This window comes from Hypanus sabinus, chromosome 6, assembly GCF_030144855.1.
Source record: "Hypanus sabinus isolate sHypSab1 chromosome 6, sHypSab1.hap1, whole genome shotgun sequence".
NCBI lineage: Eukaryota > Metazoa > Chordata > Chondrichthyes > Myliobatiformes > Dasyatidae > Hypanus > Hypanus sabinus.
In genome coordinates, this window is record NC_082711.1 from 83841930 (window position 1) to 83986108 (window position 144179).

The window sequence follows — 144179 nt, forward strand, 5'->3', positions numbered from 1 at the left end:
TATTAGGTACACCTGCAAATATCTAATCAGCTAATCATATGGCAGCAACTCAATGCTTAAAAGCATGCAGACATGGTCAAGAGGTTTAGTTGTTGTTTAGACCAAACAGTGGAATGGAGAATAAATGTGACCAAGGTGTGGAATGATTGTTGGTGCCAGACAGGATTGTTTGAGTACCTCAGAAACTGGTGATCTCCTGAGATTTTCACACACAACAGTCTCTAGGGTTACATAGAATGGCATGAAAAACAAAAAAAATCATCCGTTGAGCAGCAGTTCTGTTGATGAAAATGCCTGTTTAATGAGAGAGTGGCCAGACTGATTCAAAGTGACAGAAACCTTCAAGTGGGTGGACTACAGCTGCAGAAGACCACAAACATACACTCAGTGGCCACTTTATTAGGAGGTGCCTAATAGAGTGGACACTGAGTGTATGGCTAGCATATTTATTCTTATGAATCAAGAATTGTTACTTAATCAATAAATTATTCTCTTCATTCAATATAATAACAATTTAAAAAGAGAATCATATTATTGTACATGAAACAAGCACAAGACAGGTTGCCTCCAAAAACTGTTATTTTATTACGTGTGAAGCAAAATTTCCCTTGAAGTGTGATATTGGTATTTGTCCACAAGTGCAAAGTCCAATTTCACATCAACAATTCTCTATTTTTAACCATTTGAGCAAATTACTAAGTGATGATATACAGTGCCTATAAAAATAATTCACACCCCCCCCCAGAAGTTTTCACATCTTATTATTTTACAACATAGAATCACAGTGGCAAACAAAAGACAATCTGCAGATGCTGGAAATCCGAGCAACACACATGAGATGCTGGAGGAACTCAGCAGGCCAGGAAGCATCTACGGAAAAGAGTACGGTCAATGTTTCAGGCCAAGACCTTTCATTGGGACTGGAGAAGAACAGATGAGGATTCAGAATAAGAAGGTGGGGGGTGGCGGAAGAAGAAACACAAGATGCTAGATGAAACTGATTTGGGGGGTGAGAGGTGAAGTAACGAGCTGGGAAGTTGATTGGTGAGAGAGATACAGGGCTGGAGAAGGGGGAATCTGATAGGAGAGGACAGAAGGCCATGGAAGGAAGAAAAGGGTGAGGTAATGGGCAGGTAAGGAGATAGGGTGAGAGAGGGAAATGGGAATGGGGAATGGTGAAGGGGGAGGTGTTACCATAAGTTTGAGAAACCGATATTCATGCCATTAGGTTGGAGGCTACCCAGATGGAATATTAGGCGTTGCTACTCCAACCTAAATGTGGCTTCATTGCGGCAGTACAGGAGGCCATGGACTGATATGTCAGAATGGGAATAGGAGTGGAGTTGAAATGGGTGGCCACTGGGAGATCCCACTTGTTCTGGCGGACTGAGCGTAGATGCTCGGCGAAGTGATCTCCCAATCTACATCGGGTTTCACCGAAATATGGAAGGCCACACCAGGAGCACCAGATGCAGTAGGTGACCCCGACACTCAGAGGTGAAGTGCTGCCTCACCTGGAAGGACTGTTTGGGGCCCTGAATGGTAGTGAGGGAGGAGGTGTAGCACTTGTTCTGCTTGCAAGTAAGTGCCAGGATGGAGATCAGTGGGGAGGGATGAACGGACAAGGGAGTTGTTAAGAGAGTGATCTCTGTGGAAAGTAGAAAGTCAGGGGGAGTGAAAGATGGTGTTTGGTGGTAGGAACCCATTGGAGATGGTGGAAGTTACAGATGCTTCTGGGCATGAAGACTGGTGGGGTGGTAGGTGAGTTCAAGAGGAACCCCATTCCTGATGGGGTGGTAAGAGGATGGGGTGAGGGCAGACGTGTGCAAAATGGAAGAGATACAGCTGAGGGTAGCTGATGGTGGATGAAGCAAAGCCCCTATCTTTGAGAAGGAGGACATCTCCTTACTTTTGGATGAAAAGCCTCATCCTGAGAGCAGATGCAGTGGAGACAAAGGAATTGAGAGAAGCGGAAGGCATTTTTACAAGTAACAGGGTGGGAAGAGGTATAGTCCAGGTAGCTGTGAGAGTCAATGTGTTTGTAATAGACATCAATGGATAAGCTGTCTCCGGAGGCAGAGATGGAGAGATAGAGAAAGGGGAGGGAGGTGTCAGAAATGGACCAGGTAAATTTGAGGGCAGGATGGAAGTTGGATGCAAAGTTGCTGAAGCTGACAAGCTCCATGTGGGTGCAGGAAGCAGCAGCAATGCAGTCATTGATGTAGCATAGGAAAAGTTGGGGAGTGATACCAGTATAGACATAGAATGTTCCATGTTCTAGGTACAGACAGGCATAGCAGGCATAGCCGGGACCCATGAGAGTACCCATGCCTACAACTTCTGTTTGAAGGAAGTGGGAGGAGCCGAAGGAGAAATTATTGAGAGTGAGGACAAATTCTGCTCGATGGACAAGAGTGATGGTGGAGGGGAACTAGTTGGGTCTGGTGTCCAGAAAGAAATGGAGGTCTTTCTGGTGGAGAATGGAAGTGTAAAAGGATGAAACATCCATAGTGAAAATAAGATGATCAGGGCCAGGGAACTTGAAATCAAGAGTGTGTGAAATGTCATGGATGAAGGTATGAAAGGACTGAACCGGGGGGATAAAACTGAGTGGAATCCAGTGGGACAGGAATAAGTAGTAACAATTGTCGACCTGGACAGGCAGGTTTGTGGATCTTGAGTAGGAGGCAGGAACGGGAGGTGCAGGGTGAGGGAACTAAGAGGTTGGTGGCAGTGGATGGGAGCTCCCTAGAGTTAATAAGGTCAGCGATGGTGTGGGAGACCATGACCTGGTGCTCCTTAACAGGGTCCTCTTCAAGGGGTAAGTAAGAGGAAGTGCCTAACCACTACTGCAAGCCCCCCCACCCCCCCACCCCCCCACCCCCCCATCTGTGTGTTTGATGGTGAGGTTAGGATTAGTGCGGAAGGAGTGGAGAGCAGTGCATTCGGAAGAGGGGTGAAGTCGAGTCCTGTTGGCAGTTAGAAATGAAAAGACCCAGAGCAGGCAGACCAAGGTGGGATGTCCAGGAAGAGGAGGAGCATTGAAGATAAGAGAAAGGGTCATCAGTGCAGGATGGAGAGCCCTTGCCAAAGAAGTAGGCTGGAAACAGAGGTGGCGGAAGAAAAGCTCAGCGTTATGGCAGGCATGGAACTCACTGATGTGTGGGCACAGGGGAAACAAAAGTGAGGCCCTTATTAAGGACAGAATTTTCTGCCTCAGAGAGGGAAAGGTCGGAGGGGATGGTGAAGACCTGGCAAAGGTGAGAGCTTGGGTTAGAGGGGGGAAGAGGGTTGGTAGTGGCAGAGGAGAGGGGAGGGGAGGGTTAGGATGTTCAGGGAAGGTGAGGTGAGAGGAAGATGGAGTCTCTGAGGACCCAAGAGCTGGCATTGGGACCTGAGAGAGATGAGATAGTACCGTGCTGGTGGGAGACAGGGGCTCCAGCAGCAGTGCATAAAGTCCCGGCTTGGAGATGCTGTTGGTCAAGGCTGGAGTTGGAGTTGGAGTTGGAGTTAGCGCAATTGGCACTTTGCAATTGTCCGAAGTCAATGGACACTGAATCATAGTGGATTTAATTTGGCTTTTTTTTGACACTGATCAACAAAAAAAAAAGACTCTTCGGTGTCAAAGCGAAAACAGATCTCTACAAAGTGATCTAAATCAATTACACAAAATAATTGATTGCATAAGTATTCACACCCATTAATATGACACACCAAATCATCACTGGTGCAGCCAATTATTTTTAGAAGTCACATGATTAGTTAAATGGAGATCACTAATTAGAGTGTTTCAATTGATTGTAGTAAAATACACCTGTATCTGTAAGGTCCAACTGCTGTTGAGTCAGAATCCTGACAAAAACTACAACATGATGATGAAAGAATACTCCAAGCAACTCCACGAGAAGGCTATTGGAAAGCATAATGCATCAGGTTTTCCTCCAGGAGAAGGATACAAGAAAATTTCCAGGTCACTGAACATCCATTGGAGTACAGTTAAGTGAATCAACAAGAAATGGAAAGAATATGGCACAGCTGCAAATCTGTCCAGAGCAGGCCGTGGCCAAAGACTGAGTAACCGTTCAAGAAGGGCACGAGTGAGGCAGGCCACCAAGAGACCTATGACAACTCTGAAGTTTACAAGTTTCAGTGGCTGAGATAGGAGAGGCTTTGCATATGATTGTTGCCCAGTTGCAGCTTTATGGGAGAGTGGCAAAGAGAAAGCTACTGTTAAAAAACAAACTCACATTAAACCTCAGCTGGAGTTTGCCAGAAGGCACGTGAGGAACTCCCAAGTCAGCTGGAAGAAGGTTCTGTGGTTTGATGGAAATCAAAATCCAGCTTTTTGGGCATCAGACTAAACGCTATGTTTGGCGTAAACAAATACTACGCACATCAAAAGCGCAGAATTTCTACCATGAAGCATGGTGGTGGCTGCATTATACTGTGGGGCTGCTTCACTGCAGCAGGCCCTGGAAGGCTTGTGAAGAGGTAAAACGAATTCAGCAAGATACAAGTAAAACCTGGAGGAAAACCTGATGCGAGAGAACTGTGACTTGGATTTATTTTCCGGCAAGACAATGACCCCAAGCATAAAGCTAAAGCTACACAGGAATGGCTAAAAAAACAAAGTTAATGTGCTGGAGTGGCCAACTCAGAGTCCAGACCTCAATCCAATTGAGTATTTATAACTGGACCTGTAAAGGGCTGTTTACTCACAATCCCCTTGCAGAGCTTGAATAATTTTGTAAAGAAGAATGGTGAAAAATTGAAGTGTGCAGATGTGCAAAGCTGTTAGAGACCTATCCACACAGTCTCAAGGCTGTAATTGCTGCCAAAGGTGCAATTAATAAATACTGACTTGGAGGAAGTGAGCAATCATGCAATCAATTATTATGTGTTTAATAATTGTCATAAATTTAGACCAATTTGTAGAAATTTGATTTCACTTTGATGTGAATGAGGCTTTTCTGTTGATCAGCATAAAAAAAACAAGTAAAATCCACTGTGATTCAATGTTGCAAAGAAAATTAAAAATGAGAACTTCCGAGGGTGGTGAATACTTTTTATAGGCACTGTATGATAACTGTAGTTTTAAGCCTTTAAAAATAAAACCTCTGCACCAAAGTTTAAAAGAGTGAGAGGTGAACTCTGAAACATGGAAAATTCTTACACAGTTTGACAGGGTCGAAGAAAAGATACTAGCTGGGATATGTAGAACCCAGCTAGTATCTTTTCTTCTACCCTGTCAAACTGTGTAAATTACTTTTGTAAACTGTGTAAATTACTTTTGATAGCTGGCCTGTGTGGACAAACAAAATAGGTTTGCCCACACAGGCCAATTAAAAGTAATTTGCTACTAAAAAGATAGTAAATCATTGAAATTAATCAATTAAGAGACTCTGAAAATTCAGCCATTGAATATATTCATAAGATGTGTTTAATAGGTTGTTTGGCTATTAAGGGAATCAAGGAATACTGGTGTTACAGCATAGGAAAACAATGCAGATATAAAATATCAGCTATGGTTTTAATAAGTTGCAGAGCATGTCACCAAACGTCTGTTACACCGCTGACATTTAGGGTAGTTTTTGCTGTTTCTGTAACAAATTCCTTTTAATCATTCAGGTTTGTTACCCCTGAGCTGAACCCCCAAATCTGGAGGACTGGTGGACCATTCTTAGTCTGGCCTCTACTCTTTGAACTATTTGGCATGGATGACCTCACGAAGAGTCAAAGCACAAGCCCGATTCCAGTCAACATAGCTCTCCAGGTCATCGAGGCACGCTAACCTACAAAGGTTGCAGAGCACATGCAAGAGTTGAAAAGCCTGCTCATGTTTCCACTTTGATACTTGGAAACACCCTCAAACTATTTAAAATCTATTTCCTCTTTCCTTATTCGGCAATGTATTCAGAATGATGAATGCAGCTTTTAGACAAGTTATTCAAAATATGGCACGGATATCAATGAAATCCTGAAGGATGCTATCAGCAAACTACAAGACAGTTAAAAGAAACTAATGTGATTGAGACTCAAGTGCTTAGAATAATGAAAACACAAACAAAAACTTAGGGTCAAGTAAGTGCATATTTATATATATATGAAACCAGTTACCCTCTAGTTGTTGGAATATTTAGAGATGCAAATACAGAGTATGTAAATTTTATGTTCACTCAGAATAGAGACCAACTACTCTACCTAGCATTGTTTGGGCTATTGTGCAAGCAGTCATGATGGATGCACTTACTTCCATGCAATTTGGTTTAACAGCATTCCTCATTATGAAATAAAATCTAACATAAATATATAATTATTCCATGAATAATTTGATAATAGGGCTGAAATTATACAGTTTAACAAAGTTACCATAAAAACTTAGAACATAAATTGTGTTCAGAAATTACAGTTATTCTTTTTAAGTCAGTATGTTCCAATGCACAATATGGAAACTTATTTGATTTCAATGTTGAAATGCTTCAGAAAACACTATAATTATTTCTTCTGGACTTCTGCAAAAAACAATGATCTCCAATTCTGAAATGAATTCTGAACTCGGCCTTTTCTCCTTGGAGCAACAGAGGATGAGAGGTGACCTGATAGAGGTGTATAAGATGATGAGAGGCATTGATCATGTGGATAGTCAGAGGCTTTTTCCCAGGGCTGAAATGGTTGCCACAAGAGGACACAGGTTTAAGATGCTGGGGAGTAGGTACAGAGATGTCAGGGGTAAGTTTTTTACTCAGAGAGTGGTGAGTGCATGGAATAGGTTGCCAGCAACGGTGGTGGAGGTGGATACGAGAGGGTCTTTTAAGAGACTTTTGGATAGGTACACAGAGCTTAGAAAAATAAAGGGCTATGGGTAAGCCTAGTAATTTCTAAGATAGGGACGTGTTCAGCACAACTTTGTGGACCGAAGGGCCTGTATTGTGCTGTAGGATTTTTATGTTTCCATCTGACAAAATTCTCAATAACGGTAAAAGCATTGTGCTTTGTGATCAAAGCAATCAACTTATTGTGATTGTCTTTGCACCTTGTTAATGAACATAGTTAAACAAAGTTGAACAGGGAACTGAAAGCACTTGAATTATAAAGGTGAATCATCAAAATGCAGGGAACCAACCAAAAATATCATCCATTACCCTTGCTGGATCTGCTAAGCTCCTCCAGCAGTTTGCTTTTTGAAATTATCATCTGTTACTGATATCCAAGATAAGCTGCAATATGTTTCAGTTAATATTTTGGCTATAATTACTAGAAATCCAGTAGTTACATAATTTTAGTTTGTTCAAGCCAATGATCAATTTTGTAGGACTGGAGTGAGTGAAACCAAATTGTAGCATCAGTTTCATTTTAAGATGGGAGCTAGTTGTAGAACAGCTGCAAAACATTTCTGGTCTTTTTATAGTGGAACCAACAGATGGTCATGAGAAGTGAAAGAAATTTTAATATATTACTTGAATACATTGTGATAGATAATCACTGTCCAGGGCCAGGAGACTTTTTTTTTGCTAAACTGAGCTTTCTGAGCACAGCAGCTGACACTTATAAAGATCAAAGAGTTTTTGAGTAAGTTAAACTTGCAACCAATAATTTTTATTCAGTGGTTTGTAAACGGAGCAAATGGCAAGCAACAATCAGTTTGAAGTTTAAAAAAAGGCAGCTTTGCAAACAAGCACTGTCAGTAGCACAGACTTGCTGGCCCCACAGAATGTGGGTTTATTGCTCAAAGGGTGCAGTGTAAGACAATGGGTACATTAATTGGGTTTCTTTCAAACTAGATAATGCTGGCTAAGCTTGCCAGCCAGATTGATATTATCATTTAGCATATCAAATAGCTGATCTGTTTTTGAAGGTTTGAGTGCCTAAAGTCAGCTTCACCGAATTAATTGTGGGCATCTAGGTTCTCTGTCTCTAGAAGCTTTCAGACCATCTATATTAAAAGGTATCTGAAATGTAAAATAGCACATATGTGTGAAATCACCTGAGTGGCTGAGAACCAGTATAAATGAAGAAAGCAGTCCAAGCTTATTAGGAATGGTCCATGGACATCAAGAAGAATGACAGAAACACAGGCTGAACTAGAATCCATTCTTCTGCTTTTGATTTCTATGACAGATGACTGCTTCATCTGTGTCTCATGAGTATGTCTTTTTAGCTCGGATGAATTGTACCTCGGTTTTGGAAATACTCTGTGGTTTGTAATTTGGAAATCTTTTATAAGAAAGAAATCCTCTGTGAGTTTTAAATGTGTTTTAAGAATTTTGTCTGGATTTAAATGTGTATCACTGAAAATAAATGAACTATGTTTAAACTACTTTGTTAGCTGGAAGTATATCCTCCTTGTTTGGAAGAATATCCCACTGCTCAGATAGTGGTTATTTGCAGTTAAACTTGCCATGGAGGATGAACAGAGAAGTGAACAAGTTTTGAAGAGCGTGCAGTTACTGTATAACCTCCCTTTATTGAAGGTACCAGTAGCCATCTGTATCTGATACGGCTTAGAACTTCATGGTCAGTAAACCCAATACCATCAAATAATTCAAGATCAACTGCAATCCTGTCCATAGAAACAGAAATTACAAGATAATTATCTCAAAGGTTTTATCTGGATGGTGTTATGAAGATAACAGAGGATGGATATGAGTTGCTATTACTCCAGCTGTTGTTCGCATGATTTGTATTTTTTCCTTTCTCTTGTGCATTGGATGTCGGTCTTTATTCTCTTCTTTAATTTGGTTCCCAGGGGTTTCTTGCTTTGTGGCTGCCTTTAAGCAAACAAATCTCAATATTGTATAATTTTTACATTCTAAGATAATCAAAATACTTTGAATTTTTTGAAATGTTGATCAATATGGTATGTGGTGGGAACCTAGGATGGAGAAGGGGAATATGGCTTGATCACTATTGTAGGAAAAAAGTTTTAAATCAACTGAGTTTTTATCTTAAATAAAGTATCACTATTTTCCAGAAAAAAAAACATAATGGTTCAGTAATCTTTAAACTTGCTGATTCCTCTCTCATCTTTTAACTCCAACCTAAATTATCTCTGATGCCTTATATAATTCATCGTTTCATTATATTAGCATTTTAGAGATCTGATAACTTACTAACCAGTGTTGCAATATTTCCTTGGGTGTCAGTTTAAATCCAGTCTGCATATTCAAATAAGGTGATCAGAACCTATTTGTAGTTTTTAAAACACACAGGGCATTGCTTTTGCAGATAAACCATTCTAATAGAAATCCAGCATTCCCACCCCTCCATTGACACCACAAATTTCTCTCATACTCTTAAATTCTCTCAAATTTCTCTTAAATGATGTTTTTTCCAAATGGTCTAAAAAGCAACCATAATTGTCTGATATTGCAATGAACTGTGCAGATAAATAAAAGTTGAGATAATGATATGTATTCAACTCCAGGATAAAGGCAGTTTGAACACCTTTTGGGAGCCACTGCCATATTTTCCAGATATAAAGTTCATTTATATTATTTCTCAGTGGACCATAGACAACATATGACACACATCGGTTATAATTCTAGATAAGGCACGTTTCAATTTTACCTACAGTACTTTTACAAGGGAAATGTTAGTTGCCCAGCGACTCCCTGGCGTGGGCCATGAAACAGAGGGATCGGAAGTGTTGGTTTGAGTTGCCACGATACAGATTGAGACGTCAGTTTGCCTAAACCGCTTCATGTTCATGACATGCTTCCGGAGTTTGGGGGGAATACCGGGAAAATAAAGCAGATTATAAAACATTCTACCAATCAAAGTCTATTAACGCCATGATACAAATTTAAAAGTAACTTGAGTGTCTGCGATTGAATATTGGAAGCAATAACATGGTAGGATTGGCGGGGGGCGGGTTGCTGGGGTGACCGGTTTCCATGTTGAAATACGATAGGGAACGGGGTAATGACCACAATTGGGGGAAGCCGATGGTTATTGCCCCTTGCCTGACCTGCTCCAGAAACTTCTCCGAACCCTCTATCTTCTGATGCACGTCATTAACATCGCTACTGGTAGGGTCGAGAAAAACAATCAGCTGAATGAACTCGGGGTTAGGCACTACTTGTGGAAGGAAATGGACAATCAACGTTTCGGAGCTAGACTCTTGATTTGGACCAGACACAGGGACTTGATTGGAAATCTTGATAGTCCATTTCCCTCTCCAGATGCCACCCGACCGGCTGAGTTCCTCGAGCAACTTTTTTTTTGCTCCAGTTTGCAGCACCTGCAGCCAAGTCAGGGATCGGGCTGCCCAGCGAGGGCAACACACACAACGCTGTCGGATTCCCCGGGTTTACCGTGCGCTGATGCTGCCTGACCTGCAGAGTTCCTTTAGCGTTTTATGTGTTGCTTCAGATTCCAGCATTTGCGGTCTCCTGTGAATCCGATCAGTGACCAGATGAGGATCCGCACCTAGCCAGCCCATGAAGCTTTTACAACATCGCTGAGTGGAGAACACACGCCATCCCTACTCGGGCAGATAATCCCATCCCCGCACTAGTGATTTAAATTCCCCGTCTATTCGGGACTGAAACCTCCCACAGCACTTTCTGATGACAACTCAGATGGCCAACAAACATCCTTACTCTTCGCTCAGGGTCATTCCTATTTAATAAAAACTTATAAAGGCTATGGAAGAAAAGATAAAGGGTAAAGTTAAAAGCGAGAAAGTGAACTAGGGAGTTTGGCGGGAGAGGATTAGGAGATTTATTTAGTCAACAAAAAGACGCAGATGTACAACCCCACGAAGGAGGCGACGATAACTGGGGAGCATCATATTCGCTCGCTTCCACCAGTCGCCTGTCCCACAATGCGCTGTGCTGCTGCTCAGGCTCCGAGTGTGAGGGACGGGGACTTCCTGGCACAGGCAGAGTACACAGCAGAACGAATCCGGAGCCTCCCAACCAGTTGCGTCGGGGCCAAAAGATACCGCTGTTGACAGGCAGCAAGAGCGGAGGCCACCGCCCTCCCGCTGCACTCTCCCTGCTCTGCTCCAGTCAGCCGGAGCCGCTTGGACCTTTGGCCGGAATGGGGTTGCTCGGCGCGGCCGGGGTGAGTGAGTGAGCTGCAGCTATCATCCCCGCCCCCTTCTCTCTCTCGCACACGCACTCTCGACCTCCCGTAACTTTCTCCCCTGCGGCAGTCATACTTTAAGAAAAGTTTGCAAGTTGCTGGAGCCCAGGCCGCGTTTGCAACGCGTAGTTGATGAACCCCTTTCACGGTGGTTCGGCGCGGCTCTTTCACAGCCAGTACCCGTTCCTGGCGGTCGTGGGGCCGAAGGCGTGGCAGGTTCCGCCGGACAGCCTCTCGAAGCAAGTTTGAGTTGCATTGCCCTACCGACGGCACGCGGCGAACGGGTTAACGGGCGCTGGGCGCCTGTGCTTCCGACTAGTCCTTTGCGCTCTCCTCTCGTTTATGCTCCTGGTGTTAGGGGGTCTGGACTCTTCGCCCTCGATAGAGTGTTTTCGGGGTTGACAGTCACACTGCAAGGGCTTGGAAAAACTACTGTCAGCAATTCGATGTCATTTTTGAGGGAGTTGTAGTTCCTCAAAGGGTAGATAATGTTTTGGTTCTGTTGCAGCAATTATTCTGGGAAGAGTGAGGATTTGGATTTACAACTGAAGATTTGTCAGCTAAGTTCTGTGATTCCTTCTAGGTCCTAATTAACCGCGGCCCTCGTACGCATACGCCTATATAAGTTCTACCAACTCGTTGGAAAGTTTGTTCTGCGTGTTATAGAATGAAAACGAAACATTCTGTTCTAGGGTTTGCATATTTCTCGATTTTATTTTCAATCACAAATTAATTACAGAGTCCCTAAAAGCGAATTGTTAAAGTGTTGTAGAATTGAGCTGATACCCCGGATAGTGGGTCAACATTGAATTCTACATATTATTGCAGAGTCGGCAACCAGTGGAAGTTTAGAGTTAATAAACCACATTGCTGGTTTTGTGCTCTTGTTCCTTCATTTTTGGTATAAAATTGTTCGTAGTCTGCCTTTTTATAATTACTTTGCTCGCGTTATCAGTAAATCAACAACAAACGAGAAAATCTGCAGGTGCTGGAGATCGAGCAACACCCTCAAAATTCTGGAGGGACTCAGCAGGCCAGGCAGCATCTATGGAAGAAAGTAGGGTCGATGTTTTGTGCATCCTTTCCGTAAAACCACTGGATTGAAGGTTATTTGTCCTTGCCTTTTAAATCCACCCCCCCCCCCCCACTTTCCATCCACGTACCTGTTCAAAAGATTCTTAAACAAAAACAGGAAGTGCTGGAAGCTTCAGGAAAGAGAAGTGCTGTTACTGGTCCTGGTCACCAACCCTTTCTCAGAATTGGGAAAGAGGAAAAAAATGTTAGTTTTAAGTAGTAGTCTTTTTTTTCCTCCAGCATTTTCAAGTTTCGTTATTCAAGCTTTTTCTGATGTTGGATTCTTCTTGGAGTTTGGTGGCAGAGAGCTAAGTGGTCTCTGTTCCCTGGAATTCAACATCACCTTTCAATTTGATAGAAAGGGACCAAAGTATTTAATACTTTAAAAGTTACTTAAATAATATCAGTCATTTCATTATATTAGGAATTTTATTTTGACAATTTGGCAGTCAACTGAGTTGGTAATATTAACTTACCTGGCTGTCAAAACAATAATTTTACCTTGTAGTTGGGCTGATTCTGCCCACTGATATAAAATGAATTATGATTGCAGTGCTTGATGGCTGCCCATCGAATGCAGTGGGGTTTCTGCTTACAAGGCTCTCCTGCATAGAGACCTACTGAGAAGAATTGGGATGAGTTCAGGCACATAAATCACATCTGGAATATTGAGTTCAGTTTTGGACAACCTACTATAGAAAATATGCTGTTAAGCTGAAAAGAGTACAGGGGAGATTGGTTAGGATATTGCTGGGATTGAAATATAAATATATGTGTGAGATTGAGCAGGTTGGGACCTTCTTCATTGTAGCATAAGAGTTAGGAGGTGTGAATATCATAAGCAGGGTGAATGCACGCAGTCTTGTTTTGCAAGCTCGGGGAATCAGGAGTTGGAGAGGATAGGTTTAAGGTGAGAGGGCAGAGACTTAATCAGAACCTGAGGGACAACTTTCACCAAAGGGTGGTTCATGTATGGAATGGGCTGCCAGTAGAAGTGGTTGAGGCAGATACATTAACAACATTTCAAGGGTGCATAGATTGGGAAGGTTTAGAGGGATATGACAATTGGGCCTAACTTAGATGACATGGACAGGTTGGGTTAAAGGGCTGTGTGACTTTATAACACTATGACTATAAATCAATAGTGAACATTTGCGTACCATATTCGTCAGCAAGTTATGGAACACTCAGGCATTTTGATCAGGATTTAAGGTCAAAGGCAGAACTAACACACACAGACAAGAGAAAATCTGCAGATGCTGGAAATCTGAGCAAAACACAAAGTGCTGGAGGATCTCAGCAGGCCAGGCAGCATCTATGGAAAAAGGACACAGTTGATGTTTTGGGCCGAGACGCTTCGCAGGACTGGAGAAAAAAAAACTGAGTAGATTTGAAATGGGGGGGGGGGGAGCGGAGAGAAACAAGGTGTAACTTGGAGGAGGGATGAAGCAAAGAGCTAGAAAGTTGATTGGTGAAAGAGACAGAAGGCCATAGAAGAAAGAAAAAATGATGGGGAGTGAAGGAGGTACCAGAGGGAGGTGATGGGTGGGCAAGGAGACAACATGAGCAAGGGAAAAGGGGATGTGAAATAGTGAAGGGGGGAGGCATTACTGAAAGTTTGAGATAACAATGTTCATGCCATCAGGTTGGAGGCTACCCAAACAGAATATGAGGTTCCTCCAACCTAAGTGTGGGCTGATCATGACAGTGGAGGAGGACATGGATGGACATATAGGAATGGGAAGTGGAATTAGAATGGGTGGCCATAGGGAGATCATATTTGTTCTGGGGGGCAGAGTACAGATGCTCGGCAAAGCGGTTATAATAACACACAGTATGATTTCGTGTGTTTGGAGCCAATGAATATGTTTTAGGTTAATATCACAGATACATAATAAAGCACTGTAGCAGCCAATTAGTGTTTTGTAGTGTTTGTTACACACCAATGCATGATTTTCTTTTTATTAGTTGAAGGATGACTGTTATATGGATACCTAGTGAATTGAATCGTGTAGGAACTTTCCTGTTGATATAACAAACTTATAATCTTTCAGCCAAAAGATGATATTTCTGAGAATGTCACATTTGTTCATGTCACACTGTACCATCAGCTGAGAATATACAGCTGGGATCTGAAACAAGATTTTTTTCATTGGTTGCTGACTCTTGAGATAATAGTTCAACTACTGAGTCAAGTTGATTTAATCATAAATATTTAATATTTGCTTTTAATTTTTCATTAAATACATACACTCAGCATCCACTTTATTTGGTACTTAATAAAGTGGCCACAGGGTGTGTGTTTGTGGTCTTCTGCTGCTGTAGCCCATCCACTTCAAGGTTCGACATGTGTGTTTGGAGATTCTGTTCTGCACGCAACTGTTGTAACACATGGTTATTTGAGTTGCTGACACCTTCCTGTCTACTCGAGTTGGTCTGGCCATTCTCCTCTGATCTCTCTCATTAAGAAGGTGTTTTTTTCCCACAGAACTGCCGCTCACTGGATGATTTTTGGTTTTAGCACCATCTTCTGTAAACTCTTGAGACCGTTGTGTCAGGAGATCAGATGCTTGTGCCAACAATCATTCCACGGTCAGCATCACTTGGATCACATTTCTTCCCCATTCTGATGTTTCATCTGAACAACAACTGAACCTCCTGATCATGCCTGGATGTTTTTATGCAGTGAGTTTCAGCCACATGATAGGCTGATTGGATGTTTGCATTAACGAGCAGGTGTATAGATGTACCTAATACGATGCGACTGGGACTGTTAAAATTGGTTAAAATGAAGTACTGTTGGGATTATTCAAATATGTCAACTTCTGCTGGCTAATGCAGCTTTCCACACAGTTGTGTCCAATGGTTTCTTCAAATTCTTCAGTGAATATTAATGTCATTCGGGTGGTGGGGTGGAGATACGTCTCTACCAAAGGAAGTGCAAGGGGCACCTTTCCTCTGCTAGCCTGCAGGTCACCCTTAGGCAAAGTGTAGCACCTGCTTAGCACCCTCCTACCCCCCACCCCCGATCAGGGTCACATGAAGCCATGGGAGCACGTGCTGGATGGTCGTATAAGTGGCTGGTGTACATCGGAAGGACTAGTTATATGTCCACTGATACAGATGGACAGTTTCTGAAGAGTATTGATAATGGCTGGGATCACCTGTCTTGTAAAGACACTGCCCAGAAGAAGGCAATGGCAAACCACTTCTGTAGAAAAAATTGCCAAGAATGGTCATGGATAGAGAAAAGAAAAAGAACTACAGTGTGAAGGGGGTTTTCCCCACAGGAAGAGCAGATTAAAGACAGATGGAAGACCGTGACTGCCCACCTCATACGGCACATGATGATGATACCTTTCAAATACTTAATGGCCTGTGTAAGCTCTATTCTTGTAATGCAAAATGCTCTTGAGGAAAGTATCCTGACTTAACTGCTTACAAAAATTAATAACATGCAGGAAATTGCCGACTGGAACAGACAGCCAGAAAACTCATCACTTGTGCTTTCCATCCACACAGGGGTGGTGAACCAATGGCACGTGTGCCCAAGATGATGCAGGCATAAAAATTTGTTACCACCTTTGATTCTTTATGCCCCCCTGCATAATGAAAAGATACATTATGAATGTCTTCACTGCCAAATGAAGCAATGAATGATTTGTTTTTATTACCTAAGAGCAGTGAGATGCTTTCACAGGAAATATCTCATGCTTGTTTGACCCTGGCTAGACAGTTTTGAGAAGAGTTGATGTTGAAGAATACATTTTGAAATCCTCCCAGACCTGATGTGCACATCACTATTTGGAGAGTAAATGGTTGGGCCAGTTGGTCTTAGTTTTGATCTGTTGATATTTTTCCTCCTTTTGATTGTGAGTAAACACTGGATATTCGGTCGTAATAACCATACGTACTGTTTTGTAGTTTAGCACCTCTGTGAATATTCTTTTCACAATAAACATACTTCATCCATGTTAATAAAACAATGTTATTTATACATGTTGGTAAAACAATGTTATTTAAGTTTATTTGTGAAAAATTTTTAAATTGTCTTTATCCTTTTCAGTTTGTTCAGAATGTCAGATGCAAAGAAATAAAATCCTTCAAATGATGGGAGAAGCAGCAGAGGCCATCAAAGATGATAGATTGAAAGATTTAGCATAATTTAAAAAGGATGATAAAGCATTATGCAAAGTATGTCCCTAAATAGTGGGGGTACAGGACTTACTTCATAAAGCCGCATTGTGAAACTGTCCATACATGGCTTTGTGATAAAAATGAACAAGAACGAAAAGAACACAGTTCTCAAGAAATCACCAAAATAAATACATTCAAGTATTTTGACTTATTTCATGTAGTTCCAACGTAGTTGCTGCTAGCTTTGAGGTTGCAAAGATTATTGCTTAACATGGAATACCACTCAGTGATGGAGGAAATGCTAAAGATTTATGGCTGGAATGTGCTTCTTACTTTTATGATAGTTTTCTACAAAAGGAAAAGATTATTCCACATGAAGGATTTGCAGTGAAACAAAACACAGTAAAAAGTAGAATATTAATGATGGAAGCAAACATAGCAGAACAACTAAAACTTTAATTTGAATTTTTTTCCATTTACCTTGATGAGATCACTGATGTTACATCATCAACTAGACACGCCATTGTTGCTGGATTTTGTAAGGCTGATGAAATCTACAAAGAACTAGTTAAATCGGCAACATTAACTGACTACACCACAGGGGTAAAATAATTGTCTGGTTGACAAGTTAAGCTTTCAAAAATAGTTTCCATGACAACTGATGTCACACCCAGCATGACAGGCAGGTTTCATCAATCTATTTGCATCAATGATAATCTTTGTTCAAAATTCGTATGTCACGAGATAATTTTTTTTAGAAGGTTATCAGTGCGGGTTCTCAAAAAGGTTTGCCACAGCTGACCTAGAACAATGCAGTCTTGCATCTGAAAGCTAGTCGTTAAGAAAATCTATATTTTCTTGGGCACGACCTTGGACTTGAGGTTAACTTGTTTCCACTTTGATTTTCCAAGTTCTGAGGTGACTAATAAGGCCATTGTGGGAACTACAACCACAGGTGGGGCAAACATTTAGTGTATTAAGTGAGTACTGCTTCTACCTTCTTCACCAAGTTTCTGTGAGTTATAGTGAATAAGCTTGAAGACTCAGTGCCAATCTAAGTACTTTAGTTGACTTGGAATGGTCACAAGCTGGTGATTACCACATCAGTAGGGGTGTTGTTTCTTTGAAGAGAGTTTGAGAATGTTCTTTGAACTTTTTCTCTGATCAGCTGGTAATTAATTGAAATTCAGAAGGTTAGTGCCAGCCACATGACTGATGCACGCTGTTGAATGGAGCTGTGTAACTAGAACTCCAGTGATTGGGATTTTGGTCTGGGAGAGGATGTTAATGTTCATTTGCTTAATGTTCCAGTGGATTTTGAAGATTTTGCTTGCCTCTCTATTCCCTTGACGTGTCCGGTGTAGTGTGCAGGAAAGCAAGGATCACTGCTGCCTTGGGTACCATGGGTTTTGTTTTATGCTTTAAGGGTTTAGGCTTCTTCAGCAAAACTGGCATTTCGTGCCAATGGTGGTGGTGAGGTTTGAGGTCTTAATCCATCATTGGCCAAAGACTTTGAAGATGGTTGTGTTGTTGCAGGGCTCTTGAGTTAGTTACTGCCTGTTATGCCACTGGCATGTAGGGCAACAATGAAGGTCCTCCATCTCTCTGTATTATGGCCATATACGTTGCACACAGATACAGAAGGATTTTTCATTGCTGTTTCCATAACAGATTTTGTTTGACTAGTCAGGGCTATTAGACTTGAGCTGAACACCTGAACCTGGAGGACCGGTGGACCACTTTTAGTCCGGCCTCTCCTTTTAACCTGTTTGGCATGGGTGACTATGAGCCAAAGCATAAAGCCCTGACTCCAGCCAACATAGCTCTCCGGGTCATTGAGCTATGCAAGCCTCCAAGCCTTATGACAAGATTGTGGTCCTCTCGGAGGCAGGGCTATTGAGTGAATGCTTTTATTGGATGGATAGTTTTAGTATTTCATATCAAGCTTTGATAGTGTAAATGGTTTACTAACATTGTTGCTCTTTTGGCCCATTGTTAACCTTATGAGATGCAGTGTAGCAGCAGGAATACTAATGCTGTAACAATGTTACTTTTTTTCAAAACTGTAGTCCCAATTCCACAATTTTGTTCCTGCATTTTTACTGAAATGGTGAAGTTGATTGGAGGACTAGCAATATTTTAACAGATATTTGCAAAACGGGTTAGTAATTAGTTTCCCCACAATGGAAGAGCTGGCGAATTATTGGGGCAGATCTGTAAAATCCCTGAGCAACTAAAGCTGAATGACTTGCTAGTGTTTAAAAAGGTTTCTGAGGGAGTTAGGATACTTAAAATGTGAAGAAAGGATAAGAAAACTGAAACTGTTTTCATTACCAAAGAAAACACTTGAGCAGGATGTGCAATTAAAAAATGTCCAGATGACATTGAAGAAAAAAGGAGATGAAAGTTATGCATAAAGACCTTAATGGTTTTACAATAGTTGGTACAAAATTCAGTTCCCTTTCCTCTTGTTTTGGAGTCAGCTGGACTTGATGGTTGTGAACTTAAGCTGATCTTCAGGATGGCTAGTGCTGGGGAGGTGCTCCAATGCTATAAGCCTTATATGCACAGTAGAGAACTTTTGAGCAAACACCACATCCTGTTTGAATGTGAGGAAACTCTCTTTCGTCTCTTTGCTGCCTGTGTCTACATCACAGGATCATTAACATTTCAGAATTGCTCAGATATTAACGAAAGAGCCTCTTTCCTCAAAATAAAACCATTTGCTTTCTCATCATTCGGATTTCACTGAATAGCCATGGAGAAGAATCAAACAGTTTTATATATATATATATATATATGGTTGTGCACCTTTCTGCTTTGAGATATTTTTAATTCTCTTGATTAGTGCTCACAGGTTGAATTTTATTGAAAAATGCAATATAGCACGACTAGTTTCAAAGTGATTCCGTTGCAAGTTGCACACTGAACTTTGAACCCCTTATCACCGTGTGTTTTCTCTTAAGGTTGATGCAAGGTGAGGCAGAAATATTGCGTGTTTCAGGCTGACGTCACACCATATAGGACTAAACTAAATATTAACTATTCATGCCATGTTCTCTAATTTGCCATTTATGATTCTGTTTGAATAGTAGGTACTATGTAAACATTGATATGAGCAGTTTTGTAATGTCTTTAGTATTAGCAGCCACTTACACACCAAAATGTACTAAGGTTAGCAGTAACTGGCACAAGGATTCATATTTATAAATTAGAAGATGCTAGAGACAGTCAGCAATCAGTATCTGTGGGAAGAGGAACAGTTAATATCTCAGTTTGAAGATCCTTTATGTTCTGTTCTGGTGAAAGGTCTTCAGCCTGAAATATTAATTCATTTTTCACGGATGCTGCCTGATCTGCTGAGTGTTTCCAGTACTTTCTGCTTTTAGTTCAGCTTTCCAGGGTCTGCAGTCATTTAATTTTCATCCACGTTTATATAAAGATGGCTGTAAAGAGTTGTTCTTTGCAACGATTGTTTGGCTACAACTAGAGAGTCAAAACTTGAGGATGACACATGAGTGTTTTTTTCTTGCTAACAGTACCAGGAGCCACACTGACGCTGTTAACATATAGTGTCAATGGGTGCACAGTGTCACTTGAGCCCACTGCCCTGGAACATCTGTCTGAAATGTGACTGCCTGGAGAAAATTATCTCCAGGCTATCATGTGTCTGTCACATGTGAGAACATGCAATCCATGATCGAAACCAAATCTCAGTGTGGATTGGCATGAAACAATTTTAAGTCATCACCCCAACATTTTACTCAACCCTGCCTGCTGCAGTGTTGCACCTCTGCCCCCAATAATGGGAACTAATGCACTGGACAAATGTAACTCTATTTAACCTGGATCACTTACATCATAGTCTCTTGTGTCTCTATGTTCTGTCGCCTATAACACCTCGACTCCAGAATCATGGTCACCTCAACTTCAGCCACTGAGGTGCAGTACAGTGATGATGCCTGCATACTCATGTTCAGAGGCCAAGCTCTGTTCACAGAGGCACACAAGAGAATTAGCATTATGCTTAATATTGGCAAACTGGCGATTGAAAGCCAACTATACTTGTAGTACAACACCATGCTGTGATGAAAGTCTGCGAAGAAATCCAAAAATCTGGACATACTTGCCTTCTCAGAGAGCCATCTTTCAGTGAAGGCAGATGTTGGTGATGAAATGGGCAATGCACTGGTATCAGAGACAAACTACTGTTGGCATCCTCTGCGTGGCTCGCGTCCCAACATTGAGGTTTTAATTTCACTTAGTTGGCCCCGTTGGGCAGGCGACATTAATTGCTTCTTTGACACCAGACTCCCAAGACAGATACTCTTTGGTAAGTTCTGGCATGTAAAGAAATTGCCAGGCAGACTGAGAGAAAAAAGATAGAAAGACCTTCTATCCTCTTTAGGAGAAAGAATGTAACATCTCCACTGACTAATGGACGTTTCCGGCCTACCTCCACAAATGGAAAATCTGATGGCACTGAGAATCTGAAGTCCGTTTGCTGGGTGAATCCAGAAGTCCAGCAATAATGGTAGAAAGCGTGCACCATCTGATACTACCAACTACTCTGTCTGATCTGTGGTAAAGTCTGCAGATCCTAACAACTACCTCTAAGCTCATTAAGGTGGAAAGGAGGTAAATCATTGTTGGTCCTGGGGCTGGCCAGGAAGACATGATCAGACTGTGGTTTGCTGCTGTTCTGAGACGTCTCTCGTTTCGCTTGTCTAAAATCTACAAGAAGTCTGGCAAGTCCTGAAGTGCTATTTGCTGACTTAAAAGCTCTGCACAAACCACTTGCTGCCAGACACCAGTGTATTCATCTGCATTGTCTTCAGATGACCGAGAACATGCAGAGCCAGGCAAACGCCCAGAGAGGAAGAGAAGAGCTCTCAGCTCGAAGCCATATCAGAATAGTTGGAAGCATTGCTCATGGATGAAGATCATTAAAGAATATTTATAACATGACAGCACTCAGAAAAGTTGACTTACTGAAACGTACCAACTGTTGCAGCCACAACTGGTGAGGGCAAAGATCACTTTCAGTGGGCATTCAAGTGATCATGGGAAGGATCGGTTGTGTGGAGGCCACGTTCCAAGCAGGAGAACTTTGTGGCATCTTGCATTTGCACAAGAGTGATCGTGGACATACTCATTTCAAAGAGTGAACCACACTTCTTTCTTTCCTGTTGAACTCAACTGGTAGAGAGTGCAGTCAGGCTTGTGCAATTGTGTTTATCCATGGTCTATGCAGATTGTCAGTTGACTGCACATGCAATAGTTTCTCATTTCCTCTGTGTATGGAACCAAAAGAATCCAGCAGATGTGTGACACTTTGGTTTCACAGTGAATCAGGCAGACCAGTTGTGATAGGTCTATTCTGAGGTAATCATCTGGCCAATCAGAAGCATGTTGTCTGCAGATTAATTACAATGAGAATTACTGGGAACACTCCTCAGGGCAGGTGGCACCTATACGGGGAAAAAAAAATACAGAGCTAACGTTTCAGGGTGAAGGCCTTTCATCAGAGTGTTATGACAAAGGATTTTTGGCCTGAAATAGTAACTGTTTCTATGACAGAGGGCACTTGTTAAATGGACTCCTTACACATGCCAATCATTCACACACAAGCATTGCCTTGTCATTCTGCTCTCACTTCAGTGTCTACCCCAGAATATTCTCATAATGGGTCCAAAGCTAAGCTGATGCACTCAGGTTAGCTTCATAGTGCCTTTCCTGCCATACACGGTGGAATATTCCATTTGAATAGTAATAGGGATGTGTAAGTATGCACTGTATATATTTGTATACTGTATTTAAGGTATACCTTAAGGTAGGCAATTGAACATTTTTAGTTTTGTCATAATCCATGTATTTAACTGTTTCTTTTTCCAAAGATGCTAAATGCTTGTAATAGTTTTGACTTGAGCAGTTGGAGGAAGGTAGCAGAAGATTATTAGGAAAGAAGGAAGTGCCTAAACAGCCCTTCTGTCTGTTTTATCACAATTGACTCATTTGTGTACAACACACCATTTCACTAATAGTCCCACAGATTACTTTCATTTCCATTATGATGTGCGACCTTTGCAAGAATTGGCAACAGTACAAGCACCTTGACAGAATAAGTATTACAAACAAAATTTCAAAATGAAATCATGCTGTATTACATAAAGACAGAAATGTACTTGCTTTGGTTTCAGTAGTGTACAACGCAGTATGTTTTTATCTAGGCCTTCCCAGTAAATGACAGGTTGTTACACTTGCCACTTACTTTGTCACACATAATGGAATTGACAGTCTTGTACCAAAGTTGGTACCTGATCAGCGAAGCCCTGTGGAGCATATGACCTTTCTTTCTGTAATGTGTCTTTCTTCTCGCTTCCTAGAAGTGCTTTTACAGCTGATTAAAAAGATTAAAATTTAGTTATGCAGAATTATTGTAATAATTGACATATTAAAACACTGAAACAAGAGAAAACGTCATTAAGTACACACAAGTTAATTCAAGTTATCCTTGGAGGCATTCTTCTTAATTTAAATTAATGGAGTTATTCATTCTGTGGCTCATCTACTCTGATGTAGTTTCTGAAATCAGATTTCCTGCTTAAATTTTGGAGGACTTCAGGAAGCTGGTGTTTCATTGTGTTTGTGTGATTTGGATCAACTGTGACGTTACCCTGCCAAGATGTAGTGCATCACTCTTGGTGCCTGTCTTTTAGGCAATTCCTGTGTCATTTAGTTCAATGGTCATGACATATAGTGAGTGCTGGAGTCAGATGTAGTCATCTTAATTGCTGCAACATTTCCAAGTTTGTTTAAAATTCGCAGGCTTTGAAACTTTACCCATGCTTGTTGTAAATCTGCGACTTGAACAGCATTTTTTTCCAATCAGATGAACAACCATGTACCATTGCATTTTCTCTGCCCCTGACCCCCGCCCCCACTGCTGTGAACATGTCTTTTAATTCTGCTGACTAATCAATTTGTGGTACTTTGTCAGATACCTGCCCACTGGACTAAGAACCATGCTGCTTCATAAAGCTCTTAATCATCAATCAAGTAAGCCTTTGTTTAATAAAAGGTACTTTTCCAAATTTCAATTAAATTAGCTTTCGATATTTCAGAATAAAACACCACTTGCATTGAGTTGATTTCTCTAGACTTGCCAAGGTTTACTACTTTTTTAATATATACCAGGGTGAGAGACTTACAAGCCTCCTCATTATACAAATATGTTTGAAATCATTTTTATAAATTTACCTTGCACAAATCTATTATCATTGGTGCTTGTGGATATATAGTTTCTTGTTGGAATACCTTAGTTTGCCTTCATTTCCAGAGTGTGTGGCCATGTGTAGCTGAAGGCATGGGGAACTTTTCATGTAAAGGGAGGTCACAATACCTTAGTCCAATTGCCTCTAAAACTTCTTATCTGAGAAATCTGAGGTCTGAAGAGGATGGGCTGTTACGTAATTCTTTTTGTAATAGCCCTATTCTTCATGACTGTGCAGAAGCTGGTTGCATTTTTGAAGTTAATGCTGCATCATTTAAATTCTTGCGACCTTTTGAAGCAGAGCAGCACAATTTGTGGTGGTATCGTGCTTTCCAAAATCAAATCATAAACTGAAATGAAGGAAATTAGATTTGGAACTGGATGGAAGTTGAAGAAAGGTAATATAAAGCTTAGTTGCAAAACTGTACAATGAGGCAGGTTGGGACAAACCCAACAAGGTGAAGCTGGAACAACACACACAAAATGCTGGTGGAACGCAGCAGGCCAGGCAGCATCTATAAGGAGAAGCACTGTCGACATTTCGGGCCGAGACCCTTCGTCAGGTGAAGCTGGGGCAATAAATAAGTTATGTGAAGTAAATTGAGGTACAGTAGTTCAAAGTTAAAAACGTTGAGCGTGCAAGCTGGTATAATGCAGAGAAACAAAGTAAGTGATGGGAGTAATTTTGTAAGGAAAAATAATTTGGAAATCAATCTGTTGGGATTAAAGCATGAGAAGTTTGGAGAACAGAGACAGTGAATCAGACGTTGTATGTGAGGGTGCAAATGCAAGATCATTTGAAGTGTAGCAAACTGGTTTGGCAGATTAAACAGAAACATTGGAAAAGCTGTACCTCAAGAAACGTGTAGCTGAGGATCAAATAGAGATAGACACTTAATGCAACAGAGTGGAAAGCATCACTGGGCATAGACTAAATGAAAATGTTTTAGCAGAAACAAAGAAAATTCTGTATTTAATTTAAAGATTAATATCATTTGTTGCTTTCAGTCATCAAAACCTAATTAAGCTCAAGGCAGTTATATTGATATGGATGGATCATTGTGGTCACAAGATTTTTCCATGTAGGTTTGTGATCCCTGCTAATTGCAAATATATGTTACTATGAAGGGCAAGCCAGCTGCTAATTATTGAAATAGTTCTTCAACTTGATGAACATCAGCAGTGACAACAGTTTTGAAGTGATTAGGTTGCTTCATTATATCAGAATACATAAATCATGGGCATCTTCTGCGTTTGGAAATTCTAAGGTTGCTAAGTATTTTGTTCGATTTTTAAAGTTCCAATTCAATTTAAAAAAAAAGACCTGTCAGAAGCCCACTAACCTGAGTTCTGTGAATGTCTCCCTTACAGAAATTCCGTCTGTATTCTATACCCAGATGTCCACAAGGACAACATTATTGAAGCATCATGAAGATCTCCGTGAAACTAAAATGGATCTGGCTAGGGAAGAGTTGTATTCTGATCAGTTTACTGTGGATTACTTATGTTATTATTGAACTGTCAGTCTCCACTCTACTTGACTCTGCTGGACAGAGCAATAGAAAGGAAAGGGCAAATGCAGCCTATTTTAGTGAAGAGCAAAGTGAGGACCTGTCACGCCCAGTGTATGAAAAACCTGCTGTTGATATGAGCAGACCCGGGGAATTGGGCAAAGCAGCACATCTGAATTTGAATGCCGAAGAGAAATTACAAGAAGAGGAGAGTATTGAGAGATATGCTATTAATATTTATTTAAGTGACAAAATATCACTGCATCGTCATATCCAGGATGACCGAATGTATGAGTAAGTTTGCATTTAAAATCGTGGTACTGAGTGAGTAACTTGCCAAAGGGAAGTTTGGGATTGGTTTTAAATCCTGTTAGATGTAGCTCTGCTGGTGTAATGCTTTCTCTGTCCTACTGCTGTGAATGGAATACATGTTTGCAAGTATGGATGGAATTGTAAACAACACTGATATTGTCAATACAATTCTTCACTGACACAGAAACGAGTGGATGTGTTCTGGTTTTAACAGACTTTGTTTATTTTGGCTGCCACCTTCATTGTTGTTTTTTTCTTCTTTTTCCATCAAGCTGTGTATAAGTATTCAGGAGAAGAATCACCTCTGTTCAATGTATCAGAAAATTGTGAAGTAAATTTATGACAATACTTGTGCAAATGTAGCACAGCAACTGAAAAGGCAAACCCTGAAAATATAACTATAACTTCAAATGCAGGAGATTTCAAATAATAGTGAAAATTTTAGAAATTTTGGACATCTACTCTATACTTCGCATGGTACATTTCTGAGGGAGAACATTGCAAACAATAGCCTTCACAGAGAAGAATTCAGCTCTCAGTCATCTTTGATATTATAATAAATAGAATAGTTTATACCATCAGAACAGTTTTGTACATTTTGCCAATAAGATCTCAGTTTCCTTTGATTAAATGGAATAAAGAACTTGCTGCCCTTTTTATAGTAGAAATGTAAACATAAAAAGTGATGTGTTGTATATTAGAGAATACAAGCTGGTCCCAAAATGATTCAATCTGTTGTGCTATTGTTTATTTCTTTGTGAACACATTGGCATTACTGAGTAATGGTGTGATGGCATCCTCATTTCATTCCAATAATTGTAGAGTTTTGTTGGAGGGATCAGCCAATTCCAGAGATCGATCAGTCCTTTTGTGATTTATCCACTCTTTCCATATCCTGGCTGTCAAAGAAAGATATCTCTGCACTAGTCTCTTACTACTGACAGTTCAAATGTGGACTAATTAACAGTTTCATTACAATACAGTTAATTGCTATTTACAAACTAGGAATTTTTAGACCTTGCAAAATATGATAGTTTTCAAGCTGTGCCCTTGTTCAGTTGTATATTTCATAAACTGAAACTAGAAACTGAATATCCCTTAAGAATATACACTTATCATCTTTATAATCTGTTTCATTTCAGATGCAAAGCAAAAAAATTTGATTATAGGAAGCTTCCTACGACTTCTGTAATTATTGCATTTTATAATGAGGCTTGGTCCACTCTGCTGCGCACAATTCATAGTGTACTGGAAACATCTCCTTCTGTTCTCCTGAAAGAACTCATACTGGTAGATGACTACAGCGATCGAAGTAAGGAACCTGATCATTTTTTCTATATTTTTCATAATATTTTCAAACCAGGAAGTACCAGCAGGAAGTATTCCATTGCATTTCAAACTGCAATTTATTGCTTCTTTCCCATTTTGAAGAACTCATTTCTATTTCTTTCAAAATATGTTTTCCTAATAAATCAGTGTGAAATTCTACTCCATACATCAGTACTGAAGAGTTTTAGCTAGGGAGGTCTGTGCTGATGTAAATATTTACAGTAAGTGAAGCAATAACCAGCCTTGGTTAGGGCCAAAGAGACCAAGTTTTGATTGTTGTATGACGCAGAACGACTCATGATTCAAAAGTATCTGACTAGGTGAGGGTAGCTAATTCCTAATTCACCCTGTTTGGATGATATTTGCTAAAATGCCAGGATCTTTGTGTCACTGGCACCATGGTAGTGTAGTGGTTAGCGCAACGCTGTTACGGCTGGTGGTGTTCCGGAGTCTAACGTTCAATTCCAGTGCCATTCTGTAAGGAGTCTCTGTACGTCCTCCCATTGGAATGCATGGGTGTTCTCCAGGTCCTCTGGTTTCCTCCCACAGTTATGATGTGCAGGGTTGGTTAATTAGTCATTGTAAATTGTCCCGTGATTCGGTTAGGGTTACTCAGGCTTGTTGGGAGTTGCTGGGGCACTGTAGCTTGAAGGGCTGACAGTCTACTCCACTCTAAAACACTAACCAACTAACTAACTAACTAAATAAATAAATACATACATACATACATACATACATACATAGATGGATGGATAGATGCTCAGGATAGGTAAGTTGACTTAAAATGTTTTATATGCCGATTAATACTTTGATTGGTAGAAAAGACCATACAGTATCAATGTCTTCAGGTGAAAAGGTTAAAACATTAAATGATGGTACCTTACAATATGTCACAAGGAGAAAAAGGAAGGTTGTCCGATAGGTAGGTGGTGGGGGCGGAATGGAATGGAGATTTGATGGTGGTGGAGGCATGGGGCCTTGGAGGAAAATTTCAAAACGGAAGAAACAATATTTACTTAAAAAATAATAGCCATTTTGAGGGAGAACATGGTTAAAAAAATCGGACGACACATATTAATAACTCCCTCCTCCTTTTATATGTACTCATTCTTAATTTTCTAGTTCCAAATCCCTTATTTTGCCACTTGATGATTTTTCCTCAAAAATAATGACTCAAGAATCCCCATCTGTCCTTGTGATTCGCAGAATAGCTGTTGATATGCAAGTTTAAATAGCTATGTTAATGTAGCGTTGGTGATAATTGATTCTAACCCAGCTCTCACCTGCTGTGGAATTAGTATTTCCAGCATATTTACCCAGAGTGGGTGGGTATCCCAGATGTAGTCTACAGCAATGCATTAACCTTGTTTACATGGATGATAGCTCTCTTTCTAAATTTAACTATCATAAATCCCTCTCTATTTTAAATGCATCTCTGCTATTAATCAGCAAATGTTTCAACTTTTTTTGCCACTCTCTACATAAATTAAATCTGAATTCTATATTTGATTTTTAGTTGGCCATCTTGTGCAGAAACCACTACCCTATGGTTTGGAAATCCCGAGGTTTCGACATCGGTCTCTTTGGGATCCCATTCCTATGCTTCCTTTTAAACCCACCAGGATTTCATTTCTCCCCCACCACCTACCTATAAAGCATACTTTACATTATGAGAATTTATTTGAAAAAATAGTGAATTAAAAATGTATTGGAATATGAACCAAAGTAACATTGAATGATCTGGAAAATCTATTATCCCAGCGTCATTAAAGTTGCGAGAATGTTGAAATATCAGTATCATTGATTGTCTTTGATTTTGCTCATCTTTGTTAACTACAGTCTGTATTGAAGTTGATAACTTCATGCACAAATATCCCAAGAAGTCATTAAGTCATTGCCTCTGATTGTATGTAGAAAAATCACTGTATTCCTTTACCCTCATATGAAACTAGAGTGACCTGAACAAACCTTATTCATGTTAAATTAATTAATTGTTGAATATTTTAGTTTATCTGAAGTCCCAGCTGGAGCAGTATATCAGTAACCTTGAGCGAGTGCGCCTCATTCGAACAAATAAGAGGGAGGGACTGGTGCGTGCTCGTTTGATTGGTGCTACTTTCTCTATCGGAGATGTGCTCACGTTTCTGGATTGCCACTGTGAGTGTGTCACTGGCTGGTTGGAGCCACTGCTGGAGAGGTATGTTTGTGCATTCTTGAGAATGTACGTTGTACATTTGAGATTGTTACCTATTGACTAAGGCTTAATGAAACACAGGCACAGTCAGCAGGAGTTACAGAGGCTTGACATCACAAATCACCATGTTCAGGAATAGCTACTTTACTTCGGCCATTATGTTCTTGATCCTACCTGCAGAATCTTAACAAATCTCAGCAGTGAACACTACAGACCACCTCTTACACCTCCATTTGTACTATGGTCTTGCTTTTACAATGATGTATGATTTAATTTCATGTCTAATTTGTATTTTTTTTGTTGTCTATACCTGTATGCCAAAGATGCTGCTTGAAAGATGCTGTTTTTCATTGTACCTGCAGCTCACAATACTTGTGCACATGTCAGTAAATTAGATTTGACTTGACTCACATTGTAGGATTGTGTTGATGGATTTAAATCTTATTTCTGTAAATCTTGTCCTTTTCAGGATTAGAGAGAATGAGACTGCAGTTGTATGTCCAGTTATCGATACCATCGATTGGAATTCTTTTGCATTTTACATGCAGACCGGTGAACCGATGATTGGTGGGTTTGACTGGCGCCTTACTTTCCAGTGGCATGCTGTTCCTGGAAGTGAAAGAAATCGAAGAAAGTCAAGAATCGACCCAATTAGGTCAGAGCTATAATATAACATTTTAAATAAAAATGGATTGAAGCAAATGAAATATAATAATCTGTTTGAATTTAGAAAGTGGCAGCTTGGAGTTTTATAATACAAAAGCCAATTATAACTGGAATAAAATCTTTAACTTAAATCATTGTTGATCTGGCTTTTTGTTTTTGGAAAATAAATGAAGTAATTAACAACATATAATTTAAAACTGTAGATGTTGCATGTGAAATGGGATGGAAATAAAGAGCTTATTTATATCCGACTCCCAACAGCTGCCTGTGGAAATTGTCATCAGTGATGCAAAGTAAACCAGGGGAGCAAATGGAACTCGAGAGAACATGTTAAAGGAATGAACTTCATTTAGTATTTTATTTTGGTATAAAACCTATGACCTGATTTAATATATGAAAGCATACCGTATGATCTATATTCTTTGTTATTGAGACACATTGGTTACTTTTCCATAGTCATTATTCACACTCCAGTACATTGTTTAAGTGACGGCTGCTGCTGTTGGGTGAGATTAAATGGTGAATGTTAACAAGCTTTTTGGCTGTGAGTGATGTCACTGAGCAAAGTCTATCTCCATCACCATCAGAATAGCTAGATTAGGAGCAGAGTGATGAATTTCACTCAGTGAATTTGAAACAAATTATGGTGCCCCGATACTGCTCTATTTAACATCAGCTAACTTAGCGATTCAGTCAGAGCTCTTTTGGTGTCTTGTGTTGTAGGTGCAAGTGAATATTGAGTGACACTGAATTATATAATTTCAGAATAGTTAATATTAACATGTTTCCTCTGTTCTTTGCAGGTGTTTCATTAAAAGAAAAACAAAGATAAGTATGCACTCTCTAAAAATTCATGTCTTTCAGGTCTCCAACTATGGCCGGGGGACTGTTTGCAGTTAGTAAAAAGTACTTTGAATACCTGGGCACCTATGACACAGGGATGGAAGTATGGGGAGGTGAGAACTTAGAACTATCTTTTAGGGTAAGTATTAAGCCTTACAATTTAATTAAAGTTGCACTTATTTGAATCAACATTTATACTCTGGACCGTTTTATTCACGTTAGATATAGAGGTGCACTTGAAGGTGCATTGTTGGTTCCTTATAAGCAGCCAACTAATTACTGACAGAGTCATAGCATGCAAACTGGCCCTTACACCCAACTCTTCCTTGTTGACCAAGGTACTTATCTAAGCTCCTCCTGTTTGCCTGCTTTTGGCCCATAATCCCTCTAAACCTTTCTAATTACTTGCTCAATCATCTTTTAAATGATGTCATTGTACCTGTCACAGTCACTTCATTTGCAGCCCATCCTATGTGTTCTTTCCTCTGTGAAGAAAATAACCTTCGGGTCTTTTTAAAATTTTCACCCCTAAACCTATGCCCTCTAGTTTTTGATTTCCTTTCCCTGTGAAAACAATGAAGTGCATTCATCCTATCTATGCCCCAAGTGGCTTTATACACCTCTGTAAGATCACCCCTTAGCCTCCTACAACTCAGGCCATCTAGTCCTGGTAATATTCTTGTACATCTTTGCATTATTTCCAGTTTAGTGACATCTTTCCTACAGAAATCTGTACTCAGTACTTGAAGTGCAGCCTCACCAATGTCTCAGACATCAGCAACGTAACGTCCCAAGTCCTGTACTCAGAGCCCAGACTGACGATGGCCACCATAAGATATCAGAGCGGTATTGGGCCATTTGGCCAATTGAGTCTCCATCACGGCTGACTCATTATCCCTTTCAACCCCAATCCTGCCTTCTCCTTGTAATCTTTGATATCCCGTCTAACCAAGAACTTATCAACCTCCACTTTAAACATACCCAATAACTTGACTTCCACAGCTGTCTATGGCGATGAATTCCACAGATTCACCATCCTGTGGCTAAAGAAATTCCTCCTCATCTCTGTTCTAAATGGACGTCCCTCTACTCTGAGGCTGTGTCCTCTGGTCCTAGACTCCTTCACTACAGGAAACATCCTCTTCACATCCACCCTATCTAGGCCTTTCAATATCTGATAGGTTTCAATGAGATCTCCCTCCCCCCCCCCCCCCCCATTCTTTTAAACTCCAGTGAGTACAGCCTTAAAGCCATGAAATGTTCTCATTATGTTTACCCTTTCATTTCAGAAATCATTCCCGTGAGCCCCTCTGGTAACTCTCCAATATCAGCACATTTTTTCTTAGATAAGGGGCCCAAAACTGCTCACAATACTCCAAATGCTGTTTGAGCAATGCCTTAAAAAGCCTCAGCATTACATCCTTAGTTTTGTATTTTAGTCCTCCCAAAATGAATGCTAACATTGCATTTGTCTTCCTTACCACCGACTCAACCTGCAAGTTAACCCTTAGGGTCTCTGCCACAGTTGAGGCTGGTTCATTGGCTATACTTAAGAGGAAGTTAGATATGGCCCTTGTGGCTAAAGGGATCGGGGTATGGAGAGAAAGCAGGTACAGGGTTCTGAGTTGGATGATCAGCCATGATCATACTGAATGGCGGTGCAGGCTTGAAGGGCCGAATGGCCTACTCCTGCACTTATTTTCTATGTTTCTATGTTTCTAAAACCTCAGCAATCACTTCAGCTACCTCTTGCAGAATACTGGGGTGTAGTTGATCTGGTCCAAGCAACTTATCTATCTTCAGGGTTTTTAGCTTCCTGTGCACCTTCTCCAGTGACACTCACTTCTGCCCCATGATACTCTCAAATTTCTGGCGTAATGCTAGGGTCTACCACAGTGAAGACTGACTCAAAATATTAACTAAGCTTGTCTGCTTTTTCTTTGTCCCCCATTACCAACTCTCCAGTGTCAATTTCCAGTAGTCCAATATTCACTCTCGCCTCTCTTTTTATATTTGAAAAGATTTTTGTATCCTCTTTTATATTAGCATTTGGTAGCTTTTCTCTGCTTATGTCTTTTTATTTGACTTCTGTTCATATTTAGAAGCTTCCCAATCCTCTAATGCCCAATTAATTTTTGCTACATTGTATATCTTTTGCTTTTATTCTATTTTTGTCTCCCTTGTCAGCCACAGTTGCCTCATCCTCCCTTTAGAATACTTCTTCATCTTTAGGATTTACAGTATCTATCCTGTACCTTCTGAGTTGCTCTCAGAAACTCCAGCCATTGCTGTCCCGATGTCATCCCTGCTTTTATTTCCTTCCATTCAACTTTGGCCAGCTCCTCTCACTCATGTCTCTGTAATTCCCTTTACTCCCTTATAATACTGATACATCTGACTTTAGCTTCTCCTTCTCAAACTGCAGGGTGAGTTCTATCATATTATGATCACAGCCTCCTTAAAGGGTTTCTTTACCTTAAGCTCCCTAATCAAATCTGTTCATTACACAACACTCAATCCAGAATTGTCTTTCCTTTACTGGGTTCAAACACAAGTTTTCCTTAGAAAGCCATCTCCTAAGTATTCTACAAATTCCCTCTCTTGGGAGCCAGCACCAACCTGATTTTCCAAATCTAGCTGCATATTTAAATTCCCATGATTATCGCAACATTGCCCATTTGACATGCATTTTCTATCACTCATTGTAATTTATATCCCACGTCTTGGCTACTATTTGGAAGCCTGTATATAACTTCCATCAGGGTCTTTTTACCCTTGCAGTTTCTTAACTCTACCCACAAAGATTCTAGGTCTTCTGATCCTCTTTCCAAGAATTTGATTTAAATTTTTTCCAACAGAGCTTCCTCACCCCGTCTGCCTACCTGTTTGTCCTTTTGATACAACGTGTATCCTTGGATATTAAGTTCCCAGCTATGATCTTTTTTCAGCCACAGCTCAGAGTTGTCCACAACATCATACTTGCCAATCTCTATCTGTGTTACAAGATCATCTATCTTATTCTGTCTACAGTGTGCATTCAAATATAATACATTCAGCCCTGTGTTTAGCACCCTTTTCGATATTGCCTCCATGTAATGCTTCAGTCCATCCCACAGAATGCAATTCTTCCATCATCTGTCTGTCCTTCCTCACTACACACTGTATCTACTTGCATACCAACTGCCCCATCCTCAGCCCTATCATTCTGGTTCCCATCCCCTGCCAAATTGGTGTAAACCCTCCCCAACAGCACTAGGAAATCTGCCTGCTAGGATATTGATCCCCCTTGAGTTCAGGTGTAATCCATCCTTTTTTTCCCTTCCTGCTTTTTAGCTTCCATCTAACTCCCCATATTCTCTCTTCAGGACTTCATCCCTTTTCCTACCCTTGACATTGGTACCAATATGTACCACAACCTCTGGCTGTTCACTCTCTCCCTTTAGAATGCTGTGGATCTGGTTCTAGAAATTCTTGACCCTCCCCAATTTTCTACAGTCCCCCTCTTGACAGACAAGTCCTGACAAGCCTGTTTGGCCTTCAAAACTGGCATACAAACGCCACAAGAATTGTCTCCAACTTATGTAAGGGGAGGGAAGTTCAAGGGGGATATTAGAGGAAGGTTTTTCACTCAGAGAGTGATTGGTGCGTGGAATGCACTGCCTGAGTCAGTGGTGGAGGCAGATACACTAGTGAAGTTTAAGAGACTACTAGACAGGTATATGGAGGAATTTAAGGTGGAGGGTTATATGGGAGGCAGGGTTTGAGGGTTGCCACAACATTGTGGGCCGAAGGGCCTGTAACGTGCTGTACTATTCTATGTTCTATGCTGAATTCCTCTTCCTTCATACTGTCTGCCTATGATTCAGTTATAGAGAAATTTGTGTTTATACAGCGCACATGAGAATATCAATACCTTGTCTTATTGATTGTTCTCATGTTGTAGAATCATAAGGCAAAGAAACAGGTCTTTAGGCCCACCTTAAGTATCCTGTTCACTCATTTTACCTCCATCCCATTGAGCACTATTAGCAGATTTACAATGCAGTTGTATTTCCCTACAGAATTATGGTTGCTTGTGATCCACAGCTTTTGTAGATGTGTAACAATGAGGACTGAAACTTATTGCTGTTGCGTTTGACTGAAGCTTTCCTCCTTAAATGTATTTTTCCACTCCTGGTATAGTGCAGACCATTACTGTAACAATATAAAATGTCTTCAACTTGAAATGTCAACTCTAATTATCATCTCATCTGTGCAGTATAACCCTCTAACTCAGTGAGATAAACCTTACTTGCTGAATATCAGTATTTTCTGTTTTTATCTCAAGTTCCAACCATCTGCAGTTTGTTTTATTTTTCACTGTGACTGCGAACCCTGTTGCTGTGCTGGAGCCTGCTGCTATTATTGCCAATAGTTCATCTTGTTCCATCAACAATACTTCTTTCTTGTCCCTGTGGCATCCCAACAGGATATATTACCCATGTTTCTGAGTAGTTCCTTGAACTCTCTCTCTTCTGATCTGCTTGTACTTTACCCTCATAACCTGTGGGATTGGGACTGATCAGAATGCTGTATTAGGATCTTACATAATGGCCTCATTTGATGCAACAAAGATTAAATTCTATCCAGATATGTGAATACCCTTTATTCTATCCTCCTGTGGCCTCCTCCCTTCTATTTGTGTGTGTCTCACCATTCATGCCTTTTAGTCACTTACAGTTCCACTTCTTTTGCATCTTCCTCTGGAAGAAGTTCTTTGCCCAGCATATTACAATCTCCACATCTATTCTTTGGTCCATTGTTTGTTGCTGCAACTGTTCTGTAGTTTTGATCTGGTGAAACTTTAACTTTCACTCCATGTTTTCTATCTGGGTTTGACTCCAGATACCTTTTAGATTTATTGCATGTACTTTGGACTGGCTACGCTCAGATCATCAGTGAGTTATGGTATGGAAAGGATCAATATAGTTATTGATTCAGTTTTATTGTGTGTATCATCTGGATCAAAGGTTTACCTGTGTGTATGAGAGTTTTCCCTCTTCTCACTCTTGGCTTCCTTTCATCGCCTACCCAGATATGGTAATCTCCGAATTCTTGTATTGCTGCCATTGTAAAACTACAACCCAAGATGATCAATTGTACAGCAGGATGAAATACAATAACATACGAAGCCATCAAGTAGTTATACTAGTGCAAATTCAGGGAGTTTGTATTTTGCAATTTGGCATGGGGTTTTAACAAAGAGCTAGTACTTTGCTAAATAGTTTTTTTTTAGCAACGTTAACATGACAGACTTGGCAGGATGAAGGGCCTGTTTTCTGCTCTGACTATAGAAGTCACAAAGAAATTCTAGACAGAGAGAATTAAATGTTGTAACTGTTTTGAGCATCCCAGGATTCAGAGAAGTCAAGAAAATTGTGTGTTGTCCATAACCAGTTGCTTAGGTTTAACGGGGCACTCTGATAACCAAGCTAAAGCAGAATGTTAGTGGAACGGTTTTCACAACATGATGTAATTCAACTGCACCGCTTCTGGCTCTGATTTATGGAACATCCCCACTTAGAACCATAGACCATTACAGCACAGAAACAGGCTTTGGCCTTTCTTGGCTGTGCCAAACCATTTTTCTGCCTAGTCTGCTTAATCTTCTTTTACCCTTGGCTGCCTAGCTCAGGAAATTTCACTGAACCATTCCTTTATCCCTGACAGCTTTTTAAAAATTATATTTTAAGGCCCTAAAATGATAGTGTTATCATTTAAAGATGACTATGAACATTATCAAAAGCACAGTGGGCTGAATGGTCTCCATTCCATAGTTTGATTGTGAGTACCTTGCTAATGATAAATTCTGTGTTAATTTGTTTGAAATTGTTTCAAAGGTGTGGCAATGTAAAGGCTCCCTGGAAATCCATCCCTGCTCCCATGTTGGGCATGTTTTTCCAAAGCATGCTCCATATGCACGACCGAATTTCCTCCAGAATACTGTTCGAGCAGCTGAGGTGTGGATGGATGAATACAAAGTACATTTTTATTACCGAAATCCTCCTGCAAGAAAGGTAATGAACTGTGAGGTGCCAGTATTTGTGATCACCTACTTATTTCACAATGGAACTTCATTATCTGACAAAGTGAAGTTATTCCCCACAATGGATCATGGAGCCATTAATGATAATTGATGCAATCAATAGGGGAACAGAGACCTATAATGAAACCAAGGTCAAGGAAGCTGAAAAAGCAAGTACACTATAGTGTTCAAAAAGATTGTTCTATATAAGCAATATGCTGGATAATTTGGATGGAAGAAGAAAATTAAATTTCTGTTTAAATTTTACTTAGTTTGTTGTTTACAGAGTATCATCCCAGACTCCAGCTTTAGCACTGGATGCTTTAAAGAGTGAAGCAGGAGCAGTTAATCTGTATGAGATTTAGAACTGTTCACCACAGAAGTTTTTCTTTCATTGCAGGAAAAATATGGGGATATTTCTGAAAGGAAACTACTCCGAGATCGTTTGCAATGCAACAGTTTCAGCTGGTATTTGAAGACAGTATACCCAGAATTACATGTACCAGAGGATCGTCCCAACTGGCATGGAGCGGTAAACAGAAGGATAATTATTATTTCTCTTCAATCCATTTCTGTTGGATAAGCTGCTCCTTGGCTCCTGTGTTTTAGGTGGAAGGTTTTTTAAAAGCTGTTCAGAAAGGCATGGGGCTAGAAATAATGGATAACTTATTCAGAGATTTGAGGACAAACTGAAAAGCCTCTTCTGCTGTAAAGAGAGGATGCATTTGTGAAATGATTGAGACTTGGACCTTAAGACATTGAAGCAGAATTGGTCCATTCAGCTCATTAAATCTACTCCGCCATTTGGTCATGGCTGATTTATTTTCCCTCTCATCCCCATTCTGCCTTACCCATGCAACCTTTAAACACACTTAGGAACAAGAACCGATCAACCTCCACTTTTAATATACTCAATGACTCAGCCTCTACAGTCATCTATAGCAATGAATTCACCACCCTCTAACTAAACATTGTTTCTTTGGTATGGAGCCCAAAATTGCTCATGATACACTAAATGGCAGACCAATGCCTTATAAAGCCTCAGTACTACAATCGACCCTCCTTATCCACGAATTCCGCATGCACGAATTCAAACAAAGGCGAATCACGAAAATGCGGAAGTGCTCTTCCAGCTCTTGTTGTTCGATCATGTAAAAACTTTTTTTTGTTGTCATTATTCCCTAAACAATGCAGTATAACAACTATTTTACATAGCATTTACATTGTATTAGGTATTATAAGTAATCTAGAGATGATTTAAAGTATACAAGAAGATGTGCGTGGGTTATCATGGACCGGGATCGAAAAAAATCAGGAGTTCTTACTAAGTAAGTTGGAATAGGTACATCCAGTATTATTTAGCGTCAGTTAGTCAAATGTTTGTCTTTGTATATAGTATATATTTTACCTTTCTATACATATAAAACACTTAAGAACGTATGTTTCAGCTCCGGGTTCGATTTAGTGACAGACCACTCCTGAGTGCTCTCTGTACTGTGCCGGGTTGATGTGGAAGATCAAAAACCCAAAACCCCATAATTAAACCATTGCATTGCTTAGTAATAATTGTAGCTTTCATCGGGGCAGGGCCTTTCTCACTTCATCCTTTAAAATTGTTCCAATCGTTGACTGACTGTAGCCTAACGCCTTTCCAATGGCGTTTCACCTCTTTCCGATCACTTTATTATTTCCACTTCATTTTCAATCATTATCGTGATTATTTTCGTGAACAGAAGTACTGTGGATTCAGATCTCTGTCGCTGGGTCCTAATGTCCACTGCACTGAGACAGGTTAATAAGTTCTGGGGTTCTGCTGGGTCCTAAGATCCACCCCATTGGTACACGTTGAATAAGCGACTTGAACATCCATGAGGGGTCCCGGAACCAATACCTCGTGGATAAGGAGGGCCAACTGTACATCCTTGTTTTTATATTCTAGTCCTCTCACAATAAATGCTAACATTGTATTTGCCTTCCTTACTACCAACTCAACCTGCAAGGTAACCTTTAAGAAATCTTGCACAAAGAATCCCAGGTCCCTTTGCGCCTCAGTTTCTTAATTTTCTCCCGATTTAGACAATAGTCTAAGCCTTTAACCCCTCTACCAAAGTCCATGAAAATACACTTCCTATACTATATTCCACTTACCACTTCTTTGCCCATTCTCCTCACTTGTCTGAGCCCTTCTACTGACACTCTGCTTCCTCAGCACTACTTGCCCCTCCACACCTCTTCATATTTTCTGCAAAATGGTGAGAAAGCCATCAATTCCATCATCCAGATCATCAATATACAATGTGAAAGGTAGACCCAATACCATATCTGTGGAACACCACTAGTCATCAGCGAATCAGAAAAGGCCCCCTTTACTCCCACTCTTTGCCTTCTGCTAGTCAGTCAATCTTCTGTCTATGCTAGTACTGTTCCTGTAATACCAGGGGTCTTATAGGGGTCTTATCTTGTTTATCAGCCTTATGTGTGGTATCTTGTTAATGGCCTTCTGAAAGTCCAAATAAACAATATTCATTGACTATCTCTCTTGCCTGTTACTTTCTCAAAGAATGCCAGCAGACTTGTCAAGCTAGTTTTCCCTTTAGGGAAAGTATGCTGACTTCAGTCTATTTTGTTATGTGCCTATAAGTACTTCTGAAACCTCATCCTTTGTTATAACCTCTAACATCTTGCCACCCACTGAAGTCAAGCTATAATTTTCTGACTTTTGCCTCCCTCTCTTCTTTAAGAGTGGAGTATCATTTGTAATTTTTTTTCCAGTCATCCAGAATCTCGTGATTCTTGGAAGGTCACCACTAAAGCCTCCACAATATCTTCAGCTATCTCTTTCAGAACCCTGGGGTGTTGTCCATCTGATGCAAGTGATTTAGAACTTTTAGCTTCCCAAACTCCTCCTCCTAGTAATAGTGACTACACTCACTTCTGTCCCGATGCTTTGAATTTCCAGTGTGTTGCAGATGCCTTCCCCAGTGAATTCTGATGCGAAGCACGAACCCCTTTTCTTTGACCCCAATTATTATCCCACTGGCATCATGTCCCAGTGATCCAATATTCACTCTCGCCTCTCTTTTACACTTTATATATCTGAATAAACATTTGGTAATCTCTTTTATGTTATCAATTACCTTCCCAATATATATTATCGTTTCTCTCCTTATTGCTTGTTTGGTTGTCTGTTATTGTTTTTTTAAAAGCTCTGGCTTCTCATTAATTTTTGCTATATTATTATACCCTTCCTTTTGCTTTTATGCAGTATTTGATTTCCCTTGACTTGGAAGTATTATTTAATCTTCAAGTATAACAGCACCCAATAGAGTTCGCATTGGCACAGAAATAGAACATTCTAACATATTTTATGCTATTGTTTGTCTCCTATGAGTCACCAAACCTAATCTTACTTTCTCATTCTCTTCCCACACTCTTTTTAATGTTCCCCTACTATATTAAGCTCCACCGGGCTGCTCAGTAATGAAATGTTTTAGGCCAGCTGAAGTTCTGATTCAAACTGTCTCCATAAGAAAGTATTCCTCTGTGTCCATGATGTTGCCCAACTCAGCTCATCTGTTGCAGAAATCATTATCAGTGACACCAGTGTTTGTTCCCTTTATTAAGCTTATGCAGATCTTGGAAATACTTAAGTCAATGAGCGCAGCAACACAGAGACAGGCCCTTCATGCTGACATAATCTTCTGCCTAGTCCCAACATACTGCATGCAGACCATATCCTTCAAACCCTCCCATTCTTGTACCTATCCAAACTTCTTTTAAATGTTGCAATTGAACTTGCATTTATGACTCCACTGGCATACTGTTCCACACTTGAACCACCCTCTGATTGAAGAAGTTTCCCTGAAATTAATGATTAAAATCCTTAAATTAATTACAGTATTAAATCTTTGATACCGTTAAAACTGTTCTCCTCCTAGATATCGAAGAATACAGTTCAAGTTCAGGGAATTTGTCTTCTGGACATGTGTTTCAGTTCTGTAACGCAGGAGTGGTGGTGCAAGTTTAGGGAAAAATATTTTCAGAGTGTATTTGCTGCAGGTATAATTCTCCCTTACGTGATGGAATTGTTTGAAAGGCCATTTGGGCCTCCTCCTGTGTCATAAGGAGATCCAAAAATGAAATATTATTCTATATTCAAGGTCACAGAGGAGAACTGGGCCTGGTATTCATTTTCAGAATCTGAAATTTCAGAGGAACCAAACAATTGAGTGGCATCCAATCCAATTACATAGATTTTAAGTGAGAAGTAACATTTGATAACCACCAGTGAAGTAGAATTGAAAATACCACAACAATTTTATTTTTAGCATAAGGACAGGCTACTTAATTTGATCCTTTAGTGTTTAATGACTGATGGATATATAAATTACTCCATTTTGGGAATAGATATGATGCCCTCTTTCTTCAAAAAATAGGCTTTCCTCCACATTTGCTGTCCTCCTCCATGTCTCCTCCATTTTCTGTCCTCTCTCCATCTTCCCGGCATGTTAACAGAAGTGGAATTCTAGTCCTTACCTACTCCCATGTGAGACTCCGCATCCAGCACATCATTCTCTGCAACTCGCATCATCTTCAACCAAACACATCTTAACCTCACCATCCCCCACCCCCCCACCTCTTTCCGCTTTCCACAGGATCACTTTCTCCAAGATTCACTTGCTCTTTCATCCTTCTCCATTGATTTCCCTTCTGGCACTTTATCCATGGGGGAAGTGCTACACTTGCCTATTCACCTTGTCCCTCACTAGCAATGAGGGCTCCAAACAGATCTTCCAAGTGAGGCAATAACTCGCCTGCGAATCTCTCTGGGTCGGCACTTCTGGAGTGGACGTCTGTACGTTGTTGAGACCCGACGCAGAAGGTGCGCTTTGTCGAGCACCTTCACTCCATCTGCAACAAGCAGTATTTCCCTGTGGCCAAATATTCTAATTCCAAACTCCAATCCCATACCAACATGTCGGTCCATGGCCTCCTCTACTGGCACGTGAAGACCACGTTCAGTCTGCAGGAACAACTGTCTAGTTAGCCTCCAATCTGATGGCAAGAGCATTGATTCTTCTGACCTCTGGTAATTTTTACTTCCCCCTCCCCCTCGCCCTTGAATTCCCCACCCTGACTCTCCTCTTACCTATTCTCTACTCCTTACCTGCCTGTCACCTCCCCCTAGTGTTCCTCCTCTTTCCTTTTCTCCCATGGTCCATTCTGTCTAATTGGATGCCTTCTTCTTCAGCCCTTTACCTTTTCCACCTGTCAGCTCTTAGCTTCTCACTTCAGTGCCCTCTTCCACTCACCTACCTGGCTTCACCTATCACCACCTAGCTTGTACTCCTTCCCCTCTCTCCACCTTCTTATTCTGCCACCTTCTCCCTTCCTTTCCAGTTCCAATGAAGGGTGTTGGCCCAAAATGTCAAGTGATTATTCCCCTCCATAGATATTTCCTGACCTGCTGAGTTCCTCCAGCATGTATTATGAGTTACTTACAGTATCTTTCTTTATCTGATAATTTTTAATAATGTGGCACTATTTTCAGATCCGCTCAGAAGGGATTCATTCTGAATGCCTGGATTACAATGCGCCAGATCATAGTCCTATAGGAGCTCACCTGTCTTTGTTTGGATGCCATGGTCAAGGAGGTAATCAGGTAGTTATTCAGCTCTTGGCTCTCCCTCGTAATGCAATGAGATACACACTCAGTGGCCACATTATCAGGTACAGGAGTGGAACCCGGTGTGGTCTGCTGCTGCTGCTGTTCAATGAGCCTTGCATTCTGAGATGCTCTCTGCAAACCACTGTTGTAATATATGGTTATTTGAGTTACTGTCACTTTCTTGTCAGCTTGAACTAGTCTGGTAATTCTCTGACATCTTTAATTAACAATCCATTTGCATCCCCGAACTGCCACTCACTGATATTTTTTTGTGTTGTACATGAAAACCCCAGTATCAGCTGTTTCTGATACTGAAACCACTCCATCTGGCACCAACAATCATTCCATGGTCAGGGTTACTTGGGTCACATTTCTTTCTGGTGTTTGGTCTGAACTTCTTGACCGTGCATTAAGTTGCTGGCCACGTGATTGGCTGATTAGATATTTGCATTAATGAGCAGGTATACCTAACGAAGTGGCCACTGAGTATATATTTTATAAAATGTCTTACATATATTAAATGCAAAAGTTTGTTGTCTTTCACCAGTAAATATTACCATGCCCGATGTAAGACAACAATGGGTTAACTTTTATTGACGAGGTAATATTGCCAGGTGCAGAAAAACAATAAACATCAATATAAATTTGGGGTTCCTACTACAGGGCAAGGAATGAGGAATTGTTAATGAACTGTTGATTATATTCAGCTTAGCTCTTTAAAATGTCATCATCGGTTACCTAGACTGCTGTTTTGTATTATGAACAGACCAATAATATGTTTTGCTATGATTTCCCTTGTAGTTATGTTTATGTGCAGGGACATTGACCCCTTTGAACTTAGCTGTTACTCCTGAGTAAGTTTTTGAACGTAATAGGCACATTCAGTTTGCAAATTATTGCAAGTATTTTTTTCTATACCTCTGTCAACTTTGACACTCAACTGCCTTTTAATATAACATCCTCTTGGATGTTTCAAGTTTGAGTTTAATTGTTATTTAAGCATGCACATAAAGACAGGCAAATAAAACAGTATTCCTCTGGGGCTAAGGTGCAAAACACTGTAACAGTCATACACAGGGTAAGACAAGTGTAGCACATATAATCACGAGAGCAGTATAAGATATAGTCATTCAAAAAAATGTGCCCAAGCCCCTGAGTGTAATGCCGTGCAGATTGGTGATGCATGGGATGTTGTCCTGGAGCCACGTTTCTGCAAGAACAAGCCTGCAGCAGTTCTTCATCATGCACTAGCGCAACCGCAGATAAACATAATCCAGCTTGCCTTCTACCGAGCAAACACTGGAAGGCAGCACTGACAGAAGGGGTCAGCCCCAACCTAGCCACATCACACCATCTCTGACATCTCCACCCCTGGGTGGCAGCAACAGGTGTTTTGCATCAAATGCAATATTCTCAGATATATTTAAAGTGCAGCTGCTGTTGTGATATAATAAATACACCAAGAATATTCTTACAGTAAGCTCCCATAGCCAGCAGTGTAAGAAAGCAAATATTGTTTATTATTGTTGACTAAAGGAGAAATATTTGCCAGGGGATTTGTTGATAACTGCATCCAGCACATCTGCCCCCACTCTGTCTCCTCTTCAGAATAGTGACTTGGGATCTCTTTTATCTGAGCAGCAGGTATAACCTTGCTTTAACATCCTAAGTGAAAGTGGCATGCTGACATGTCACCCATAAAGTTTGTTTTTGAGTAGCTGAATGGGAATGAATCGAAAACCTCATGACTTGAGTGAGGCTGCTACAAAATAAGTGGGCTCTGATATTCAAATCCAGAATTAGAGGATAAAGGCTAGAATTTCTGATCAATTAGTTTCGTCAGCTCGGTTTCCAGTCTACACCTGAACATAATGTACAAATGACATTGATAGCTTTTCAAATGAGTAGATTTTGTTTTTCTTTGTGTGGTGATCTGAAATGTAATCTGCGACTTTTTCTTCAGTGGTGTCTCAGGTTTCAGTTGGCACAGTTTCTTGTTCTGCACCTGCTGATTGGGAGTTCCTCCTGATGATCCACCTGCAAAGTTAATTGGATTTTTATAATCACAGTATTACACACCATAAAAGCATCGGAGTACTAATGATTTTGCTAGTGGTTAGGGAGCTAATATTCAGATATGAAGCATGAGGGAATCTTGCCACCAAGAACTGTGCTTGTAATTAGATTTTCTATGAAATTAGCAAGATTATTTTGTAAACTGATTGGAAAAGGGAGCAGTTCATCTGCAATATGTACAGGCCTGGACAGGTATATGGATAGAAAAGGTTTGGAGGGATGTGGGTGACTAGCACGGATAGATATCTTGGTTGGTATTAATGAACACATCTGTTTTGTGTTGTATAGAACTATGACTTGAGCATAAGTTACTCAAATGGTACATCGTTGCTTGGAAATGGATGTGTCAGCAGTAAAATATTTCTTAATATTTAGCATCTCTGGAAGACACCTCAAAATATTCCATATTGAGGAGAAAGAGAAGTTGAATATGGGTCCTCCCCCAGTTATGACAGGGTTCAGTTCCTGTGAACCGTTTGTAACCTGAATAGTTTGCTGATCCCATATGCTGCTGCTAACCGAATTCCTACATGGCAAAAGATGCCTGCAGTCTTGTAGTAGCCAGCAAGTCCATCCTGCCAGTCTTCCAGTGCTCATTCATATGAGAGTGCTGTAACATAACTAAAGGAAATGTAGAGTAATGACTGACGACAATATGTATTTAACACTGTAACATAATTGGGTTGAAGTCTTAGAAAAAATGTTTTCAGGATCTTACCAATATTTGAAAAGTACAAGACAGGACCACCACTTAAGGGTTCTGAGATATTCTCCTGATCTTTATTCCTGTGATACAACCCATGAATGTCATAACCTTGCACAGTGTCCTGGGATATACTGGAATATGGGTGTGAATGGAAGCAGAATGAAAGGAGAGGGAAATATTTTGGATTGATTTAGTATATTAAAAAATCCATTGTGCCATGAACAAAGTGAAGATGCCCTAATGCACAGATATGATCTTAGATCCAGTTTTACTTCTGTCTATTTAAAACAACACAATATAAATTGTAGAAATTATAGAATATCTTGCCATTTATTGTGGCAATGTTGATATAATCCATGAAAATATTTTCAATTTTCATAGTTTATTATTCTGCAGAAGTATTCTTAATGCAGGCCCTTTGCATGATAGGGAAAAGGAATACGGTAATCGTGTTTCAGAGTCAACAAACTATCTTTGCATCAGCAATATAAATTTGTATGGCATTGGAATAACTAAATGAAGATATTCAAGTCGCAAGTCTCCTTTCTTGCTTGTGGCTATTTGCAGATGTTGATTGGTTCCTTGTTTTTAAAAATCTTAAACTGAACGGCAATGTGTCTTGAAATTGTCAAACCATAATTGTGACTAATCTACAAGCACTGGCCTTGGAGGAAGACGGAGCAGCTTTTTTCCCATTGTATTGACTGAATCTCAGATGTAATGCGTTCATTGAGATACCAAATTATCATAAATTTTGAAAACTATTAATATATTTCGGTCAAATGAGGAATCTGATCAAATGTGCCAAATAATGGGTTGTTTTGATGTAATTTTAAGACCTTCAAATCTCACTGAGTGAACCTGTCAGCCATACTTAATTGTATTATGTATATAATCATATTACATATGTTATGGAGGTAAAAGCCACAATAGTGTCACCTCTTGTGATGATCCTTGGATCTCTCTTCCAGTACATTAGATTCCAAAAGATGGAAGTTATTTTCCCGGAGATGAACGGAAAATAGTGAACTAGTAGTGCATATTTTGCAATATATTAGTTGATAATAACTACTGCAGAATATAACATACATTATGACTGTAAGCAACCTCAATAGAATAAATGTTCCTTTTTAATTCTGTATGTAAATAATATATATTTAAAAATCTGTAATAGAGGAGTTATTGATTTTACCACTTTCAGGTCATGTTTTACATGCACATTTTTCTTTAACAAAATCAGTATTTTGAATACACATCCAAAAACGAAATTCGATTTAATTCTGTGACTGAACTGTGTGCGGAAGTAATTGAAGGACAGAGCACCATTGGAATGAAGTATTGTCCAGCTGATGATTCTCCTGTTCCAGAATCCATTATATGGGAATTTAAACCTGTGAGTAATTAAGATTACCAATAAAGAAAATAGATAAAAGAATATACATCCTCTTCATGAGATCACTCTAAACCCCTCTCACTTTTTGTGTTTGGTATTCCTTTAAAGATGCACGGTAGGCCAAATTGTTAGACAGGGAAGCATGCATGTAGTCAGAATGCTATGCCTTTATTTTCTAACTTCGCTTCTAAAAGAGCTGCATGTCAGAGAGATGGGTGTTTATTTAAGATTTGTTCTGTCATGGTCTTTGTAAATTTAAAAATAAAGCTGGATCCAATATAATGCAATGGACCTAGGAATGTGGGCTTAGCCAATTTCATGCATGAGCACACATGTGGCATATATTACTTTGCCTTACAATGCAAATACTCTGAACCAATTCAGTATGCCAAATGAGTCAGAGGAAGGAGTGGTCCATCAGACAGAAAATTATATGATCAATGAATTTCATGATTCTACATTATATTCAGTCTTCTAAATATCAAGATTCTCATCTTTAATATGAGCCTAGTGGGGGAAGTATATGTTATTGGTGTTAAGCATGCTACTTGAGCAAAATGATTGTTAGTGAAAATTATAGGAGAATGGATAAGACTTTAGCATGGTGTATTGGGAAGTTCTTTGAATTTCAACTCTTTCACTACCGATTAGCTTTGAGGAGATAGAAGCTCTTAATGTAAAAATTATTATATCTGAATGCAATCTAAAATTATCAATAAAGATGATTGACTTATTAGTAAAAGAATGATGATGGAATATTGCTTTGGAGTCTAGAAAAATTCTAGACTAGAAAGTCTAGAGTCTAGAAAAATGTGGAGAGATGTAATACGTACTTCTTGGCTGCTTAGTTTGTGTGATCTACCTTTGGGGATAGAGTCGAAACCTTTTACTCGTTTGAAGTCCTCACGTAGTATCTCCTTCCATGTCTCATTTTTTATCTCGTTCCCTGTCTCCTTTCCAATTCTCCATTCACATTAGAAACTAATGGCCTTAAGCTAAATACACAAGATTACTTATATGAATAAGATACAGTAAATAGGTTTATTTTGTGCTATTTTTGAATTAGGAAAACTTGATTCAGGTTTGAAAACCAGAAGTGGAAAATATAAAGTTTCTTGGTATTTGCACCCCAGAAAACCATTTCCATTACTCATTTACAACATCATTAATCTGTAAATTCTATTTACCCACCTTGCCTTTATTGCCTGCTGAATTACAATCTATCATTAAAGGAGATGAAAATTACAGTACAGGGGATTCTAGTTAACTGGGGCACATTGGGACCAATATATTTTGGCAATTAAGCAGCTGCCCCAATTAGCCTAAATTTCATGGAAATAGTTAAAAAGTTATTAAAAAAGGATAAACTTGGTAACAAGTAATATGTTTAAATGAAATTGAGATCAAATTAGAACACTACCAATAACAGTACAGTACTGTGAAACTGTGTACAACATGATAAAATCTGTAAATGATGGAAACCCAAAGCAACACATAAACTCAGCAAGCATCGATGGAAAAGAGTGATGTTTTGGGCTGAGACCCTTCATTAGGACTGAAAAGGAAGAGAAGTCAAAGTAAGAAGGTGAGGAGAGGGAAGGAAGGAAGTTCAAGGTGGTAGGTGATGAAGGGGTGAAGTAAGGAGTTGGGAAGTTGATTGGTGAAAGAGATAAAGGGCTGGAGAGGGGGGAATCTGATAGGAGAGGACAGAGGCCATGGAAGAAAGGGAAGGGGGAGGAGCACCAGAAGGAGGTAATGGGCAGGTAATGGGATAAGGTGAGAGAGGAAGTCTTGCTGAGCACCTTTACTCATCTGCCATAAAAAGCAACATCTACTGGTAGCCACTCATTTCAATTCTGCTTCCCATTCCAATTCCATCATGTCAGTTCATGACCTCCTCTACTGCCACAATGAGGCCACAGTCAGGTTAGAGGAGCAACGCCTTGTATTCCATCTAGGTAGTGTCCAACCTGATGGAATAAACATTGATTTCTGAAACTTCCGGTAATGACCCCCCCCCCCCTCACTATTCCTGTTTCCCTTTCTCACCTTACCTGCTCATCACTTCCCTCTGGTGCTCCTCTCCCTTCCCTTTCTTCCATGGCCTTCTGTCCTCTCCTATCAGATTCCCCCTTCTCCAGCCCTTTATCCTTTCACCAATCAGCTTCCCAGCTCCTTACTTTGCCCCCTCCCCACTTCCTGGTTTCACCTACCAACTTGGATTTCCCCCCACCTTTTTACCCTGATTTCTCCTCTTTCTTTCTGGTCTTGATGAAGGGTTTTGGCCTGAGAGGCCGACTGTCTACTCTTTTCCTCAGATACTGCCTGACCTCAGAAGGTGATGGATCAATTGGTAACTATTGGTTAAGTGGGTCAAAAGACCTTCTCGAATAGAGCAGCGTTTTTACTTAATTGCCTTTATGCAGGGGTGCCATGGTAGCGTAGTGGTTAGCGTGATGCTATTACAGCTCAGGGCTTCGGAGTTCAATTCCAATGTCATCTGTAAGGAGTCTTGTACATCCTGTGAATTGTGTGGGTTTTCTCTGGATCCTCTAATTTCTTCCAACAATCCAAAGGGGTGCTGGTTAGTAGGTTAGTCGGCCATTACAAATGGTCCTGTGATTATGCTAGGACTAATCTGGGGTTTCTGGGCAGTGTGGCTTGAAGGCCGTAAGGGCCTATTCTGTGCTGCATCTTAATAAATAAAATCTGCTTCTTTTAATCTTTGCATGTCCCTCACCTGTCAACTTTCCTCACCTCCCACCCTGCCATCACCTTCCTAACATCTTTCACCCCCTCAGTCCACCAATCCCTGTCCTCCTGTTCCACCACCATCTCTCCTCTTTATGTGAGCTATCTCCCCTCTCCATTCTCAGTCATGATGCAGAGTTTCAACCCGAAACATTGACAGTTCCTCAACATGCACACATGTACACACACACACACACACACACACACACACACACACACACACACACACACACACACACACACACACACACACACACACACACACACACACACACACACACACACACACACACACACACACACCACACACACGATTAACAGGGATAATTTAATGGGCTAAAAGTGAATAGGGATGGCATCTCAGTATTTATATCCCTTAACAAACTTTACCAATACTAAACATTCTACCTATAAGGTGTCATCCTTTTATAGCTGGTGATTCACAAAAATAGTTTAAGTAAGCATCTGTCAAGCACAGTGAAAGGCAAATTACATTTGAAGTTCAAAAATGGCTTCTGAAAATGGAACATTTTTGTGGACTTTGGTCTTTTGATCCTCAATGAAAATTTAAAGTAAAAAGTAGTATATTTGTGACTTGCTAAAAAAAAATTAAATGTAGAATCAGAAATTACAGTGCTAGAGGAATCTATTGTAGTTATCAGCATAAGCTGAAACATTCCACTCTTGCTATTTTCCTCTATTGACGGATATCTTTATATTCCGTTACATATAGTATCCTGTGAAAAGTAATTATGAATTATGAAATAAGTAATTATGAGCAATTTATGAATGTTTTTTTGTGTGATTGAACACTTCATGTTCCAAAAAGCCACTCTGTGAGGGGGTGGGGGTTAGAATATTTGAACTGTCCCTTCATTTTTCAGGAGATAATGCTGAGTCTGCTTTGGCATTGCTACTGCTTGCAAATGCAGTGATTAAAGATTGTTTTCCGTTTGCAGGATGGAACAATCTTCCACCCCAAATCTAACAAATGCATTAGTGCTTATCGAACAGCTGAAGGAAGGATGGATGTTGAAATGAAACTTTGCAATTCACAAGACAGTCATCAAATCTGGCATTTTGAATAGAACCATCAGCCACAATTTTGTAGAGTAAACTCTTGTGATGCTTTGACTTTGTCTGTCAAAGTGCTGAATTAGTGCTGAAGTTAATATTTAACACACACAAGCTAAATGCAAATTGTATCACATCACTACTGTGCCTTACAAAGTGTATGAATGATATCGTGGTGGGGAGGTTAGGGTGGATGTAGACATTTTTTGACTTTGAATGTTAGTCATTCTGCATGTTTGTTTTTTTTAACTCCTGAATCTTGGCTTCAGTGTATGAGATTTTATTTTTTCCTCTCTTCCCTCGCCACTAATCAAAATGTTTTGTGAACATGAATGAGTCTATGTTGCTATGTAATTTGTAAAATCTGGCATGATTTGCTTTATTTTAAAAAAGGGAAAAAAGATTGCAGGCTTCAATCAAGATCTAATGAAACAATTTCACTGTTTCAGAATGTAAAGAGAAAATTTAGCTAGAATTTCTACTGAAATTATAAAATGTGATTTGGCACACATTATGAAAATGTTAAAAAGGGTTGTGTGGTTTGATAAGCACTTACAATGCAGGAGCAAAGGGACAGAATATCTAATGCAGATTAAAAGGCATGAAATTAACTACTGTATTAAAATTTTGTAAGAATAAATTATCATTGTTTTACAAATGAATAAACCTTTGTGTTGATTATCAGTTTGAAGATTGAGAAACAGTGACTAATTTTTTTTAAGAAATCCAAGGTATTTTAACAATAATGGTCTTGCATAAAACTGTACATTTTCTAAATACCATCAAAATATGTTGTTATCAACCAGCCTTCTTCACAAGGGTGTGAATCCAGAAAAAAATCAATAGTTTGCTTTATTTTTGTCTGCTGGTTATCAGTTGAACATAGTTGATAATTAAATCGGTGTCACTGTGTGAACAATATTGAGTTGAGCATTCAGTACATGATGACAGATGAGAAGAATTTGTTTATTCTTCTCATCTTCTCACGTGAATATCAAGTTCACATTTATTGTCATTTGGCTGTACATATATACAACTAAATGAGCCAATATTCCTCTGGATCACAGTGCACCCACAATATATAGTGCACATCGCACGTGCGCGCGCACCCACAGACACACACTTATCACAATAAGTTAACAAAATATAATACAAATGCATGTGAAGTGTGCAGCACAGGTATACAGAAAACAGTGCAATTTTGCATATTGATAATGTGGAATAGTGCAAGTTGGGTTCACTGGTTCATTGCAAGACCGACAGCAGGGGAGCTGTCTGGCCTTGGCTGCAGTGCAGACCAGGGCCTCTTGCTGCAGGGTCACAGGTTGCAGCTGCCCATGGGAAGAGACACTGGAGGCAGTATTGCATAGCATCCATGCCAGGTTGGGGCTGGCCCCTCCCATTCGTGCTGCTCTCCAGTGTGCGCTCGAGAAAATACGAGCTCAATTGCTCTATCTGCGGCTGCACTTTTGTTTAGCATGTGATGACTGAACTGTGCGGGCTTCTTCTTGCCAACAACATATCATGCACCATCAATCTGCAGGACAAGGCAATCAGGCACATGGGTTTTTTTTTGTGTGACTGTATGTTTACTGCTACCTTGTATGTGCCATGCGCTGGGTATGACTATTGGTACTGTGTTTTGCACCTTGGCCCTAGACGAGCACCGTTTTGTTTACTGTATCTGTGGATATTCATGTATGATTGAGTGACAATTGAACTTGATGCTTCTGTACCTCCTCCCTGACAGTAGTAGGTCAGAGAAATAGTGGGATGGGTGGTAGGGATACTCAACAATACTTTGAGCCCTTCGTATACAACACTCCTGGTAAATGTCACAAATACAGAGGAGGATGGAAAAGCAGATACATATATGGACTTGGGTCACTGATGTTAGAACAAGCTTGAGAGCTCAGTGACCTTCTCCAGATCCCATAACTGAGTACAGAACTGTAGGGAACAATGTTATCATCCTCCTGTGTGGAAAAACAACTGTTTACTCTCCTGTAACATAGAAATATAGAAAAACTACAGCACAATACAGGTCCTTCGGCCCACAATGTTGTACCAAATATGTACTTTCTTTAGAAAATTCCCTAAGGTTACCCATAGCTCTCTATTTTTCTAAGCTCCATGAACCGATCCAAGAGTCTCTTAAAAGACTCTATTGTATTTGCTTCCATCACAGTTGCCAGCAGCCCATTCCACACACTCACCGCTCTGTGTGTAAAAAAAAAAAAAAAAAAAAAAATACTAATCCCTAACTTCTCCTCTGTACCTACTTCCAAGCACCTTAAAACTGTACCCTCTCGTGCTAGCCATTTCAGCTCTGGGAAAAAGCCTCTGATTATCCACACGATTGATGCCTCTCATCATCTTATACACCTCTATCAGGTCACCTCTCATCCTCCGTCGCTCCAAGGAGAAAAGGCCGAGTTCACTTAACCTATTCTCATAAGACATAATCCACAATCCAGGCATCACCCTTGTAAATCTCCTCTGCACCCTTTCTATGGTTTCCACATCCTTCCTGTAGTGAGATGACCAGAACTAAGGACAGTACTCCAAGTGGGGTCTGACCAAGGTCCTATATAGCTGTAACATTACCTCTTGGCTCTTCAACTCAATCCCATGGTTGATGAAGTCCAATGCCTTCTTAACTACAGAGTCAACCTGCGCAGCAGCTTTGAGTGTCTTATGGACACGGACACTAAGATCCCTCTGAACTAATTTCATATCCATTTTGCCATTGTTCCTTTTGCTGCCCTGTTTATTATATCACTATTCAGCATCTAAAAGTCCATCAGTTATCCCTTTGCTCATTTCAGAAATAACAATGATCAAGTTAAGCTTTACACATTTGTGCTAGTTTTCCGTTTTTATTCCCCCAGTCTAGTCCACTATTAATTTTATACTCATTATTATTTCCAGCAGTTATATCATCATCCAGCTTAAAATGGCTGGGGGGAGTTCACCAAGTTTCTCCTCGTATCATTTTAAACCAGGATGCATTATTTCTTCAGTTTCTGGCTTCCCTTTTGTTTCTGAGGAGTACTGGAAGATTGCAGGTAGATTTTCTGCAGTTTCTTCCCTCTGGACCATATGACACTTACTTTCATCACAAATTTTCTTTCTTGCAGCTCCTTATTTTATTAGCCTGATCAGAAACTCCACTATCTTCCTTGATACTCACATAAAGTACTTGTGTGATATCTCTATTATGCGCTCGTCTTCCCCTCCCACCCCCCGGGGCATAATAGAGATATTATAGAAGTATCTTTGTTTTTTTTTTAATTGGCCATATTTTTAGTGCATTTTTTCTAATTAATTAGAAGAGCATGCTTTAAAGTTCCCTGTTATTTAAGATGCTTTTTATTTACTTGTAATAATGCAGGGAACCTGAGCTTTAGGCCCCCTGGGGTTAATGTAGCCAGTCTGTAGTCAAACCACCTCTCTAAAGGCAGCCCACTGTTCACAAACAATTTTGCCTGGTAATTTTTAAATTCTAATTTACTGTGCCCAAATCCATTTTCATGTGTGTATTGACACCGGAACCTCTATGGTTTTTTAACTCTGCCCATAAGCATCCTGTCCTTAAATCCACAACAGTGGTAGGGAACATGTTAAGTCTATTACAGAACATGTGAATATCAAACGGATTACATAAGGTCAATATGAACTTATGAAAGTAAAGTAGGGTGCATTTGGATTTTCAGAAGGCTTTTGACAAAGTTGAACATAAGTGCTGAGTGTATAAAATCAAAGCACATTATTTGTGCTTAGTATACCGATAGATATTTGGAACTGGTTCAGCATATAGGAACCAAGTGGGAATAAATGGGTCTTCTTTGGGGTGGCATAGGGTACTACAGAGACTGGTGCACAGAAAACATGTTCACAATATACAGTGTATCTATGTTTTGGGTGAAGGAACTTCCTTTTTCGGTGCCAGGGACAGAAGTGAGCTTAGCAGCTATTATTAAGGAGAAGGTGCTTGGGAAGCTGAGGGCTCTGAAGGTAGGTTTGTCACCTGGACAGATGGACCAATATTCTGAAAGAAGGAGGCATTGTGGAGGCATTAGTAGTGATCTTTCAAGAATGACTAGATACTAGAATGCTTCCAGAGGACTGAAAAAATGCAGATGAAATACTCCACTCCTTAAGAAGGGAGGGAGGCAAAAGAAAGGAAATTATAGGCCAGATAGGCTGACTTCAGTGGATGGGAAGATGTTAGAGTCCATTATTAATGATGAGGTTTCAGGTCACTTGGAAGCACATGATAAAATATGCTGAAATCAGCCTGGTTTCCTTAAGGGAAAATCTTGCTTGTCAAATCTATTTGAATTCTCTGAGGAAATAACTGGCAGGATAGACAAAGGAGAGTCTGCAGATGTTTACTTGGATTTTCAGAAGGTCTTTGATGAGGTGCGTCACTTAAGGCTGCAAAACAAGAGTCCAAGAATTACAGGTAAGGCACTAGTGTCAATAGAAGATTGGCTGACTGGCAGAAGACAGAGTGGGAATAAAGGGGACCTTATCTGGTTGGCTGCTGGTGCCTAGTGGTGACAATGTTGAGACCGCTTCTTTTCATATTATACGTCAACGAGTTAGATGATGAATAGATGGCTTTGTAGTCAAGTTTGCTGAAGATATAGATGGAAGGTCAGATAGTGTTGAAGAAGCAACGAATCTACAGTAGGACTTAGACAGTTTAGGAGAATGGACAAGTGGCAGATGGAAAATAGTGTAGGGAAGTGTATGGTCATGCACTTTGATAGAAGGAATAAAATGTATATTAGTTTCTAAACAGGAAGAAAATTCAGAAATCAGAGATGCAAAAGGTCTTGGGAGTCCTCATGCAAGACTCCATAAAGGTTAACTTGCAGGTTCAGTCAATAGTAAGGAGGGCAAATGTAATGATCACAGTCATTTCAAGACGACTAGAATATAAAAGCAAGGATGGAATGTTGAGGCTTTCTGACTCCATGGAGTCGGAGTCGGAGGAAGTGTATTGGCATAATAGTGAATTGGTTAACCAGTAGAAGGCAGATAGTTGGTATAAATAGATGTTTCTCCAGTCGGCGGTGTGGAGGATCAGAGGGATCTTGGGGTCTGAGTCCATAGGACACTCAATGCTACTGCGCAGGTTGACTCTGTGGTTAAGAAGGCATGTGGTGAATTGGCCTTGATCAATTGTGGGATTGAGTTTAGGAGCCGAGAGGTAATGTTACAGCTGTATAGGACCCTGGTCAGTCCCCACTTGGAATACTGAGCTCAGTTCTGGTCACCTTACTACAGGAAGGATGTGGAAACCATAGAAGGAGTGCAGAGGAGATTTACAAGGATGTTGCCTGGATTGGGGAGCATGCCTTATGAGAAATAGGTTGAGTGAACACGGCCTTTTCTCCTCGGATGGGAGGTGACCTGATAGAGGTGTATAAGATGATGAGAGGCATCAATCACATGGATCGTCAGAGGCATTTTCCCCAAGGCTGAAATGGCTAGCATGAGAGGGCAGAGTTTTAAGGTGCTTGGAAGTAGTACAGAGGAGATGTCAGGGCTAAGTTTTTTTACGCAGAGAGTGGTGAGTGCATGGAATGGGTGCCAGCAATAGTGGTGGAGGCAGATACAATAGGGTCTTTTTAGAGACTCCTGGACAGGTACATGGAGCTCAGAAAAATAGAGGGCTATGGGTAACCCTAGGAAATTTCTAAGGTAATGAAATGTTCAGCACAGCTTTGTGGGCCGAAGGGCCTGTATTGTGCTGTAGGTTTTCTATGTTCTGTAAAATATATTTGGATTAGTTTTCCATGGAACAGAGCAGATGGAAAGCCTAACTGAAGTACACAAAATTATGAGTGACTAAGAAGGGGGTCTATAATAAGTATCTTTTCCCCATGCAGAGCTGTCTAAGACAAGAGAGCACAGGTTTAAGGTGAGGAGAAAAAGTTTAGAGCAGATTTGGTGAATTTGTTTCTCATTCAGAGAGTGGTTTCAATCTGGACGCATTGTCTGAGAAGGTGGTGAAGACAGGTACTTGTACAACATTTAAGAAACATGTATATCTCATCCGTTTTGCCCAGGGATTCTACTGTTTTATGAACAGTAATAATCATATTTTAATTTGTGTTTACTGTCTTGTTAATACTTAATATTTGTACTTTGTGTATTTGTTGAGTAAATAAACTTCTATAGTTTTGTTAACAAAAAAGGACTTTCTTGTGTCTATTGTTGCACCAGTGCAGTGAAATGACTCAGAAAATAACCTTATCAGGATCGTCCGTAGGCCGAGGCCTAGAATCCTCCTCTTCCATCTCACATTTCTTCTTCAAAGATCACCCACTAGACCATCTTTAGAATGAAAATTTCCCTCCATTGTTCTACCAATAGAGTTTGTTTGCTCCCATAAGTCCCATGTGGCATGTAAGGGGAAGGTAGGGGAAGTAATTTGGGAGGGAGAGGCTGATGTCACAGCCCAAGTTGGGCGAGTCCATTCAATGCTTGGAAAATGCACTTTACGCTCCTCAACAGCCTACCGTCCTCCCCTCTGTGTAATACAACACTCACCAATTATCAGCCTACCGTCCTCCCCTGTGTAATACAATACTCACCAATTATCAGCCTACCGTCCTTCCCTCTGTGTAATACAACACTCACCAATTATCAGCCTACCGTCCTCCCCTCTGTGTAATTCAGTACTCACCAATTATCAGTCTACCGTCCTTCCCTCTGTGTAATACAACACTCACCAATTATCAGTCTACCGTCCTCCCCTCTGTGTAATACAACACTCACCAATTATCAGCCTACCGTCCTCCCCTGTGTAATACAATACTCACCAATTATCAGCCTACCGTCCTTCCCTCTGTGTAATACAACACTCACCAATTATCAGCCTACCATCCTCCCCTCTGTGTAATTCAGTACTCACCAATTATCAGTCTACTGTCCTTCCCTCTGTGTAATACAACACTCACCAATTATCAGCCTACCGTCCTCCCCTCTGTGTAATACAACACTCACCAATTATCAGCCTACCGTCCTCTCCTCTGTGTAATACAGCACTCACCAATTATCAGCCTACCGTCCTCCCCTCTGTGTAATACAACACTCACCAATTATCAGCCTACCATCCTCTCCTCTGTGTAATACAGCACTCACCAATTATCAGCCTACCGTCCTCCCCTCTGTGTAATACAACACTCACCAATTATCAGCCTACCGTCCTTCCCTCTGTGTAATACAACACTCACCAATTATCAGCCTACCGTCCTCCCCTCTGTGTAATACACTCACCAATTATCAGCCTACCGTCCTCCCCTCCATGCAACACTCACCAATTATCAGCCTACCTTCCTCCCCTCTGTGTAATACAACACTCACCAATTATCAGCCTACCGTCCTCCCCTGTGTAATACAACACTCACCAATAATCAGCCTACCGTCCTCCCCTCCATGCAACACAGCATTCACCAATTATCAGCCTACTGTCCTCCCCTCTGTGTAATACAGCACTCACCAATTATCAGCCTACCGTCCTCCCCTCTGTGTAATACAGTACTCACCAATTATCAATAGACTTTCCCATCTCGTGTTAAAAACTGAGAATGGACTCAAGGAAATTAACACGGTCCTACTGTGCACTGCCATATTGGGCTGTGAGACCTCTATCGAGATTGCCAAAGGGGCTGCTTGATCACTGCCCACCACTGCAAGCGCTAACATCGCACTTTGCGTGAAGTTCAAAAACGATGTTTAGTAGCTTAATTCACAATTATCTTGTGGAACCCTTAGTGACCTCTCACAGTACCCCGGTTGAGAAACTCTGATGAACACTTAAATTGCAAAGTCTTTTAAGGCTATGGACCAAATGGGGTGACAAGGGATTATACTTGATGGTAAACATGTACATGGTAGGCCAAAGGGCCTGTGTCTATGCCTTGTAAGTCTATTTCTCACTTAGAGGGAAATAGACTGTGTAGAGTAAGTAATACATCTATAATAATGAATGAATAACAATGAGGTGGATGAATAGATGAGATAGTCATTAAGAGAGGGTGAATTTCTTATTTGTAATTATCTTGAGTATTTGAAATCAGGGTATGCAGAACATTTATATATCTAGCAAATCCTTGGACATACAGACTGCAGTTTGATTAAATGGTACTGAAAGGAACAGCAACAGGAATATTTCTATCTTAGTTTAAAAGAGCAGATTTAAAATCTCTCATTAAATTTCAAATTTAGGAAAGGAGATGGGTTTTCATGAAAATAAGCGGGGCCACAGGGAACTAGTTCCAGGTGGAAGCTGAATTGTGTCTGTCACAGGTGCCTGTGATTTTGCACATGGATGATAAATTACTCTCAGCATTCTGTGCAATGTTCGCTTCTTAACGAGACTTTAATCATGGTTGATTGATTGCATCATCCTCTGGAACCACGTAAGGTGGTTTAACAATTATGAATTTCTCAATTACTTTATTCAGGCAAGGGATCTGGACTCCGGATGAACTGGAATCAGTGACAGTTTCAAACATCTGAATGGTTTAATAAAGAAAAACTTGTTTCATTCAATTTCTTTAACAAACTCCAAGAAATATTTTTAAAAAGAGGTTTTATGAAGTCTAACTGTAATTTAATCCAACCATACAGTTTTGCCTCCAAACATTGATCTAACTACATCTTATTTTCCATGCACCATAAGTAACTGGAGAATTTGATGCCCATTCCATTTAATCTCTGGTGTCCAATATATCACAGTTAGTCATCATTAAATGAGAGATCCTTAAGCCATATCACTTACCAGAGGGTGGGAAGTTCCTTTATTACAGAAGAGAATTCTTGTGATGTACTTAAAGGAGCAGTGAAAGCATCATACTTCTCTTCATGACAATGCTTCCTCCCCTTTCATAAATGCTAACACTCCCTTCCTTAAAACTTTACACTTGGCATCTTAAAGTGGCTGTTAAGAATTTATGAAGGTTTTAGGCAGAGTTGGCAGCAAACAATAACATCTTTTTATGGGCAGTAAAGTCACTATCCAGAGAATACAGATTAAGAGCAGCACTCTATTGTACTTACATTGTCTACAAACCAATGGCATAAAAACTCAGTTTTCCAATTTAAGTGAATCTTTATCTGCTGTGTTTATCCCACTGCTTCCTTCTGATCCAGATCAGGTCCTCCCATCCTGATTCTCTTTCCCTTAACTCTTAACCATAGACCCTTTCAAACCCATCACGCATTTTTATTTCACCTCCCCCTCCCGTTATTTAATCATCTGCTATCCTGAGGCTTACATCCAACATATCGTACTATCTGCCCTTTATACTGTGTCTCCCTGAATGATTCCCATTATCACTTCATGAGACTGCAGCAGCTGCAGCCTTTTTGTTCCTATTTATCATCTTCCCGTTCCCCAACCTGGTTCCATCTGTTTTATTTTGTCTGCTTCCTCCTATCATCCACCAGTGTCTATCTCCCAAATGCACTCTTTCCCTCCGATAACCACCCATCATCTTTCACGCCTTCATAAGATTGTAAGAAATTAGACCAGAATTAGACCATTTGGCCCCCATTTCGTCATGGCTGATCCATTATTTTCCTCAGCCCCAATCTCCTGCCTTCTCCCCGTATACCTTTGTGCCTTGACCAATCAAGAATCTATCAACCTCTGCCTTAAATATCTGTAAAGATTTGGCCCCCATAGCTGCCTGTGGCAACGAATTCCACAGATTCTCCATTCTCTGGCTAAAAAAATTCCTCACATCTCTGCTCCAAAAGAACACCCCTCTATTCTGAGGCTGTGTCTTCTGGTTCTAGACTACCATAGGAAACACCCTTGATCAAGATCTTTCACCATTTGACAGGTCGCAATGAGGTCACCCCTCATTCTTCTGAATTCCAGTCGATACAGGCTCAGAGCTATCAAACACTCTTCATATGACAAGCTGATCAATCTTGAAATCATTTTTATGAACCTCCTTTGAACCATCTCCAGTGTCAGCACATCCTTTCTAAGATAAGGGGCCCAAAATTGCCCACAATACTCCCAGAGAGGCCTCACCACTTGCTTTATAAAGTCTCAACATTGCATCATTGCTTTTATAGTCTTGTCCTCTTGAAATGAATGCTAACAGAGCGGTAGATGGACAAGCAGTTTTGAGAAAGTAGAGAGGCTACAGAAGGCTTAGATAGATTAGAAGAATAGGCAAAGAAATGGCAGATGGAATACAGTGTTAGGAAGTGTATGGCCATGCACTTTAGTAGAAGAAATAAAAGGGTTGATTATTTTCTAACTGGTGAGAAAATTCAAAAAAAGGCACAAAGGGACTTGGGAGTCCTTGTGCAGGATTTCCTTCAGGTTAATTTTCAGGTTGAGTCTCTGGTGTGAAGGCAAATGCAATGTTAGCATTCATTTCAAGAGGACTAGGATATAAAAGCAAGGATGTAATGTTGAGACTTTATAAAGCATTGGTGAGGCTTTATTGTGGGAAGTTTTGGGCCCCTTATCTTAGAAAGGATGTGCTAAAACTGGACAGGGTTCAAAGGAGGTTCACAAAAATGATTCCAGGCTTGAAAGGCTTGTCATATAAGCATTTGATGACTCTAGGCCTGTATTCACTTGAATTCAGAAGAATGAGAGGTGACCTCATTGAATAGTGAAAGGCCTCAGTCAAGTGGATTTGGAAAGCATGTTTCCTTTGGTAGGAGAGTCTAAGACCAGAGGACTCAGACTCAGAATAGAGGGACATCCTTTTACGTACAGAGGTGCTGAGAAATTTCTTTAACCAGAGAGTGGGGAATCTGTGGCGGTAGAGGCCAAGTCTTTATGTATATATAAGGCAGAGTTTGTTAGATTCTTGATTGATCAGGGCATGAAGGGATATGGGAAGAATGCAGGAGATTGAGACTGAGAGGAAAATTGGATCAGCCATGATGAAATATTGGAGCAGACTCGATGAGTCAAATGACCTAATTCTGCTCCTATATCTTTTGGTTTTATAGTTAAACACAATTGCAAGATTTAAGAGACATTTAGACGGGCACATGAACAGGCAGAGTATGGAAAAATGAGGATGATGTGCAGCCAGGTGGGTATAGTTTAAATTGGCCTCATCGTTGTCAAAGAATTCATGGGCTAAATAGCCTGTTTCTATGATTTACTATGTTCCATTTTCTAGGTTAAATCAAGAGAGTGCAATTCTGACTAATACTGTCTGAAATATTAAATAGCTAAATATTTCATTCTAGCTCAGAAGGTTTAGAGAAACATTCATTATGGTGGAACCAAACAACATATCGTTGTTTGCTTATCAATGAGTACCCATTGTTAAATATATTGACATTTTTTATTAAGTAAGTTGATTTGGGCTAGTACATGAGTTAACTATGGAATGTAAATATGTTATCAAGAACAACTGATACCCCTATACACAAGAGAGTATCCATGTTGAACTCAGATTTATAAGTGTGACTGACCCAGCTATGCCATATATAACCTGATATGTACTGTTAGATTCCCAAGAAATAAACAGTCCAGCTTAGAACATAAGAAATAAGAGCAGGAGTAGGCCATCCGGCCCATTGAGCCTGCCCCGCATTTCAATAAGGTCATGGCTGATCTGTTCGTAAACTCAGCTCCATCTACCTGCCTTTTCCCCATAACCCTTAATTCCCTTACTATGTAAAAGTCTATCTAACTGTACCTTAGATATATTTAGTGCTTCCCTGGGCAGAGAATTCCACAGATACAACAGTCTTTGGGAAAAACAGTTTCTCCACATCTCCATCCTAAATCTTCTCCCCTGAATCTTGAGGCAATGTCCCCTAGTTCTAGTCTCACCTACTGATGGAAACAACTTTCCTACTTCTATCTTATCTATCCCTTTCAAATTTTTGTGTGTTTCTATAAGATCCCCACTCATTCTTCTGAATTCCAGAGAGTATAGTCCCAGGGGACTCAACCTCTCTCTCCTCATAGGTTAATCCCTTCATCTCTGAAATCAACTTGGTGAACCGCCTCTGAACTGCCTCCAAAGCCAGTATATCCTTCCCCAAGTGTGGAGAACAGAACTGCACACAGTACTCCAGGTGCGACCTCACCAGTACCCAGTATAGTTGAGGCATGACCTCCCTGCTCTTGAATTCAATCCCTCTAGCAATGAAGGCAAACATTCTGTTTGCCTTCTTAATAACCTGTTGTACCTGCAAGCCAACATTTTACGATTCATTCACAAACACTTGTAAGTCCCTCTACACAACAGCATGCTGCAATCTTTCACCATTTAAATAATAATCTGCTCTTCTATTATTCTTTCCAAAGTGGATGATCTCGCATTTACCAACGTTGTATTCCATCTGCCAGACCTTGGCCCACTCCCTTAACCTATCTATATCCCTCTGCACTCTCCACATCTTCTGTACAATTTGCTTTTTCACTCAATTTAGTGTCATCAGCAAATTTTGCTACGCTACACTCAGTCCCTTCTTTCAAATTATCAATGTAAGTGGTAAACAGCTGTGGGCCCAACACCAATCCCTGCAGCACCCCACTCAACACTGACTGCCAACCGGAGAAACACCCATTTATACCAACTCTCTGCCTTCTATTGGTTAACCAATCCACAATCCATGCCAATACACTTTCTCCTACTTCATGCATCCGTATCTTATTTATAAGTCTCTTGTGCGGCACCTTATTGTACGCCTTCTGGAAATCCAAGTACACGACATCCACCTGTTCCCCTCTATCCACTGCACTCATTATGTTCTCAAAGAACTCCAGTAAGTTTGTCAAACAGGACCTGCCCTTTCTGAATCCATGCTGCATCTGTCTAATGGAACCACTTTCTAAAAGTTTCACTATTTCTTCTTTAATGACTACTTCAAGCATTTTCCCGACTACAGATGTTAAGCTAACTGGCCTATAGTTGCCCGTCTTTTGCCTACATCCTTTTTAAAAAAGTGGCGTGACATTTGCTGTCTTCCAATCTGCTGGGACCTGCCCTGAGTCTGGAGAATTTTGGTAAATGATTACCAAGGCGTCTACTATAACCTCCACCAGTTCCCTCAGCTCCCTGGGATGTATCCCATCAGGACCAGGGGACTTATTTACCTTCAGGCCCTCTAGTTTACTCATCACTATCTCTTTAGTGACAGTGATTTTATCGAGGTCCTCACCTCCCATTTTGTCCATAACATCATTCTTTGGCATATTAGATGTGTCCTCCACCATGAAGACCACCACAAAATAGTCGTTCAATGCCTCAGCCATTTCCTTATCACCCAGTATCAATTTCCCCTTCTCATCTTCCAAGGGACCTATGTTGACTTTAGCCACCCTCTTCCACTTTATATATTTATAAAAACTTTTGCTATTTGTTTTAATATTTTGTGTAATTTACTCTCATACTCTATGTTCCCTTTCCTTATTGCAGTATGTTCTACTTTTCATGTTATTTTTGTGGTAGTAGAGGGATTACGGTATCCAAAATATTTAAACAATAAAATGGTAACGTTATTCTCTTTAAGGTATTTTTATTTGGTCTGTCACTGATCTCCCAGTCTACATCATGGGCCTTGAACTTTATATGTTGATCAGCATTACAATTTCTCTGTTACGGTAACACTATATTCGGCATGCTGTTTTTTTCCTCTTTCTGTACTACCTTGATATGCTTCTGTGTGGAATGACCTTTCTCAATTGCATACAATTAAGAGCTTTTCTCTGTACCTCAGTTCATATGACAATAATACTACTTTTCATGTGACATGTGTATTAGAAACAATGACTAAACATTGTAAGATTTATTTGATCTGTTTCTTCTCATGATACAAGAAAATCCGTTTAATATTTTGAAAAATGATTGTTTTTGCATTAAGCAGTATCTGGATATATATTTGAACAAATACAAAAGAACAGAACACTATTTTAAAGCAGCAATAATCAGGTTCTGTCAAAAGTAATAAAAATGTAATATATCTTCATTCCTTTAAGGGTGAATTCACATGAAATCCCTGCCGATCAGTAAATGCTGCACAAATACATCACTAACTGAATTCCACTTAGGACTGCAGAACTTCCTATTAATTAGACCTGTGGTGCAGTCTTGATAATCCAGTATTTTACACACTTGAAGCCCAAACAAGTTAGAAAAAAACTGAAGAGGTGAATTATATGCCATCACCTTCAAGTGAGTTCAAAAACATTTAATTTGTGTTATCTTCAAGAAACCACCATGTTATTTAATTAATGTCAAATATATCATTGAAATCATTGAAAAGATGTAGATTGTTTTCTACTTCATTGCTTCTATTACACTGCAGGGTCTATCTACAGAAAAGTTCTGTATTGCCAGTAATAGTCATTAATATTAACCAGAGAGTATAAATATACTATTCCTTGAGGAAAATATAGTTTGCGTTGGCTTGGAATATGTATAAGGTTATGAAGACACACAAATTTTCATTTTTGTGTTAGATTAATCCATTCAAAATAAAAAAAGAAAAATGGGGTTATTTCTGGTAATCACAATGCCTATATGAGGGAGAAGTGAGAATGAGTGGGGTGGGAGGGGTCTTTGATGCTGCTGGCTGCTTTCCTGAGGCAGTGGGAATGTAGAACATGTCAATGAAGGGGATACTGGTTCTGTGGTTGACCCGCTGTGTTCATATACAACACACTTAAAATTCTTGCAGTTTTGGGCAGAGTTGTTGCCATACCAGGGTGTGATGCAGCCAAATATGTTGCAATTGTGGTGCATCTATAAAAGATCTATGAAGATCAATGGGGACATGCTGAATTTCTTTAGCATTCTGAGGAAGTAGAGGTGCTGGTGTGTTCTGTTGCTCGTAGTGTCCACTTGGTTTGGCCAGGACAAATATAGTATGAACAGCATTATGTTGTAAAATTTGTTGTTTTGTGGCAGCAGTAGATTGCCATACATAGTAATAAATACAATATAAATTACAATAAGTATATATAAAAAATTCAGTAAGTACTGGCTCTATTTACACCTAGGAGCTTGAAGCTCTCAACCATTTCCATCTCAACATCATTGATATAGACAGGGATACTGCTTCCTGAAATCAATGACAAGCTGATTTGTTTTGCTGACATTGAGGAAAAATTTGTCTTGACATCATGAAGGCTTTCTATTGCCTTCCTGTACTTCATATTTTGATTGTTTGAGATCCGGCCCACCACAGAGGTATTATCTGTGAACCTGTAGATGGAGTTAGAGCAGAATCAGGCCACACTGTTGTGAGTGCATGAATTAATGTGAAATTAAAAATACAAAGAATGCATAAGAAAATATATTAATTGGTTACTGAATAAGACCACCAGAAGTCAATTTCAAATGTGTAAGGAACCAAATGGTAGTCAAAGGAAAAATGAAAGTATTTTGGAGGCAAAAGGCTGCGTTGGTGTACTAAGTAAAATAAACCCACTTAGCGAAGGAAAAGATCTATGTCACAGTTCAAGAAATGTTGATTGAAGCAGATGGGAGTTTTACAGTTCTGTCACATCCATATGCAAATATATAACAGGCGAAGAAAACTCCATGAACTAAACTTTATTGGAGATATTTGAATCTCTGTGCCTGCGAGTAAATCATTTTCAGTCAGTCTTCGACTAATTCCATTTGCTTCATTTGATATAAGAAATGGCTGAGAGCACCAGAGACAGCAAAAACCATGGAGGCTGACAATACCCTGGCTGCACTACTGAAGAGCTGTGATTCAAAGCTAGCCATACCTCTAATAAAGCTGTTCAACTAAAGCACTGATATCCACCCAGCAACCTCCAAAATTGTTCAGATATTGTTCCGATTGAGTCCTTTAAAATAGGGAAAGTCACATGTCGCCAATTACTATCATTCCATTCTACTCCTAATCACAAACTGAGTGAAAGTGTTGTTGAAAATGCTAGCTAGTGCCACTGAATAAGCAACAGCTTCTCCAGTTTGGGTTTTGCTAGAACTATTTGGATCCAGCTCCCTAAACATGGATCCCACAGTGGAATTTCAGAAACAGTTTGAGAATGATAACCTATGATGTTAAGGCCAAACTTGTATGGTATTGAGGGGCCTCAGTGAACTGGGTGTTGAACACTGTTGGTTGAAGTCATACTGAGCTTAGAGGAAGACTGGTATTGTTGAAGAAGATCAATCATTCTCAACCTTGGACATTATTACAAGTGTCATATGGCCAATTAGCATTATGTGCTTCATAGTTGACCGTCCCTTTCTTTAAAAATCTGATGTGTGCTGATAATTAAACAACGTTCAATTTTACTTGAATTTCCTCCATTAGGAAAGCAATTTGTGGCTGTAAAAATTTCAGGCTGGGATTGATAATGGCAGGTAAGTGAAAAGTGATAGGCAATGAAGAATGACCATGAGAGCATCTAACCATCCATACTCTTCCGCCTCAACCCTATTACCATCACAGAATTTCTCCTTATCCACATTTTGGGGCACTGTCCAGAAACATAATTGGTGCAGCCACATAAATATTGGACCAGAGGGTACATATCTTCTTGTGAATGTCTCATATCCTGATACCCCAAAGCCTTTGGACCATCTACAAGATATGTCAAGAGTATGATTAAAATCTTTCCACTTTCTTGGAAGAGAGCAGCTTCAACTATAGCATTGAGAACAAAACCAGTAATTTGATTGGCACTGCATCCACCACCCGTAACATTCACTTCCTCCATCACTGGTGTCCTGTGTGCCATCTGTAACAGTCACTTGGGAACTCACTCAGATTTCTTCAACAGCATCACGCAAACATCTGAGGACAGAGAGGACAAGAGCTTCAGGTTCATCAGTACACCATCCTTTCCAGTTTACCGTCCAAAATATATACAATCATGCTGTAAATATATTTGTGTTTCTTCTTTTTAGCTCTGCTCAAAGTAAAAGTATGTGCTTGGGTTTCATCCAATATTGATGAAGGAGGGAAGGGCAGAGCTAGTGGAAAATCTTGTTGTAATTCTACAGTTTTTCTTAAATGTGAGAATGCTGCCAGAGGATTGGAAGATTGTAGAGGATGTACAATCCAAGTTGTCTATTGAAATTCAAGTAGACAAGAATTTCATTTTTCCGAGAGAATGTGGGAATGAATTGGCCTTCATTAAAAATGCAAACTGTGCCTTGAATACAAAAATTGTTAATGTTATGTATTCGTGAAATACCACTTTCCCACTCCAACACATAATGTTACTTCACAAGCAGATGCTGAGAGTAGAATTACCCTGGAAGAGATGATTGCACTTAGAACTGGTCCTGCAGATCCTGAGTAAGAACATTAGAACTCACCTAATAATTTTAATATATACTGTAAAATTGTTAAACCTCTTTGGGAGGTTTATGAGCTGCTGTGCTCATAAATATTCTTTCTCTTCCCTTAGGCAGTGCCTTATGTTTGACGATGACTTGCCTATACCACATTTCTGTTGTGACCAAGAGATCCTATGTGCAATCTGTGAACTCTACCATAGGTGGGGTAGGTCAAAACTGATGCCAAAAGTGGGTGAGTCATTTTGATTGTTGAATGCCATAGAGGATAGTTGACCAAAAGGAAGAGCTTCAACAGTTTAGAATTCAAATGGTTACTTCAAATTTAGCATTTAGAATGGTTAATTACATTAATGCAGAATATTCTTTGCTTTAGAACTGGTACAAACAGCACCATGATAAGGATGAAGGAAGAACAGATGTTAGAAATTGTATTGTGGAATGTGAGAAGAGGAACCTGGTATTGTTGCAATAGCAAACTCTTCAGTTTTGACTTAAATACATAGTGAAAATTAAAGATGTCAAGTAGACCAAAACAGTCATGTGGCCATCAGGAATATCCATATATGGTCAAATTCGTATCTGTTAATTGTCAATATTTCCTATCCCTGATTGTATATTGAAATCAGTATATTCTATCAATTGAAATGCTCGGAGAAGAACTCTCTCTCTGCATTTTTACATTCATCAAATGAAGGATTAGTATACTGAGTGGTGTTTGATTGAAACCATTGTCTTAAGGAGGATCAGCAGAAGCTGTCACAAATGCATGAACATAGAGGTGGATTGTTTGAATTGTTGCATACGTCCTTTGGCTGTGTTTAGACTCCTTTCCAAGAGTTCCTCTTAGCTTCTTCTGGATATCTTTTGCCTTTTGCAGTGCCAATGACTGAGGAACTTTTACGAGTCAGTGAAGATGCTGCAATTTTTGTAGGAGGCAATGTAAATAACCTTGAAGCTTGTCTTCTGTCCTAGAAATATCTCGCTGTGACAGAATTTGGGGTAGAGTACTTGTTTGTGAATATGTCAGCAAGTTGGAAGACATATGCCACCTACTGGAACTGATTTTTTTTACGTATTTAATTTTGAGATTTGAGCATCAAGGAAAGCTCTCTTCCCCGGAGGAACAGCATGACAGACAGCACTCCATACACACAGAAACACAAACATTTGTTCAGCTGAGTATATGCACTTCAATGTCTTCCCCATTATGTTCTCATATGGGTTGGCTTTATGGTGCTTTTCCTGCCATACAAGTTGGAATATTCCACAAACTGCCCCGATCAAACCCCGCACAAGACCCACACCCTGGCAGCAGTGAGCGGGGGGGGGGGGGGGGGAGGTGAGAGATCAATCAAATGCAGGCAGACAGTGCTGAACATCCACTTGCCCTCTGCTCACATCCTCATTGATATCAATCTTGCTCAAAGCTTTAATCAGCAAGAAATGGAGTCGATCATGGGCTCGCATCCAGTCTCCAGGCTTCCAGGCCACACGCTCTGCTCCAAACCACACCAAACTCTCCCGGAGACAGCAAAACGCCAGATTGTTCAATCAGCCCAAAAACATACCATTCGAATGTACTAAGTCACAATTTTCCAAATGCACACAGCTTCCCAGTGGAATCATATTTGAAAGAAATAAAATATGTAGGTTTGTGAACTGTCTGAAGGACATCACCATTGGTCGAGTTGTTCGCTGGCACCATCTTAGTAAATTTCAACCCTGGGAAAAATAATGTCTATCTACTCTATTAGTGCTCTCATAATGGGTTATAAAGCCCTGGCAGATTTCACCTCAGTCTGCACCACCCCAGAGATAACAACACAAGTTTGTCCAAACTCTCATTATAGAATGTGTTCTAATCCAGGTAAACCTCTTCTGCTTCCTCCCCAAAGCCTCAATGTCTTTCCTATCATGCGACCACCAGAACTGTATTAGTAAACCAGGCTGGTAGCTTTCATTTTTCGCAGTGAACATTAGTAAAGCTAGTCAGTGTTTTTGGTTTTGAAATTCCAATAGGTTAAATTTAATTTCCATAGTTGCAGTGGTGGTATTTGAACTGGGTCTCCAAAATATTCGATTTCTGGATTACTAGTTTGGCAATTTAACTGATGCACCATGCCCATATCTGTAACTATGATGATAATCAGAGCCCAAATGCTGGGGATGTTAGATTTGGAGGGAATATCGATAATGGCTCACTTATACTGTCAATGGATTTGGAGTTGTGTGTTTGCAGAGATAAGTTTTTCAGTGATTTTCTAATCCTTTGGGCTGCCTATTGCAAACAGTCTATTTCTAAAGCATACAAGGCAGGAATTACTATTATGTGGTAGACTATGATCTTGGTGCTAGGGGATTTAAAGAATCATAGAGTTGTACAACATTGAAACATGATCTTCAGCTCTTCGTACATGTCAACAAGTTGCTTAACTGAGTTAGTCCTGTTTTCCTGTGTTTAGCTGAAATCCTTTCTGACCATGTACCTGTTTCAAGGGTTTTTAAGTATTGTAATTATACCCGCCAACAGTTTCCTCTGGGGGGGGGCGGGTGTCACACTCCATACACCCACTATATACTGTATAAAAACGTTACTCCACAATTCCATTTTTTATCTTTCCTTTCTCACTTTCAACCTATGCCCTCTAATTTTAGACTCCCCTACCCTATAAAAAAAGACTGCGACCTCTCACCTTATCCACAGCCCTCATGATTTTAAGTATCTCTGTAAGACCAGCACTCAACCTCCTAAACACTGTTGAAAACCTTCCCAGCCTATTCAGCCTCTATTCTTGGTATCATTCTTGTGAATATTTTCTGTATCCTTTCCAGCTAAACTGCATCTTTCCTATGGCTGAGTAACGAGAATTGCACACAATACTCAGGAGTGTGGACTCGCCCATGACTTGTACAGTTGTTGAATGGCAAAGGTGCCAAGCAGGCTCTTCACCACTCTGTCTACCTGTGTCACCACCTTTAAAAAACGCAGAACTGATCCTTATGGCACATTTCGTTCATTCGTCCATCCATCGTGCAACGATGAGAACCACTCTACGTATCTGCGATTTGTAGTGGCTGGGCTGGTCTGTGGGTATGCAGATGGCTGGAGGGGCCAATTCCACAGTCATTTTTGGCAGTGTGGACAGAAGATGCCAACCACGTTGGGATGGGCGTCACAGGCCCGGGCTGCCACATGAGTTGGAAGAGCTGATGGAGCTTTTCTGTTAGTGCTGCACCACCTTCCTTGTAGGCAGCTGGTATTACGTCTGAAAAACAACCTTCCAAATCCATACTCAGCTCATTTTGTCTTCATTTGGTCAGCCCACCCTTGGATCCCATGCGGTCAAATCTTCCACACCAATCTATTATGCGAGAAATCGTCAAAAACGCCGATAACACCCATGACGATACAGTCCGCCAAACGCCCGTCTCCCTGACGACGACTCAACATTCGGCCGGCTCCTTGGCCGCGCCCACTGCGGGTGACGTCGGCGGCCGGGGTTGGTTCCGGAGTTGCTTGCTGGAGTTGGCGGCGGGACATGCGAGTGTGGCCGGTCGGTATCCCACTTTGGCCTGTTGCACCGCCACCCGCTGCAGTTCCCCCCGGATGGTAGTGGCCTGAAGCCCCAGCATTTGGCTCCAGAGCTCGGGGTCCGGGGCCGTTGCAGAGGGCGAGGGCGATGGTGCTGGGCCGGCGACGGCGCGCCAAGCCATTCCTGCTGATCTGCTTTGGAATGATCGTCGTGGGATTCGTGATTCTGAGCTGGAGCGGGCGGGACGACGAGAAGGACGGGGGCGCGGAGCGTCAAGCGCCCGCTGCGGCGGCGGGAGGAGGCGGTGACCACACCGACGATGAGTACGAGCAGTTGAGGAGACCCGTTTACGAGAAGCCACCGCTGGACGAGAACGCTCTGGGAGAACTGGGCAAAGCCGTTCGTCTGGACTTACAGGGGGAAGAGAAGAAGAAGGAGGAAGAGATGATCAACAAGCATCAGATCAACATATACGTGAGCGACAGGATCTCTCTGCGCCGCCGGCTGCCCGAGAGGTGGAACCCGCTGTGAGTAAGGACCAGCCTTCCCAGCAACTGGAGCCCACGGCTCCTCTCCCCTTCTCACTTGCAGCCCACAGTCCCTCTTCACTTCTCAGGTTAAGCCCCACCCTTCACCACAGCGTTTGTCCGATTTATAAAAAAACTGATGAGGACTTCTTATCAGTCCAAATGAATACCTTTGTTGTAGCAATTTAATGATTTTATGATTCACCTTTACTTTCCTGATAATCCACGTAGCAGTCTGCTGTCTTCGTATGCAAACTAATTGTAATTGGCTGCTTTCCAATAATATTAGTCATTTAGAAATAAGTTTTGTGCGTTTTTGGTGCCAACTGAGTGATAGTGGAGAAGTTGGGAAAGAATGTTTCCTGACAGTCTATAAACTCATCACCTGAATTAACAAGTTATTTCACTAGTATTATATGCAGTGGAAATCTTACGTGACCTTTCAGCTCTTAATTATCTCTGCAAGTGTCATCATAATTAGCAGTAGTAGTACTTTTGGTGCATTTGAAATGCATGATTATATTGCAAAAACTGGCCATTGTATGTTAGAGAATAAGGTGCTCCTATGCATTCTCTTGGCAGGTGGAGATGACAAATTAGGATTAGACGAAGATCATTTGGCCCTTCAAATCTGCTCCAACATTGATTAAGATTATGGCTAATCTGATTTTAATCTTATTTGCATATTATTGTCTATGCATAGAAATTTTTCACGTTGCTTAGCAAATATCTATTTGCATCTTGTGTAATAATATGCCAGGTTTGTTTCCATTATCCTTTGGGGGGGGGGGGGAGTGTTCCAAAGGAACATGGTCCTCCCAAGGACACACAGTACCAGAAGGAAACAAAATTGGCTCATCATTTTTTAAAAATTGGTAACACCTTTGTTTTTAAATTGTGAAGCTTTCTAGATCCTCCTCTAAGCGGAATTACCCTCTCACTGCCCACTATGTCAAGTCCATTCAAGATCTTAAATTCGAAACATGTGAGACTCCATTCTCTTTTGAACACCGGTGGATACAAACCTAGCCATTCCAGATGTTGGTCCTAGTAAATCTTTTCCAAACTACATTAATGTGCATCTGTAAATAGTGACACTGATATTGTGTCTGATATTCCAGATGTGCCATTGATGCCCATTGAACATGAAGTATGAGATTGCCACTTCGACATTCATGTCCCGCTCAACAAACAATGATCTGTTTGCTTTCCAAATAACTTGCAGTATCTGCATACTAGTCTTCAGTCAATCATGCACTAATACTCCAGGTCCTCTGCAGTCTTTCACCATTTAGGTAATGTACTTCCCTGCCAAAATGAACAATTTAATTTTCCAGCATTATGCTCCATTTGCTAAATGTTTTCCCATTCACACAGTGCATCTACATTGTATTTTTAATACCGTCTGGGTAGTCTCCAGCCCCTTGGTATGAACATTGAATTCTCCAACTTCTGGTAATTCCCTCCCTCTCCCTTCCCCCATCCCACTTTCACTCTGCCTCCTCTTCCAGCTGCCTATCACCTCTCTCAAGATTCTGCTTTCTTCTGCTACCCATAGTGCTTTCCCCTTACATTCCTTCTTCACCCCTCCGGCCTATCCCCTCCCTGCTTCCCCTCCTCTATCCCTTGATCTTTCTTCTGATTGGTTTTTCACCTGGCACATTCCACCATCCCCCCCACCTTTTTTGGAGGGCCCCTGCCCCCTCCTCCTTCAGTCCTGACGAAGGGTCTCGGCCTAAAACGTTGACTGCTCATTTCAATGGATGCTGCCCGACCTGCTGAGTTCATCCAGCTTGTTTGTATGTGTCGTATTTTTAATAGTCTGATGTAAATTGTTAAATTTGAGGCCCTTGTATTGATTTCTACAGTACATCATGCTCTCTCTTGTCAATTGGAAAACTACTGGATTTCTCCAAATTCCTTTACAAAATAGGAGGCTTTCGGTCCATTGAGTCTGTGCTAGTTCAGAGGACATCCTCATTCACCCACCAATTTTCTCTGTAACCTCTTCTATTCCTATCAATTTCCTTGGATGTTGCCACTTACTCACACATGAGGGGCAACAGGTAGTAAGTAAATCAAATTAGCATGTTACAGGAAGTGGGAATATTGTGGTCACAAGAAGAACATGCAAACTTCCTGCAGTCATTGCTGTTGGTCAGGATGACTCTGAATTACTGTAGTTGTGAGACAGCATCTATACTAGCTGTGTCTAGTTTGTGGGTATTTGGAGAATCATAGTCCGGTTTAATATCACTGTTATATGCTGTGAAATTTGTTGTTTTGCAGCAGCAGTACATTGTAATGCATAAAAAACTTTAAACTACTGTAAGAAACATATATGAAAGTTAAATAAGTAGTTCAAAAAGAAATGTTTTAAAAAGTGAGGTAGTGTTCATCGATACATTGTCCATTCAGAAATCTGATGGAGCAGGGGAAGCAACTGGAGGTGTTTGCAGGTTCCTGTACCACCTTGATGGTAGCATTGAAAAGAGAGCATGTTCTGCGTGATAGTGGATGGGGAGGGGCGTCCTTAATGATGGATGCTGTCTTTTTTTTTGAGGCATTACCGTTTGAAGGTGTCACTGATGCTGGGGAGGTTAGAGCCAATGATAGAGTTGTGTGAGTTTACAATTTGCTGCAGCTTTTTCTGGTCCTGTGCAGTGGCCCCTCCCTACCAAATGATGACGCAACCACAGTGGATTGCTCTCCACAGTTCATTTATAGAAATTTGCAAGAGTTTTTGGTGTCATACTGTCTACTCAAACTCTTAATGAAATATAGCTCCTGTCATGCCTTTTTTTGTAATTGCATCAATATGTTAGCCAAGGTTAGAACTTAAGCGATGTTGACACCCAGGAACCTGAAACTGCTGACTCCTTGATGTGGACAGGTGCATGTGTCCCCTTGACTTGCCCTTCCTGAAGTCCACAATCAATTCCTTAGACACTTCATAGATCGAGCTGGTGATCAGCTGCATGCATTGTCAGGAAATTTGGGATTAATTAGGAATTTTGTAGTACCTTAATTAAAAAGAATATGTTAGAAAGTAAAAGATGGCCATGTAGCAATATTGGTAAGTAATATAAAAACAAATGTAGTTATGTTTTCGGTGTAGGAAAAGAAGAAAAAAAGCCTAAAAGGAAGATTTCTCTGCAGAGGGTGAAGAGGTTTACAGGATTTTCTTTGGGAGAACGAGAGAAAAATAGCTTGGACGAACATTGGACTAGAAATGTTTTCTTTGCCACAAAGGAGACAGAAGAGGGATTTAGTTAAAGTGTTTCAATTGCTAGTTTACAGTAAATAGCAAGGGTCTGTTTCCCTTTACTAAAGAATTAAAAGGCAATGAATATTAAAGTAATTGGTTGAAGGATTACTGTGACAATCAGGAAATTTTGTTGTATCCTTAGAGTTGCAAGTGCCTGAAACTTAAGTGGTAGAGATGAAACCATTTTTGAAGGTGACTGGATGTATATTTGAAGACCTGTGTCTGGCAGGATTACAGATCATCATCATCATTATGTGCTGTGTCACATGAACCTGGTCTTTGACCTTGATTGTCCCTGCCACATTGTTCTGCAGAAGTGATTTGCCATTGCCTTCTTCTGGGCAATGTCTTTACAAGATGGGTGACTCCAGCCGTTATCAATACTCTTCAGAGATTGTTCGTCTGGCATCAGTGGTCCCATAATCAGGACTTCTAATATGCACCAGCTGCTCATATGACCACCTACCACCTGCTCCCATGGCTTCATGTAACCCAGATCGGGGGGGGGGCTAACAGGTGCTGCACCTTGACCTGCAGGTTGGCGGAGGGAAAAAGTGCCTTACACCTCATTTGGGAGAGACATATCTCCACCAGGTTACAGGCACAAAGTAAAGTTGGGATGTGTAGCCCCTATGACCTTCTCTGCCTTAGTACTTCTGATTCTTTTAATGATTCAGTTGATAAGATCAATTGATTATAGCCTTCCAAAAATCTTTAGGTTCCAAAAACTGGAAACCTGTTAATGAGATGTCCTTGCTCAGGTAAAGGGTGGGTGTGGGAAAAAGGGCAAATAGACATTCTGTTTTTATTAGAAACAATATTATATTCAATTACTGAGGTAAAGGCAGAATATTTGGAAACTTATAACCTGATTAAATTGAGCTGTTCGGTTTCATGACTTCATGAGTGGGAAAACAAACCCGTCTGACAAATTTATTATGATTGCTTCTTGAAACATAGAAAACCTACAGCATTATACAGGCCCTTCAGCCCACAGATCTGTGCTGAACATGTCCTTACCTTAGAACTTTACCCATAGCCCTCTATTTTTCTAAGCTCCATGTACCCATCTAGGAGTCTCTTAAAAGACCATATCATTTCTGCCGCCAGCAGCCCATTCTATGTAGTCACCACTCTCTGAGTACAAAAACTTACCCCCTGACATCTCCTCTGTTCCTACTTCTAAGCACCTTAAAAGTATGCCCTCTCGTGCTAGCCATTTCAGCCCTGGGGAAAAGCCTCTGACTATCCACACGATCAATGCTTCTCATGATCTTATACACCTCTATCAAGTCACCTCTCATCCTCTGTCGCTCCAAGGAGAAAAGGCCGAGTTCACTCAACCTATTCTCATAAGGCATGCTCCCCAATCCAGGCAACATCCTTGTAAATCTACTGTGCACCCTTTCTATGATTTCCACGTCCTTCTTATAGTGAGGCAACCAGATTTGAGCACAGTACTCCCAAGTGGGGACTGACCAGGGTCATATATAGCTGGAACATTACCTCTCGGCTCTTAAACTCAATCCCATGATTGATGAAGGCCAATGCATCGTATGCTTTCTTAACCACAGTCAACCTGCGTAGCAGCTTTGAGTGTCCTTTGGACTTGGACCCCAAGATTCCTTTGATCCTCCACACTGCCGAGAGTCTTACTATTAATGCTATATTCTGTCATCATCATATTTGACCTACCAAAATGAACCACCTCAGACTTATCTGGGTTGAACTCCATCTACCACTTCTCAGCCCATTTTTGCATCCTATCAGTGTCCTGTTGTAACCTCTGACAGCCCTCCACACTATCCACAACACCCCCAACCTTTGTGTCATCATCATATTTACTAACCTATCCCTGCACTTCCTCATCAAGGTCATTGATGAATATCACAAAGAGTAGGGGTCCCAGAACAGATCCCTGAGGCACACCACTGGTCACTGACCTCCATGCAGAATATGACCTGTCTACAACCACTCTTTGCCTTCTGTGGGTAAAGCAGTTCTGAATCCACAAAGCAATATCCCCTTGGATCCCATGCCTCCTTACTTTCTCAGTAAGCCTTGCATGGGGTACCTTATCAAATGTCTTGCTGAAATCCATATACACTACATCTACTGTTCTACCTTCATCAACATGTTTAGTCAGAGTTATCAGCCAGAGTGGATAGCAGGGAACTTGCAGATGTAGAATTTGTATTTTTCAAAAGATGTTCAGAAAGGTGCTAGTTTAGAGATTGGAAATTAATAGATTGGCATGGATAAAGAGCCTGATTTTGGGGTTGGAAACATAACCAGTGGGATGTTGTTACATGGATGAGTACTCAGACTGCAGCTGTTTGCAATATTTAATAATTTGGAAGAAGGATGCCCAATGTGTGTGGGAGGTGGTGGAAAGTAAACTGGGGAGACACAGTTTATAGAGAGATCAGTGAAGTGATTGGGGTGAATGAAATTTGTAGAGTATAATGTATGTTCCTCCAATAAATGAAGCAGGTATAACAGGAAATGCTGGTGGATTCTTTTAAATTTTCCTTCATCTATATACTTTCTGCCCCATCTTCCCTTTCACAAAATTGAATTTCCTAAGTTGCAAAAAGAAAGAAAAATGACATTCTGTCCATATCTGACAGGCCAGTTGTGGTTTCCCTGGTGCAACTTGACTAAGCATATATGAGACCTTAGCTACAGTACTGAGATCTTTGAAAGGAGTTCAGAGAATGTTCACACCCAGTCTGTTGATTGGATAATTGAAGAATGAGAAACAATCTTTATTGAGACATATTGGAGGGGGCCGTGATTTGACAGGGAAAATGCTGGGAAGTTATTTACCCTTATTAGAAAGCCGAGGACTAGAATAAGGGGATACAGATTTCAAGATAATGAATTTCTTCTCTGAGGATTGCAAGTTTCTGATATTCTGTTATTTCTTTCCCCCAAAAGTGTTGAATGTTAACTCCTTGACTATATTCAAAGCTGAGAAAGATGTGATCAATAGGGGAAACAATGGTTATGAGAATAGAAGAGGAAAGTTGGATTAATCATGATCTTATTGAATGGCAGAGTAGGCCCAAGGGGCTGTATAGCTTATTCCTGTTCTTACTAATAGTCTGATTTACTAACTTACTAATAAGCAATGGGCAGAATGCTGTTCTTCTTCACTTTATAAATTCAGTTCTGTAGGGAGGGGATGGGAAAGACAATACATAGTGAGGGAAAATTTAAAATAGTTGTCTGGTAACACTTGCCTTCACTGTAATCAAATTTTACCACAAAATTGCCTTGTGTTTGCTCTTGTGAAATAGGTAGCTTAATTTCATTGCCCTTGATCTGTAGAATTGTTATTAAGCAATGCTAATTTTCATGTCTAGAAGTTGTAAATTGCTACTGATGTACATGAAAAACATCCAGTAATGTACAGTCAGCCCTCCTTATCCACAGGTTCCGCATGTGCAGATTTAACCAACTGCGGATCGGGAAAACCCGGAAATTCTCTCTCCAGCACTTGTTGTTTGAGCATGTACAGACTTTTTTCTTGTCATTATTCCCTGAACAATGCAGTATAATAACTGTTTATACAGCATTTACATTGTATTAGGTATTATAAGTAATCTAGAGATGATTTAAAGTATATGGGAGGATGTGCATAGGTTACTGCGGATCAGGAATCGAAAAAGAAAACAGAAGTTCTCTAAGTTGAAACAGGTACATCCGGTATTATTTAGCGTCAGTTAGTCAAATGTTTGTCTTGGTATATAGTATATATTATCTTTCTATGCATATAAAATGCAAGTATTTCAATAATTAAACCACTGCATTGCTTAGTAATAATTGTAGCTTTCATCGGGGCAGGGCCTTCACATGCTTTATTATTCTCACTTTATCCTTTAAAATTGGTCTGATCGTTGACCGACTGTAGCCTGACACTTTTCCAATGACCAATGGTGATATTCACCTTTTTCCGATGGCTTTATTATTTCCACTTTATTTTCAATCATGATTGTTTTCTGGAACAGAAACACTGCAACATCCTAAAGTCCACCGCACTGAGGCAGGTTAAATAAGGTCCGGAGTTCCTCTGGGTCCTAAAGTCCACCAACTTGAGCATCCGCGTTTTTTGGTATCCACGGGGAGGTCCTGGAATCAATTCCCCTGCGGATAAGGAGGGCCGACTGTATATAATTCTAAACCAGAAGCTCTGCATTATTTATGGACAACTAATTCATCATGTGATTATTTCAGCACTCTGAAATGGTTCTTTGTTGTCTTGCCTAACCTGAAAAGGAGAAGGTTTGAATCATGATTCATACTGAGCTGATAGAGAAGTTTCCCAGTGATATTTTGTGTTAAATAAAATACACGTTGAGGAAGTTGGTGGGAGATGAGAGATAGTTCCTAAAGAGTGAGAAACTAAACTTCACACACATTGTCCATGTTTGAAGTGTGATGTTTGATTCCTGTCATCGATATGAATGTGAAAAATATACCTTAGATTCAAGTTTATCAAGCTCAAATTTATACACTCGCCTTACATGTGAGATTTTATTTTAGTTTTGAAATTGGCAAAACTTGATCGTAAATGTCAGCTGTGAAAATGTGCTCTCACTCGATGTCTGAATTCTTGGATCAGGAATGTTAATGTTGATTAAGAGTCCAGTGCCACATTCCACATTTTCTAATGCTGCACTTGTGGCATTCTCTGTCTGTGGCCATCTCAGTGGATTTTTTTCCAGATATATTTTAGTAGGGAAAAGCTAGACCTGTGACTTGAAGTAACTGTTGGTGTGCTAGGCCAAGAGAATTGAATCTAGCAATGCTCCAGTGACAGCAGTGTGATATTAGCATACATTAAAAGAGATTTCAAATTTCCAGTATCTTCACTGTTTGGATTTACAAGAAACATCTGTTGACCTTCTGGTTCTTTAGTTCAGAGTAGTTAAGGTTAGTAAACTTGCAATTCAGGCCTAGTCAGTAAAGAATAACAAAAAGAAAAGGGCCCATTCTAATTAAATAGTCAAATGAGCTCATCTTGAACTTCTCTGTCACTCACGCGCTGGGCCCTTGGTCAGCGTGAAAGCACACACCACCTTCCGAATGGCACTCACAATCCACCTCGGACAAACCGGTTTCCCACTGAATCGTATGCTACAAATGGTTCTACCCGGTGTCTTCTCTCTTCATCTCCTCTCAAACAAAAACTACAAGCCCAACCTTGGTGTCCCTCACCAGAGAAACCTCCCCTTAATCCAACCATCCTAATTGGATGGAACACATGTCTCCTCTCTCCTATCTTCCACTGTAATCCAAATATAAGCTGAAAACAAGCAGCTTGCAAAGAGCAGCACAAAATGAAATACATACGGCATATCAGTAAAAAATATGAACCAGGGCATCACAAAACGAATAGTGATACATCTGACTTCAGCTGCTTTCTCTTAAACAGCAAGGTGAATTCTATCATATTATGATCACTGTCTCCTAAGAGTTCCTTTACCTCAGTCTCCCTAATCAAATCTGGCTCATTACACAACAACCAATCCAGAATTGTCTTTTCCTGAGTGGGTTCAACCAAAAGCTGCTCTGAAAAGCCACCTCATAGGCGTTCTAAAATATCCCTTTTTTGGGATCAAGCACCAATCTGATTTTGCACAATCTACCCGTATTGAAATCCCCAATGACCAGCATAAGGTTGCTGCTTTTACATGCTTTTTCTCTCTTCTGTTGTAATTTGGATTCTATATCCTGTTTATATTTGAAAGCTTATATTTAACTCCTATCAAGGTCTTCTTACCCTTGCAGTTTCTTAAATCTACTCACAAGGATTCCACATCTTCTGATCCTGTGTCACCTCTTTCCAAGGGTTTGATTTTTTTTACCAACAAAGCCACCCCCACCCTCTCTGCCCACCTGCCTGCATTTTCTATACAATGTCTATCCTTGGATGTTAAACTATGATCATCTATGACTCAGTGATACTCGTATGTCATGCCTGCCCACCTTGCTGTACTACACGATCATCTGCCTTATTCCTTGTACTGCATGCATTCAAATTACAGTAATACTTTCAGTTACGTATTCAGCACCTTTTTCAATTTTGTCCTCGTTACGTTTTTAAACTCATCCCACTGACTGCAGTTTTGCCTTATCATCTGCCTGTCTTTCCTATTCCTCCATGTTTGGGTAAAGTCTTAATCAGATCTACACTGAGTAGACCTGGCAAAACGTCAGGTAGTGTTGAGCAGATAATTGTTAAGTGCCACTTGATAGCAATGTCAAAAACACCTTTTATTTCTTTGCTGATCATTGGGTATGGACTTAGCTGCATAACGCTTTTATCCTGATTTTGTGAAGCGAACATACTTTGTCAGTTTGTTTCACACAGCTCAGTGCTTGTATTGTAACTACACTTAAATAGCTAGGCTAGAGGGACAGCTACTTCTGGGGTGTCAGTTGTCAGAACCAAAGGAAGTATGTTGTACGCCCCCTCGCCTTTATTGTGTCCGATACTTGGTTGTTGGTATCACGTAGAGTGAATGGAAATGGCTGAAAACTAGGTTTTGCAGTGGTGGGGATCCTGGGAGGAAGCCAGGACATATTGTCCACACTCAGCAATTTAGGAATATCTTCTTCCCATCTGTCATCAGACTTCTGAACCACTCCTGAATCACCCTCACTATTCCTATATACTATCTTGTAATTTATAGTAATTTAATATCTTTGCATTGGAATGCTGCTGTACAACAATGCATTTCACTGTATGTACAGTTGGCCCTCCATATCCGCGGGGTTTTGGTTCTGGGAGCCCCCCCCCCCCCCACGGATACCAAATTCCACAGATGCACAAGTCCTGTGTATAAAATGGTGTAGTATTTGCATATAACCGATGCAATCCTCCTGTATGCTTTAAATCATCTCTAGATTACTTATAATACCTAATACAATGTAAATGTTATGTAAATAATTGTTACACTGCATTGTTTAGGGAATAATGACAAGAAAAAAAGTCTGTACATGTTCAGTACGGATGCAATCATCGCAGCTCTTCTGGGAATGCTGATGCTGCCTTGCTTAGACCACTTAATTGCTTTTTAGGAGCCATTTTTTCACAGAAACAAGGGGTGCACACAACACAAGTAGCAACCAAATGAGACGTGAGGCGAACAGTGCTCAAACAATGATTGCTGGAGAGAGAACTTACGGGTTTTTTTCCGACCCCGATCTGCGGTTGTTTGAATCCGCGGATGCGGAGCCCGTGGATACGGGGGGCCGGCTGTATCTGATAAATCTAAATCTGAATCTAAGTGACAATGAACCTGATTCTGATTTTAATGAATCAATGCTGTTTGATCCCCAGGCAAAACCACTGTCCAGAATTTGTATCTTTGTATTAATGCAGTGACACTCCAGCCATTTTGGATATTTTTACAGCCCATTAACTTGAGCCCTAACAACGGGGTTACATTGAGGTTTGTGTTGAAAAGTATGCTAGTAGCTATTCTTCTGAAATAGAGGTCAAAGTGTTGGTCACAGACTCTGAAAGGCAAAGGAGCTGGAACAGCCTTATCTCACTTTCTTTAGGCAGTTTTGTAAGTTAGCTCCATCAGTCAATCATTAGCATTTAACAAGCACGTAAAGGTAGATTAAAAGGTTGAAGGAATGGCTTTTGGTAGAGCAGGAAACATTGAAAGTCAATGCATTAATGAATCATCAACCTGCTTGTATATTGTAATCCAATCTGTGGTTTAAACACTCTTGACCGTCTTCAGTTAATAGAGTTATAGGAAAGTACAGCACAGAAACGGACCTTTCAGCCCACCTAGTCTGTGCCAAATCAATTAAACTGCCTACTGCCATTGATCTACACCTGGGCCATAGCCCTCCATACTCCTACCATCCATTTGCCTATCCAGACTTCCCTTAAATGTTCAAATTAAACTCATGTGCACCATTTGTGCTGACAGCTTGTTCTATGCTCTCACAACCCTCTGAGTGAAGAAGTTTCCTTTTGTGTTCCCCTTAAGCTTTCAACTTTCACCCTTAAATTACCTACAACTGCTGCAAGAAAAATGATGCAATCTGCCGTTTGCTTTGATACACTTAGGGAGCTCCCAAGTTGTACCTTCAGTTGTGCATTGTTTGAGTCATCATTCAAGTTTAGAGGGTAAGGCTTTGCTCTTGAAATTGTCTGAAGTTGTAAATTTAGGTTGTAAGGTAAGCTGTCAATTCCTAGTTGAGAGACTGAACAGGACGAGAGATGATCTTATTGAAACTAATATTGAGAATGTTTATAATAATAATTACCACACAGCTCTTTCCCTGGAGAGTCCAGAATGGTGGGGAAGAGTGCTGGTGCTGATGGTGATAGAAGGATGAAAAACACTTGGGGTAAGGTTATTTAGCTCAGGCATAGAGAAATTTGCTCCATTCTGTGTATATGAATCTGAATAATTCTCTTCCTATGAATTCAAGACTGAAATAAATATTTTTTTAAATCAGGAAATAATGGAAATAGCAACCGGAACTGAGCTGTATAATTTTATTGAATGGCAGATAAAGCTTGAGGAATCTTGTCATGTTGCTTTTGCTATTTGTGTTCTTAGGTTCTTAATTCTGATGTATAGTAATACTGCAGTTTGGTGTTCTCAGTTTTATCGCTCAAAAGTATTTCAATAGAACAAAATAAATATATAAAGTAGTAGCAGCAATATCATAACATTTAAAAATTATTTTATTTTGAATTTGGAAGTTTCAGGTAATTGTACTGATGAAAATTGATTCCATACATATACAATTTGCTCTGTTGAGATTGGAGAAGCTGTTCAGCAATCAAGTCAATAATGCACTAAAAAGACAGTTCAACAATGTTTGACATTATTGCACCGGAGTTATCATAGAAAGTTGCATTTCAAAGCAATCATCCCAGCCCCAGCACATCACTGCAGAAATTCTGCTAGGTAATATCCTGGGCTCAGCTACAGGCAATTGCTTTGTCAGTGCTGGCCTTCCATCATGAGATCTGAAGTAGGAATATTGTCTTGATATGGACTGCGCAACGTTCATTTCCAATCACAATTCAGCAAATGAAACAGCCCATTGGCTGCATTTAGCATGACTCAAGATAACATTCAGGCATGCACCAATCACTAGTAGGTGACATTTGTGCCACAGAAGTACCAGGCAATGGCCATCTCCCATCAGATAATACCTAAACCCCATCAGTATAATTGTCCTGGTGTCACCACAGGCCAGAAACCCCACACAAGTGATGAGCAATTTAGAGGCATCTCTAATGGGTGACTTACCTGATGCCCTCGAATCTTTCTCGCATTTGTATGGAGTGTGAGAAAGTATGAGTTGTGTTAGTACTTGGGACTCCCTTTGCATGCCTTATGAAAGATGTGCTGGCATAGGACAGGGTCCAGAGGAACTTAACAAGAATAATTCTGGGAAAGAAACGGTTAACACGTGAGGAGCGTTTGATGGCTGTAGGCCAATACTTGCTAGAGATTAGAAGAATGGGGGGGGGGGGGAGGAATCTCGTTGAAATCTTATTAAATATTGAAAGGCCTATGTAGAGGGAGAGGATGTTTCCTATAGGAGGGAGTCTTGGACCAGAGGGCACAGCCTCAAAAGAGAGTGATGTCTACTTAGAACAGATGAGGAGGAATTTTTTAGCAAGAGGGTGGGAAATCCGTGGAATTCATTGCTACAGAAGCCTGTGGAGGTTGATCATTGGGTATATTTAAAATGGAGGGTGATAGGTTCTTCATTAGTCAGGGTGTCAAACATAACGAAGAGAAGGCAGAAGAAGGGGGTTGAGAGGGATATTAAATTAGCCATGATTGAATAGCAGAGCAGACTTGATGGGCCGTATAGCCTAATTCTGCTCCTATGCCTTATGGTAAATAAGATATTTGCACAATTATTGGTGAAGAACTAGAGGGCTAGTTCATTAAAGCCAGATTTGGCAAGGTGGGCTGAATGACTTTCTTGTGTGGCATGTGTTTTTGCTTGCTCTCTGTACAATTGGAACAGCCTGAAAAGCTACATCTTCACAATAATCATTCAATGACTCCAGCTGGAAAACATAGCATGTGGTCTGTGGTAAAATAAGCATTCCAAAGGAAGACCTGTTTTTATTTTGCAAATCTGAACGCCTGCAAATGTTTTATCTAATGCTACAATTTGGCTTATCACCTAAGAAGTTGGCATTTCTGTACATAATTTAACTTGGCCAGCCCCTTTCAAGGTCTAGGAAACTTAGCTGTGGTACCTATTGATAAATATTTCATATAATCCTTCTCAACAGTAATACCATGTAGTTAGGAAAATTGTCTTACTCATGGCGTAGCAATAAGCGTTGGTAGTAGGAACATACTAATGAAGTTGAATGTGGATGGTAACATTAGAAAGAGTGGTTATTCTCTGATGTTTGTTCTTCATTAACTGAACACAGATTCAGTGAATAAGGCCATATATACATAGCAGTTTCATATATATGAAATTTGATTATATATATTGAGGTTGACAATTATTGTAAGTGTATTAGTAGGTGAGTTGAAAACACTTGAGCTGTTGTCTTTAAAATGATTACTGTATCAAAAACGTAAACTATTCTTACCTAACATATCCTTTTAATTTGATAGATACAGAAGTCGTGTAGTTTCAAGTTCAATTGTTATTCGACTATACACATGAATCCAGCCAAATGAAACTCTATTCTTCTGTGATCAGGGTGCCAAACACAATACCAGCAGCACACTGAGTTGCAATAGCGGAACAAACAGTCACAAAAGATATCCAGCCCGAGTCCTTGAGGCCTGTAGGTTGAAGGTACATAGGACGTTGTCCTGGTTCAGCTTGTTTTCCACTGAGTGAACACTTAAGGGCAGCACCGATGACACGGCCAGCCCCCAATCCAGTACAGATTCCAGTGCACCCACAGAGGCCTCTACTCTCTCCTACACTGCCTCCTGGGCAGCTTCCAGTGGTGACACTGCAGCATGAGGGCCTGGTCCATGTAACAGCCAAGGCAACATGGCTCCCTTGCAGTCAGACTCGCCAATGAATCAGTGAACCAGACCTGCATTATTCTACATTAGGAATGTCCAACAGGGTCTTTCCATCACAATAAAAACATCCAAGACAATCGCTTGCAGTGTTTTATGGATGGCCCAACTCTTTGGCCAACAATAGTCTGCAACAAGGAGCAATATTGCTATCGATTAACTTGCTGATAGGGTAGACCAGCAGTATTTGATATTCTTAATATCCTGCAATGTCTTGAGATTGGGGAAGAAAAAGTTGTAAAGGACAAAATATTACACCTTTGAATGGACCCAGAGGGGCTGCTGTGACCATCTTACTGGAAACATAAGATGTATATAGGATTCTGAAAGTAGATTATGTATTCATTGCATGCATCATCTATAATATTATAATTTAGTTATTTTTTTGCATAGTTTAGAACCATTTGATTTACCCATGTTTTTATGAAATCCACAAAACCTGTTTTATAGGCTAATGTATCATACTCCTTTAGGGCAGATTTCATGTCTTTGCAATAAGTTAGGTTTAATGAGAAGCTATACTAATCACATTGGCTAAGCACAATGTTGTGCTTACTGACAAATTCTCTCCATTTCATCAGTTTTGTGGCCAACTTAATATTTTTATAGCTAGATCAATTTATTTTTCAAATAGAGATTTTTGAATGAAGGAATGCTAGTGTCATTTAACCAATGAAAATTGTGCTTCAAATAGACCTTGCACAGCCCCATGTCTAAATGTTTTTCATCACCTGTCAATGTTGCTGTTGTTTAAGTGCAGAGTGGAGGTCTGGACTCCAGATGTCCTTTGTCTTGTGTCCACGTCACTGGCTTTGAGTTTAGAGGCCTGGACCCTGGATTTCCATTGTCACCCAGCCACGTTGCTGAACTTTGAACATGGAGTGCAGAGTGGAGACCTAGACTCTGGTCTGACCAACATCTCACAACACTGTCCCTAAGCATTAACATGTGCCTAACTCCCCTCTCTGTCCCCCAAAGGACTTAATAAACAACTAAGCCTGAGTCATGACCTCGATGGAAACTGCAGCACGGTGCCATCTTGACTGGAACAAATAGACTAGAAGGAAGGCCTGCAATTGATTTGACTATTGAGGTTTTAATGACTGAAACTGATTTCTGCAGCCTAATGTTTTCCATCCCTTTTCTCGATGCCTGAGCCAAATAATTTAAATGAGTGTTTTTTTTTAATTTCTGATTTGTTAGGCTGTTGTATAATGTGATTATGAACAAATAAAAATGGCAGCCAGTAAAAGACTGCCATCATGATTGACCCTTCGTTGTAATGGTCACCCAAAAGCCATGATCTGTTTGTGTTCCCACACCTGATATCTGAAAGGTAAACTAAACAGCAACAAAACATCTTAAATCTATTTTTCTGTGGGTAGGAATAGGGAAGGGGATTGTGACTTTTGTTGATAACATGGTATCTTTGTAAGCTCTGATCTCAAATATGTTTCAGAAGTTAATTGTGAAGTTCTTTTATAATAGCCATGAGAGTTAATTTTGGAACTGTATCACTAGAAACTGAGGCTCCTGAAAGAATCTGATTTGTATAACTAAGTTACCTTGTACTTTCTCTCATGTTGCCCAACATGTAGCAAGTTCATTTTGACAGATTGTTTTTCATAATGTGATAGTAAGATAAATCCTCCATCTACAAAAAACAATGAATTTTTGACTTAAGTAATTTACGCTTTAGTAATTTGTGGTCAGCATCCCCCAAAAAGCCGTTTAGTTCAGTCATACAGAATTAATTTGGATGTACAAGATCCTGAGGACATACACTCAGTGCTTTGGAGCAGATTTTTCTCCTCCGCTATGAATGGTACTTCATTTTTTTTGCACTATTTTGTAATTTATGGTAATTTCTGTTTTTGCACTGTACTGGTGTCATGAAATAACAAATTTAATGTAATAAGTCTGATAATCATGATTCTGGTAATAAAATTATTCATGGAAATTAAAAGTTATTCTAACTATTGTGTATAGCAAGTTGTATAGATGAATTAGTCATCTAGTAAGTTTTTTAATGGACGTACACTGTCCAGAAAGTGGTATAAGACCATAAAAGTGTGCCGTGGTAGGAGATGTTAAATGTGGGAAGTGTTCAGGTGGGATGACTTGGAACTAAATGGTGATCGTCAGTGGAGAATAATTCAGGTATGCTCACATATTGTCAGTAAGATAAATAAGACATAAATTGATCCCTTGAATTGAACTCACCAAATGCGGGAAGAAATTAAGTGCAATTTAATACTGGAATGAGTTGACCATTCTTGAAATAAATAAAATCAAGTTATTCAGTACAAAATAATTAGACCTGGTAATAAATAAGATTGAAGTTCTACAGTTTTTGTATAGAAACTATGGAGGGCAGTAGTACTCTTGTTAACTCTAGTGCAGTCGCTATAAATACAGTTTTTTAACAAAATCCATTACATAAGGATTCCCTGAATAAAGGTCCTATACAAGTCTGGTTTATTAGATTTGCATATGGAGTATCCTGGGTTAAGTAAAAAGCACTTGAGTCATGCAACCTCCCATGGTTCCTTAAACATTTGCATGGTGCCTATTGTAATACTGAGATTTTCCAATGACCAAGGAAACAAGCAAAATTCCAAGGTTAGTAATGTAAAATTACAAGGTCAAGAATTCAGACAGGGAAATGGAATATTGGGGGTGGGGGGGAGAGAGAAAATTTCATTTTGGAACTGAGTGCCTATTACATTAAAAGATAAATTAATGGATACATTCACACACGAGATTCATTGAACAGGTGTTTTGTTCCTGTTGTCTTTGGTAACGAGTCTAAGATAATTACAGTGGATTCTGATTAATTGGACCATCAGTTAATTGGGGCATCTGTTTATTTGGGACAATTCTTAAAAGAGCAAAATCTAAATTGAGAAAATAGCTGGCATTCCCTTTTTTATTTGGGACACTATGCTGTTTAATTGGCACAGGAGACTTGCTAAACAGTTTCTAACTTCTATCAGTCATGTGAACTTGTATGGCTGTTAGAAATTACAGTGTGCTTAAAGCAATCAGTTTTCAAATTGATATTTTTGTCACTGATAGCAAGAAATAAACAGCAAGACAATTCAGAACTGTTTTGGAGATAACAGAAAATCTGAGAGTGAAAAGGAAGCTACTTCACTACTTCAACAAATCAGGTATGAAGAATTTGAAGGTATCAAAAATCATCTTGAATGTTACAAAGAAAATGAAGATTTGGAGGATGCAATTGTTAAAAGTGTTGTATGAAGGCAGTCCATTATTTGCATTAGATGTCAATGCTGATTTTGTTCATTTACAGTCAATCAAAAGAACATGGCAGATGAATTCCTCTATTAGGAACTAATACAGTTTTATAGTACTGGCGAGGTATTGGTAGTGCTCCACTTTGTTCTGTATTTTATTTAAATACATAATTTGTTACTGAGTTAAACAGTTTGTCTTTTTTTTATATAGCTTTTAACTATTTCCATGAAACTTGGGCTAATTGGGCAGCAGCTTATTTGGGTCAAAATGTACTGGCTCCCCTCCTAGCGTATCCTAATTAATGAGAATCCACTGTACTTTATCCTCTACAAGATGAGTAATGCTTTTTATAAGGTACTGTAGCGGTGTGCTACACGCAGCGCTAAAATTACGACACGGAGTCGGTAACTGCAGTCAAAGGAAAAAACTTTATTCGAAATCCTCAGCCTCACTTTTAAGCCTCCCTCAACCTGCCCCCCCGTGGCGCAGAGGCTCCAAAGCTCTGTGCTCGTAGGCTATCTAATTGTGCCCGTAGGCTATCTAATTGTGAGCCGGTTCGGATGTGCCAGGAAATGGGTCGCCACAGTACTACCTTACTGTACAGGTGCTAATAATAGTGTTTTGGTTAAAATGTTTGTCAATTTGAAAATGGTATTTCCCAAGGAGTTAATTTATAAGTGTATGATAAAAGTTCTGTTTTTTTTTTAGAAAGCTGACTGAAGATGGTAGGGTAGTGTATCCTTTCCTGCTATTTAAAGATCACTGCCAGCATCGTTAAAGGATAATAATCTGTTACAAATATGTTGAAGAGATACAGGAAGCCTTCCAGCAAGACCTTAAAACAAAGTTCTTTCGAAGAGCCTACCAAATGGCACATTTTGAGCTTGTTGAATCTGACTATTTAATTTTAATTGTTATTTCCTTTTGTAGTTTAACAATCAATTATCTGCTTGTATTTTAAGTAGGTTTAATTCTGCTAAGAAAAAAACATTCTTAAATTAACAGCCAGGAAAAGGTATTGAAAGCAATTTAAACTTTGAAAGCAAGTAGTCAATTAGCTGAGTAGCTGTTCTTTCAGGTTTTATTCTGATGGGGTCTGTTGATTTAGTAGGAAACAGTTTGACAAAAATAAGTTGTCAGTGTCTATACTCTGTCTCCCAGAGTTTTATAATGGCCTATTGCAAATAAGAAGCATTTAGGCAGACAGATGAATAGGCAGGGCTGCAATAAATTTAGATTGGCATTTGTGGTTGATGTCGACATTGTTGGCTGAATGGTCTATTCTTGTACTACACACATGTTCTACGCTTCTTCAAACAATAGTATGAAAACCTTGTCAAAACTTGACTTGTGGCTCACCCCTGAATGTTCATTGGCCAAAGATGAGCGTTTTGTTGTCGTTTGTGAGGGTAGTTGGAAGAACAGAATGCAAGAATATTTGTTTTGAAGTATGTTATCCATGGTTCATTGGGCCTTGTAATATTGGATTCTAGATCTGGTGGGAATTGGCAGGATTTATGGCTTGTGTTGAATAAATGATCTCAGTCATGTCATGAAGGTGGGAGATGTTTAGTACCTGACAGATGGGAATGGTTGTAGGGAGAAGTGGCATTGGTAATTGTGATAATTACCTGAAGTAGTTTCTGCTTCAGAATCTTAAGCCCATTGTTTTCAGTATCAGCAATTATTTGCTTGTTGTACATCAAGAAAACCACAATGGAAAAAGGTTTAAGCAATGTTAGTTAGTTGTGTAACTATATGCCTGGTAATGGAGAATTGCCAAAGAGTGGTCAGATGGAATTCTTCATAAATTTAAAAAAAACTGTAGATTTCTAAAATCTGAAATGAAAACAGAAAACGGAAACACTTAGCAGTAGTCTGTAGCAGTACTTTAACTACTTTAAAGTAGTTTTTAATGTGGGTACAAAAACAATGTCATTGGAGGTTTTCCCTTTCTAAATTTAAATGTATCTTTGGCTATAATTGCAAGTCATGCTACTGAAGCAAAATTGATGAAGAACAGATAAATTTACATCTTTGATGCAAACAGATGCTTCAACTCAAAACATAATTGAGGCTTTACAGCAAAAATGCCCGTGTTCCTGCTTGCCAATTTCTCATTACTATAGGAGCAGAATTAGGCCTTTCAGCTTATCAAGTTTGTTCCATTATTCAGTTGAGGGTGAGAGCTCATTTCAGAATGGCAATTTCTCCATTCCTCTAAGACCATAAGCTATAGGAGTAGAATCAGACCATACAGCCAATCCAGTCTGCTCTGTTATGAATTCTGCAGATTTGCCACTCTCTGGCTGAGGAAATGCCTCGTCATCTCAGATGCAGAAAGCCGAGGAAGAAGTGATGGGAGCATCACTATATAAATGTCTTTTGATGTTGGGGAGTGACCTTTGCAATAGGTAGCAAAGGATTAAGAGCTATGTTCCTGGATATTAAATCTATATTAAGCAATTAAATTGGTTTGCTTGATAGCAGGTTTAGTGAATGAAAGATGGATGTAGGTGTTGGTTAAAGGGGAGGATGAGGCAGATTTGATTTTCATAGCTGTAAACAAGAGGTTTTGCGTAGATAGGCAGATTGTCTGCCATAATGACAGCTGAAAGAACTCCATGTGGTGCAAAGATGTTAGCTACCAAGTTTGAGTCTTGTGACGCAGAAAACCATGGTTAAGATCTATGCTTGCTGTGGATACTACTCCTTCAGATCTTTTAATATATTAACTGATCTTCCATGATCTTGTTTCAAATATTTTTCAAGACACATTGATCTGTAATTGTTAGGGTGTGTTATGTCATGAAAATTATAGTTACAAATGGTGACTAAATAACATTATTTTTAATTGCATTATAAAGAGTAATTTGGAGATTGAATCTTACAGCTTAATTTTTCCATGAAAAATAAATTTAAAAAATTTAGCATTTTATGTATGTTGTATTTGTAGAGTTTTATTTTGCTTTTTTTCTTTAAATCTACCAAGGATCAAACATAATATATGCCCTATTTTCTCTAATTGGCCAGTGTTAGACTTGAAAGCATGATCTAAAAATAAGAGCAAAAGCACTTTATCAAGCAAAGGATGAAGTTTGTATGTGGCTCAAGATGAATGCCTTGCATGAATCTGTTAGTGTTAGCAGTTAATAAGTTTTCAAGGTTCATTAGCTGTGCTTGTGTGTGGTGGTGGGGATCTTGGGGTGGGGGGGAAGAATTACACTTCTAATAAATAATTCTGAGGAATGTGTAAATAGGGAGGGATGTACTTGAGAGCAGACACAGTCAATTGAACTGGATGCATTGGTTTAATTACATCAATGTGTAGACCTGGAGTAAGGATTCTGAACTTACAGGAAGTGTACTTGCACTTGCTTTTTAATGACGGAGCTAAATGGCTCATGGTTATTATTGGCTCTGAACAGTGCATTCAATTAGTACCATTTCCTCCATGTGTTTCCAACTAGCCCAACATCTTAGTCCAACATTCATAGGAGCAGAATTAGGCTATTTGGCCCATCTAGTCTGTTCTGCCGCTTCATGGCTGATTTATTATCCCTCTCAACCTCATTCTTCTGTTTTCTTCCAGTAACCTTTAACACCCTCATGAATCAAGAATCTATCAACCGCCACTTTAAGTGTACTCAATGTCTTGGCCTCTACACCCATATGTGGCAATAAATTATACAGGTTCACCACTCTCTGGCAAAAGAAATTCCTCCTTGTCTCTGTACTAAATTCTGAGGCTGAGTCCTCTGGTCTGAGACTCCCTGACTATTGGAAACAACTTCTCCACATCCATTTTATCTAGTCCTTTCAATGTTCAGTGGGTTTTAATGAGATGTCCTCCTCATTCTTCTAAGCTCAAGTGAGCACAGGCCCAGAGCCATCAAGTGCTCTTCATACATTAGCCCTTTCTTCCCCAGAATCATTCCTGTGAGCCTCTTCTGGGCCCTCTGAAATGCCAGCATGTCCTTTCATAGATAAGACACCCAAGACTGCTCACAGTACTCTAACTACGTCTGTCCAATGTCTTATAAAACCTCAGCATTGAATCTTTGCTTTTATATTCTAGTCCTCTTGAAATGTACTTTAACCTTAATGGTCACTGTGGCTCAGATCTGAGCTGCATTAACTTGCTAGAAGAATTACTTTAAAAGCTGCTGAAGATATAATAGTTAAGTTCTCTGAATTATGACTGAGACCTGGAGTAATCCACTCAGTGATTTGCAGATCTGAGTTACTTTTAAAATGCTATTTCTGTTACAGTGGTGCTAAAAAGTTAGTGAACCCTTTAGAATTTTCTCTATTTCAGCATTAATGGTGACCTAAAATATTATCAGATCTTCATGCAAGTCCTAAAACTAGGTAGAGAACTAGATTATTGAGAAAAATGATTCAATATTACATGTATTTGTTGGAAAAAGTGTATGAACCTTTGCTTTCAGTAACTGATATGACCCCTTGTACAGCAATGAGTTCAACCAAACCTTTCCGGTAGCTGTTGATCAGTCCTGCACATTGGCTTGGAGAAGGTTTAGGCCATTCCTCCTCACAAACTGCTTCACCTCTGGGATGTTGGTGGGCTTTTTACATGAGATGCTTGTCCTTCCACCACATTTCTATAGGATTAAGGTCAGCACTTTGAATCAGCCATTCCAAAACACGGATTTTCTTCTTTTTAAACCAATTCTGTTGTTGATTTACTCTTGAATTTTGGATCATTGTCTTGTTGCATAAATCAGCCTCTATTGAGCTTCAGGTGACAGACTGCTACCCAGACATTCTCCTATAAAACCTCTTGACACAATTTTGAATTCATCATTCCCTCAATGATTACAAGCTGCCCAGGCCCTGAGGCAGCAAAGCAGCCGGAACCCATGATGCTCCTTCCAACATGCTTCACAGTTCAGATGAGGTTTTCGTGTTGGCGTGCAGTGTAGATTTTCCTCCAAACATAGCATTGTGCATTTCTGCCAAAATGTTCAACTTTGGTTGCATCTGTCCACAGAACATCATCCCAGAAGTGCTGTAAAACATCCAGGTGGCCTTTTGCAAGCTTGAGACATGCAGCAATGTTTTTTATTTTGGAGAGTAGTGGTTTCTTCCATGAACACCATTCTTGTACAGTGCTTTTCTTAAGTGGACACGTGAACAGAAAGTTTAACAAGTTCTAGAGATTTCTGCAGGTCTTTTGCTGTTACTCTTGAGTTTTTTTCCACCTCCTTCAACATTGCAAGTTGTGCTCTTGGTGTGATCTTTGCAGGATGCGCACTCCTAGGGAGAGAAGCAACAGTATTGAGTTTTCTCCATTTGTAGATAATTTCTCTTGCTGTGGACTGATGAACACTTGGGTCTTCAGAAATGCTTTTGTAGCTTTTCCAGCTTCAGGCATCTCTACAATTCTTCTAAGGTCCTCTGAAAGTTGCTTTGATCAAGGCATGATCATGATCATAAGTCTTTCTTGAGTGGAACCTGACTTTGTATGTTTTATAGGGCAGGGCACCTCTACAACCCACACCTCCAATCTCATCTCATTGATTGGAACACCTGACTCCAAATAGCTTTGTAGGAGGCATTACCCCCAGAGATTCACATACTGTTTTCCAACAAATACATGTAATATTGGATAATATCAATAAATGGATGAGCAAGTATAATGTTTTTGTTGTGTTGTTTATTTCGTTTATCTAGTTGTAGGACTTGCATGAAGATCTGATGACATTTTAGGTCATATTTATGCAGAAATTGAGAAAATTCTACAGGGTTCACAAACTTCGTAGCACCACTGTAGGTGGCCATGCTGTTTTCAGATTGTATTGTACAAACTCAGCATATTTGAGTTTCTTTTGAAGAATGAAAACTTCCATGTATGCTTGTCTAGCTTGTCATTACAATTGTACTTTGTGATAGTTCCAAATTCTTGAAGCAATGAATGATGCCTTTCATTCCAAGGTAGTTGAATCTTTTTTTTCGAAGGGATATGGGGAATTATAACTTAAGTGATTAAGTTCAGAGATCCTTTTATTTCAGTCAATAAATAACCTTTTGAAAGGACAATTTTGGGAGACTAGATGTCCTCTTTTTATGAATCTTGAGCTATTGATTTTTCCTGTACTTTAATAAAGCTTGCTGTTGATTAATACTAAAGTACCTGATAGACAGTGTTTGGATGCTTGTGATTGAGGGAAGGATCACTTTTGTTGATGTGACTTTTTGTAAGAGATGAGGAATCATTTTGTTATCTCTGAAAAGTAAATCAAACCAAATTCTGAGATTTCTATTGCAATTGATCTTAAAAGAATCTGTATGGTTGCATATCAAAGTGGCAATAAGTGAAAATGATAACTGTGTACACCTGTGATTTCCTTGAAATCACTTCTTTTGACATTTGTTTAGTTTGTTATGTAATGATCATACAAGTTACACTTTTAAAAATAATTTTTGAACCAGGTATTTCTGATGTTGTTGAACCTTTGATCCTTAGTAAATTAATTATTTAGTTTTACTAAGCAATTTTTTCTTCAAAATAGTTGTGCATTTTGTAAGAAAAATAGTTTACATATTTGCATGTGTCAAGTTTCAGCAATGCTTTGTGCTTCTACTGCAAATATATGCACTTAACATTTATCATGTTACATCTTCAGATGTAAAGAGAAGAAATATGATTATCGAAATCTGCCAACCACTTCTGTGGTAATTGCATTTTATAATGAGGCATGGTCAACGCTCCTGAGGACAATTCATAGCGTTCTTGATACTTCACCTGATATTCTATTGAAGGAGGTTATCATAGTGGATGATTACAGTGAGCGAGGTAGATATAGCTTTATCAAATTAATGATTCTTTTTCTTGATGTTATGTGAAGCACGTAAATGCCAGACATGTATTTGATAAAGCAACTCAGTTTTACTTTCAAATCTAGTCCAGAGTGAATGATGGCATTTGGATTTTTCTTCACTCAATTTAATCCAAAAATATTCACATAACTGAATGCTATGTTTAGAAATGATATGATTCTGCTGCCATTTTGTGCAGCTGAAGATCTTCATTAGGAAGTTTACAAGTTTTTCAAAAATTTCTTTTGAGTTGAGTTCATATTCTGTAGATATTTCAGCTTTGAGTTGAGTTCATATTCTGTAGATGCAGCTTCATCCATTCTTTCCAGATCTTCTGCAACCAGTTTTTCTAACAGCAAATATCTTGGTAAGTTCCAAGCTATTTTAAAACTTGGTTTGCATCTGATCTCTAATTCTGGTTGATGAATTGCATAAAACCTCTTGCTCTGCTCCAATTAACTTTATGATTTAATTTGCAGATGCCGAATTTGAAATGTTGCTATTTTAATGATAGATCTGACTTTTCAAGAAGTATCTGTAATCTTCCTTTTTTGGGTTTATTTTATTTGAAAAGTGATTACAGCACCAATGTTCTTGCCTGCCAGTCTGTAGTTCCCAAATTGCATTGATCTCTGCCCTTTCTCCATAGCCCCTTCAGAAATGACCTACTTCCTCTTTAAATATGCTTACTGATCTAGCCTCCACAAACATCTTATCTGGAGAATTCCAGAGATTTTCCGTCTTTAAGAAGTATCTTGTACAGTAATTTAAATGATTGTCTTATTATCCTGTATCTCTGTACCTTTGTCTGAAAATTTCCTACGAGATGAAACATCTCAAAATCAACCCAAAGAATCTTGGATATTTTAATAATACTGTATTCTTCAGAACCCAATGGAATATAGATCTATAATTTATTTTAGTCATTTGTGATCCAAATGATCTTAGTGAATCTTTCTAGCGTTGTCTCTAGTACTAAAGTATTCTTTCTTGAATGAGGTTACTGCAGGTGTGTCGTCACTAGTACCCTGATTTCTGAACTCCAGTTCCCTTGCTGCATCTGGCTGCTGACAATTTTTGCAAATTGTGCATAAGGACACCTATATTTCTGCACTTCCACTGAAGTGCATAACTTTACAGTTTCCCACACAAGCCTCTACTCATTCAGCCCATCTATATTCAATTGCAGAGTCTCGATATCCTCGTTGCAATATGCCCTTTCGCCTATTTTCATCAGCAAACGAAACAAGCTCAGTTTTGGGCCCCATAAGGCATGTTCATTCTGTTCTAACCACCAGAACATAAACTGATAATGTGAACAAGTAATTTTTTTTCAAAGTTAACAATAGATTTGTTTTTTGTCAAGTCATCATTTTTTTTATTTCCCCAAAACTCAAGTGATCTCTCAGTATGCACCCTCCAAAAATTTAATCTTTTTCTAACTTTTGTTTCCTCTTTATTGTGTTTGTGCATCATCTACATGGTTGTCTGCTTTTTTTTTTAATACAGCTTAAATTAAAGTTACACATATCCTTATATGGTCACTACCTAGGCTACTGCTGCACCTTGTCTAATCCTGTCCATCTAAACCCCAGCCCCATGTTTTCCTTTGTTCTGACATTGACAATTCTCATTTCACCTCCACCCCGCCATTAAATTTTTTCATTGTGTAGTACCCGGGGAACTTATTCTGCTTTGTGAAATGTATACAATATGCGCAGATCCTCTCCAAGTTATGAATGCCCGAGCTAAGGACAGTCTGTATGTGCAAACAAGTGTTTGGAAGACTCTGCCCTTGTTCAGTGAATGATTGAGACTGGTTGCTGATTTTTGTTCCTATGCCTACTTGCTTTCCTATTGCAGCTGTTTCTGTGCTTCTACACACTTTTTTTTCTTTTGATTTAGAAGCAGGGCTTATACAGTTTTGTGCAGATGTATGTTAATGTCATTGTTGAAACTGATGTTGCTGTATTACACTGTTATCAAAATGTAGAGAACGTTTGACCATAATCTGGGGCGTAAAAGTAAAGTGTTTTCTTCTAAGAATGACATCCTCGTGTCCATCTTTGTTCTCAAAGAGTACTTTTTTTTGTTGCTGCAAAACTGTTGAATTGTGGTGACTGAAACCCTGCAGTTCCAAGCGAAACTGTCATTATACAACCACTGAAACTAAAGTAAATTGCAGAGTTTTGCTTAAGTAAAAGTTGATTTTAATGGGGTTATTAGAACCCAGAGTTGGGAGGTAGTACAAATTCTAAACTGGCTGTTTTATGGAGTCCGGCCTACCTTCCTGCTCACTGTCAGAAATTTGTGAACAGAAATTTGTTTACCACAAGTCAACCTTTGTGCAATGAAATATAAGACCTTAATGGAGGAATATTTTCAGAAAGAGTTATAGCCTGGTGTTAAAATTATGCAAAGTAGAAAATAAAAATAAAATTCTGTACACTCAACATTTTTTCTTTTGACAGAGCACCTAAAAAAGCCTTTAGAAGATTATGTAGCTGGTCTCCGCAAAGTTCGATTGATACGTGCACGGAAGAGAGAAGGCTTGGTTCGTGCACGATTGCTGGGTGCATCTATAGCTTCAGGTGACGTCTTGACTTTCCTGGACTGCCACTGTGAGTGCCATGTGGGTTGGCTGGAACCGTTACTAGCGAGGTAAATTGATGCCTTGTTATTGGATATCACAATGTGATTGTGTTTATCATGCTCTTGGGTTGATAATGATATAGAATTGCATAGAATACAAGCCAGAAATGGGCTTTTTGAGTGAATCGGTGCAGAATGGCAGCAGAGCCTTCTCGGGCTTTTGTTGTGAAGCTATAACCCCACTCCTTTACCTTGTGTTGCCTCTGACTTTTGGATTTGGAGGACCATTTCTGAGTTGGAGTAGATGGTATGTGCTGAAGATGTTACACTTCCACGTGCACCGTATGATGGTCCATTGGGCCTGTAGAGTGTTTATGGTGACATCAAGTGCTGTAAAAAGCTTAACATCATTTGTGTGAGCTTCTGTTTAAAGAACCCTTTGCAAGACAATTAGAGCAACTCTTAATTAAAGAATTGAAGTCAAATGACATGAGAAGTAGAAGCAAATGTAGAACATTCTGCTTCTTGTGTCTACTCCACTATTCAGAAAGATCATTTTTGATCTTTAATGTCACACCCACTGTTCTGGCTTAACTCCTTGATTCCACTAAGTTCAAAGTCAATGTTGATTTTGTCATTTGCACGGGTACAGGAATACACAAGTACAGTGAAAACCATGCAGCAGTATCCCAGGCACATAGGATCAAATAAACCACCTTCATAAGAAAAACACAAACTAAATACAAGTTGTACTCCACTTTTACAAGAAAAGAACACATTGAGAACAAAAACATGCAATGGGATCATGGTGTTGCTAAATATAGTGATCAGGGTTTTGCTAGTTAGTTTAAAAACAGAAAGGTTGATGTGAATTAGCAGTTGTTGAACTTGGTGGTGTGGAACTTCAGGCTTCTGTATCTCTTAACCAGTGGTAGCTGCAAAAAGATAGCAGGACCCAGATTGAAAATCCCAAAAACCTTTGAATATGCTTCTCACTGGAGCCTTCAAACTGCTCTTGGGCAGAAATTCCAGAGATTCACTGCTCCCTGGCATGAAGAAATTTCAATCTGTCCTGAATGGCCAAATCTCAATTTTGATATTGAAAATTCTGGTTTGTGACACTAGCTAGGAGAAACATGATTCTCATATCAGTCATGCCAAGTTCCATAGAATTCTATGTGTTTCATGAGACTATCTCTTACTGTCCAAGGGCCAGTCTGCTTTATCTTTCATCCGTAGGAAGAACTCCTCAATTTGGAATCATTCTGTTGAGCTGTGTATTTCCTTTATCACAACTAAATCTTGGTTCAAGATACTGGCTATTTACATACTGTTCTGGGTGTGGTTTAATTCGATTTAATCTGATTGTATTAAAATCTCCTTTGCTTGTGTTTACATTCTCTTTCAACAATGAGCAATATTTGCCGTATGTGGAAGTCACTTTAAGTAATTTATTTATAATGATAACCAGGCTCTTTTGAACACCAATACTTTTTAGTATCTTGCTAGTTAATAGAAAACTCCACTTTTCTGCATTTACTTCCAACATGGAACTTCTTGAGTTTTCCTCAGAATATTTTATTTTCTTGTTGCTGTCCATGCATTTAGATTGCCTTTACCTCCCTGAAGCCTTTGCATTGTTCTCAAGCTGGCACCCGACTTTGTACAATGAGGTATTACAGCTGATTCTCATCAACACTATTGTTATAGATTAAATCCTGTGGCACCCCAGTAGTTGCAGCCACCACACTGAAAAACCTATTTATTCCTGCATTTTTACTTATTGAAGCAACACAAACAAAATGCTGGTGGAAAGCAGCAGGTCAGGCACGAAGGATCTCGGCCTGAAACGTCGACAGCGCTTCTCCTTATAGATGCTGCCTGGCCTGCTGCGTTCCACCAGCATTTTGTGTGTGTTGCTTGAATTTCTAGCATCTGCAGATTTCCTCGTGTTTGCCTTTTTATTTATTGACTTATTATTGGTGTGTATTAGTAAATCACCCCAACCTTAATTTTGTTTAACATCGCATCTTACTGAAGGCCATCTGTAAATCACATTCTCAAAAAATCTCTTGATATGTAATATGTGATTTCTTTTATAAATAAAAATCAGTGTTGACCCTGCCTAGATCTAAATGCCTTGTTGATATTTTAAAGTCTCTCCCTAGCTGGTCTAGTGTTACTCAGTCCTTCCCTGCATACTGGGTTATATTTGTATTCCTCCAATCTGGAAACGATTCTGCGATTGGTAGAATGTTAGAAGTTGATGATCAATGCATCCATTATGTCTGTAGTCAGTATTTCTCCAGACTTTGTGTGTAAATTGTCACATCTGCCGTTCCCTCACCTTGTCCTTCATCCGATTTGATTCTTTCTACCGGTTTCTGCTGCAGTTAATTCAGTTTAGTTCATTCAACTTGTATCTCTACAAGATGGTGGCCAAGTTGTGAGCTGCAGTACATTTTCTACAATTTTCTTTGCATTTTCTGTTCAAGTAGCTGATGGTCACATCAGACATGACAGACTGACCCTTCTGAACATCGGAAAGACAGCATTTACCCACTGTGTGCCGCCCTTCCTACACTGGGATCCCCTGCTTGTGCGATCCATGGGAGACTCCCTTACACTGCCACTACCTTGGAAGAAGCGCCGGAGGTGAGGAAGAAGGACTGGTGTCCTGGTGAGGTTGAGACAACGTGCAGTTCAGCCACTGCTCCCTAGTATGCTCCTGGCTAATGTTCAGTCCCTGGACAATAACCTGTGCGAACTGGGAACCAGAATCTCCCACCAGTGGGGAAACAAAAGAATGTAATGTTTTGTGCTTCGTGGAGACCTGGCTGACGGAGGAGATACCGGATCATGCTATCGAGCCCTCTGGGTTCTTTCTCCCTGTTCCAGGCAGACAAGTTGAAAAGCCTCTCTGGGAAGAGTAAGGGAGGTGGGGTATGCTTCATGGTCAATTACACTTGGTGCGACCCCCAGAGTCTGCATGCTCTCAAATCCTTTTGTTCCCCAGACCTGGAATTCCTGATGCTGTTATGCAGACCCTACTGGCTGCCAAGGGAGTTCACAGCTATTATCATCACAGCAGTGAGTGCACTTTCCACCGCAGGCTGGTTCTCGGGGAACTGTACGAGACCATCAACACGCTGGAGACTGCACACCCAGAGGCTGCCTTCATCATTGCTTCTGACTTTAATCGAGTGTCGCTGACGAAAGTCTCCGAAGTTTTGTCAGCACATCCAGGTGAGCACTCGTGGAGATAACACTGATATACTCACTTCTACAATGCTTACAAAGCTCTCCTTCGCCCGATCGTATCATTCTTCGATCCTGCTTTTGCCAACGTACAGGCAGAAACTGAAACAAGAGGCAGCCATAGTTAAAACCGTCCACTGTTGGTCTGACCAATTGGCCTCCGTGCTTCAGGATTGCTTCGATGACGTTGACTGGAATGTCTTCCATGATCAGGATATCTCCGAGCTCTTGGATGGAGTTGTGCTCATGTGCTTCATCTGGGAGTGCATTGATGATGTTGTCCCCCAGAAGAGTTTTCCTGAACCAGAAACCCTGGATCAGTAGTTCTGTGCGAGCACACTTACCACGCGACTTAGAGCTTACGCTGCCGGCAATCAGCAGGGGCTCGAGAAAAGCAGCTAGGATCTGCGCAAAGCCATCAAGGCTGCGAAACAACAGTATAGGGACAAGATTGATTCAAGATTCGCCACGAATAGCACACATGACTTGTGGTGAGGGCTGCATACCATCGCAGACTTCAGAACTAAACGTTGTGGTGCCGCCAACATTACAGCCTCTCTCCCAGATGAGCTCTATCACTTTTACGCTGAGTTCGATGTCGCTAACTCTGAGCCTCCGAGGAAAGCCACCGCTACAACCTGCAACCTGGTCGTCTCTGAGGCTGAGGTACGCAGATGTTTCCAACAAGTGTACAATCGCAAGGCTGCGGGACCGGACGGCATCCCAGGGCGAGCACTCAGGACGTGCGCAGCACAACTGGCTGGTGTGTTTACTGACATTTTTGCTCTCCCTCTCCCAGTGTAGAGTGCTCTCCTGCTTCAAATTATCCACCATTGTCCCTGTGGCAAAAAAGACCAAGGTAACATGCCTGACCGACTGGCATCCTGTTGCACTCATCCCAATAATAAGCAAATGCTTTGAAAGGCTGGTCAAGGACTGCATCTGCAGCTTGCTACCACCCAAACTGGACCCCCTACAATTCACCTACTGACACAACCAATCGACAGACGATGCAATAGCAACTGCTCTACATACTGTCCTTACACATCTGGAGAAGGATACTTATGTGAGAATGCTGTTCTTGAACTACAGTTTAGTATTCAACACCATAATTCCATCCAAGCTCAACAAGAAGCTCAGAGACCGCGGCCTTGACACTGTCTTGTGCAGCTGGATCCTGGACTTCCCGTCAGATCATCAGCAGGTGGTAAGAGTGGGCTCCCTCACCTCCACACCTCTGATTCCCAACACAGGAGCCCCTCAGGGCTGTGTACTAAGCCTCTCCTTTACTCCCTGTATACCCATGACTGTGTTGCCACCCACAGCTCTAATCTGCTAATTAAATTTGCCAACAACACTACATTGATTAGCCTAATCTCAAACAATAACGATGTGGCCTACAGGGAAGAAGTCATCTCTCTGACACAGTGTTGTCAAGCAAACAACCTCTCCCTCAATGTTGCAAAAACAAAGGAGCTGGTTGTGGATTACAGGAGGAATGGCGACAGGCTAACCCCTATTGACATAAATGGATCTGAGTTGAAAGGGTAAACAGCTTTAAGTTGCTCGGCATTTGCATCACTGAGGACCTTGTGGTCTGTACTCACCAGCTGTGTGGTGAAGAAGTTTGGTATGGGCCCTCAAATCCTAAGAACTTTCTATAGGGGCACATTTAAGAGCATCCTGACTGGCTGTATCACTGCCTGGTATGGGGACAGAGAGTGGTGCGGACAGCCCGGTGCTTCTATAGTTGTGAACTTCCCATGATTGAGGACATTTACAAAGACAGGTGTGTAAAAAGGGTCCGTAGGATCATTGGGGACCTGAGTCACCCCAACTGCAATCTATTCCAGCTACTACCTTCTGGGAAACGGTACTGCAGTGTAAAAGCCGGGATCAACAGGCTCCAGCACAGCACTTCCACCAGGCCATTAACTCACCCTGATCTGGGTCTATTTCTGTTACATTGACTGTTCTATTTATTATAAATTGCTATGATTGAACATTTAGACAGAGCCGTAACATAAAGATTTTTACTCCTCATGCAGATGAAGGACGTAAGAAATAAAGTCAATTCAATTCAATATGTCATTGGTCATTAACATCCTGTTTGTCATCTTTGACAAGTTCTCTGCCATTTGTGGTTTTGGAAAATGAATGTTTGTAAATTGAAAATTTGATCTTTTTTGCTGACGCACGAACGTATAATATGAAAAATAAATATCTAAAATGAAATCTAGGGTGTCTAAGACTTTTGTATGGTACTGTATTATGAACGTTATTTTAAAATGGTCTTAAGACTGAGAAAGATACTGAAAATGATCTTGGTTAAGTGAGGACTGTCTGTATAACACATTGTTTTTAAAGTTGAGAACTTTCTGATTTTTACCTTGTTAAAGAACTGTTTCATGAATTTATGATTGTATCCAGAAGCATTTCATCTTTAGTTCCTTGCGCTATATTTATCTTGTTACAAAACGATACCATTTTTCTATAAATTGGTTTATGTAGGTAATGGAGCAGTTAGTGGAAAGGATGTTTTGTTCATATCTGCTTTATGCAATAATTTGCTTAATTTGCTTTTCTGGCTTTCATCCCACATAATGGTCTATATTAATTATGCAATGGTTCTAAATATTAATTAAGAAATAGTAGCAGGAGTAGATCAACCAGCACTTGCAAGCTACTCTGTTTAACAAAATCATGCCAAAATAACAAAATATTCCACCTTTTAATGTTATTTGGCAGTACTGTAATTTAAAGCAAGAATGCTTGTGATGATCTCGGATCAGGTTTGTGATATGTAATTTGAGTGCTTTTTGCTGTCAGAATCCATGAAGAAGAATCTGCTGTGGTATGCCCTGTGATCGACGTCATTGCATGGAATACATTTGAATTTCTGGGAAATCCGGGAGAGCCTCAGATTGGTGGGTTTGATTGGAGGCTCGTTTTCACCTGGCACGTGATTCCTGATCATGAACGAAAGCGAAGGCGATCGCCGATTGATGTTATCAGGTGAGTTATTGATCACTGAAGTTAAATGATTAATTCAGTACTTATTGAGCAAGCCTAACTAATGTTATCAACAAAATAAATTGAGGAAAATTTATTTTGCTATGTTCATTTTAAAGAATAAGTAGTTTGCTATAAATTTTCAAGTGCTTTGGACAACAAATAAGGTAAGGTATCAACTTGGAAACTTGACAAGAAACACAGTTAATTCTAACTGCAAGAGGACATAAACATCCAGGTTAATTGTGGTAGATTGCAAAGATTACAGTGGCACAGGAAAATTTGTTTTCTAGGTCTAAATGGTAAGGCTGTTGTCTTCAGTTAATATATGCTATCCTTCAAGACAACACTTAGTGTCTGTTCAACTTTATTTGAGCTTTTATGTAGCGGAGACCATTCAGACTAAGTTGGAGAGTTTCAGTGACAGACAAAATGGGGTTCAAGTGGAGGAGTAATTTTTGGATGCAATTTTAGAAAATGTATTACTGGCACACACGGTTTTGATTTTGAGACTCTAGCACACAATGGAAAATGTTTGAATGTTCAGTTAGATTTTCTATAGGATTAGTAACTTTAATATTAGCAAACTTTATCTGATTAATTGTATCTTAGTTTTAGTCTTGCAGGTGGTTTTCTTTAAGTAGAGTTCATTAGTTGTTTTTGTTTAATATACAACACAGAAACAGACCCTTTGCTCTAGTTTATCCATGTTGTGCAAGCTACCTATTCAAGCTAATCTGTTTGGCTCATATCCCACTAAACATTTCTATTCATGCACCTGTTCAAATGTGTTTAAATGTAATTGTACCTGCCTTTGACAGCTCACTTCATCTACTTCCATCCTGTGTGCAAAAAAAACACATCCCTCAGGTTTCCCCTTTTGCAATACTCACCACAAATCAGTGCAAAGCAGGGCCAAATAGAAATGTTATAAGCTAATTATGATATGGAATACGTAGCATACTGAAGAAATGGGAACATTTCAATCAGTAGGTAATATCGGTCCACCTATGTTTTGGGGATAACTTTCCTTAGACTCACAAAGGGACTTAAAAATACCGTAAGTGATGAGCCCAAATCCAAAATAGAATCCATCAAGCCAGCTTTTATGACACCAAGCATGAATCCATCAACCTTCCTTTCAAAGTGACCAAGTTCCACATGGAAGGTTAGTTAAGAAGGTTCAGTTAATATGATGTGTTTCCTATGTGTGTTCTGTTTGCAGTTGTTTATATTTAGCTGTTTTTATTTAGAATATTTTGAATAGAAATGCAGTGGAACATTTTCTGTGGCAAAATAAAACTCAGATTACCAATATTAAGAAATTGCTTTTTTATACAAATCACGTTAAGGAATGGTACAAGGCAGAAGGATAGTTGAGGGTCTTCATAGAATTTTTTTAATATAGAAGTTAAAGCTATTTTATTTGGTTATTGTTTGGGCTAGAATTTATGGTATTGTAATTTATTCTTATAATAAAATAGGAAGTAATCTTTAATATTTAATTAACATTTAATTTAAAGGTAAAATAATCTCTTGTAATAAATTCACATGGTGTTTGTCATTAGAAGTTAATGAATATAAAGCATTGTGACACTGTTTAAAACTATATGCCTCACTGGATTTTAGGCTAAACACACTTCCCACAGTATGTTTATACAGTATGTTTATACACAGTAGGTTATACATCTCCAGTGCTCTGTGCTGCTTGTTAACAATTTTAAATCTATTTAAGGAAAATAACTTGCTATATTCAGATAGGTCCCAGTAGTTTTTAATTAAACTTTAAATTTGTCCTTCAAAACTTAAATTTTTTTAGGAAAAGCTAATCCTTATTTAGCGACTTTGGAAAAAGTTTCCTGTATTTTGGATCCATTTTAAAAAAATGGTGATCCAGGTGTTCTCTAGCTAAGGTTTAACATAATTTTAACAAATCATGTTTACTTTTTTCAATTTTATCCCTTTTGGAATGAATCCAAACAATTGTTTACTTTTTATTTACCTGATCTGTATTCAATTTATAGTTATGCTTATATTTCTACCCCAGAGTCTTTTACTGTATTTTTCCTTTGGATTCTAACTTCCTCATTTTTGTGCAATACTTTAATACCTCACACTGGTCCTTGTCAAATTTAATTTGTGAACTTACTGACCATTCTGATTTCATCTTCCTCTACCTACAAAAATATCCCAATATTGGTTGTAACCACACAATTTAGTAACACCCACAAATTGTACTAAAAATCTCTGCATGTTAGTAGTCACAGCACTGACTTGTAGGGCTCACTTCCTACATGCTCTATCTGAATAATTACCATTCAAACTACTTTTTGCTTTTGGTGTTGCAGCCAACTTCGTGTCCATTTTGCTACACGTCCCTTGACTTTGCATGCACCAAGATCCATACAGTTATTATGGTACCAAATGATATTAACATTGCATAAAATCTTTCTTTCTTCACTCAATCAGTGTGAATATATTTGCTCTTGCTTAAATATGATGTAAAATGAAGTTAATATTTTAAAATAAGTGAGTACATATTACATTATAATCAACATATTCTGTTATTTGAAGGACTGGAATTTATGAGCTTGCTCAACCAAAGTAATGATAAGTCTTAAAAAGATCAACATGGTTAATAGCTGTAGTTATTAGTACCTTGATTTTACTAATCATTGAAAATTATTTTAATGGGATAAAAATTGCTAAATCATTAAAATTTGTTTCACAAGGTCTCCAACCATGGCAGGTGGGCTGTTTGCTGTCAGTAAAAAGTACTTTGAGTATCTGGGCACGTATGATACCGGGATGGAGGTCTGGGGAGGAGAGAACCTGGAGTTTTCTTTCAGGGTGAGACTTAATTTTTAATTTGATGTGAAATGTCTAATTGAAGGTTTTTTACCCCCTTGGTGATTCTTTGCATGAAATGTTTGGGTAGCCTTAGATTAGTTTCTTGGAAAAAAAGCCTCTTGCAAGATAATACTTTGACAACTCATGTTAAGAATTTTGTTTGCTTGTACAGTGCAGTATGAGGTAATGGGAAAAATAATTGTGTTTAGATTCATCACAAAAGTTGAAAGCCAAAGCTGATGTTTGTTTTACAATTATGTTTTATGTAAAGTAAAATGGAACAAGATTTCTGTAAATTCATTTTCATGTATACTTCAATTTATTTACTGTAACTGATGTCTCACTTCCTGGTAAAACAGCCAAAGTGTTTTGAAAAAGTCCAAAAGAAGTGAAACATACTAGATTTAAGGTATTGAAGTATAATAATCATTCAGTGCTCTTAAAATAACTCGGGTTCTTTCTTTCCCAGATTTGGCAGTGTGGGGGTTCCTTAGAGATACATCCTTGTTCTCATGTGGGTCATGTTTTCCCTAAACAAGCTCCTTACTCCAGGAGCAAAGCCCTGGCAAACAGTGTACGTGCTGCTGAGGTCTGGATGGACGAATATAAAACACTGTACTATCACAGGAATCCACATGCACGTTTGGTGAGTGATCGTCATCAGTAGCGTTTTAATGGGGAATTTTAAAAATGGAAGCCTTATGCCATTGTTTGTTCAGTGAATTGCTCTCTGATTCTGGCTGTTTATTTAATCTTTAAAGTGCAGAAATTAGAGTCAACACTGGTGATCGTAAAGGAAACTTGTTTTGCTAAACTGTTCTTTGATGAAGGTTTTACTTACAGCACACCAGTTTCAGATCAAAAATATAAATGCAAAATTTTAAACAACTATATAAAAGTTGAAAGCCGAAAAAGGAGATTTAACCAGACTCTTTCTAAAGGGGCTGAGACATCTTTTTCATACATTTTCACTTGAATTTAATGCACTTGAAAATGAAGTGATTATTAGTTGCAATTTTGTCTTTTAGGTACTGTAACAAATCTGAAACTTCTGTTAATTTTGCAATGGTCACAATTTGTTTCCCAGTTGTTTATTACCGTAAATTCTGGTGTATAAACTGATCTGGAGTATAAGATGGCCCCCATTTTTAAGGTTAAAAAAGTGACTTTTTCATGTTACCTTTGTATAAACTGACCCCCTTTGTAGAGGTTTTTGATTTAACCAGAAAAGATCACAAGATCTCACATGCTGGTACTCAGCTTTGCTGGATCCGGAACCTGGAAATTTTATGAACCAGAACCTGCTAAGAAAATAAGCCTATACATTGTCGAGCATTATAAGCGAGTTCTTAATAAATAAATCAGGGAGGGAAGTTTTGGATTAGGTTCCCAATGGTAAAGAATCCTCTGATATGTAATCCCTGTGAAACCATTTAGCGCCCATCGTAATCTCATTAAAACATAACATGGGGTGGCGGGATCAGTACGTGTACTCAGTATTGAGTTTGTGACCACCATGTACAAAAGATTAAAACGAATGTGATATGATGCTGGCTTCAAGCTGAAGGTTGTTGATTTTGCTAAAGAAACGAATAATTCTGCAGCTGCTAAGAAGTTTAGTGTAAACGAGAAATATGTGAGAGAGTGGAGGAAGGCAGAGGACATGCTGAGGGAAATGCCAAAGACGAAATGTGCAAGCCGCGGGAAAACATGCCAGTGGCCAGGACTGGAAGAGAAAATTTTAGAGTGGGTGAATCACCAGCGATCGTCTGGATGCATTGTTACCAGAGAAATGATTCGAGTTCAAGCGTTGAAGTGGGACAAAAAACACCTTGAGGTCAGCAAAAATTTCAAAGCTATGCAAAGTTGGTGCGCCCGATTTATGAATAGACATGATCTTGAGTTGAGACAAAAAACAAAAATTGCTCAGAAAATTCCGGCATGATGTTGTCATTTGCGTTCAAGAACGCTGCTGGATGGACAAAGCAGGTTGCTTGAAGTGGTTTAAAGAGGTGTGGCGTCGACGTCCCGAAGGTTTCAGGAAGGAAAAGTCGCTACTTGTCTGGGACATGATCAAAGTGCACTTGTCAGATGAGACGAAAGCAGCATTGAAAGCTGAAAATACATCAGTCATCCCCAGTGGTTTGATGTCCGTGCTGCAGCCACTAGATGTGAGTTTAAACCATTCAAAGAATTCATGCGTCGACAGTGTTACGTATTTGACTCAAAAACAGCCAGTAAATACAACCTGTCTTCCGTGTATTCATTTTTCCAAAGTTGGCACCTTCTGTATAAGCCAACTCCCTAATTTTAGGACCAAAATTTAGGGCCAAATTCTCGGCTTATACACAGGAATTTACAGTATATATCTTTTTGAATTATGCTTCCAATATTTCAGACCTGTTGTTTTGGAACAGACTTGTTCCAAATTTCTGTTAATTATTTATTGTGTCCTGGATTATTTCCTTGTGCATTATGTAATCTGAGTAAACAACTTAAAGTTGTAGACCAAGAGAGTTTGTTTTAAGTGAAGACTCTTAAAGTTTGATATGGTTTCAATCATCATTGGTTTACAGGAGCCATATGGTGATGTAACAGAGAGGAGAACACTAAGAGAGAAGCTACAGTGTAAAAACTTCAAATGGTTTTTGGAGAACATTTATCCTGATATACATGTACCTGAAGACCGTCCAGGTTTCTTTGGAATGGTAAGTATATTGTGCTGTATTTAGCCTAACTCTATCCCTAATTGTCTGAATATAAAACCTTCGTGTAACTTTTGTAATGAAACTCTAAGCAATGGACTGCACCAGCCATTTGATGGAATGTGTCTTGTTAACATTAACACAGACTATTATGCATGTCTTGGTGCACACCAGTTAGTGCTGAGTGATGACGAAAAAAGACTAAGCTCTCTGAATTCAGCCGACCATCAATGTTTTGATGGGTTGCTATTGGAAAGTTATTGTTGTTTTTAGTGATGTTGCTCATTTTAACAGCACAGTCCTTCTCCTAAAATATCCTCATTGCCTCTAAGGAAGTAATTATTGCTCTTTGATTTGTTTGATTAAAATTAATTGCAAAAAAAAATCCTGCAATCATCAACATTTTTTTCCCAAGGTCATTATACACTTACGTAAACAAAGCACTTGTGTTACAATCCTATAGTTTGCATTATAATGTTAACCCATCAAGACTTGTACAAAGAAAAACTTGGTCACAGCGGATGAACAATACTAGCAAGGCATCACTTGTGATACTTTACTGAAGAAGATGAGGGTCCACTGCTTCAAACCACTTAGAATCTTTTTGATAATCATCCTGCATTGAGTTTTCTGCAATTAACTTTGTATGGCGTCTGCTGATTTTTTTAAATATCAGTAGATCATCTTCCACATTTTCTATGATAAGTTGGAAAGGTCTACTCTAGTTACTTAATATGTCCTGTCCTGACAGTTTCTCATGTTATGCTGTTAGTTCTTTCCTTTTAGGAAGATGTTGTGATAGAGAAAGGTGCATTTCCTGTTGAGATTTGTAGGAAAATAGGCCATTAGTTAGCTGGCTATTTCATCATATTGACAAAAAGTATCAATATTATAAAAAATCAGTTTATATCCTGAAGAGGTAATTTTCACACATCGCACTATTCGGACTGTTGCTTTCAAATTGCCTCTTAAAGTTGACTAATCTCTGTTAAAACCTAGTGAAGCCCTATCTCATTATGTTTGCCTTTGGATTGTAAAACCACAAGAAGTCCCTAACATCAGAGATGCTATTAAACATAAACAAAGAACATTGTAAAAGAAGATTTTTTTCTCAGCTTCTAAAGTAGGATGCTAAATTTTAGATTTTTTCCGTGGCAATGTAATCTAATTTCCATATTATGTATTCTTCAGCTGAAGAACAAAGGGATGTCTCTGTACTGCTTTGATTACAATCCACCAAATGAACACAATGTTGCAGGAGAAAAAGTCATTTTGTACCAATGTCATGGAATGGGGCAAAATCAGGTATGTGAACTGGGACAAAGTTTTTGACCCGAATTATTAACTTTCTCTTTTCACAAATCTGGCCTGAGTTAGTGAGTTTTTCTAGTACTTTCTATTACTAAGTGTGAATGCATGTTTTTTCAGTGCATTATGTGGATGGATGTGATTAATGTCCTCCTGCTGGTGTCTAATATATTGGCATTGTACTGCTCTCAAAGTTCAAAATAAATTATCAAATTACCTGTATGTCATCATATACTACTCTGAGATTCATTTTCCTGTGGGCACACTCAGCAATAGAATAGTATACTATATTACTACACTGTATTACTATAGAATAGTAATTATAACAGAATCAATGAAAGATCAATCAGAATGCAGAAGACAACAAACTGCAAGTGCAAATAGAAATCAATAGCAATAAATAGCGAGATGATGAGATGGAGTCCATAAAGTGAAATCGCTAGTTGTGGGAAGATCTCAGTGATGGGCAAGTGAGTGTACTATGATGACAAGTGTGTAAACCTCAAGTGCAAGTTCTGTGGTTTGGACATGATGTTATTGAGAGTCCTATCTGTTAATATTTGCTAGCTGTGAGGACTGCGGAACGCTGGAAAGCTTGGAAGTTATAGACAATTAAATTTAGAAGTATTTAACCTCCTCAGCTTTTTTTTTGGTAGATTCCTGGGATGATGCAAAGAGCTGGGTCATGAAGGGACTGCAAAGAGTGAAGATCTTCATTTGGGTAACTAGGAAAGCAGAAAGTGGGTATCAGATCTGGTGATAGAGAAGCAAAATTAGTGCTGGATAAAGCTAGATAGCAAGATTTGGTGTCTGAGAATGGAAGCTAGAAGGCAGTTGGAAAAAATGTTGATTTGTACCTTTTGGGAAGAATAGGATTTTTTAAAAATAATGATAAGTTTATGCATATTGGTGAAGAATGAGCTTGGTGTACAGCTTCATGAATTGCAGGAATGAAAATCCAGGTACAGTTAGCAATTAAGTAGGCAAGTTGTATATAGATCTCTATTTCAAAGAGGTTGAAGTAAAATAAAAAATAATATTGTTGAGATCGTACAGGCATTGAAACCACATTTGAAATACTGTGTACAGTTTAAGCACATGTTTGAAAGGAAGGATTTTATTGATTCGGAATCAGTGTGCTGAAGGTTGCCAGGTTGAATCTGGGGATGGTAGTGAAGTAGAAATGAGGAAGCTGACCTGTGTTTCAGTTTAGAAGAACAAGTGCTGTCATTGACACAGATAAGATTCAGAAAAGCATTCAGTCTAGATTGAGGGTCTTGATATGTCTTCAGTCTAGATATGTCAACTGTCCATTTCCTTCCACTGATACTGACTAACCTGCTTTAATTTATCATATTAACTTTTTGTGTGATATTTTCCAAAATCTTTTAAAAGTCAAATGCAACAAGGTCACTGATTGTCCCTATCTATCTTTCTTGTCCCTTATCAATGCTGCTTGCTACCACCTTTAAAAAATCTTCCAGTGCATTTGTTAAAATTAATTTCCCTTTCATAAACTCATGTTGACTTTGTCCAATCCTTTTAATGTTTTCCAGCTGTTCTGTGATTACATCTTGCACGTCAGTAATTCAGTATTTGTTTTCCCCTTGAGTACTATTTCTTCTCATATAAGTGACAGAAATGCATGTCTTTTGCCAATTTTGCTCCTACCATCTTTGCCTTAAAGAAATGAAACAATTTGTTTGGAATATCTTAACTGTTTTCAACATAAAAGGAGGTTGCATCAGGTTAAAATTATATACTTGTCCATTGCAATTAAATCTTTTGTGTATCAGAATCTCACTTCTAATTGTGTTCAATAATTTTTCAGAAAATAGTTTGTGGATTTTTTTTGAATATTCTAAGACTTTTTAGGCAATTACACAGATTACATGGTTTGTGCTTGCACGGTAATGCAGCATGATTTGTTTGTTCTGGTTGTTAAAAGTTTTACCGGTAAATTCAAATGGCAGTAAAATCAATTAGATTCTTGGCAATCAGTCATTTTACTTTGAGTGACATTTCTTTTCACTGATTATGTAATTATTTAGAATGTCTTTTTCCAGTTAATTTGATACGCAAAAATGAGAACATTTGCATTTTTTTTTGTTTCTAATGTCTTGTCGTAGTCCTTGGTAGGGAATGCACTAATTTATCAGAGAATCTCTACCTTGAGCAATCATTGCCAGAAGTTTACAGTCCTTCATAGTGTCATCCAAGTGCTATGACAGTGGTCCTTTTGTTGTCACAAATGAAACTAAGTATCTTTTTTTATATTCTAGTTTTTTGAATATTCATCACATAATGAAATCCGTTACAACACTCGGCAGCCCGAGGCCTGCATTGCAACGGACGCTGGCAATGACTACCTGACAATGTTCCTTTGCCGAGAGAATAATCAGCCTGTACCTGAAAACCAGCAATTCGTTTTTAAGGAGGTAAAGCTTATCTTAGATTGATTAATTTACTGGTTTGTAAATATAAATTTAAAGATGCTTCCATGTTATTCATAATATATTTTCAAAGTTGTGATTATTCATGCCTTTTTTAGTTTTCCAACGTTGTCACTTTAATTAAATGACAGTTATCTTATACTATATGCCAAATAATCTGAGTAACTATTAGATGTGATTGATAAAAGACGTCCCTTACATAAGCTGTTATCCAGGATATTGTTTTGTACAATAGAAACAGAAAACCATACCCCAAACAAATGCAAATCATAAAATCTGTGTTATGTAGCAGAAATATTGCTTTAGGGCACTTGTAGGGTAAGCTGTGATTGCAAAATAGCATTCTGTCTGAACTATTTATATTAATTCCTGATCTTGGTTATCTTTTGTTTTTATATCTTCAGGATGGTTCAATCTACCATGTCCAGTCAAAAAAATGTGTAGAGGCTGTAGCTAATGCATTCAATAATGGTCGTCCAGGGCCATTACTGCGACCATGTTCAGATAATGATAACCAGAAATGGCTCTTTCAAGAAAGAAAATGATCTCTATATGTTTACATCCATGAGCAGCCAGATGAACAGGAATCCATTGACTTCATAGTTTCAAAAAGCAGCCATGACCAAAAAGTAACTGTTTTCTTGTGGCAAAATGGGATCTTAATTTTTTTGGACATTGCCTTTAGAGTATTTAGTATGAGATTTTAATATTTCTGTAATATTATGGCATCTTTGTATCAATTTTTTCATTGAAATCTGTTTATCTTTAGTAATAATGACTCAAATTTATATAAAAAAGACCTTTAAATTTATAAAGGATAATTTTAAGTGCGAATTTGTGTAATTGGTGAGAAATCTAACTGCAAGTATTTGTGTTGAACTTAAATAATGATGAACCTCTGGGATTTAGTCTCTCCTCTGAAGGGCTTTAGTGAAATAAGGATTGGAAATGAAATTAGGACTTCATTGTTACTGCTTGTGATCTGCAATATCATAGTTACAAGAAAGGACACAAAATTGCCAACCTACTTCATGTAGAGTATGAGCAGAGACCTTCACTTTTACCAAGGGTGAAGATAAGGCAAGAGTAAGAAAATTGGATGTTTTTCTTTAACTCTACAGTTTTGATCTTATCTTTATTCAGTGCTTTAGGCAATAATACTTTTTATGTAGAGCTCAAGTTCTTTCAGTTCCATAATCTTGCCTCTCTTTACTCCAGTGTGTTATTAAGAGTGACACTGCAAACAGGTTTAAGCTAAGGAGGTGGCATATCTTGGAAGTTCTTAAAAGTTTGACTTAAAGCATTAAAAATATTTTGAAAATGTAAATAGAAAACACAAGGAGAGAAAAATATTTCCAAATGGTGCTGGCTGTTTTGATTTCTGACTGGGAATGGTTTGCCTTTCATGTGAATAAACAAAAAGTGAGATTATGCACTTAGTGTACGGGCCCAATAAATATTTTGTCTGGTTTTGTAGACTTAGTGAAATTTCCATTTTTGTTTTGTATTGCGCTCAATGGTATGGTTTTGTTTTTGTGGTTAGTCTAAGTATCAGAGATGGATGATTTCATGATCTTTATATGTTGTAACTGAATTGGAGGGATAAAGTTGGCCTGGATGTTAACAGATAGCACCTTGTGAGTCATTGATCTCCAGCTGAACAGATATGTGAGGCTTTGGTTTAATGCCTTCTCTGAAAAGTACATAAATATTAGTGTAGATTTCATAAATGTTGTGTCCTGTCTTTGGATGAACTTGAAATCTGACTCAAAGGCAAGAGAACTTGAAACAAGCAAGCACTCCTGCATGCATGGACCTTGGCAACTGTCCAATTCTTTCAGATTTTTTAAACCTGTTTTGGAATATAACTAAATTAGGTTGAGACTCTGGTGTAGTTTGTACAGCTGCTGCCTTAGCTCCATAGACTTCAATCCTGCATGGAGTGTGCGTATTCTCTTTGTGACTGCATTAATTTCTTACAGGTTTTCCACTTCCCTCCCATATCCTCAAAAATGTCCTATTTGGAGCTATAAAAAGCTTCCAGTACATATATGAGAGGTAGATTTTGGAGTAGTTGATACGAGAAGTATAACTGTCTACTGTTTGATTAGTGTAAGTGGTGTATTCTGGTTGGTATGGTCTGAGGGGTTTGTTTCCATGCTGTATCTCTCTAACTCAGGTTTACTCAACCTGGGGTCCATGGACGCTTTGTTTAATGGTAATGGTCCATGGCATAAAAAAGTTTAGGAACCCCTGCTTGAACTCATTCAGTTGTTAAGTTGAGACATAGGTAATCATTATAATGAAACCTTGCTTGCCTACACATTGCGAAATTTCGGTGTACCAATTTGTCTTTGACTTGGAATTGGCTACATATGACCACTAAGAGTAAAATTTTGGCAAGATTATGGTGAACTAAAATTATATATTTTTAAATGATTCCGTTCCAAGTTGTGGATAATTCAAATGATTTGTCCTGATGAGATTTTCTTTCTGAAATGCTTCAAAAGACTCGAAGGCTATGTTGAGGTTGAAGCTAAGTTCACATTGGGTTAAATTGTTTTAACATTCTCTTGTGTTGGCTCATTCCAGTCAATATAGCTATGATATCATATGCTGCAGATGAAGAACAAAAGTACAATGGCTCATTTGAATACAGAAGTCTTTTATTTTGATATGAGATTTGAAAGAGCTCTATTTTTGCACTCTAATTGGAAAATGTGATTAACTTTGTAGTAGCATATGATCTAGTTTCTTTTACAACAAATGGCCAAAAACTGTATATTATAAATTTACAAGTGCTGTGTATGCACACATGGTAACTAAACTGTGGCAATTCTACAGAACAGAGCTGAGCTAGTTGGATTTCCTGATCTATATATTTGATATGATGCTAAGTGAATCCTGAATGTGGTGAATATAATTTTAAATAGTTTTTGATAGATTCAGACAACAAATTACTGGACATGAAAGGGCTTTAACTTATAAAAAATAAATGATCTCTTGGGGCTTCCATAATGTATAATATTTTTACTAAAACTATCCTTTCATTATTATTGAGGGAACATATTTAAATCTGTTTATGATCCTGCAGTGTGTTGACTATGTAAGCATTTTTTTAAGGGAATATAAAGTTGAAGTCATTTTAAATCAGATTAGTTGCTGCTACTTGGCAGCCATGTTGGCTTTTAAATTGCACCTGATCTGACTGTTTGAGATGTGACTGCATAAGAAAAAATTACCTTGGATATGAACTCAAATGCAAAAGGATTTCCTCTCTCAAATAATGGATATTGGTTTTGATTAACAAACTAATTTTCTAATTTTTGTAAATTTTTTGCTGTTCTCCAGCATCTTTCTTGAATCTCAACTAAGTGACTGCATAGCCTGGTGGTTGAATTGTATGCTGTAACATCAATTCAATCAGATGATATTTTTTGTTTTCCACTTGCTAGCTTGCTGGCAGGCTAACAATAAATGTAAGATGCTGCTCAGAAAAAATCAAATTAATGGTAATTTTTTAAATGTTTTCCAGTAAATTATGAGAACAGTCACAACATTACTGTTACACGTGTCGGTGAGATTCGAAAGAACACTGTACTGTTGAATTATCCTTTTTTATCTCCCAATAAGGTGTCGTTTGCACTTTACAAAATCCAATAGTCCTGAATCTGTTCTTGTGACGCTTTTGAGTATGTTGGTTGGGCTCTTTTTATGGAAATTAATGTATTAAACTTGTACAACAGTCTCCTGAATGTTTCTTCAAGCAATAAAATTGTTGCAGGGAATTGTATGAAACTTTCAAAGTTGTGAAATCTGTTAATTATCAGGTCATGTGTAATCATGGATATGCTCTGGTGACCCTGTCTTTGTCAACCACAGCTGAAATATACTCTAAGCAAGTTTGCGTTAGGAGGCTATAGTCTTGGAGTAATCACTCAAGGTAATGTAGTCCAAGTATTAGCAGAAAAATTGGAACCAATAGTTTGGCAAAGAACCTGTGCTTGCTTTGCTTAGAAAAGGCTTCTAGCAATTCCCAAAGCAAATGGTCTGTTTTAGGTGCACTCTCAGGATGAATTTCCAGGACAAGGTAAATGTTCAAGCTTGTCCTCAAACCTCAGCGAGGTGCAACATGCCTCTGATATGGAAATCCCCAAACATGACTAGTCAGTGGAGAAGAGCATTCAGAATGGCACTAAGAACCTTGCATCAATGTGTCTTGTCTGGACAACGCAGAAGTCTGGTGTAAATGTGGAAAGAGAACACAATCTCACAGCCAAACCACTTGCCTATTCTTTCAGACTCCACCTGCCCCATTCACGATGAAGCCTGTTGGCCCTACAGTGATCTCAATAGTTACCTCAATCCACAGAACCATAGTGGAGGCAAACCGAGGGATTGCTGAAGAAGGAAGAGAAGTAATTGTCAGTATTTCATTTCCTTTCTAGTAAGAGGAAATGAAATGAATTCCAACATCAGCAATTTAAGTCTTACCTATGAGTATAATGCTTTCATGATGGAAAAAACTTCTTGGGGGAGTGAAGGTTATTCCTTTTCATGCCTTCTGGTGCTTTGGGTGGCATTTTTGCCAATTTCTTAGCATGTCTGTTTTTTTCCAAGCAGAATTGCTAGCTTGATGCTTAACTCAGCTCGGATCGAAAGGGCTGGCTGGATCCGAACCTGGGACCATTCACCTCATAGTCTAGTGCTGATGCCACTACACCACCGGCTGGTCAATAATTTTTTAGTTGCCCAATTCTACTTCAATTTAAGACAATCAAGGATTAGCATATTTTAGAGTAATTTGCATGTGCATTATTGGATTATGTCCTTTGAGTGGAATACAAGTTCTAGCTGATTGGATAGTCATTGCAAGAGGGGATAGAGGCTTAAATACTTCTGCTGATTACAGACAATTTTCTTTTTGCCTCCAGTAAGTTTTGACCATAGCAAAGAAAGCTGGGCAGAGTGACTACTGTACAATATTTGTGACAATTTAGTGGTAATTGACTTGTAAATCAAAATTAGGCCCATGGAAAACTTTAATATTTTATAGGTCAAAAGTAAGATGTAAATCCTTCTAAATGATTTCATGCTTTGTGCAAATTACATTAGATTGTTTGAGAATCTTTGGGAGATGTGCCACATGTGTAATCAACTTACGGTACTAAATAATATGGAAGGTATTGATTTTAAATAATGATACTTTGGAGCATATTAGCATTATAAGGGTGAGCAAATCACCAGGTACTGAACAATGGGAAGCAAGACTATACCTGGGGCCTTGGCAGAAAGTTTTATCTTTTTTTATTCATAGCTGAGCTGGTAGAAGATGGGGTGATGGCCTTTTAAGAAAAAGTTTTGATTACGTGATTAACTTACATGAATACGGGGTAATGAGATTGTTATTATGGACAGATATAATGTAATTGGTAGTTTTTAAAATCTTTTTTGATCTTTTGTATACACTTTCTTGTACTCTGTATCCTTCTATGTAGAAACTACAAGTAATAAAAAATATTGGAAAGAAGAAAGTATGCAGGGGTAAGCCAGAGAACTGCAGGCCGGTGAGCCTTAATGTGATTAAAGTTTTTGAAGGGTGTTCTAAGATATCATTTATTTGCATTTGGAAACTCGTGTACTGATTAGGAATAGCCAGCACGGCTTTGTGCATGGAGATCATATTGAACAAACCCCAGGTCTCTTTTCTAGAGTGTTTTTGTTTTGTAAAGTTGAGCAAGAGGATTGATGATGTTGATCTCATGCCTTTGACATGGTAGGGTGATTTAAAAGTTCAGAACATACAGGATCAAGTCTGAGCTAGCAAATTGGATATTAAAAGTGGTCAGAGGCAGAGAGTGGCAGTGAAGGATTTTTTTGGATGAGAAGCACATGACCAGTGACATGCTCAGGGATCAATGCTGGATCCACTTTTTTGTCAGATAGGAATATAGAAGGACTGTTAAGTTTGCAGATGACGCCAAAGTTAGTGTTACAATGGACTGTGAAAAAGGTGTAAGGTTAATGCATAATCTAGTTCAACTGGATCAACTAGATTGTATTTGTAGATTCTATTTCTTTATTTTTCCTGTAAATGCCTGCAAGTAAATGAATCTCAAGGAAGTGTATGGTAACTGACAGACTTTGATAATAAACCTGCTTTGAACTGGGAAAGTGGTCAAGGGAATTGCATATGGAATTTAACTCGGGCAAGTAAAAAGTGATGTGTTTTGAGATGCAAAATCAAGATGGGACATAGTGAATGGTTGGGCCCTGGGGAGTGTTGTTGCACAGAGACAGAGGGGTGCAAGTAGATAGTTCGCTGAAAGTGGGCACAAGGTGGTGAGGAAGGCACTAGGCCTGCAGACCTTCACAGAGAGAGCATTCAGTACCAGAGTTGGGATGTCATGTTGCAGTTGTACAATATGCTTGTTTATTTGGATTATTGTGTGCTGTTTCTACTCACCACACAATATAAAGGATGTGATTAAGCTAGTGAGAGTATAGTACAGAAAAGATTAACAAGGTTGTTGCCAGGATTGGAAGGCTTGAGTTATAAGAAGAGATTGAACAGGTAGGGTTTCTTTATGCTGGAGCAAATGAACTGAGAGGTGACATGATAGATATGCATAGAACTATGAGGGGCATTGATTGGTTATTTAACAAGTGTCGGTTTCCTATGGTAAGTGTATCTAAAATTAGAGGACATGGGTTTAAGGTGGAAGGGAGGAGGTTTAAAGGAGGACTGAGGAGTAAACTTTTTGGGGAGTAATTGTTTCTAGAATATGTTAGGAGAGGTGGTGAAAGAAAAGGAGGAGCAGTGACAACGTTTAAGAGGCATCTGAACAGGAACTTGAAGGGGAATAGAGAGAATTAATACAAACAAGTAAGATTATCATAGATAAGACCATAAGACATTGGAGCAGAATTAGGCCATTTGGCTTACCGAGTATGCTCTGCCATTTGAGCACGGTTAATTTATTTTCCCTCTCAACTCCACTCTCCTGCCTTCTCCATGTAACCTTTGCCCTTGCTAATCAAAAACCTATCAACTTCCACTTAAAATATCCCCAATGGTTTGGCCTTCACAGCAGTCTTGACAATGAATTCCACGGACTCGCACCCTCTGGCTAAAGAAATTCTTCCTTCTCACTGTTCTGAAGGCACGTCCTTGTACTCTGAGGCTCTGCGTCCTGGTCCTAGACCCCCCCCCCCCCCCCCACCACTATCGAAAACATCTCCAGATCCACTCTATCCTGGCCTTTCAATGTTCAGTAGATTTCAATGAGATCCACCCCCCCCCCCACAACACCATTTCTTCTTAAACTCCAAAGAGTACAGCCCCAGTGACATCAAACACTCCTCATACATTAGCCCTTTCATTCTTGAGAACCTCCTATGACCTTCCCTAATCCTAGCACATCCTTTCTTAGACAAGGGGCCCAAAATTGCTCACAATACCCCACGTGCAGTTTGATTTGACCAATGCTTTGAAAAATCTCAGCACTACACCCTTGCTTTTGTATTCTAGTCCTTTTAACATGAATGCTAACATCGCACTTGCCTTCTTTACCACTGATGCAACCTGCAAGATAACCATTAGGGAAACCTGCGGTAGGACTCCCAAATCCCTTTGCATTGCCAATTTCTGAATTCGTTCCCATTTACAAAATGGTCTTTGCTGATATTCCTTATATCAAAGTGCTTGACCATACATGTGTCTACTCTGTATTCCATCTGCCCACTCTCCTAATCTGTCCAAGTCCTTCGGCAGACTCCCTGTTACCTCAAAACTGCCTGCTCCTCCACCTATCTTTGAATCATTGAGAAACTTGGCCAGAAAGCCAATTATTCTGTCATCCAAATCATTAACAGATGATATGAAACGTAACTGACCCCTGTGAACAGCAGTGGCCTCCTTTAATCCTGCTCTTTGCCTTCTGCCAGTCAGTTAATCTTCTGTTCATGCTAGTATATTTCCTGAAATACCCTGGGCTCTTATCTTGTTTAGCAACCTCATGAGCAGCGTCTTGTCAAAGGCCTGCTGAAAATCCATGGTTATTTCCTCAAAGAATTCCAACAGATTTGTCAAGGAAGATGTTGACTTAAGTCTATTTTGTGTTATGCCCTCAAGTACCCTGAAACTTCATCCTTAATAATGGACTCTTAACAGCTTGCCAACCATTGAAGTCAGGCTAACTAGCCTATAATTTCTTATTTATTTTTTTTGTCCTTCCCTTTGTAGAGTGGAGTGACATTTGCAATTTTCCAGTCCTCAAATTCCAGATCATGAACTTCGAACCTGAGTTCCTCAAGCACCCAACACATTGCAGATGTAGTCATCAGAGACCACAATGATGTCCATCAGCTCCCACGTCAAGCAGATGCAATACATCACCAGATACTGCATCCCTATTTCATTACTATAATTTTTAAAGTTAATGATATAAAAATAAACTTCCCAATTCTTACCCACTACGCATCTGTGTCTCCTTGGTGAAGCTTCACAAGCCAAAGCCTCAGACCTCAGGCTCTTACACTGACCCATTCACACAATGGCCACTACAAATTGACTTATAGCCCCTTGGCCTTCACCTCGTTTTGCTGAATCCTCTTGAGCCAAAGCCTCAGTTCCCTAGTCATTGCCCACTCACACTATGGCTGCTTCATTTAAACCTCACTTGGTTTTATTGGCCCAAGGGAAGCTCAGACACAAGACCTGCTCTTTTCAATTGCTCTGCTCTTGCATAGATCTTGCTTTTGCTCCTTCGAAAGTCACAGAACATAGATATTTACAGCACATTTCAGGCCCTTCAGCCCACAATGTTGTGCCAATCATGTAACCTACTCCAGAGACTGCCTAGAATTTCCCTAGCGCATAGCCCTCTATTTTTCTATGCTCTATGTACTTATCTAAGAGGCTCTTAAAAGACCCTGTTGTATCTGTTTCTACCACCGCTGCCAGCAGTGCATTCCACACACCCACCACTCTCTGTGTGGAAAAACCTACCCTTGACATCCCCTTGGTATTTATTTCCAAGCACCTTAAAACTGTGCCCCTTTGTGTTAGCCATTTCAGCCCCGGGAAAAAGCCTCTGGCTATCCACATGATCAATGCCCCTCATCATCTTATGCACCTCTGTCAGGTCACCTCTCATCCTCTGTTGCTCCAAGGAGAAAAGGCCAAGTACACTCAACCTATTCTCTTAAGGTACACCCTCCAATCCAGGCAGCTTCCTTGTAAACACGCGGAAATCTGCAGGTGCTGGAAATTCAAACAACACACACAAAATGCTGGTGGAACACAGCAGGCCAGGCAGCATCTATAGGGAGAAGCGCTGTCGACATTTTGGGCCGAGATCAAGACTAACCGAAAGGAAAGATAGTAAGAGATTTGAAAGTAGTAGGGGGAGGGGGAAATGCAAAATGATAGGAGAAGACCCGGGGGGGGGGGGAGGGGGCAGGGGATGAAGCTAAGAGCTGGAAAGGTGATTGGCGGAAGTTATACAGAGCTGGAGAAGGGAAAGGATCATGGGACAGGAGGCCTCAGGAGAAAGAAAGGGGGGGGCACCAGAGGGAGATGGAGATCAGGCAAACAGCTAAATATGTCAGGGATGGGGTAAGAAGGGGAGGAGGGGCATTAACGGAAGTTAGAGAAGTCAATGTTCATGCCATCAGGTTGGAGGCTACCCAGCCGGTATATAAGATGTTGTTCCTCCAACCTGAGTTTGGATTCATTTTGACAATAGAGGAGGCCATGCATAGGCATATCAGAAGGGATGGAGGGGACAAGTGGACAAGGGAGTCACGTAGGGAGCGATCCCTGCGAAAAGCAGAGGGGGGGGAGGGAAAAATGTGTTTGGTAGTGGGATCTGCCACCACCTCCAACAGGATCCCACTACCAAACACATTTTTCCCTCCCCCCCCCCCCTTCTGCTACGCGACTCCCTTGTTCACTCGTCCCCTCCATCCCCACCGTTCTCCCTCCTGGCATTTATCCTTGTAAACGGAACAAGTGCTACACCTGCCCTTACACTTCCTCCCTCACCACCATTCAGGGCCCCAGACAGTCCTTCCAGGTGAGGCGACACTTCACCTGTGAGTCGGCTGGTGTGGTATACTGTGTCCGGTGCTCCCGGTGTGGCCTTTTATATATTGGTGAGACCCGACGCAGACTGGGAGACCGTTTCGCTGAACACCTAAGCTCGGTCCGCCAGAAAAAGCAGTATCTCCCAGTGGCCACACATTTTAATTCCACGTCCCATTCCCATTCTGATATGTCTATCCATGGCTGCCTCTATTGTCAAAATGAATCCAAACTCAGGTTGGAGGAACAACATCTTGTATACCGGCTGGGTAGCCTCCAACCTGATGGCATGAACATTGATTTCTCTAACTTCCGTTAATGCCCCTCCTCCCCTTCTTACCCCATCCCTGACATATTTAGTTGTTTGCCAGTTCTCCATCTCCCTCTGGTGCTCCCCCCCCCCCCCGCCCCTTCTTTCTCCTGAGGTCTCTCGTCCCATGATCCTTTCCCTTCTCCAGCTCTGTCTCACTTTCGCCAATCACCTTTCCAGCTCTTAGCTTCATCCCACCTCTTCTGGTCTTCTCCTTTCATTTTGCATTTCCCCCTCCCCTACTACTTTCAAATCTCTTACTACCTTTCCTTTCGGTTAGTCCTGACGAAGGGTCTCAGCCCGAAACGTCAACAGTGCTTCTCCCTATAGATGCTGCCTGGCCTGCTGTGTTTCACCAGCATTTTGTGTGAGTTGTTGTTTGAACTTCCTTGTAAATCTCCTCCGCACTCTATAGTATCTACATCCTTCCTGAAGTGAGGTGACCAGAACTGAACACAGTACACCAATTGCGGCCTGACCAAGGTCTTGTATAGCTATCCAAACTACATTGTCATATCCAAACGATATCTGAAAGATAGACAAGATGGTTGGCCAGTGCCCTTAGAGGAGGAATAAGAGAGTTAAATTATAAATTTCAAATTGTAGAGGAGTAGTGGTGGCAATGGGTGGGGAGGGGAGCAGAGGGAGATGGAGAGTCTGAAAGGAAGATCTGTGTGAGATGAGACTAAATTATTCAATGGCACAAGTGGTGGCACTGGCACTGACTGAAGGAGTATGGGTAAATGAGTGAAGGGGTGTCAGCAGGAGGAGATGAATGAAATCTGAAATACCAGAATGAGTGAGATTATTTTAACTGATGGTATTGTTCATGACCTTTTATGAAATGACAATCTCAACTGCTATGTAATTAGATGTTTTTCTTTCTGACTTTTTCAATGGTTCCAGAGCGGTCAATAAACTATTAATTTATAGCATATACTTCTAATGAAGGATTATTGATTTAAATTGAATTATGGCCCAATTCTACTCTTACGCCTTTTGATCTTAACATTAACCCGACATTCCACAGATATTTCCGAACCCGCCAATTGTTCCACCATTTCTTTTCAAGAACTTTTAAAAAATCTAACTTGCTCGATTTTGGTATGAAATCAGAGGCAAATTCCTGGTTAAAGTACTGCTTACCAACAGTGTCTTTTTAATTTGGCGGGTAACCAGCTCTGATGCCTACCCTTTTTCAGTCATTAAAATATGCATGTTAGTTGCCTATGGACGCAAGTAATAAGACCAGGAGTAGACAATGTGGCCCCTCAGCCTGCATCACTATTCAATATAGCCATGACATCTGTTCCACATTCCTCCCTATTCTCCAAGTTGCAGAACTCCTCACATGTTTAAAACGAAAGCTGTTGCAATCTTTTATTCAACGATACAGCTTCCACAACTCTGTGAGGCAGAGATGACCAGAAAGCTGCTGTTGTCCAAGCAAAGAATTAGCACCCCTGTGTTAAATGGGCAATTATCCAGAAATTGTGCCAACAAGCTACACATTTCTGCAAAAGGGAAAACATCTCAGTAATTACCATGTCAAGTCCTGTCTTGTATGACACATTTCAATAAAGTCATATCCCTTTCCATTGAGTAGAGGTATAGAGTATGTAGCTTTTCCTCATCAGACAGCTTTTGTTTCCAGATTCAAGTTCAAGTTTATTGTCATGGTCATCCAAGCTCAGGGCATAAATGCCATGAAAATTAGCCATTAGCAGCAGGAGTGCTGTGTATTTAATATTTCAGTAATGTTTGAGTAATATAAATATATTATTTGAGTAAGCGTTCTTTGTTTACGTAATTCATTTATGGATTATACATGAGCAGTATGTAAATGCATCACTTCTTTTTTTAAAAAAATGAAGTAAACCAGTATTCCCAGCTCCTGCATTTTTTCTTTTGATTAATTTCTGGAGTTACAAAGCATGGCAGTAGTGTTGAGTAAGTTGTACAATGAACCCAAGATGACTACCTACCTGCTGAAATGCAGCATGCTCCTCTTCAGAAGGGGAAAGAAGATGTTCAAGTTTAAAAATAAAATGCAGAAAACAGATGAAATTAAAAGCAACGAGTATCGCCATGGGTTCATAAACAGTGAATACTGAGTGATGATAATAAATAATATAAAAAGCAAAAATGACTGGCTCCATGAGAGAGACAGACACATTTGATTGCACAACAGATAACTGATGTATACTGAATAGATTGAGCAGTATTTGGAAGCAAATTAAATAACCAATGAAAAACGAGGGCAGGGTTGCTGAATGCAATAGGTGAAAGACATACAGTTTCTTTATTTTAACTTAAGTTTAACTTAATTCCTCCAACCAAGCCAAATGAAATGAGCTTTGTTGATATTATGAACATAATGCAAGAACACTTAGAACCAAAACCATCGATGATTGTAGAATGCTTTAGGTTTCAGAAGCAGAATCAAAAGGAATGGGAGTTTATTTCAGCTTACGTGGCTGAATAGAAGAAAATGTCTGAGTGTTGTCAGTTCAGTGATTGGCTTAATGACGCACTGAGAGATCATTTAGTTCGTGGAATCTTACAAGAAAGCATTCAAAATGGCTCCTCAGGGAAGCTTAACTCACATTTAGAAGAGCAGGTGAAATGGCTGTATCAATGGAAGTAGCAGCCAGAGACAAAATTGCACCGTCGAAACAGAAACCTGCCTGGCCAAACAAATTCAGTTACCATTGTGGCAGGAGCTCACGTACACCAGACCAATACAGGTTTAAATGTGAAACTTGCAGAAAATGCAACAAAGAAAAACACACATGAAGAGCATGTTGGGCAAATACAAATAAATAGACTGTACAGGGAAGAGACAAAGATTAAAATGTCAAATGTCAGTTTCAAAAAGTGCACAAATCTGCATGCTGTGGATGAAAAACCTGATGATGTGGGTGACACAGGACTGGATAGCCTTGAGATTTAAAATTTGCAAACTAACACAAGACAAGCAATATGACTTACACCAGTAGTGGATGGCTAATTAATTAAAATAGATTTGGACACTGAGTTGGCTGTTTCAGTCATTCTACAAAAACAAGTTTGGATGGCATTTCTAAGATGCTGATCCGAAGCCTTAAGAGATCCAATTAAGAACTTTTACTGGAGAAAAGATAAATCCTGTGAGATGTATTTCAGAACAATGAAATACAACAACCAACAAGGCACATTGGCTTTGTATATGGTGAAACAAGAGGGCCAGTGTTGTGGGATGTGATTAGCTGAGACAATTACAACTTGATTGGAGATCCACAATTTGCATGCCACATCCCAGTCAATAAAGCCAACTAAAAGCAAATTAAGAAAGATACTGGATGATGCCACAAGTGTTCAAGGATGGCACTGGAAAACACAAACAGATCAAGGTAAAATAGTGTTAATGCAAATGCCACACTCAAGTTTTATAAAGCCTATCGGGTTTGTTATGTCATCTCTGATAAAGTAGCTAGTGAGCTATATCACATAGAGGCTGAGGGAATTTTTTTGCAAGGTTGAATGAAGCCCTTGGGCAATGCCTGTGGTCCCAATAGGCAGAAGGATGTGTTTGTCAGGATCTCTGGTGATCTTAAGGTCACCATCAATCCAGTACTGAAAGTTGATCAATACTCCCTGACCAGGGTGGCGGATAACCTTTGCAAACCTTTTAGGAGGGAAAAACAAGCAAAGTAGACTTAGCTAAGGCCTACCTACAGATGGAGATAGAAGAAGAGTCCAAAGTGTTTCTCACTTTAAACACTCACAAAAGGCTTTATCACTATAATGGGCTTAATTTTGGAGTAACATGCATCTGCACTCTGGCAGAAAGCTATGGACCAGGGGTTGCAAGGCTACCCAGGTATTATGTGGATGACATTACTGTTACTGGTAAGGATGACAAGGAACATCTCCAAAATCTCAAGACAGTGTTAAAAAGATTAGAAGATTGTGGGTTCAGAGCACAATGTGAAAAGTGTGGATTCTTTAAACTAAACATCACTTCTTGTGGTCATACCACTAACGCACAAGGATTCCATATGTTTTGAGAAAATTCATGCAGTGGAGGATGCCTCAGGACTGAAGGATGTGTCCCAGTTGTGGTCTCTTTTATGAATTGTCAACTACTATAACAGGTTCCTGCCCAAACTGGCTACTGTGCACTGCTCCTTGAACTCATTACTACAGATTGGGGAAGAAATGGCAATGAACAAAGCAGTGTGAGGAGGCTTTCCAAAAGGTAAATTACATGGTGACAACAGACACAGTACTCAGACATTATTATCCATGTTGTCCAGTGAAGCTTGCCTGTGACGCCTTGCCTTATAGGTGCAGTTATGTCACACCTTATGAGTGATGGAAGTGAATGCCCTACAGCCTTTGCATCACATTCCCTCCTGCTACAGAGAAAAATTATGCACAGATTGTCAGAGTGGCCTTGAGTCTGGTTTAGGGTGTAAATTCTTTCAATCAGCACCTGTATGGTAGAGTGTCAGTTTTCAATCCACAGAAGGGTGCTCCACTGACAGCTGCAGCAAGAATGCAGAGATTGGCTTTGTTTCTCGCAAGATCAAATTCAACAGGACGACTAACCATGGAAGTGCTGATGGATTGTCCTGTTTACCGTTGGAAAAGGAAATGCCTGAAAAATTTACAAAAGAGAACACTCCCCTTAATGTATTCTCTCTAATGCAAGTTGAAAATCTCTCTATTACAATAGAGACGATCCAAAGGGAAACCAGAAAAGAACCCACACTCTCTCAGGTCTATGTGGCAACTCAAGATGACTGGAACGTGCAGCAGAAATTCCAGTCCCCCATTTTCACCAGCACTTCAATGAACTTGCCCTCACCGGGGGGTGGGGGATTGCCATACGTAGGGATTGGAATTTATTTTACCATCCAAGCTGAGAGCTAAAGTATTGGAGGGGTTACATCCTGGTGTGGTCAAAATGAAAGCATTGGCTTGAAGCTTTGTCGGGTGGCCTGGGATAGATAGGCAGATTGAGCAGTGCATCCCCTTCCCTGCATATTGCCAGCTTTGCCCTGGCAGAGGATTCATGTAGATTTTTCCGGGCTATTCATGGGCACAGATTTCTTAGTCATAGTGGATGAAGCTGCAAAGTGGCCAGAAGTGTTCTCAATAACCTCTACTATGGCCTCACGCACTGTTGACGTGCTGAGAAGCCTCTTCTCATGGACTGGTGTTCCAAAACAACTAGTCAGTGACAATGGACCTCAGTTTGTTGTGGAACTTTTTCAGTCATTCATGAATATGAATTGAATAAGATATACTACATCTGCACTGTACCACCCAGCTATTAATGACGGTGGTAAGGTTTGGCCGGAGAGGTAGATCAGCAGGATGAGTGGTATCACAACAGCAACCTTACACTCAAAGACAGTAAGACCAAGGGATTGATTGTGAACCTCAGAAAGGATAAGTTGAGTGAACGCTCACCAGTCCTCATTGAGGGATCAGTAGTGGAAAGGGTGAGCAATTTCAAGTTCCTGGGTGCCAACATCTCTGATGCTCCTCATTTATGAACCCATTCATTCCCAGAGTTATTTTTATGAAATTCCTACGGACCTTCTCCAGCGTCAGCACATCCTTTCTTAGATAAAGGGCCCAAAATTGCTCACAATACTCCAAGTGAAGCCTCAGCAGTGATAAAGATTCAGCATTACATCCTTGCTTTTATATTCTAGTCCCCTCGAAATGAATGCTAACATTGAGTTTGCCTTCCTTACCACTGACTTAACCTGCAATTTAACCTTTAGGGAATCCTGCACGAAGACTCCCAAGTCCCTTTGCAACTATGGTTTTGAATTTTCTCCCCATTTCAAAAATAATCTGTGCTTTAGTTCCTTCTACTTTTTTGAGGCCTGCACATAACTCCCATCAAGGTCTTCAGCTTTGCAATTTCTTAGCTCTACCCACTACAATTCTCATCTTCCAATCCTATGTTACCTCTTTCTAAGGATTTGATTTAATTCGTTACAACCAGAGCCATACCACCCTGTCTGACCACCTGCCTGTCCTTTCAATACAAATGTATCCTTGGATGTTAAGCTCCCAACTATACTCTTCTTCAGCCTCAATTCAGTAATACCCACAATGTCATACCTGCCTATCTCTACTTTATTCCATATACTGCGTGCATTAAATATACCTTCAGTCCTGGATTCATCACCCTTTTCGATTTTGTCCTCCTGTTACACTGCAACTCATTCCACTGATTGCAATTTTGCCTTATCATCTGCCCGTTCTTCCTGACGATGTCACTACACTCTGCCCTTGCTTGTATACCAAATGCCCCATCCTTAGCCCTATCACTCAGTTTATCACCCCCCTGCCAAATTAGTTTAAATCCTCCCCGTCAGTTATCCTTACTATTCCAGCTATGTACTAACAGACAAAGAATGAAGAAGAGGGCACACATCAGATACATGCGTGTCCCAAGCCTGATGAGCCAGAGCCTCCTCACTCTAATGCAGGTCCTCTTACACAACAATGTCCTTTAAATGTTGGTGAGTTTAAGCTTGGGGGGAGTTGAATGGAATTTGGGGAGGATAAAATAGAAAATGGTATTAATATACCAAATGATTAGTTTAAATAGATGGTTGATGGTTTGGCACAAACTTGATGGGTCAAAGGGCTTATTTCTATGCTGTGTGTCTATGACTCAACCAATGCCATCATCTCATACCTTGTACACCTTTGCGAATTTCTTTCTGGAAAGTGCATTCTCTTTAACTCTCATCCTTGTTACATTCTCCAAGAATTCTCCATAATTGGGTACAAATTCACTTTGATAGTACATGGTTGACTTAAAGTCTGAAGATATATACAAAACACTTGTTCAGATTCTGCCACAGAGACATATATTCCCTCCCGAGGATAAAAATAACTTGTCAATCCTGGAAATGCAAAGTAAAAAGCAGATCCTCTTTCTACAGAGGCTGAAAATTTCTGTGCGTTTCTGTAAATTTTTTCCTCCTCCGCAGCCACAACATGGCTACATTGTGTAGGAGAAGGTATGTCACAGAACTTCATTAAATCTATTTCAATTTCTCTCAAAACTTTTATTTCTACCAGAAAAATAGACAAGGACATTGGACAATCATCTGGGCATTCCCTGAGAAAGGTGACTCTATCTTACTTATTTAATTCTGAGCATGGATAAGCAATAAAGTTGACGTTAGTGTTTTACTACTAATTATGAATTATGAAAAGAACCATTTCATGAAAATGTTGATTATCTGTTTGGGAAAAAGTCACAATTGAGTTCAGTCTTTGATTCTCAATATCTAGAAGACCATTGAAAGGGATCTGTACCAGCATCTCTGTCTAATTTCTACTTCAGTACTATTTATAACGATCCTCTCAATTCCTTGGCTCAGATTCTCCAAAGCAACTATTGTATCTGGGCTCTTTCTTTGTTATAAGATGATTCAAATACACACAGCGAATAGAGCCATGCAAATTGATGCAGTTTCTGGTGTCTGCTGATCGCAGCTGGAACTTAAGCTCCGCAGTTAATTTACATTATGCAGGGCTGTGACGGGAGAGAGAAGCTGATCTCCTGCCAATATCAATGATAGTGCAGTGACCCCTGCTGGAAATATGCGTGTTCATGATAGGTAAAGATTGCTTTCGGCAAGTTTGTGATAGCCGTTGTAATTATCTAGCTGAAAGATGTTAACACGGTTAAGGCAGCTTGGGATGACTGAAACTGAATCCCTTTCAATGAATCAAACCTCCAGGGCAGGAAGGAAAGGAGGGGAAAGTAGATAGAAGATATGACTAGGATTCTGATTCTAGACCACTTTTCAGCCTCAAAATTCAAGGTAATTTTTTTATCACAGTACATATATGTCACTTTATACAACCCTGAGATTCATTTTCTTGCAGGAATACACAGTAAACCCAAAAACACAATAGAATCATTGAAAGACAGTGCCCAACAGGACAAACAACCAATGTGCAAAAGACAACAAGCTTTAAACTCAACACAATAGCATTAAACAATTAGGGCTACACAGTAATATCTACGTAAACCTTCAGAAAGCCACAATACTAAACACCACTAGAATAGTCCAAAAGTTCCGAATAATTGGCAAATTGCTTGGTTATGTCTGTACCTCAGGTTTTACTAGCTTGAGCTGAGAAAAAAAAAGCAATAAATATCGAGAGCGTGAAATGAAGAGGCCTTGAAAGAGAGTCCATAGGTTGTGGGAACCCGATTAAATCTGATAAAGCTAGCTGCAAAAGCTCTTCTTTCTTTACCATTAGATGATTGGTTCCTGGGTGTTCTGAAGGCAAACATTGCATAGATTGGCATACTATTAAAAAAGCGCTTTTTATTTCAAAGGAGATTTTTATCTTCTCACTGCACATAAATGGATCCTCTGTAGAGAGGACAAAGTTTCTGGGAGTGCACATAACGGAAGATCTCCTCTGGACTCTCAACACAACATCTTTAGTCTAGAAAACATAGTAATGCCCTCCCCCCACCCACTATTATAACCAATTTTTTTACAAGGGGGCCTTTGAGAGCATCTTGACCAGCTCCATTACTGTCTGGTACAGGAATTACAAGGCATCTGACCATAAGTCCCTACAAACAATAGCGAGGAGGGTACTGACAAGATCATTGATACCTTTCTTCCACCCATCTGAGATACTTACCATGAGTGCTGTGTGTTGCAGGGCCCTTAGCATTGTCAATGAATCCTCCATCCATCCATCCATCAATCACTTTGGTTCTCTACCATCAGGCAGGAGATACTGTTCGGATGGGCAGCAGCTTCCTCCCCCAGGCTGTAAGACTACTGAACTCCCTGATACCACCCAGATCTCATCATGTACAGTATGAAGCACCAGTGGTATTATACTATTTACTTTGTAATTTGTGATGAAAATGCACCTTATTACTTGTTAATTTATTTGTGGAAATATTACTTTGTGTGTTGTGTATGAGTTATGTGTACTGTATTGTGCACCTTGGTCTGGAGGAAATTTGTTTCATTTGATGCTGCACATATATACATATATATATAAAATGGAAATAAGCTTGAATTTGAACTTTATTTAATTATTTTTCATATGATTGCAGGACTTTTGAACACATGCATAATGTGTATAAAGAATCTTGTCCAATAAATTGTGAAATTAATCTTCAGATCAGGTGATTTAATCTGCTCTGCATTTATAAAATAAGCTATGAAATGCCTGGCCTTGACATGAACCTTCTTCAGTCATTCATCTTTTGTTGATTGACGTATTGCTAATGCAAATGCTGACAAAGTCCTGAGCTTACAGCAAACAATAAAGGAGCATTCTAGAAATGATATCTACTAGTTTCTCTGCAACGGCTTTTTAAATCAATATTCCTTCAGTTAAGTGATGGTATCACATTTGTGGAGCATTATTCCCTTCACTAGTGAGGCAGACATATAAAATTGTTTTGCGAGTAGCTTTGACATTTAAGAAGCCAAGAGGAAAAATGCAAGCTGCCACAGTGCTCAGCTCCAATGTATTGTTGTTTTGAAACTCAAAGCTTAATTTAATACCCTTTCTTAATCTCAGACATGTGAGCATGTTTTCAATAGAAGGAAGGAACCACGATGAGGGCTACTTAAAGAGATTACCAACTACCTTTAGATTAATGGCTGATTAGAATCTACTGGTTATTGTTAGAATTCCACAAGCTGTTTTTAAATTTGACAGAGAGTACAAGCAATGATTTAGCAGGTTCTGAAGGACATGGCAGTGCAAGGCTTCTATGCAAGCCAGCCCCTACAAAGCTCAGCATATTTATAAGTAATTTCCTTTTCACTCTATATAATCATGAGACTCTGATTGAGGAAACATAGAAGGAAAAAGTTTGTTCTTTCAGTTTGTTATGGGACAACTCACTTAGCTGAAGGTAAGCAAGGAGTATTGAAATGTCTGCATTTTGGCATTGAAAGCTATCATCGCTATGTCCACAGCAACATTTGCTGAACAAGGTAAGGACTGCATCACAGTGTCTGTCACGTTGTCCTGAAGCTCATTTGTTCCACACAGTGTTTTACTGACAGAATCTGTGACTTCTACACATTGGTCTCTGGGGTTGCATGCATAGTTGTTTCAAACAGCTCATGGTTTACCATCTGCTGCGGTTTAAGGGGGGGGGGGGGCATCTCACTTTCTTCTACCTTGCCAACATCCAGCAGATGGAATAAGCAAGAGGCTTTGCAAGAATTACAGGCTTCCCCATGGTGCAGGGTGACACTGAATGCTTACGTTATTTATGGGCGCCAGATGCCGATTTTGAGAAGTATAACAACTAAAAGGGATTTCATTCCCTTCGCATTCAGTTGATATGTGACCATTGGCAGCATATCAGACAGATCAATGTCTGGTATCCTGCTGTCAGTAAATGATACCTTTATTCTGCAGTGGTTTTAAGTGCCAACTGCATTTGAAATATTATGGCAAAGGAGAGAGCGACTACTAAATGATCTGGGTTACCTGCTAATCATATGGCTCCTGCCCCAAGACCCCAAATGCACACTAAATGCACGAAGAGAGTCAAGCTGCCATGTGAGATTGGAGAGGGCAAATGCACGGCTTGGTCGAGTGATGAATTTGTTGCCTGAATTGCTCTGCAATGCGGGTGCTAACGTTCAGGGTACTTTACACCATGCAACCTGGTCACAAAGATCTGACCAAAGCCCTGGTGATAACCTAATGGTTGGCTGTTGTGGAGGAAGAGGAGTAGGGGGAGAGAGAAGACAAGAACTTGGGAAGTGAACTGAAGCACTGCTCTTTGTCCAGGCTGTACATGATTTCACCAGAACAGAACACCCGTAAATGTAACCTCAATGTCCTGGCCCTCCTACCATAATATTTGCTTTCTCTCAAACCAGTACAAAGTAAAAACTTCAAACCAACTTTTTAAGTCCAATTGTCACAATTTTCCCAGAAATGGCAACCAATCACACTTGTGGTTATGGATCTTTCCTGTGCCTTTACTGTGTTAAAGGCTGTTGCCCCATTGCTGAATTATTTTTCACCTTCAATAGCAAAAGCTACAGCAGATTTCTTGTCTTGGGTTTAAAAGGCATGATTTCAGACTGCAACATCTTGTTATGGTTGACAATGTAGAGTGGCAGGAAGACAAGTTACAATAAGGGCAAAACTGGATTGGAAATGGTGATAATACAATTGCTGTCATCATGTAAAAGGACACCAATTTGTCTTCCAAGTTCTATTGCCACTGTAGTTCTGGCTGGCTGACTGACAGACAAACTAGACAAAATAATGAGTGTGGGACAATAAGTGTTATCTTCTTGAGAGAGGAGAGCCATTGCCTGTTCAGTGAAAGCACTACCACTCTCTCAGAATGGGATCTCAGCTATCCTATTAACCGACTTGATGAGAGATTGTCAAACTGCAATGAAGTTTGCATTCTTCAGAACATTGACATTCAGTGCCAAACAGCAGCAGCCTGGGTGTGTGGGGATGCAAGCTAAGCTTGTCCAGAGAAGTCTGAGCTTCCACTACAGAACTCAAAATGTTCATTGATTTCTGATATTGGCCAACAGATGTAGCATCACAGGATGGCACATGTATCCTAATGACCACCGGTTTCGGACAGGAAAAGGCAGACTGCACGAAGCCCTGTGTATAGTCAGCGCCCAACTCCTCCACTTCCCTTGGCAAAACACACAAGCTTTCTGGCAAGTCCTGGGATATGAAGAAAGTGAGGGATATAGATGTGCTGATAAATGGCTTTGAGGTCAAAGTTCATCCATGGTCTTGAACAAAGTCAGAGCAGGCCTGAGGGCTAAATGGGCTCATCCTGCTTGTAATTTTGATGTCCTTATTCAGTTGTTTCAGGCCTAGTAGGGCACTTGATGGAATATGATACTTCCAGATTCATTCCCTGACTTTGACCACATATGTGAGGTCATTGAAGCATTTGTGTCACTGTGTCACAGCTCTCAGTGAGATTGTGCTGTTTCCTGTCTACCATTTGAAAGTCTGTCTTAAAGGAACTGGCATTGTCCATACTACTCCACCCCTCTATGGTCACAGGCAGCTATCTTCTTCCTTCATAATTTCCCACATCAGATTCAATTAAGGAACAATACCAAAGCTTATCAGTTTCTCTAAATCTGAAATAAAATCAGAAAATGCTGTAAACACTCAGCAGATCAAGCAGCATCCATAGAGAGAGAAACTGAGTTTACATTTCCGGTTAACAACACTTCATCAGAACTGTGTAGCAGGGAGCTAACAGTAGCTGCTGCACATTTTCAATATGGGCAGGGTGGCTTTAAGTAATGCCATATAGCTTTCAGTGGTGCTAAACATTTACAGTATTGACATCCTTTTGGGACATGAAGAGAAAAAGCTTCAGAGTTAGTTTTGACTGCATGTAGTTAGAAAAGCAGGCAGCATGGAATTGTATTGTTACCTGAATTAATGATCATGGGTTATTCTTATACAATAATTCCTATAGAAGGAAGAGCAGCAATGGCTTGAGTTTCTGGGAAAAATGAGGAAGGTGCATGGCAGATGTATTCCAAATTGAAGAAATACTCAATACCCAAATGGTAAAATAGTATGTGCGTGGCTGACAAGGGAAGTCAAAGTTAATGTAAAAGCAAAAGAGAGGGCATCCAACAAAGCAAAAATTAGTGGGAAGACAGAGGGTTGGGAAGCTTTCAAATCAAACAGAGAGCAACTAAAAGAATCATTAGGAGGGAAAAGATGAAAAATGAAAGCAAGCTAGCAAACAATATCAAAGTGGACAGTAAAAGCTTTTTCAAGTATGTAAAAAATAAGAGAGATGAGAGTGGGTGTAGGACCGCTAGAAAATGAGGCCGAAGAAATAATAATGGGAGACAAGGAGATGACAGATGAATTAAATGAGTATTTTGCATCAGTTTTCACTGTGAAAGACACCAGCAGTGTGCCAGGTGTTGAAGGGTGTGAGGGAAGAGAAGTGAGTGTACAAGGGAGAAGGTGCTCAAAAAGCTGAAAGACCTAAAGGTGCATAAGTCACCCGGACCAGATGAACTGCACCCTAGGGTTCTAAAAGAGGTAACATTAGAGATTGTGGTGGCATTAGTAATGCTCTTTCAAGACTCATTGAACTCTGGCATGGTGCCAGGGGACTGGAAAACTGCAAATGTCACTCCACTCTTTAAGAAAAGAGTGGTTGGGAAGATGTTGGAGTCCATTTTTACAGAGTACTTGGTGACACAAGACAAGATAGGACAAAGTCAGCGTGATTTCCTTAAGGAAAAATCTTGCCTGATAAACTTATTGGAATTCTTTAAGGATAAGTAAGATAGATAAAGGGAATGTAGTGGATGTTGTTTATTTGGATTTTCAGAAGGCCTTTGGCAAGATGCCACATATGAGGCTGCTTACTGAGATAAGAGCCTGTGGTACTACAGGAAAGTTACTGGCATGGTTAGAAGATTGGCTGCTTGGTAGGAGTAGTGAGTGTGAGTAGTGGTTGACTTCCAGTGATTAGTAGTGTTCTGCAGGGGCCGATGTTGGGACCACTTCTTTTTATGCTGTACATCAATGATTTAGTGATGGAATAGATGGCTTTGCTGCCAAGTTTGCAGATGATATGAAGATTGGTGGAGGGGCAGGTAGTGTTGAGGAAACAGGAAGGATGCAGAATGACTTAGACAGATTAGGAGAATGGGCAAAAAAGTGGCAAATGAAATGCAATATTGGAAAATACGTGGTCATGCACCTGGGCAGTAGAAGTAAATGTGCAGGCTATTTTCTAAACAGGGAGAAAAGCTAAAAACCTGAGATGCAAAGTGACTTGGGAGTCCTTGTGCAGAACACCCTAAAGGTTAACATTCAGGTTGAATCAGTGGTGAGGAAGACAAATGCAATGTTAGCATTCATTTCAAGAGGTCTAGAATACAAGAGCAGCGATGTGATGTTGAGGCTTTATAAGGCACTGGAGAGGTCACACCTTGAGTATTGTGAACGGTTTTGGGCTTCTTATCTAAGAAAAGATGTGTTGGCATTGGAGAGGGTCCAGAGGAAGTTCACAAGGATAATTTTGGGAATGAAACGGTTATCATATGAGGAATATTTGATGGCTCTTGGCCTATACTCGCTAGAATTTAGAAGGGTGAGGGAGGATCTCATTGAAACCTTTTGAATGTTGAAAGACAGAGTAGATGTGGAAAGGATGTTTCCCCGGTGGGGGAGTCTAGGACAAGAGGGCACAGCCTCAGGATAGAGGAGCATTCATTTAAAACTGTTGTAGAGAAATTTCTTTAGCCAGAGGGTGGTGAATTTGTGAAATTTGTGAAACTTGCAGCTGTGGAGGCCAGGTTGTTGAGTGTATTTAAGGCAGAGATTTATAGATTCTTGATCGGCCACAGCATTAAAAGTTACTGGGAGAAGCCGAGGGAGTGGGGCTGAGGAGGGGAAATAAAGGATCAGCTAGGATTGAATGGCAGAGCAGAATCGATGGGCCAAATAGCCTAATTCTGCTCCTATGACTTATGGTCTTACGATTTTATTTCAGTGAAATCAAGTGTTATATACAGTATGTGAGAATAACAGCTCCCAGATGCATTTCTGACTGCTGTAACCTGGAGGCTTTGGTAATTGATACTTGTGCTGGGATTGTCAGAATTAATACTGGAGAGGTACCAAACAACAATCAGAATTGTTAACGCAAAGACGAGGAAATTAATTCTATGAGATAAATCAAAGAACAAGAAGCGGTGTTCTGAAAATTTCCAGAACGTGGATTGATAGAAGATCTTGCTAATCAAATTAAGCTATAAATATGACGTCAATGTAGCAAACACAGCAACATTGTTAATTTGGACTATTACAATCATTAGCTAACCCCTTATGCTCATCAGTACACTTCCACCCAGTGTTTAGGTACTAATTATCCCAGTCTTTCCACTCCCCTCCACACTGTCTATTGTTGCTTTATTCCATTCGAAATGCTATTTTAGATTAAGTTAAAGAAAGTGGGTGATTAACAGATTTATTTATAGAGAGCATGGGGTATGAACTTGGGACTAGTGTTTTAGAATGCTTGGAGGAAGTTTACCCCTTGGTGTATTGCAGAAAAAGAAGCAAGTGACAAGGGAACTTATTGAATGGTTTAGTGGCTATTTTCTTCATGAACTCTTTAACATTGGTGTGACGAAGAATGGGGACGCCAGAAGGTTTAAGGAGATGATTAGTGCCAACGTAGCTGGTCTTTGAAGACAGACTTTAGGACAGTTGTAGCACACAGAGTGGCCTGGTTTTCTGGTAAAACATGCTGTTTTTGAAGCCATTTGCTGATGTTTTCATTAGCACCATGTTCAATACAATACCATCTCACTAAGGAATCCCAACTTCCCATTAATGATTTCTTCCCCATTATAACTACAGTATATCCTTCCATTACTATTAGCTCCTGTCATCTACCTCTCACTCCCATATCCTCTATTAAAATCCTACCTGTTATTGAAAGACCAGAAGCAACTTAGAGAATCCAATTAATCCACAGATTTGCCCCTCTTTGAGACATGGGAGTAAATCCACATGCCAAGAGAGAACATGCGAGCTCCACATAGACAGCACTAGAGGTCAGAAATGAACTTAGGTCACAGGAGCTATGAGACAGCAGCTTTCCTCGCTGCTTGGTATGGAAGCATTTTGATTAATGTATTACTTTAATCTTACCTGTCATAAGATTAGGGTTCAATTCCCTGTCTGTATGGAGTTTCTATGTTCTCCCTGTGATCTCATGGACTTTCTCCTGTTGGAAAATGTCCCTGTGCTCCATTTTCTTCCCACGTTCCAAAGACGTAATGGTTCAGGGTTAGTTTAGTGAAATGTGGGCATGGTAGATTGCTGTTGGAAGCATGCCAACACTTGTAGGCTGCCCAGCAAAATCCCCGCCTACTTGATTTGATGCACACGGTACATTTTACTGTATGTTTCAAAGTACATGTGACAAATAAAACCAATCTTTAATCTTCAATATACCGCTGTGACCTTTCCAAGAGACACCTTCAGTGCGTAGGGTCTCACAGCCCTTACAGATCAGAAACTGACCATTAATTAAGCAGATATAGGGTAGTAATCAAAATGTAGAGAACAGTTAGAGAGTCCAGCTCGAAAGTTGAAATTTGTAAAATTATTACTGCATGCTAGTGTTGATGGTGTAAAATTCAACTCAAAACCTGAAGAACTCTATTACAGAACCAGACCATTTGAAAATATTTGCACATTTTTTAGTGATAGTTATGATTTCTTGCCATTTCTTTCAATTTAATTCTTTTTCAAGCAATGGGAAAGCTATTCTGATGTGCATGTGTCTATTACATTTATGCTGGAAATCTAATCGTTCATTCATTATATTTATAAGAATGCCTTCAGTGTATGGCTCCAGACTCTGGTCTGCTACTGCAGACTTTGTCAGCTTCAGTGTTTGCGATTCTGCTGTGGATATTGGATGCATTTTTTCCCTCTGGTGTTTTCTTTGAAATTCACGTAAAAAGCTGAATTTAAAAAAAAAGAGCTTTAAATGACAGCTGAGCTAAGAAGCTATGAAAGATCTTGAATATGATCATTAAAGTTTTATTGATCTCAATTCATATCAGTCAAAAGCCTTGCATTCAAACAAGTGAATCAATTTTATATAAGATTTTGCATTTGCCCAAGGCTAAAATATCGAACCTTTGTTCAAGAGAAAAATATTGCAGAGTTGTTTCAAATAATGTAATTTTTACAAAAGACACTTATTCCTTTAACACTGACTAACACAGTAAATATAATTTGAAGATGAATAATCCAGGCACTATGATCTGAAAAGAGGGAATTGAGAATGAGTTACTGGAAGCTTCCTGCCAAAATGGAAATCAACCCTTTCAGTTTAGTTTGATGTGTGTAATGACAATGCATTACATTGTCATCATTACAATAAAAATATATAATTTTTCAGAAAGACCCAAATAGCTAGACATTCATTCTTGGTCTGTAGTGACTAATGTGTTGAATGCTTGTGTTAGTAAGTCCTGTTCTCTCAAAATTCTTTCTGTTGGCTTCAGTGGAATAACTTCAGAGGGAGAGGGGAAGATGCAGATATTAATAATATGTAAAATCTGGTAGCCCACCAATAACCTGCTGACTGATTCTTCAGAAATCCTAATAGTTCAGCATCTGGACGTCAGCTGCTGTTTTCTGCGTTCCCTTGAAACTCAAAGTGTTTATTGGAAAATTTATGATACCATCTGAAAGTGTTTTGGAGTACTAACTGAATAACATCCAGCAGCCTGTAAAATCTTCCAGTCCAGTGCAACCAAAATCCCGGGCATGGTAAATTAAATATAGTGCAAATCAATGGAGAAAATTTTTGAGGCAAATGTTTTGAATTCTATGACAAAGCCTTGTGATGTTGCATAAACATATTAATTACTAGATAATAAAGAGAAGCTTTTTATGCAATGTATTTCATTTTCTGAGGAAATCCTGAAGTTCTTCACAATTTATGAAGTGCTTCTGAAATAAAACAGAAAATAATTAGTAAATTATAATCAGTAAATAATTAATAATTGGTAAATTGTTACTACTTTTGTTAGCCAGCATCTGTAGAGAATAAGAGCTAATGTTTTAGGTCAATAATCTTTCATCAGAGTAAATCTTGAAATTTAGTCATTGCTGTACTGTAAGTAAATGCAACGGCTGATCTGTTGGCAGGAGAGTCCCATAGGAAGAATATAAATATTAACCCAGATAATCTTCGTTAATGTTACTTATTACAGGGCCATTGCTTTCCAGGACTCTCCTTCCATTTCATCTTTAATAAACCTGTGAGCATTGAAGCGAGTATAATGAAACATTATGAGCTTCTCTACATTGGATAAAAGAAAAGGAGTTTGGGCAGCTTTTTTGAACAACACCCAGTTCAGTATGAACCTGAGCTTCCAGCTGCTGATACTTTAATTCACCCTCTAACTCCCACTTGTCAGGAGGAATGTAACACTTAATATTTGTGATGGTTAATGAATACAGCCTTGTCAGTAAGGCTTCATCCTAAATTGAAATTCATTCTTCATAAAGCACTAAATTCTTTTAAACTCATTCTTTAGGATGCAGATATTACTGGTAAGACCAGCAATTATTGCCCATTCCTAATTGCTACCATCATGAAACATAGACAATAGACAATAGGTGCAGAAGTAGACCATTCGGCCCCTCGAGTCTGCACCGCCATTCTGAGATCATGGCTGATCATTCACTATCAATACTCAGTCCCTGCCTTGTCCCCATATCCCTTGATTCATCAGATATCTATCCATCAGATATCTATCTAGCTCCTTCTTGAAAGCTTCCATCAGATATCTATCTAGCTCCTTCATGAAACATGACAGTCCTTCTGATGAAGCTATGCCTATGTCAGCTTACCTTGACTCCATTTTGTCTCCTTTGGTTTAGTCTCTTCCTACCTACATCTGTGACACTTCACACCCTCTGCATCACTTTCATTTTCTTGGCCCTATTCCTTCATCTTCTCCATCACTTCAATTACTTTCAATTCCCGGGCTCGGATCACCTTATTTTTACTATGGTTCTCCTGTCCCTATACATTTCCATCACCCATCAAGAAGGCCCTGCTTCTTTCTAGACAACTGATGTAACCAGTTCCTTTCCACCACCGTCCTCCTCCATCCGGGGGACCAGGTTCTTGCACTTAACAATTTCTTGTTTAGCTCCTCCCACTTTCTGTAAGCCCAAGATGTAGCCATGACCACCTACAGGGGCCCCAGCTATGCCCGCCTTTTCATTAGCTACGTGGTACAATCCATGCTCCAAGCCTACATTGGTAATGCTCCCCAATTCTTTCTTCACTACATTGATGACTACATTGGTGTTCCTTCATGCACTAATGCCGAGCTTGTCAGTTTAATCAATTTTGCCTCTGATGTCCACCCTGTCCTCAAACGTACTCGGCCCACTTCTGACACCTCTCTCCCCTTTCTTATTTGCCCTGCCTCTATCTCTGGAAATAAACTATCTACCAATATATTTTATAAATCTACCAATTCCCGCAGCTATTTTGACTATACGTCTTTCCACAGTTTCACTTGAAAAAATGCTATTCCCTTTTCTCAGTTCTCTGCTACATCTGTTCTCAGGATGTGGCTTTCAATTCTAGAACATCTGAGATATATTTCTTTTCCAAAGAACCGGGTTTCTCTTCCGCCACATTGATGCGCACCCACATTTCTTCCATTTCATGCACATCTGCCTTTACCACACCTTCTAAATGCCCTAACAGGAATAGAGTTCCTCTTGCCCTTACTCCCACCTCATGAGCTTCCATATCCATAAGGCCATAGGCCATAAAGACAGAGGAGCAGAATTAGGCCACTCTACACATTGAGTCTGCACCACCATTCCATCATAGCTAATTTATTATCCCTCTCAACTCCACTCTCCTGCCCTCTCCCCATAACCTTTGTCATCCTGACTAACCAAGAACCTATCAACTTCTGCTTTAAATATACTCAAAGACAGCCTCCATAGGCATGGATGGCAATGAATTCCATAGATTCATCACTCTCAGCCGAATGAAATTCCTACTCA

The 144179-nt window shown here is 39.7% G+C and overlaps 2 protein-coding genes across 3 annotated transcripts; both read left to right on the plus strand.

Moving 5' to 3' along the window:
• Nucleotides 1–10739: 10739 nt before the first annotated feature.
• On the plus strand, nt 10740–50859 carry poc1bl (POC1 centriolar protein homolog B (Chlamydomonas), like). 2 transcript variants are annotated; one of them, XM_059972540.1, is made up of 12 exons: nt 10740–11067; nt 23300–23380; nt 24944–25377; nt 26538–26707; nt 28732–28921; nt 29388–29573; nt 30449–30566; nt 36307–36483; nt 36892–37023; nt 42043–42153; nt 46182–46334; nt 50045–50859. In XM_059972540.1, exons 3-12 carry the CDS (start codon nt 25001–25003, stop codon nt 50171–50173), a joined length of 1743 nt encoding a protein of 580 aa, XP_059828523.1. In that variant the 5' UTR covers nt 10740–11067; nt 23300–23380; nt 24944–25000; the 3' UTR covers nt 50174–50859. The 2 variants fall into 2 exon arrangements, with proteins under 2 accessions (XP_059828523.1, XP_059828522.1); XM_059972539.1 differs by having other exon boundaries at nt 10741–11067; nt 23300–23358.
• A 20085-nt stretch (nt 50860–70944) lies between these two features.
• galnt12 (UDP-N-acetyl-alpha-D-galactosamine:polypeptide N-acetylgalactosaminyltransferase 12) lies at nt 70945–117937 on the plus strand. Its single transcript, XM_059972541.1, has 10 exons — nt 70945–71528; nt 95774–95943; nt 98438–98627; nt 104646–104831; nt 107561–107678; nt 108148–108324; nt 110255–110386; nt 111575–111688; nt 113974–114129; nt 114549–117937. The coding sequence occupies exons 1-10, from the start codon at nt 71149–71151 to the stop codon at nt 114687–114689; spliced, it is 1764 nt and encodes a 587-aa protein (XP_059828524.1). The 5' UTR covers nt 70945–71148; the 3' UTR covers nt 114690–117937.
• Nucleotides 117938–144179: the final 26242 nt, after the last annotated feature.

What these genes read in the sequence shown, in the direction of transcription:
- galnt12 (XM_059972541.1), top strand. Translation starts at nt 71,149, where the DNA reads ATGGTGCTGGGCCGGCGACGGCGCGCCAAGCCATTCCTGCTGATCTGC. An exon ending in TCGCCGATTGATGTTATCAG is followed by an intron (nt 104,832 to 107,560) that starts GTGAGTTATTGA and finishes TTGTTTCACAAG; the next exon opens with GTCTCCAACCATGGCAGGTG. An exon ending in ACCTGGAGTTTTCTTTCAGG is followed by an intron (nt 107,679 to 108,147) that starts GTGAGACTTAAT and finishes TTTCTTTCCCAG; the next exon opens with ATTTGGCAGTGTGGGGGTTC.
- poc1bl (XM_059972540.1), top strand. Translation starts at nt 25,001, where the DNA reads ATGAAGATCTCCGTGAAACTAAAATGGATCTGGCTAGGGAAGAGTTGT. An exon ending in TCAAGAATCGACCCAATTAG is followed by an intron (nt 29,574 to 30,448) that starts GTCAGAGCTATA and finishes CATGTCTTTCAG; the next exon opens with GTCTCCAACTATGGCCGGGG. An exon ending in TTATATGGGAATTTAAACCT is followed by an intron (nt 46,335 to 50,044) that starts GTGAGTAATTAA and finishes TTCCGTTTGCAG; the next exon opens with GATGGAACAATCTTCCACCC.